Source organism: Octopus bimaculoides, chromosome 7, assembly GCF_046866305.1.
Source record: "Octopus bimaculoides isolate indiv1 chromosome 7, ASM4686630v1, whole genome shotgun sequence".
Taxonomy (NCBI): domain Eukaryota; kingdom Metazoa; phylum Mollusca; class Cephalopoda; order Octopoda; family Octopodidae; genus Octopus; species Octopus bimaculoides.
In genome coordinates, this window is record NC_142934.1 from 21,525,259 (window position 1) to 21,665,258 (window position 140,000).

General features: G+C 37.3%; 2 protein-coding genes across 6 annotated transcripts in view; one reads left to right on the top strand and one right to left on the bottom strand.

Moving 5' to 3' along the window:
• Positions 1-1,790: 1,790 nt before the first annotated feature.
• LOC106878213 (ubiquitin carboxyl-terminal hydrolase) lies at positions 1,791-59,591 on the bottom strand. Of its 2 annotated transcripts, XM_089354968.1 has the most exons (9): positions 59,509-59,591; positions 52,735-52,746; positions 38,429-38,554; positions 28,371-28,506; positions 19,037-19,119; positions 16,796-16,843; positions 13,576-13,651; positions 6,309-6,367; positions 1,791-4,698 (listed from the first exon to the last, which is right to left on the bottom strand). In XM_089354968.1, exons 1-9 carry the CDS (start codon positions 59,557-59,559, stop codon positions 4,615-4,617), a joined length of 675 nt encoding a protein of 224 aa, XP_089211094.1. In that variant the 5' UTR covers positions 59,560-59,591; the 3' UTR covers positions 1,791-4,614. The 2 variants fall into 2 exon arrangements, with proteins under 2 accessions (XP_089211094.1, XP_089211095.1); XM_089354969.1 differs by lacking the exon at positions 52,735-52,746.
• A 48,480-nt stretch (positions 59,592-108,071) lies between these two features.
• Positions 108,072-140,000, top strand: part of LOC106878214 (uncharacterized) — a 40,404-nt gene continuing 8,475 nt past the window's right edge. For 2 of the 4 annotated variants that reach the window (XM_014927360.3, XM_014927361.3), the window contains exons 1-5: positions 108,072-108,275; positions 113,953-114,024; positions 117,438-117,482; positions 127,457-127,480; positions 134,086-134,115. In XM_014927360.3, coding sequence (XP_014782846.1) covers positions 108,179-108,275; positions 113,953-114,024; positions 117,438-117,482; positions 127,457-127,480; positions 134,086-134,115 — 268 coding nt within the window. In that variant the 5' untranslated portion in view covers positions 108,072-108,178. The remainder of the gene's footprint in view (positions 108,276-113,952; positions 114,025-117,437; positions 117,483-127,456; positions 127,481-134,085; positions 134,116-140,000) is intronic. The other 2 variants (XM_014927362.3, XM_014927363.3) reach the window with 1 other exon arrangement.

A 140,000-nucleotide genomic window follows, 5' to 3' on the forward strand; every position in this document is an offset into this window, starting at 1 on the left:
AAATGCTTTCATCGTTCTCGACACAATGAAGAAGATCTTGTGCGACTGAAACCCGAGTGTCCTTTTGGTCAGCTGAAAGCAGTTTTGGCACGAACTTGGCAGACACACGTCTCTTACCCAAATCTTCAGTGATAATGGACTGAACTGAACCGTAACTAATCTGCACGTCCTCTGATAACTCACGGATGGTGATTCGACGATTTCTCCTCACAACTGCACACACATCTGCGATGTTTTACTCAGTTGTGCTGGTTGCGGGTCTCCTAGAACGTTCGTCAATATCGACATTTTTTCGGCCATCTTGGAAAACGTCTGAACCACTCGTACACTTCTGTCCGGCTCACACACTCCTCTGCATACACTTTCTGCAACTTTGCGTAGGCCTCTGAGCAGGTATCACTATAACAACTTTCTTTCATGGACAATGCAACGATCACACACTACACGCCTTCCTTCCAAGCACTGCTGCAAACAGCGAAAGTGAGGTAGAACGTTAAAACTTAGATCGCATGTACAACAGAGTTCAAGGTCAATCTGTGCCTCTTGGCACAGATTGACCTTGTAAAAAAGTTAGCTGATATGGACGATTGGAAACCATCCGAATATTGGAAAAGAATTACCTGTTTTATAATTCTCGCCGGGTACCAAAATGCCGACGTCATAACTGTTGTTCAATGCTCTGTGAACACTATAAAGGCTGCAGAATGTGGCATGGACAGCTGCAACGGAGAGTACAAAACCGTGGTCAGCACCGTCTGCAGGTCAGTTTGTCCAACAACTGCAGGACATGTTGATCGAGAATCTAAACAAGAGAATCCGGGCTTTGACGAGAAAGATGGGCGTTGGAGACACCACTATGAAGCTGGCCCTGAATGAGAACCTTCGCTATTACTCGTAAAAGAGGTGCAAGGGACAAATTCTGACAACCAAGGCTAAGGAGAACTGCTTGACAAAGGTAAAGAAGCCCCTGAACAGGCTGAGGTATCCTGTAGAGCCGGGAATGATTTGGATCTTCTCAGGTGAAAATAACTTCTCCTAGAACGAGTTGTACAATACCCAGAACAACAGGTGACTTGCCTTCAACCCATGTAATTTTCCACGTATCATGAAAACTAAGTTCCTCCAAACTGTGGTGGTCAATCGGTGTCTTCAGTGAGGGTGACGTCATGCCGCCCCACATCTTTGAACAGGGTTTTAAGCTCAATCCAGACGGCTAGTTGAAGCCGGAGACTGTGGTCAAACCTGGACTGGAGAGGGTTGCTACTAGAAGGCCATATATGTGACAGCAGGATTCAGCTTCTTGCCATACCACCGGAAAGAGTCAGAAGTTGTCTGAGAATTTCTAAGTCTTCAGCTGCCCCAATTTCTTGTCACCTAATTCCCACCAATTGTAATTCCATAGAATAATGTGGGATGCGGCTAAGAAAGACACCAACATTTCTGCTTCCAACACCAAGGCATTTTGCCTATAATTTGAAATAAAAAATATTAATGGGCTAACTTTTTTCTAATTTGCTGTTCGTTGTTTCCGTCAAAGACACCATTTATTTGGGTAAATGACATAGATAATTCTTTCTAGTTAACTACCTACGGGTAGTAAGCTAGGAAATTCTTACATTCTCTCGGTGTCTCATAAGTCAGACCGCCACATAGTCCCAACAAACAAAATAGAAAACGCATTATCCCAGAAGATGGCGAGAGAGATGCGCTGGAACAATCACTCTGGCTCACGGATTCGCTCAAGTGGATAACCATCTCCACCCCGAGAATAAATAAATACAAAGATACAGTAGTAGCCAGAAGCAAAATGCTTTATTTACCAAAAGAAAAATATATATATATTTGTTTTAGAATATATATATGCTTGGAATTATATATATCTCACATACATTTGTGAAAGCCTGAAGTTAGCAACAGACGTTGAGAAACCATAGCTGGAATTTACAAAATAGGATTTGGAATGGCAGGGAGACAGCAGACAGAACAAGAATTGTGTTGTGGACAATGGCATTTTGGAAGTGGTCACATGGTGGGGGTCAAATCAAAGCAGTAGCCAGTCAATGTGGGAGGAGTGGCCTATCAGGCAGAAAGTGGGAATGGCTGGACAACGTTGAGGTGGTGGCCGGTCAGAGCAGGGAGAGTAGCTGGTCAGCCATGGAGGTGGGGATGGAATGGCCAGTAAGGGGTTAGCGGTGGGATGGAGGAGACAGGAATATATAAATATATGTATTTTTACTTTTAAAAAAATGCAATTCTGGCAAGGGAGGCAACTTGAGGTAAGAAAATCTGGTGACAGAATTAAACGATTAGGGAGGGTGTCGTATTTATCCAACCTTCATTCCACTTCCAAAGAAATAAGGTAGTTTGATGGATATGGTTGGGGTATGTTATAGATAGAATCCAGCAGTGGCAATACCAGCCCCAGATACCACAATCACAAAACTAGCCCTTATTTTTCTCTCTCATACATACTTTATTCCTAATACTGACACAATACCAAACGTTTTGGAAGATGGGCACAGTTGATGAAGTCGACCCCTAGTATTTTGTTGGTACTTTATTTTATAGACCACGAAAAGATGAAATGCAATGTTGAACATGGCAGGATCTGAGTGTAAAACATTTTGTCCAACTCTGCCAACACTATCATTTCACCAATTATAATCATGGAAGAAGTTAATTAGGCATAAGGGTAATTATTGAAGAAGAGAAAAAAACAATTATCTTTTTTATTTAATGAACCACTCTCAATCTACCATCACCACACCATAAACACTTAATTTATCAAATCCCAGAGGAATGAAAGGTAAAGTTGACCTTGGCAGGATTTGAACTTGGAATCAAGAATGATGACTGGAGGGGGTTTTGAATACTATACTGTACTTTTAAGTCCAATATTAAACCGCTTCAGCAATTTAAAATATCTTTATGTAGTAGTATGTGTGGTAATAGAAATACAACTAATAATAATAATGGTGTCTGATTGAGGTACAAGGCCAACAATTTTGCGGAGAGGGAATTAGTTGATACCAACCTCAGTAGACATCTGGTACTTTATCAACTCTGAAAGGATAAAGCCAAAGTTGCCCTTGGCAAGATTTGAACTCTGAACACAATAATAATAATAGGAACAAAGCTAAAAATTTAGGGAGAGTACACAGTTGGTTCAATCACCACCTCCACACCCACTGTACTAGACAGTACCATGGTTGTACTTTAATCCTAGAAGGATGAAATCAAACTGAACTCAATGTTAAAGGTTGTAATTATATACCATTGGACATTATGTCTTAATAAGTGCATAAGGAGAACAGGGAATCATAGATGTAATGACTAGTGTATACTGGATCCTCCAAGCTCCTTTCTAAGCAGACAGACAGACCAACCAACCCTTGACTCTCCAATATCATGACAAGACAGAGAGACTGACCAATTCTTGGCTCTCCATCCTCCTAACTAGACAGAGACAAACTGACCAATCCTTGACTCTCCAATCTCCTGATTAGACAAAGACAGACCAATCCTTGACTCTCTGATTGCCTGATTAGACAGAAAGACCAATCCTTGACTCTCCACTCTCCTAACTAAACAGCCAGACTAATCCTTAGCTCTCCACTTTCTTTCCAAAATAGACAGACAGCAAGGCCTACCCATGATTCTCCAACATCCTGACGAGCAAGACAGACCAATCCATGACTCTCCAGCATCTTAACTAGACAGAGAGAGCCAGACCAATCTGTCTCTCCACTCTTCTAATTAAACAGAGAGACACACCAATCTTTGATGCTCCACTCACCTAATTAGACAGACAGACCAATCTTTAACTATCCACTCTAATTAGACAGCCAGACAAATCCTTGTCTCTCCACACTTCAAAATAGACAGACAGCAAGTCCAACCCATGACTTTCCACTCTCCTATCTAGACAGGCAGACCAACATGTGGCTCTCCAACATCCTTTCTGGATAGGTAGACTTACAGGCTGGCCAACCAATCCTTGACCCTCTCCTCTGAAGATAGCTAGACAGACAGACAGATCTGACATTAAGTTACATGCAAACAAGCCAAATAAAGTAATAAATTATTGCACCATAGCAACCATAGCTGCTGCAATTATATATATGTATGTATATGTGCAGACTGCAATGCATGTGTATGTATACATGTGCATGTATGTATACACATTGCCACAATAATACTTTTTATGTGTTCATATATATATATATATATATATATCTACATACACACACACACACATATATATATACATGGACACAGACACACATATATTGCCACAACGATACTTTTTAGCCAGTCACTATCTCTGTTTAACGTTTAACAGCTGCGTGTTTAGCCCTCGCCTCAGTGCTGGGTACCACTGCTGCATGGTGACCTTAATTTGATATATCCAAGAGGAGATTTTCATCAATGCGGACAGTGGTGAGTTCACAGGACAAAGGAAGAATTTGTAATTAAAGAAAATAAATAAAATAAATAAAATAAACGGGAAAAAAAGAAAAAAAAAAACAATATTTATTTTTATTATAAATGGACTGCCAGAAAAAAGAGAAAAAAAATATGGATTGTTCTGTACTGAGCTGTACTTGAGGGATTTCAATCCTCAGCAAGAGCCATCACGCTGAAGTCCATTTCCTCGGGGTCCCTAGCCATAAACTTCTTCACCATAGCTGCAGCAGACTGAAAGAGAACAGCATAGATGTTTAAATTGAGTTTAATTAAACACCAATTAAGGAGGGGCTGGGTGAAGAATAGAAAGTCGTGGTTTATAAATGATGCATGTGTGTATGTATACATGTGCATGTAAGTATATACACACATGCATATACCTATATATATATATATATACATACATACACATATATATACACTCACACATACACACACTCACATACATATACACACACATGCACACACACACATACATACATACATACATACATACATACATACAAACATGCACACACACACACCTATCATCATCATCATTGTTTAACGCCCGCCTTCCATGCTAGCATGGGTTAGAGGATTTGACTGAGGACTGGTGAACCAGATGGCTACACCAGGCTCCAATCTGATTTGGCAGAGTTTCTACAGCTGGATGCCCTTCCTAACGCCAACCACTCCGAGAGTGTAGTGGGTGCTTTTACGTGCCACTGGCACGAAGGCCAGTCAGGTGGTACTAGCAACAGCCACGCTCAAAATGGTGTATTTTATGTGCCACCTGCACAGGAGCCAGTCGAGTAGCACTGGCAACGATCTTGCTCGAATGTCTTTACACGTACCAGGAAGGCAACGCTGGGCACAGGTGCCATCACGATTTCGCTTTCACTTGCTCCAACAGGTCTTCGCAAGCCGAGTTTCGTGTCCAATGAAGGAGACGACGTTGGCATGGGTGCCAGCCGTAGAATTTAGTTCGATTTCAATATATATATATATATATATTTATTTTATTTTTTTTGTCAGTGGCAACTCCAGCACTTGAGCTGCTTGGGCCTTAACCCAAGTAGAAACTTAGTGAAGTGAACATGTATTTGCAAGCTGATTTAATTTCAGCCAACACTGACTTCAAGTATGTAAATTGCAACCAATAACTCGGGCTCCTTTTATTGAGCCTGGTCACAGTTCATTTATTTTCATTCAGCATCTGGCGGTCATCTTAGAGGTGTCCTGTGTCAAAAAATATCATTTGAAGCAGACGTTCTCTCAATATCGTTCACACGCAATTGACTTAGGCTCAAAAGTTACAGCCTAAGTTGTTATCTATAATCACAAAAATAATTCAAATCCAATGTTTTCTTGAAACAATACATTCTACAGAGATTAGGATTTAAATTCCAATCTATAAAAAGCTTCCATTCTGCAATATTCTTAAATGAATAAAAAACTATCTAGCAACTCGGGGGTAATACGAACGAGCCTGGTAGGTGTAAAAGACTAACTGATATCTCTTGTCAAGAGTACAGGCGACAGATTGCTGATGTTTGTTGTGCACTCTGCTGTCGTTATTTGATTGCTGTTATTCTGTGTGTGTGTGTGTAAAGACCAGTTATGTTTTGCAGGATTGCTTTATTTTTACCCTTAACTTAGAAATGGAGTAAGACATATTGCTACATACAAAAAATAAGCCACTTGGGGCTAGAAATATTGCAGAAAAACACGAAATTTTTTGAGCAGGCATGTGTCTTATGTGAAATCTGTGATGAGCCCGAGTGATGCTGATGACCTGGAGTTGCCTCTGATATATATATATATATATATATATATATATATCAGAGATATAGACATACCTCTAAAAATGACTCCTTATTGATTTCTCCATGGCAAACTGGTCCCTCTTTCCTACCATCTACAAATAAAGAAAGATAAAATGTTAAATGATACATTATATGCACATCTTTTTGCACCAGTCTGCTTGACTGACAGTTTGAATTCTTGATTCAAAGTCAAGTTACCAACATATACCACCCAGTCTTTCGCTCACGCTTTCTCTCTTTCCTTCTCTCTTATTCACACACACTCTCTTTCTTGTGGGGTTTTTTAACTCTTTTGACACCAACCCACTTGGGGAGGCCCCTTGTTCTTGTTTTAAAATGATCAAAATTAAACCTTATATATAAAACCTTAAATCCAGTCATAAGGTTTTGGTTAGCCTAGGGCTATAGTAGAAGACACTTGCTCAAGGTGGGATTGAACTCGGAACCATGTGGTTGAGAAGCTAACTTATCACACAGCCACACCCCTGTGCCTATATACAAATGTACTACATTTCCGACAGTTATTATTTGAACTAGATAGAGAGCGTAGATAAAACAATGTGACTGTCAAAACAACACCGTAACACTGACAACACCCTAACATTGGTTGCACCAACTGATGTATCAACAAACAAACTTTTTCATAGATACTCAACCAGCTAGACATAGTAGTCAAATCTTTCTCAAATCACACCGTGCAATTTTAACCCTTTTCATGCTCATCTAAGATTGCCCCTGGTTTTGTGATACAAAAGGCTGTTCTAAAGTGATATGAATTTTCATCAAAATTTCATGTTAACTCATATTCTAAATACTAATGTAATAATCCTTTCTGTTATAGGCACAAGGCCTGAAATTTTTTCGGGGATGGATGTGGTGGTGGTGGGGTCACATCTAACCCACTCAACTGGTACTTATTTCATTGACCCCAAAAGAATTTGAACTCAGAACATAGTGACAGGCTAAATACCACTAAGCATTTCATCCAGTGTGCTAACGATTTCTACCAGCTTACCGCTTGCATAATAATGATCAAGTTATTTTATGAAATTCTTCACTGTTTCAAAAATTTATTTAAACCAAGACTGCGTCTCAACAGAAGTATGGTGACAAAAGAATTAAATAAGTATAGGAGCTAGATAATGTGATCAAACATAGCTCTTAAAAAATGAGACATTCACAACTGGAATGCCTTTGAACATAGGCCCACATGATTAAGATCGAATTAGGACTAAATAGTGACAACTACAGCCAGCTTAGGGCATAAACTGAACAAGCTACAAATATGAGCCTCAGTCAGAACCATTCATTAGTTTAACCCAATTAACAATGACTAACATTAACAAATTAGGCCTAATTATTAGCAAGATTATTATTTACACAAGCATGTAAGGTTTCATAATTTTATAATTATGCTTAAATATCCCACCTACAAGCAGATAGGTTACACATCTTGGCAGCATTTTTGCAAGTTCAACAGTAACAATTACCAAACAGAGCCCCCACAGGTTCCAAGATTTCAGGGCCTCACCAGCTATAAATTAGGTTATGATCTCTAAGCCTTCTCTTTAGTGTAGGATGAATTTGTTTAACCCTTTCATTAATGTATTTATGTTGAAATCCATGTCTTTTCATCATCATTACTATCATATAATATCCATGTTCTATGCTACCATGGGTTAGACAGTCTGATAGGATCCAAAGAACCAGAGGGCTCACCATGCTCCAATATCTGCTTTGGCATGGTTTCTACATTTGAAGGTCTAACGCAAACGACTTTACAGCATGTACTGGGTGCTTTCTAGTGAGGGCACCAGCACTAGTGAGGGCACCATGCAGCTTGAAAAACTACAAGCCCTGGGGATGGTGGCTTTATGCTAGATGAGGGGTGAAAGCAGAACAGGTTTCTTGTTGTAGAGGAGATACAGGATTAATAATGAAAATCATGAATTCAGGATACAGATTAATATGGAATTCTGGTGGAAGGTTTTAACAAAGAACTTGGGTGGGGGGAGTCTCGGGGGGAAATTTGGTATCTAAAGGGTTAAGTGGTACAAAGTGGTGCAAAGATAACAAAGCATGGTTTTTGGAGCAGAACGCATCAGCATACTGACATTCGTGCCACTTCAGAGCAAGTTAACTACCAAAGGAAAATAAATATTATTTTGAGCGAGGAAGCAAGCAAGTTTAGTTATCAGACCTGATTTAGTAGACGTAGGGTCTCAGAAACGCAGTAACTTTCAAGGTCTTTTCTTCTTTTTAATAATAAAGAGACAGGATTCAGTTTAAATTTGGCTGCTATTTTTAAAAAAAGTTGATCGATTAAGTAGAAGCTTATAGTTCAGTAGAAATGTCACTGAACCATCAAATGCTCTGAAAATATAGAGTGCCATAGCTTATTGAACAATCCCATACTCACCACTGACAAAGGGTGAGTGTGTAGGGGATGGAGAGAAAGGGGAGGTGTGTGTGTGTGTGTGTGTGTGTGTGTATACACATGTGTAAAAATTGCCAAAAACAAATATTTGTATATGCATTAAACACCTACATATACAAACCTATATACATACTCACAGACATACATTTACACACACACACACACACAATTTTTTCTAATAACAGAGTAATAACTTGCTTCCAAACAATGAACTTAATGGTGTACAAATAGCAACAACAACAGGAAGATTCCTTTTGTACTCTGTACACGGGAGCATTGCAAACCCATGAGGAGGAGGGGAGTGAGAAAAGAGGAGAGAATATTTGAAGAGCAAGCAGAAAGTGGCTGGAGATAAGTTAAATTTCACCACCACCACCACCACCACCACCACCAATAATAACAATAATTATCTTTTCTATTATAAACACAAGGAAGGCCTGGAATTTTGGTGAGGAAGAGGCTAGTTGATCACATCAACCCCAGCACTTAGCTGGTACTTATTTCATTGATACTAAAAGGATGAAAGGCAAAGTTGACCTCAGCAAAATTTGAACTGAGAATGTGAAGACAGATGAAATGCCATTAAGCATTTTGTATGGCACAGTAACAATTCTGCCAGCAATTTCAAAGGGGAGGGGATTAAATTAGTTATTTTAATCCCAATGCTTGACTGGTACCTTATTTTATCAATCTCCAGAAGGATAAAAGGTAAGCCCCCAGAAGGATAAAAGGTAAAGTTGACCCCAAGATGATTTTAACCCCAAATACAAAGCCAGAACAAATAATGAAAATAATGTTTTCTGACTGAGATACAGGACCTGCAATGTTAAGTAAAAATGGATCAAATCAACCCTGAAAGGATGAAAAACAGCACTGCTCTCAGCAAGATTTGAACACTTAATGTAAAAAACCACAACAAATATTAAATAACAATGATCCAATAAAAAAAAAAAAAAATAATAATGGTTTTGAGACCAGTAAGTTCAAAGAGGTTAATTAGTACCCACATACATCTTCAGTAGATGACTGGTACTATATTTTATCAACCTTGAAGGGATGAAAGACAAAGCTGACCTCAGTGGAATTTAAAATCTTTTGTAAAGAGCCAGAACAAATACTAAATAATAATAATCCTTTCTACTAAAGACACAAGGCCTGAAATTTAGTGCGAGGGGACTAGTTGATTAAATCGATCCCAGTGTTTCAGTGGTACTTAATTTATCAACCTCAAAAGGGTGAGAGACAATGTTGATCTCAGCAGAATTTGAACTCAACATGTAGCAACAGGAGAAATACCGCTCAGTATTTCGTCCAGCATGCTAACAATTTTGCCAGATCACTACCTTAATAATAAATAATAGTAATAATGATGATAATAATAATAATAATAATAATAATCCTTTCGACTATAGGCACAAAGCTTAAATTTTTTTTGGAGTAGGGACTGGGTGCTAGTTGATCCCAGTGCTCAACTGGTACTTATTTCACCAATCCTGAAATGATGAAAGGCCAAGTTAACTGTAGCTGAATTTGAACTCAGATTGTAAAGGCAGACAAAATGCTGCTATGTATTTCGTCCAATGTGCTACTGATTGTGCCAGTCGGCTGCCTTAATAATAATTCTAATATCAATTATCATTTCTCATATTGGAACAAGGCCAGCAATTTTGATGGGGGAGCACTAGTTGATTACATCGACCCCAGTGCTCAACTAGTAGTTAATTTTTCAACCCCCGGGAAGGATGAAAAGTAAAGTCAACCTTAGTGGAATTCGAACTCAGAATGTAAAACCAGAAATGCTACAAAGCATTCTATCCAGCATGCTAACAATTCTGCCAGCTCACCCACTTAACAATAATGAAAAAGTTAGGTATATTTATCCAGGTAATATAAATGAAGATAAAAACCATAAAAAAAAATGTATAAAGAAAATGAACTGGCATTTAATTTTTTTTTTTATTTCATTTTAACATCAAAGAGAAATACAGAGTTTGTTAGATTAACACTAAGACTACTACAACTACTGCTACCTGTTAATATAAGGACAACCACCACCACCACCACCGTTACTGCTGTGTGAGACATTTAAGATCAGTTGCTAGGAAATTAACTTGGTTATTTACACAAATATAATAAAAAGTGTTGGTAGGTGGTGGCCACCATGACAAACAGGAGTTTATAGGGAAAAAAATCTTTTTTAAATAAAAAAAAAATGAAAAAGAAAGATCAAGATTCCTTAAAGCTGATTTATTTTATTTTTTATTATGATTATCATTATTATTATTATTATTATTATTATTGCTATCAAAGAGTTTTTGAAGCTTCTTTTCCTCCCCGCAATCTAAATACAAAACTTGTTGCATGGAGAAAAAGCATTTGAAAATGTCATCAGATTTCACAATAGAAAGCGAAGTTAGGGGCAAAATGGGTGAGAGAGATGAAAGTGAAAACTTGGGGGGAGGAGGTTAGAAACAACACCCACGTCTCTCACCTATGAAACTACCATAATAGTATCCAGTAGGCTACTCAAACAGGGTACTTTTCCCTTGGCCATGTTGCTTTATATTCACAATCAGTGATATTACATTCAGCCTATTTCTCTCTAAAGGTGCAAGGAAAGCATGGCTGTGTGGTTAGGAGAGTTTGCTCTGCAATCTCGTGATGATTTGGGGTTCAATTTTACTGTACAGCAACTGGGCTGGCCAACATTTTGTGAATGAATTTGGTAGAGGAAAATCATAGGAAACCCATTGCATATGTAGGTGTGTAAATGTCTGCCTGTATGTAAATATATGTGTGTGTGTACCTATATGTGTACCTATTTGTGTGTATGTGTATGTGCGTGCGCCTATGTGTGTGCGCCTGTGCGCACCTTTGTGTGCGTGTGTGCCTGTGTGTGTGTGTGCGCCTATGTGTGTGTGTGCATGCGCCTATGTGTGTGTGTGCATGCGCCTATGTGTGTATGCTTGTGTATGCGTGTGTGTTCCTATGTGTGTGTGTGTATGCCTCTGTGTGTGTGTGTGTGTGTGTGTGTGTGTGTGTGTGTGTGTGTGTGTGTGTGTGTGTGTGTGTGTGTGTGTGTGTGTGTGTGTGTGTGTGTGTGTGTGTGTGTGTGTGTGTGTGCGTGTGTAAGTGTTTGCCAGTAAGTGCTGTGCTTGGGCACACGTTTTCCTATGCTTGTGCTTGAGTTTCTGTGTCTGCTTATGCATTGTATGTCCACCCTTCCAGCTGGCTCAGAGTCAGGACACCAACTTTTACAAAACACGAATTATTTTCTCAAGTGCCACAAAGATTACTAACAATTTGCAACCTGTCATTTGACTCCCACATCAGACATTCAGTATATCAAACAAATTGACGCCCACCCTCACCAACACACACACATCATCAACATTTAACCCATTAGCATATAAACTGGCCAGATCCGGCCAAGATATCCTGCTTGTTTTATTTTTCAAAGAGGTCTGATTGGGTCTCTCACACCTACCCTACAACATCAACCTAAAAATAAATGATTACATCATCAGAATCTTAAAGCTATGAGGTATAATGCATGATTAATTCAAAACATGATTAAATAAGCATAATATTTTAGAGTAATTTGAATGCTAAAGAGAGAAATGTTTCAGTCCACTCCTATTCAAACGTGTCAGATCTGGAGAAAGCCTTTCTGTCTTCATGGGTCAAGTTGGATGAAGGGGTGGTATGGTGCTCAGGCAACTCAGTGACCACTCGTTTGCAGGCTGTGATCAAGGTGAAAAGTGGTCACTTTGAAATGTAATTACTGCAATGGATTGACAATTTACATTAGAATGTGTGTGCCAAATTTCCTTATCCTACCTTAAAATTATTTTGAATAATTAAGAAATATCAATGGGTAGATCTTTCTGGGACACCCTGTATATTTTATGTATAAATGTGAATGCATGCAGTTATATGTCCATGAGACTATGTGCACATGTGTAAATGTATGTCATTTTACATCTACTTTTCAAGGTGGCATGAGTTTGATGCATTGTTACAGTTGAGGTTGAATCATCTCTTATTGTGAGGTACTGCACCTGAAGTTTGGTGTACATACATCATCTGGCTTGGGTTTCTACAGCTGGATGCCTTCCCTATTGTCAACCTCTTAACATGGTGTACAGGTTGTATTTTCTTGTGGCATCAACACAAGTTTTCGGTAACACAAAACATACAGATTGGAGAAAGGAATACGAGAGGATAGCTGAGAGGGAGGAATAGGAGTGGGCAAATGACAACAAAGGAGGAAGGTCAAGAAGTGAGTTGATGAATGATGGAGGGTAGGATTTAGAGAGTACTCAATAGCCTAGGGCATGGATACTTGCTCAGGTAACACAAGAAAGGAATAATAGAATGGGAGTAAGACATCAGAAATGCCAGAATAGAAGACACTTGCCCAAGGTGCCATGATGAGGGACTGAATCGAAAACTATCGTCATGATATTAACTTCTTTTTCATGCTTTCATGAGTTAGATAGGAATATGTTGGAGCAGTTTTCTACGACCAAATGCTCTTCTTCTAAACAACCCAAACTCGTTTCCAAGGAAGGTAATAATCTCGACAAACAGCCCAAAATGGCCCTCATGGTGGACTGCAAGCAAAAGACACATTAACATTGTCTGTACTTTTAAAAATTCAGCCCCAAATTAAGTTTTTTTTTTTTTTTTTTTTTTTTTTTTTGTTTCATAGATGTTCAATTGAATTTATTATTACAGAAACTTCATACAAAATATTCAAATATGCTGACCAGTCTACAATATATATGAGACATACCCATACCCAGACATATACACATAAATATATAACATATACAAGTATATAAAAATGTATATACTAACCAAGTTCATAAAGCTTGTTATTGTGTGAAATCAATGTAATAAAGTGACGGACCACTGCTTGGTCACGTGGAGGGGCCTGAAGAAGGGAAGAAGAAATTAAAAAATATATATACCTATTTATATAGCAGAAAGACTAATAAACAACACAAGGTGGCTTAATGCATATATTTACATGGTTTACAAAATATAGAAAAAGGAAAACAGAAATATATCAAACAAAAGGAGTTATGTAATAGTCTCATCTTGAAAGATCTTTCAGGTGCACCAAGGTTTATGCCATAATCACATTCAGAAAGACTCATGGTATCATAGATGTAGCGAATCTTTGATGCCAGAGGTCTTAAATGAAGGAGTAGGAATTTAAGTTCTCAATAGTCTGAACACTACTCTGTGGCCATATCTACTAGCAAGTTTTAACACTATATACCAACCCAGCTGAGATTGTCTGGTACACCCAATTATACGTAGATTAACCTTTTGTAACCATATTTCTGCTGAAATACACCGTCTTTCTTTCAAATAATTTTGAAAATAGTGAAGAATTTAGTAAAATAAATTTGTGTTTGGAACACAAATTCACTTGAGATTTTGATAGAAAGTTTAAATTTCAATCGATTAAAAACAAAAACTTTGTATTAAAGAACCAGGAGTTCCCCAGGCAGGTCAGTATCACTAGGATTAAATTGAAATCTTCGTAATAATCTTGTTACAAGATAAATTATATTGTGAGATTTCCAATGTATCAGCACCAACAGATATATAAAACTACAAATATTTTATTAAAGCAGTTCTATATTTAAGAGATGAGGAATTATGTACATTATTTACAATTGACGGATATTTGTCCTCATCTTGTCTGTTGTTAACACAACGTTTCGGCTGATATACCCGCCAGCCTTCATCAGGTGTCTTGGGGAAATTTCGAACCTGGGTTCTCATTCCTAAGGTATTTTTTTGATATTGTTATTATTAGTATTATTATTCAGGTCACTGCCTGGAATCGAACTCAGAATCTTGGGGTTAGTAGCCCGCGCTCTTAACCCCAAGATTCGGAATTCGATTCCAAGCAGTGACCTGAATAATAATAATAATAATAATAATAATAATAATAACAACAACAACAACAACAACAACATCGAAAAATATACCTTAGGAATGAGAACCCAGGCTCGAAATTTCCCCAAGACACCTGATGAAGGCTGGGGGGTATATCAGTCGAAACACTTAACAACAAACAAGATGAGGACAAATATCCGTCAATTATAAATAATGTACATTTTATTAAAGGTTCCTCAAAATCTTGATAATTAATCAAATATAATAGTGTCAGGAAAGGACTAAAACAAAACCCTTTCCAATGTTCATAACTTATGGTGTGAGAGGACATACCTCAGCACCAGTGGGTATTGGGCTTGGCATCAATTCTCAGATCAAGCAACTGACTGAGTTCTTGAGCCAGGTCTTCATTTCATGTTGCTACAACATGGCAACAGTTAAGAGGTTACCCCTGCATTAGACTGGTGTTCTATTCAGGCAAGACTGTTGTTTCAAATGATTAAAAACTACAGAAATTGGTTTAACCTCTGGCTTAAATAGGCTTGATGGCTCAAGACAGACTAACTTAATCCTTTGCCTAGCCAAAGCATTTTCATAAGTTTGTCCTACATGTCCATGCTTGTTTTCAGATTTTTAGTGAGCCCTTGATTCATATGTTTTGAGGAAATTAAAGATTTCCTTTCAAAAGTCGCGAGTTACACTGGTGGGTGAAAAACATAGGGAATGTGTATCATATAGGATACAAGAACACCATGGAAATATGACCTGTGCTTCATGTGATACAAAGGACAAACAAAAAGCTGATGAGACAGCCTTTGAGCAATAAACTTCACTCTTTCTCACACACACATTTTATTATGACTATCTCTTCTGGATATCCAACAGACAAATTATATAATTCAGTTACTTGGATAACAATCACAGTAAGTGACCAAAGAATTTCCTCAGCTTCTAAGTGAAAAATTTTCTTTGTGTGTGTGTGTGTGTGTGTGTGTTTCTTAATCAGTAGAAGAACAGCAGCACTTACACACTTTCCTGATCCTTTGAGACATGAGAGAGAAAAAATTACTTGTGGGTTATTGCTACAATAGGCAGCAGTATATCAGCATATTGGATAATCTATCCCTCAAACTTGGATCAAATCTTTGCAAGAGACTGAACTCCACTGAAGACCCCCACCTAATACAAGAGGTCAAGTGGTGGTGCTAAACCACATAATGGTTTACGCTACAACTTATGAACCAGCATAATCCAGACAAGCTTTTTACATGAAACAAAACACTTGTTCTCTCTGTGACCCAATTATCCAGCATTGTTCAAGGCTGTCTTTAATTTCACCGGATCATTTTCAAGAGGACATTTTTTTTTTCCAGAGCACTTCTGAGCACTTACCATTCTTGTAACTAGAGACACACCTCTTCTAGGTAGGGACATGTCATATAAATACAGAAAGCTTAACTAGGTCATTTAGTGACATACCAACACAACCACTCTTACTGAATTAACTCGGAAGCAAAAGAATTCAAAACACCCTCATTTATTGCACACACACACACACACACCCACACACACACCCACACACACACCCACCCACCCCCCCACCCCCCACCCCCACACACACACACTGTTTTAGCTGAAGACTGGACAAAAATTCCTCTGGGAACAATTCAAACTTTGTACGAGTCCATACCTCGTAGAATTCAAGCTGTAATTACTGGCAAAGATGGTCCTACCCCATATCAAAATAAATTTGTTTGGAATTTTATGGTGTTTCTATTATTTTGTCCAACCCCTGTATATATGCATATACATATATAGATAAGCAAACACATATATATGCAAATATATACATATATATAAGCATACACGTATATGCATATTTACATAAGCATACACATATGCATGCATATATATGTATATATATACATGCACATATGCATATATGAGCATATACACATATATAAAGAATACATATATAAGGATATATATAAGTATATGCATATATATATATAAGCATATATATGCATATATACACATATTCATGCATATATATATATATGTATATATATATATATATGCATATATGTGTATATATGCACATAAACACTCAGTTTTAGTGCTTACAACACTCAGCTATAAAAAAAGTCTTCAAATTATTACATACCTGAGTTTGCCCTTCCTGAGCACAATCTTCATGGACTACGCCCATTTCCTAAGAGAGAGAATAAATTAGCATAAATTAAAACAAAGCAAAACATATATACTGCAATTAACCATCATGTGATGTATGCTGAATAGAACAAATATCCAAGAATGTCACCGGGAAGAATCACAAGGAAGATTCTTGAAGTGAAACCAACCAAGAAGAGACCGAGGGGAAGACTAAGAACAAGTTAGTTGAATAATATCCAGTCTCAGTTAGTCATACTTAGGAATCCAGCTGGAGAGTCCAAAAATGGTTGCTTTTGCTAGGACCCTACAGAAGAGGTGCTTGATGACCATCCCCATGACACTTCCAGGAACAGCTGGTTGAGAAGAAGAATGGATGTAATCGCTAAGATGTGTTTGTTTGTTTTTAATAATGTTTTTTTCAAACTAACAATTTTTTTTCATATTATATTTACTGAGTCTGCAGGAAAGGACAGTGCCCATAGCCTTCAGTGGCCCTTGTTAATAATGCTCCTAAATTAGTTGAAGCCTAAATTTTAATATTGATTTCAAAATTTGGCACAAGGCCAGCAATATCAGGGTGGGGCTAAGTCGATTATATCAGCCCAAGTGTTCAACTAGTACATATTTTATCAACCCCAAAAGGATGACAGGCAGAGCTGACCTCGTCAGAATTTGAACTCAGAATGTAAAGACAGACACAATGCTGCTAGGTATTTTACTCATCATGGTAATGATTCCGCCAGCTTGTCACCTTAACCTAAATTCTAATATTAAATATGCTCTGTAATCATCATCATTGTCATTTTTTAATCTGCTTTTCCATGCAAGCATGGGTCATATGGAATTCACAAAGGCAGATTTTTCATGGCCAGACGCTCTTCTTGTAACAAACCCTCACTTGTTTTCAAACAAGGTAAATATTTCTCTGTGACCAGGCATGTCTTCGAAGATTGGACATGAGGGACACTGCTTGTATGATGGTGACAACTACCACGTGATGTCAAGACAAGGAGACAAACATATACACACACACACACACATTATATATATATATATATATATATACAAATTATGAGTTAGAGGTTATGCAACAGACTAAGGGATAAATGTAACCATAGGCACTACTAGTGTATTACCTAACTATGTACAGGCCTTGCTATAAGGTTTACACCAGTTGGTACTTTAAATGGTAAACCATGGTTTAATATATTCAGATAAGAAAAGAAATGGAGCAAAATCAACAATTAGAAGTTGATCATTGGTAATTAAATGCTCATAGTTTAATTGTAGTTTAAGCTTAAAAACTTAACGAACCTTCTTTCATTTTCTTTTTCTCCTATCTATATTCATCCAATAAACTCTAAATCATTCTGACGATGTTTGTTACTTGGAACGAGATAATGCAAATTTACCTCAAAAATAAATTGAAACAGCTGTAAATGTTATTTTAACTACAATTAAACTATGACCATTTAATACCAATGATCAACTTCTAATTGTGAATCGTTGCTCCATTTCTTTTCTTACCTATCTATCTATCTATATATATCTATATATATATATATATATCTATATATATATATATATATATATTATATACATGTATAGTCTTTTGTTCCAGTCGTTTCACTGCAACCATGCTGTAGCACCATGCAGGACTTTTTTTTTTTAAAGCCTAGTACTTTAGCAAAGCATAGCACCCATTCAGCCACCCTGCCGGGGATACGGCGAAGTCATGAGACTGCAGCATGGTGGAGTGTGAAGAGGTAGCAGAAGAGCTCAGCTGAAACGACGGTGCTTCTTACATTGTTGTTGAGCCGAGGAATCCTAGAAAATCAATGGTCAGGATAACCAAGGTCTACCAAGAGAGTAATTGCAACGCATCCATACGGGTGTCATCCATGATTGTGTAACCATCTAATGAAAGCTTCACCATGATTTAAGCTCCCAATTCAAATTCATAATACAGGGTGTCCACAAAGTCTGGGTACATGGGGATTAACACATACTTTAAGAAATAATTATTTCTTATATTTAATTGTTTGTTATGATTTTATTTACTCCATGTACCCAGACCTTGTGGACACCCTGTAGAATGATGGGAATCTGTGAAAGCAGCAGCCAAAATCAGAAAGGAAGGAAGGAAGGAAGAAAGAAACACCTTCGAGGCAGTGCCCTGGTATAGCTGCAATCCAATGACTGAAACAAGAAAAAAAAGGAAGAGATATATTACCCGATTGTATTCAAGATACGAAGCTTTTTCTTCTGGGGTCATTGACTTGGTTTCTGCTATGAATTTCTTCATGTAACCATCATCTGTATAACAGAAAGACAAAAATAATTTTATTTTAATGTCTACTTTCTATGTTTACATGAATCAGAGGAAATTTGTTGGAGCAGATTTACTATGGCTAGACACCCTTCCTGTTACTCCACCTAGTCTTTTGAATATGAACAGCACAATGGGCAAATGTGTTTTCGTGGAAAAATTAAATGCAAACAAACAATCTCACTTGTCCGACAGCAACATTTGTTTACAATTAGCATGTAATGTCAAGATATGAACACATATACACACACGTTTATACACCCACACGATAGACTTCTCTCAGTTTCCATCTACTAAATCCACTAACAAGATTTTGCTCAAACAAAAAGCTTGAAAAGTGAACTTTACAAAAACCAAAACAATAACTGCATGACACTTTGGGCAAGTGTTTCCTACTATAGCCTTGGGCCGAACAAAACATTGTGAGTGGTTTTGGTAGAGGGGAAACTGAAAGAAGTGTGTGTGTGTGTGTGTGTGTGTGTGTGTGTGTGTGTGTGTGTGTGTGTGTGTGTGTGTGTGTATATAATACAAATAATAAATGAGTATATGCATATATACGTACATGTATGTACATACTTACATCTACCTGTATATATAGATGCATGTCTGGGTACAGGACATAGCAAACAAAGCGTAGACAAAATGATAAACGAGTACAGAAAACACACAGGCCACATAGAGAACATCTCCATCAGCTGCCCCCATTCTAACACAGGCGTTTCGATATGTATGTATGTATATATTTGTGTCGGTGTTTATCTCCGCACTCAAATGACTGAAACAAGTAAGAGTGTATCTGATAGTCTTGGACTAAGATGACACTTCCTAGAAGATCTCAATACATTTTTAACAGAATCTGTGTAGTATAAATAACTAAATAAATGTTTATATTCAAACTTAACAGCTGGCACATGGGGTCTCTTATTACCATAGCATCCTCAGAAATCAAACTATTCAAATCAGATTTAGCTATGATTACAAATAAATCAATAACAATAATTCAATAAAGGAAACAACCTAGATTGGAAGAAACTGTATCTGTCATATAGATCATATTTTGGCAATGATGCACTGATTTCTAAAAGGGATGTTTAAACATGGGTGTTAGAATTATCGAGTAACGGCATTAGTAACAATCCTTTAACTTATTGCTGCCTCTGAAATTGCTGGCTTTGTGCCAAAATTTGAATTCAATATTTGTCCCAGCTCTTTGAATGCTGAGTTCAAGTCCTACAAAGGTCAATTTTGCCTTTTCCCTCCTTTGAGTTCAGCACAATATGTTTTCCAGCATACAAGTGGACATAGCATAATGTAAACATCCAAACATTCTCACTATCTTTCAGAAATCCTGCTGCATTTCACACATTTTAAGGGCAGGAGGTGTCGGTTGACTATATTGACTTCCCTGTATTAGATTGGTACTATATCTCACTAACCCTCAAAAGGATGCAAAGTAAAGTAAACCAGAGTAGGATTTGAACACAGAAACGTACAGAACAAAAGGATAATACTGCAAGGCATTTTTCTTCCCCAATGCTCTGCTAATTTCTACCAACCCATCGCCCTATACAAGATTAGTAATAAGGAGAAGTCAACATGACACTTTACTAGTCTAATGGTTGAAATACAAAATAAAAGTAAAATCTTAATTATTTACACAATAATATTTGAAAATATACACTATCACCATGCATTAACTAAGGTAAATAGTCTAATATTGGAGCATATAAGCCCTTGACGTAAAAAAAAGTAGAGATGTCCATATACATGGGACTTGAACCCATACCTCTATATTTTCGCAACAAGTGTGCTACCATTACACCAACGTACCCCTCGCTTCTTTCCATCAGATTTAAGTGTTGTTTTATAAACAAACAAATATATATCTAACGGTAGCACACTTGTCATGAAAACATAGAGGTGTTAGTTTGAATCCCATGCATATGGACAACCCTAACTATTTTTCTGTTAAGGGCTTATATGCCCCAAAACTAGACACTTTGCTTTAGTCGATACACGGTGATCACTTATTAGCTTTGAGCTTATAAAATAGTAATTATATATGTACATACACCCATATAATTAACAATACAATATTATTTAGTGTGATTGCTTAGTCATGAAATGGTTGACAAGCAATAAGTGGCTGAAATTAGAGTTAAGGTTTCAAGAAGAGATATGTGAGATATATTTGTATAATTCGTATTGAATTACACATAGATCGTAAAGCATATTTCAAAATAGAATATAAATTTCAATTAATTTAGATGAAGTATTATAAAAACAACAAAAACAAAATATAAAGAGTGGGCGCTATTGTATGAAATTTAGTTAATTTAATTGTTTAATAAGACCTTGTATTTAAGCATCTAAAAGTAATGATAAAGAAATCAAGGAATAAGATAATTTACTTCAATGAAAATATATAAAGAGTGGCTGCATCAAGAAGTCATTTACTAATTCTAATTTTGTGAGATTAATTCAATTGATGAATATCTAAACAATACTATCTTAAATTTGGCATGTTTACAGCAGTCTTTTATAACCTCATCTCAATTCTACCTTTGCTGACGAGGACAGAACACCACCAAAACTGGTCCCATGCTTGCCAGAAAAAACAAGTACTTTTTCTCTTCCTTAATAGCTATTTCTCATTAACCTCTCATTATTCAGCGTATAGCAATAAAACCTCCCCTATTTTACATGGGCATTGGCATGGCACTAGTGAAGTTAAGCAGATGGTAATATTGTCTTCATATAGCTAATGTTTTACAGCTTTTTTTTTTTCAGTTACCACCATGATTTGAACCAATGCACCCCGTGTATGGAGAGGAAATGTTTATCAAGAATGGTGAAACAGTTTGTGATTTTTTTTTGTCTTTCTTTGCATTCTCAACTATTATTTTCCATGTAGATGAACTTCAAATGATTTAATTTCCAAACATTTCTACATCCCTAAATAAAATAATGTACAATCCCATACATTTACTCAATGATGAATAGATTACTATTTTATTCATTACTCTACTAATGAAGCCAAAATAAGACCAAAACATTCTTTGAGTTGTCTCCCAACTTCGTAGCTATTCAAATAAAAATCTGAAAAGAAAAATCTAGGTCACTGATATTTTTTCACCTTGGTATATTTTTAGTTAAATTTTAATACCGCCCAGCAAAATATTCATTTTTACAGCCCAATACTCTTTCACATGTTAACCTTTAATGGCTTTTCAAATAAAGGATCCCTTATTTCACCGGTTTTGAAGGATTGTTGACAGAGGAAATAACAGTGTGTGTGTGTGTGTGTGTGTGTGTGTGTGTGTGTGTGTGTGTGTGTGTGTGTGTGTGTGTGTGTGTGTGTGTGTGTGTGTGTGTGTGTGTGTGTGTGTGTGTGTGTGTGTGTGTGTGTGTGTGCGCGCGCGCGCGCGCGTGAAGAATAAGGGTAAACAAGTTATACTTAAAGTTCCAACCCGTGCTTCATCATTGTGGTTGTTTGCCCTGTATCAAATTATCTGTAACTTGATACAATAAAGTGTTCTCTGGGGTTCTATTTGTGGTTATGCATCTATATCCATTTGGATCATCTATTGCAAGGCCTCAGACAACCATAGTGGTGAAATGCATGTAGAAACTTTGATATAAACTTGCATTTATCCTTAATTTTCCCACATTTGCTCCTTAGCTCATAACCGATAATACTGCTCAGTATAGTAGTTAGTTGACTGGATTATGAAGATTTACAGAGCTCTAAACCTAACTGTAGCAGTCAAACATATACTTGTACACATAATATCTGCTATACATACATGCACACAATGTGAGAGGCTGCTTCTAGTTTGCCCTCTACGGAATCCACTCACAAGGATTTGGTTAGCCCAGGGCGATAGAAGACATATGCCCACAGAATGAAGCCAAAACCATGCTTGTGTCTATATACATTAATACTAACTAAATTATTTTTTCTCCCTCAACACACTTATTACTCAAGATAGTAAGCATTACAAAACCAATACTAATTTAAATGGTATATTATAAACCCTTCAAAGAGAAAATATTTAAATTCTCCCCTTACCTCTGTGTATGAAAAATATATATTAGCAACAGAGGCAGTATTAATAGCGATAGGTAATACTTATCCCCAATTAAACGTGGATGTTCAGTTAGAACAAACTTTATAGCAGTAGTTACCATGAGAGAGACTCTCATATTAGCTTTCTGGTGCAAAATGCACTTGTGTTTATATAATTAACAAGGAGATAAATCCTTGCTATCTCCACTGCTGAGATCATGTGATTTCGACCATCTTTGGTTTTGTCAATGATGCGCTCATCTCCCCACCAGTGGTAACAATGCCAGAACAGGCGCTGGTGTCATGACAACCGTCACTAGCTTTGCCAATTAGGACTTGTTGCTGTTTAACCAGGGTTAAACAGCAATATGATCAACCACTTCACTCACATGTGACAAACCGATAAAAGGGTCACTGTGATCATTCAAGTCAATAGAGAAGTAACAACCAAATATCACTGCTGTCCTAAGTAATGGTTACAAACTTACTTAGGTCTCACATGAGTCCTAAGACTCACCAGGCTGGAGCTTAATCCTGTTTCCATGGCATGTAAATGGCTGAGATTACAACACTCACTGGCACCTGAACAGGATGTTGCTCCACCACAGGCTCAACTTATCAGCTATTGGTGGAACTCATTTGCAGCCGAGTGGACTGGGGCAGTATTTTGTTCAAGAATACAGCATACTGCCTAGTCTGGGAATCAAAATCACAATCTCATGATTGAGTGCAATATCCTAACCACAAGGCCACTTTGATGATATAGTCCGGGGTACACTATGCCAGATGGAAAAAAAAAGAGGACAAAAGTTTATAAAGGTAAACAACCGATTAAAACATTTTGTTATGAAATATCATGATATCAATGCAATAATTGCAGGTGTTTTTGACGACCTTCATGCTTTGCCAGGCGAAACGGTTGTTTGCTCACTTGCTCTGTGAGTCATGTTTTGTTTTCTATACAAAACACCCTGTATTAGACTGTTGACATTAAAAACTATTGACAGTTATAGCAATGAGTTACACACAAATATGATTATTCTTCTTCAATGTTTTTTTTTACATTCAACTTAAATACAAGAATGATAACAAAAATTAAATGAAATAAAATGCAGAAAAAGATCTTTTTTATATCTAAAAAAGAAAAAAAAAGAAAAAATAACTTCTTTCAATACAAAACAAATTATGTTGCCATACAAAAAATCTGCACAGACCAAAGCACACTGACAGCTATAATTCAATGAGCTTGAAGTAATAAGCTCTTTGTCTAATGCTTTGCAATCATCAGCTTCAAGAAATAGGTCTTTAATAAACTTCTTAAATACTTAGGGGGAAAAAAATAGGAGGAGGGTATGAAGGTAGCAGGCATTTGGTTTTGAATCTTGAAAAGTCATTGACCATTCAGTGTGGGTCAATGAGTTGGGAATCAACTAAGTTGTCTGAGATTCAATCACTCAGGCTTGAATCTTGCATCTTTAAACAATTCAATGGATTTGTGTTTGAACTAAACATAATTTTATTAAACTCTCACTACTTCTTAACATTGAAACTTGTATATTTTTTCATTTAAAGTGTGTATGTGTGAGTTTTGAGATGAACACCACAAACTGAGCAAAATGACATTTTACTAGTCAAGTGATCCAAAGATGTGGCTGTGTGATAAGAAGCTTGTTCTCCAACCACATAGTTCTGGGTTCAATCCCACTATGTGTCACCTTGGACCAACCAAAGCCCTGTGAGTGAATTTGGTAGATGGAAACTGAAGGAAACCTGTTTGTGTATGCATGTCTGTATTGCATGATAGTTGTAAATGAATATCTCCATCATGCAAGTGGTGTCCATTTTCAATCTTCCGTGAAAAATATGGTCGTGGAGAAATATATCCCCTGCTTGAAAACAAATGAGGTTTGATGACAATAGGGTAATCTGGCTGTAAAAGAATCACACCAGCAAACTTCCATCCAATCCATGAAGGCATAGAAAAGTGGACATTGAAACAATGATGATGATGGAGTGGGGATCATGTAGATCAAGCAACCCATACTTGCCCATCCACCTACCCATGCAAAACCAATTCAGACAAATGCACACATACTGGAAACCCAATATCTTGATATAATTTGCCCAAATATATAAAGCTGTTGTTTAACTCCAGTTCAACACTAATCATACCAGTGATCAAAAGTATTCTGGCCACGACCATTCCTATCATTTTAGTTAAATACCAAGAGCTACATCATCAAATGTGTCTTTTCTTTATTGAAGAGGGTAAGGTGTGATTAGAGAGAGAGAGAGATAGAGAAATGTGGCTGTTATTTCTAGCAGGTTGAGCTAACCACTATGCCCTAGTCCTTTCTCTCAAGAGACCATCATCTCTCTGGAACATGCTCATATCTTTCTAGCAGGTGCTGCTCTGCAATTTAGGCTGACACATTGGTACTAGCTGGTCCTGCTCTCCATCAGTCATGGTCCCCTGGCCCTCCAAACCCACTTGCCCTTCCACTTTTCATCCCTTGTTAAATTGCTTTAACAGTGTCACACAGCCGGCACCCATGCCGGTGTCATATAAAAAAGCACCCTTCGAATGTTGGGCAATGTGCTGTGCTTGAGAAGACTCATCAAACCAAGTGAAATCATCATCGTGGCCAATGCCAGCATCTTATTAACTGGCATGTAAAAAGCACCCTCCAAATGCTGGACCTCACGGAGGCAGTGACAAGTGACCAAGACCTTTGGCAATATACTGTGCTTGAGAAGACCTGTCAAGCCAAGTGAGATCGTAGTCATGGCCATTGCCAGTGTTATGTAACTGGCATGTAAAAAGCACCTACTATACTCTTGGAGTGGTTGGCATTAGGAAGGGCATCCAGCCATAGAAACTATGCCAAATCAGATTGGAGCCTGGTGCAGCTCCCCAGCTTACCAATTTTCAGTCAAACCACCCAATATATGCCAGCATGGAAAACAGATGTTAAATGATGATAACTAAGTATGGAAGGAAGATGAAGCAGGGAGTCAACTAATGATGTAGGAACCAACACACTGAAAGCAAATTGGGGGGACCATCCTAACAAGACATTCATTGACCAGTTGGTTGAAGACACTGGTTTACTGAAGAGTGACCTACCGAGACCAATGGAGGAGGAAGGAATTCTGGAGACCAGTGTTTGGTGTTAGTCTGCATATGATGCAGTCGGTAAGTCTGGAAAAGGGGGTAGTGTCATTGCAGGACCTCTGAGACCAATGAGATTGATGCCACTAAACCATTGCAGATAAACACCTATGGGAAAGAGAGGGCAGACTCCAGAGGACTGATGTCTTACAGAGGAAGATCAGGACAGAATGGCTAGAGCAAGACTGGCCACAGTCAAATGACTGAAACAAGTAAAAGAGTTTAACTAAATATACTGTCTCATAATCAACTTAGTCCATCCAAAATAGCCCCAGCCACCACTGCCCAATCCAACAACAGTTTTAAATCCTGCAACAACAGGCACACATCTTCAACTTTGAAGGTAAGTAGAGTTCATCCATCACCTGGTTTAACACAAACACATGGCCCTTGGGTGCTTTTCAAAGAATCCACTCAATTGTAAGCATTCAAAGCAGGTCTCTGGTTTGAGGATAATTTCCTTCTCACCTGTTACTATAGAAGCCCTAGAAAAGGTCATCAATGTGTCCCTTTCACCTCTGATTAAACTATGTACCCATTAGCATTTAAACAAGCCATATCTGGTTCAAATATTTGACCCATTTTATGTTAAAGCTGGTCCGATCTGGCTCAAGTATTCAACCTGTTTATGTTCATGCCTGCCAACTAGATTCAGCATCTCATACCTACTCTACAATGTCAGAGATTTAGACAATCAGATCTTTAAAACCTTGAAGCTACAAGATAATGCTTGGTCAATTCAAAACAATGTGAGTAAATAAGCATTATAATTAACAAAGTAATCTGAATGCTAACTCTTTACTCTTTTATTTGTTTCAGTCATTTGACTGTGGCCATGCTGGAGCACCGCCTTTAGTCGAGCAAATCGATCCCAGGACTTATTCTTTGTAAGCCTAGTACTTATTCTATCAGTCTCTTTTTGCTGAACCGCTAAGTTAGGGGACATAAACACACCAGCATCGGTTGTCAAGCGATGTTGGGAGACAAACACAGACACACAAACATATACACACACACACACACACACACACACACACACACACACACACATATATACGACAGGCTTCTTTCAGTTTCCGTCTACCAAATCCACTCATAAGGCTTTGGTCGGCCAGAGGCTATAGTAGAAGACACTTGCCCAAGGTGCGACGCAGTGGGACTGAACTCAGAACCATGTGGTTCGTAAGCAAGTTACTTACTACACAGCCACTCCTACGCTACTAAATTGTTAAAAAAATTCTTTATTCAAAAAGTTTCATAGGCTGTGTGGTAAAATGGTCACTTCCCAACCATCTGTATGGCAACTTGGGCAAGTGTCCACTATAAACTTGGGTCAACCAACGTGTGAGCAAATTTGGTACATGGAAACAAAGAAGTCCATTATATATATATATATATATATATATATATATATATATATATATATATATATGTATTTGTGTGTCTTTGTGTTTGTCCTCCCACCATCACTTGATAACAAATGTTGGTGTGTTTAAGTCCCTGTAACTTAGCAGTTTAGCAAAAGACATCGATAGAATAAGTACTAGGCTTACAAAGAGTAAGTCCTGGTGATAGTTTTCTTTGACTTAAACCCTTTAAGGTAGTGCTCCAGCATGGCTGCAGTCAAACGACTGAAATGAGTAAAAGAATAAAGGAATAACTACAAGTTAAATTGTAATCTTAACCGTTTAGCATTTATGCCGACCGTATCTGGTCAAAACATCCTGCCTGTTCTAAGTTCAAACTGACCAGCTCTAAACTCTCACAATTTACCCTAGAATGTCATTCTCAAAACAAACAACCACATAATCAAAATCTCAAAACTACAACATAATGCATGATTAATTCAAAACAATGTGAATGAACAAGCATTATATGATAGAATAATCCGAATGCTAAAGGGTTAATAATGTAACTTTTTTTATTTTTTTTTTTAAGAAAATATATAATTGCAAAGGACAAATTAAAAAAAAAAAACAAAAAAAAACAACAATCACCTTTGAAATTTATCTTGTCTGCATTGTTAGCTAATGCATGTACAAGAGCGATGGTACCACAGGCATTACCGATTGTTTGACGGATGAAATATAACTCAGACTTCTCTTCTACTTTACCAATAGGATTATCAATTGCCTGGGGAAAAGAAATGGAGATTAGACAACAGGTGAGAAGTTATTATATAAATTTCGTCATCATATAACACTCTTACTACGAAAACAAATGATAGGAAGGGTTGATGTGGCTTAGCCTTAGATCAGCCCAAACTGAACAAACCTCTGATCAAAGGTATTCCAGCCATGACCATCTCATTTTCAAAAGCCTATCTAAGACTACAGTGTCCGAGTTTTTTCTTTATTTCTGAGAAGACCTGATTTAAGGGAAATTTGGTCGCCACATTCACAGCAGCCCCATTCAGTCGCCACATTCACAGCAGCCCCATTCGGTCGCCACATTCACAGCAGCCCCATTCAGTCGCCACATTCACAGCAGCCCCATTCAGTCGCCACATTCACAACAGCCCCATTCAGTCGCCACATTCACAACAGCCTCATTCGTTCACCACATTCACAACAGCCTCATTCGTTCACCACATTCACAACAGCCCCTCACAGCAGCTCCATTCATCTCCCACAGTCACAACACCCCCATTTGGCCACCACATTCACATAGGGCCCCGTTCAGCCACTACATTCATGGTGGTCCCATTCAGCTGTCACATTCACAATGACACGATTCAGCTTCTGTATTAACAGCAGGCTCATTCAGCCACTATATTCAGTGATACTGTTCAGCTGCTACATTCACAAAGACCACATGTAGCTACCAGTGACCATATTTGGCTTGAGGCGTGATGGCCAGAACACCTTTGAACTATTCAATCAGGGTTGATGGGAATAGGGCTATAAACAGTATTTATCATTGTCATTCAATTCAAATCTCCTTTAAATAATCCTTTACTGTCTCAAAAAAAGACATGGTCACATTAGCTTATGTAGTCCTAGATATCCTTAAAAAATGAAAAAACAGCTGCAATACTTTTGATCAGACAATTTTGTAAACAAACTAAATAATAATAAAAAAACACTAAAGCACATTCATGTTATATTTAATCCCTAGAAGCAGTACTCAATGTTACCCAAGTTTATTGATGTCTATAATAAATATAATCACAAATTTTTTCAAACAGATTGCTTTAACCCTGTTGAAATAATTTTGAGTCAATTTTCAAAATAGTGAAGAATTTAGTATACTAACTTGATACTAGTTCAAATATGTTTGAGAGAAATAACTAACCCTTTAGCATTTAAACAAGCCATATCTGGCTCAAATATTCTACCAGTTTTATGTTCAAACCAGTCAGATCTGGCCTCTCACACCTACCCTACAATGCCATTCTAAAAATATACAACCATATACAACCGTTAGGAAGGGCATCCAGCTGTAGAAATTCTGCCAAATCAGACTGGAGCCTGGTGCAGCCATCTGGTTCACCAGTCCTCTGTCAAATCGTCCAACCCATGCTAGCATGGAAAGCGGACATTAAACGATGATGATGATGTCATCAAAATTTTAAAGCTATGAGATAATGTAGGATTCATTTCTAAACAATATTAATAAATACGTATTACATTTGACAGAGTCAATCTGAATGCTAAAAGGGTTAAACTCATAAAAGGATTTTCACTGCAGTTTGTCATGAAAAAAAAAAAAATTTTGCTTAAGACAAGAACGTGTACAACACGATAGTCAGCTCAGAACAACTCCTGTTGAACTGATGGATACATGTATTTTGAACTCAATGTCTTTCAACAGAGTTGAGAACAAAGTGTTCAAAATACAAATAATACTTCGATATACGAGTTAGTTTGTTTCCAGAGACTGCTTGTAATGTGAAAGCCTGTAAAGCAGAGCAATAATTTCCTAGCAGCGGGAAGTTTAGACAGTGTCATGTGACAACTTGCTGGTGCTGCCTGCTGGAGCCTAGCAGCAGATATAAAAAGGGGAACTTGACACGACGATCAGTCGGACGCTGACACTCGTTGATGCTGCATCAAAGAGGCCAGGGAATAGAAGAAAGAAGACATGCACCCAACACCAGAGCTGAAGACACCTCCGAAAGGAGGGGCCCCGCCACGTCAAAATGGTAGAGGAGTAGGGGCCGAAACCGGACGTGGTTCCTCCTGATGATGTCTTCAGCTAACTGGATCCTATAAAGGAGCTGTTGTGGTAGCAGACCACGAAACATGGTTGAAATTCCTTCCTAATCATAATTCGTTCCCAGAAAAATATTTTACCTCTAAAATTAATAATACTTGTAAATAAATGGCAATAAAACAATAGAATCATCATCATCATCATCATCATCGTTTAACGTCCGCTTTCCATGCTAGCATGGGTTGGACGATTTGACTGAGGACTGGTGAAACCGGATGGCAACACCAGGCTCCAGTCTGATTTGGCAGAGTTTCTACAGCTGGATGCCCTTCCTAACGCCAACCACTCAGAGTGTAGTGGGTGCTTTTACGTGTCACCCGCACGAAAACGGCCACGCTCGAAATGGTGTCTTTTATGTGCCACCCGCACAAGCCAGTCCAGGGGCACTGGCAACGATCTCGCTCGAAAATCCTACAGGAGCCAGTCAGGCGGTACTGGCAATGTAAAGAATATTTTATGTAAAGTAAAAAGAATGTCAAGATCATTTATAATAAAAAAAATATAAACATTATAACTGTTTTCTAAATTACTTTCACTTGCACTAGACTCACACATATCTTTTGTAGACGTGATTGCCAATTCACAAGCACTTGTGGACAGACTTGTAGATTTCTTTTAAGAAAACAAGTCTAGAGTTGTTTGCTCAGAAGAAGCATTTTTTTCCCCCTCTCTATAAATTTCTCAGTAACACACAGAAGCATTTGTTATGTTAGTAGAAACCTTTGCACTTTGTTCAATATTTGGATCTTGTGTTTGAAAAATAAAGACCCATAAACCCGGGGTATCATAAAGTGGGTCCTCGGAAAGTGAGGTATTACTGTACATGTATCCAATAGTCAGTAAAGGGGTTACTTTGAGCTGACTATAGTGTTTTTACAACATTTTGTCTTAAGCGAAAATATTTTTTTCATGACAAATTGTAGAGAAAAGCCTCTTACAGGTTCAAATACCCCTCAAACATATTTGAAGTGGTATTCTACCCACAGATTGGTTAACTAACTTAGTCATTAAGTTGGTGCTTGGAATATAAATTAAGCCTTTAGGAGTCAAACCAGCCATATGTGGCTAAACTATTCTACTGGTTTTATGTTCAAACTGGTTAAATCTGGCCCCTGCCATCTACCCTATAATTTTATTTGCAAAATAAACAGGTGCAGGAGTGGCTGTGTGGTAAGTAGCTTGCTTACCAGCCACATAGTTCCAGGTTCATTCCCACTGCGTGGCACCTTGGGCAAGTGTCTTCTACTATAGCCTCGGGCCAACCAAAGCCTTGTGAGTGGATTTAGTAGACGGAAACTGAAAGAAGCCCGTCGTATATATGTATGTATGTGTATATATGTGTGTGTGTGTGTGTATGTTTGTGTGTCTGTCCCCCCCCCCCCAACATCGCTTGACAACTGATGGTGGTGTGTTTAGGTCCCCGTAACTTAACGGTTCTGCAAAAGAGACTGATAGAATAAGTACTAGGCATCCAAAGAATAAGTCCTGGGGTTGATTTGCTCGACTAAAGGTGGTGCTCTAGCATGGCCACAGTCAAATGACTGAAACAAGTAAAAGAGTAATCACATCATCAAAATCTTTAGGCTATCAGATAATGCAAGATTAATTCAAAACAATATCAATAAACAAGCATTACATTTGACAAAATAATCTGAATGCTAAGGAGATTAACATGAAATTTTGATGGCAAGTTTTAATTTAGACCACCTTAAAACGAAGTTTGTATCATAGAACTTGGGGTTAAAAAGCAATGAGATGGCTCAGTTGATTAAGGAATGATATTCACACAGAAATATTTGTATTTAAATAAATCAGATGAGTCAAATTGCTATTCATAATAAAGCACAACAAATAATATAAATGCAGGCAGGGTTGTGTGGTTGAGAAGCTGGCATCACAACCGTATATGGTCTCTGGCTCAATCTCACTGTGATGTGCCTTGGGCAAGTGTTTTCTACTATAGCCCCATGTCAATCAAAGCTTTGAGTGGATTTGGTTGATAGAAACAGAAAAAAAAAAGCCTGTTGTATATGTGTGTGTGCATGTGTGTTCATTACCATCTCATAGTGTCACTATCAAGCAGGCATTGTCTTTCATTTCAAATCTTCTGCAAAAACATGTCTGGCCTGGGAGAGATATTAGCTTACTTGGAAACAAGTGAGGACTGACAACAGGAAGGGCATCCAATCATAGACAATCTGCCTCAACATCTGTCTGTTCCATGCAAGCATGGAATAGTGGACAATAAACTAATAATGATGGATGTCTAAAATGACATCATCATCATCATCATCGTTTAACATCCGCTTTCCATGCTAGCATGGGTTGGACGATTTGACTGAGGACTGGTGAAACCAGATGGCAACACCAGGCTCCAATCTGATTTGGCAGAGTTTCTACAGCTGGATGCCCTTCCTAACGCCAACCACTCTCAGGGTGTAGTGGGTGCTTTTATGTGCCACCGGCACGAAGGCCAGTCAGGCGGTACTAGCAACGGCCACGCTCAAAATGGTGTATTTTACGTGCTACCCGCACAAGAGCCAGTCCAGGGGCACTGGCAACGATCTCACTCGAAAGTCCTTACACATGCCACGGGCACAAGTGCCAGAAAGGGGACGCTGAGCACAGGTGCCATCACAATTTCACTTTCGCTTGCCCCAACAGGTCTTCGCAAGCAGAGTTTCATGTCCAATGAAGGAGACAAGGCTTCTAAACCTGTTCTTAAAAATATGAGCCCCCAAATGCTAAATTTTACTTACTGAGATGCAAAACTGACAAACAAGCATGCACATCATTTATATTTAACCATCAAACTACTACTTAACACCATCACAACTACCACCACAACCTCCACAACAACCATCACAACCACTACCTACCACATCAACAATAATCACTACTACCATGACAGCCACAACCATCAGAGCAACCATTCAACAATAGAGACAGACACTGTGTTTATGTAGCTTTGAAAACAGGAGGAAAAAAAAAAAATATGCTAAAAATGTCACGGTAACTTAGTAGATTTATTTGAAAGGAGTTTTTCAACCTGTAATCTTTCTTTTATTCAACACCCCCAAAACCCACCCACCGACACCACCATTACCACACTTGCATAAAAGAACAATTGCTGCCTTGAACATCCAATTTTAATAAGATATAAAACGTTAACCTTTCAATAATAATAAAGATTAGTTAACAGTAACAATAAATGCATTATATACAGAATATTCATTAAAAAAAAAAGAAAAAGAAAAGAAAAGGAAAAAATTTATTGCAATGACTTAGCAGAAATGGTCTGAACACAAAGCTTTAAATGTGTACATATATATCCTACACAGGTTTTGTTTTCACCATCCCCTGGAGAGTGAAACAACTAACCAGTAATACACTGGAGACAAAAATTTAATATTACACATAAGGGCAGGTGTGGCTGAGAAGTTTGCTTTCCAACCACATGGTTTAGGATTGTCTTACTGCATGGCACCTTGAGCAAGTGTCTTCTACTATAGCTTTAGACCAACCTAAGCCTTGGGAGTGGATTTCATCACCATCCAGTATCTTAAATCGGGGTTTTGTCCCCGCTAACAGGGGTGGTTGGGTCTACCTTAATGCCATAGCAACGGCCCTCACACCATCTAGCCCAGTTTTGGGCATCCTCTCTTCTCAAGCCAACTCTCCCAATCTCCTCCTCCACCTGTCCCTTCTACGCTTTCCTTGATCTACCTCACTTTCATGGTCCATTTACCTCAAATTCAAGAACCTTCCTCAGAACATGCTCCTCATACAAGCAGTACTGTTCATTCACAATATTCTGTAAAATCATGTCTGGTAATGGGGAAATAGTACCTTACTTGGAAGCAGGTGAGGGTTGCTGACATGAAGGGCATCTGACTGTAGAAAATCTGTAGAAAATCTGACTCAACTCTGTTCAACCCATGCAAACACGGAAAAATGAACATTAAAATGAAATGCTTGCTCGTGCACGCACACACATTCTTTTACTTTTTTAAAATTCTTTTACTTGTTTCAGTTATTTCACTGTGGCCATGCTGGAGCACTGCCTTTAGTCGAACAAGAGCCAGCTGGGTCGAAGCCTGCATCAGGCTTCTGTGACTGTTTTGGCAGGATTTTTACAGCTAGATGCCCTTCCTAACACCAACCACTCAGCAGAGTGGACTTAGTGCTTTTTACATGGCACAGGCGAGGTCAGTTTTGGCAAGGTTTTATCAGCTGGATGCTCTTCTAAACACCAACCATTTTACAGCGTGGACTGGGTGCTTTTAAGTGGCACCTGCACTGACAGGGTCGATGAGTACTTGCAAGACAAAAAAAAAAAAAAAAAAAATTTCAAGAGGGGAGGAAGCATTGGAGGAGGTGATCTTGTGTTGGATGATGAAAAGGTTATAGTGAGACAGATACAGGTGTCTTGCTGTCGAGGAAGTACAAGGTTACCTGGTCAGAGAGAGAGAGAAAGGTCAGGAATGAAGACAGAAACAGGTGTGCTACTGTAAAGGAAATACAAGTTTATCCAACCTGTGGGGGGTGCAGGAGAAGGAGAGAGAGTGGAAGACAGCAGGATAGAGATGGTGGCAAAATGCCAGGCATACTTACAAGGGATGGGGATCAGAATATAAATGGGATGGTTGAGTAAAGGAAGAGAGGGATATAGATGGTGGCAAGTACCAGGGCATACCCTTGAGGTTGAAATGCCATAATAGAAGTGGCAGGATATTGCGAAAGGAGTATGATTAAAGAGTGCGATTATGATGATGATAATTTGGCCCTTGGGTGCCTTTGACACCACTGTTACAGATATTAGGGCGAAGTCTCCGGTTTGAGTATATATTCCGCCCTTTCACTCACCAGTTACAGAGACCCTAATAGGGGTTAGAGAGCCGCCTTTGATTTAAGCCATGAAAAAAAATATATATCCCACGAACCTATGACGCAACCACTTTATGGTTCACTGACTTGCAAGAAATAGCAGCCAAACCACCAGCATATCACGACGCATCATTGTGTTTAAATATGGAGCACAGATATTCGATAACGCTGCCTTCAAAAACAGTTGGGAATGTCATAGTTGGAATTTATTTCATCACGGATCATTTAATCATGTCCTGCAGCTAAGAGCTATCGTATTTAAGAACAATAACCCTGGTATTCGAAAAAAGAGTTACCTCCCTTCCCTTAGTCAACTGCCAAATTGTTTTTTTCATTTTGCTTTAGTCGAGGTGAGCAGACGACACAAACTCTGCAATAAGATGCCAGTTAGTCTATCGCTACTGTAAATACATTTGTAGGTGAACTGAGGCACGCACGCACGCACACATGCACACTTATACACAATGTTATTTGGGCCCTTCTAAGATTTGCTTAAATATCATGAGTATCACGCTTCCTTTCTTTCTTTAACTTGTTTTAGTCATTGGACTGTCGCCATGCTGAGTCACTGCCTTTAAAAGGTTTTGTTGAACAAACCGACACACAATAATTTTTTTTTTTTTCTTTTTTTAAGAAATTTCAGAATTTTGGGGAATCTAAACAAATTAACAACAGTTGCCAAGCAAAGCAGGGGAGAAACACAAGAGACACACATACAAACATATATACATGGTGTGACTGTGTGTTAAGATTCTTGCTTCCCAACCACATGGGCCTGGGTTTTGTACCACTGCATAGCACCTAGGGTAAGTGTCCTCGACTATTATTGGGTATGCCATGTTTCAACCCATCAGTTCTCATCAGGTACATCGATAAAGATATGCCTCACAACAAATTTTTAGTGTCGGAAGGCTAGTTATATGCCCATCAAGTTAGAGAATGAATAAAAGTGATATAGAAACGCAAAAAAATTCACACATGAAAAGTCTTTGATGTACCTGATGAGACCCAGATTGATGGGTCAAAACATATGATGTGTCCAAATAAAGGATTAATACTGAATCTATCTCCTGTTAATATTATTACCCTAACTGCCACTGGAGTTCCTGAAGTAGATCCAACGGAAGTTTACCACAACCGCAGATGACAACAGGTAGCCTAAATTGTGCCAGTGCTCTACTCAACATTTAAACACACTGACTTATACTTATTGGTCCAAGTTATTTATAATCATTATTCTTAATATATAAAATCCGTTGTCTGTCTGTCTGTGCACTAATAACTCAAGTATTGTTCATCCGATTGCGCTGAAATTTTAAACATGGATACATGAGAGAGTCGGGTGTTCCGTAATCTAAAAAGATTTTCAAAATTGTTAGTTTCAAAGTGAGAATCGCTATTTTTGTAATCTTTATGTTTGTTCTGCCATTAAAACAACCAGTTGCTCAGACAGTCGGCACATACCATTTCGCTAGCAACAAGGGGAGTACAGGATGACAGTCAGCCAAAACTGTTGCTATGCTGCCTCTCTTCTTTCCTCTCTCTGTGGGGTTAATAATCTTAATCTTTAGTTACAGTTTCACATTCAAACTACATAATAGGCAGAATTGTCAGATGAGGACAGTATGGTGTTTTGAGGGAGATTTGACTGCTATTTCTACCAAGTCTAGCTACCATGTAGAGGTCTCCCTCATTGGCTTATACATATATATATATATATATATATATGTAACTTCTTGCTTAATGCGAGCCCAGAGCAATCTGTTATCTCTTCCACTATTTCAGTATTACGTCTGTATTGTTATGTGAGATACTGTCCTATATATTCCAAAACTGAGTTACAGATTTTGACATATGGGGTATCAAAAGATTCAGTACTATTTTGGCTACAAATTAAACCGAATTTCCATTCACATATTTGCATTTCAAAAATTTAACATAATCTTTTCCATAAATTAACTATCTTAAAAATATTGGCCCTTTGAAATACAGGTAAAACTCATTTTTGCCAAATGAGTGGACTGAAGCAATGTGAAATAAAGTGTCTTGTTCAAGGACACATCACACTGCCAGGAATCGAACTCGCAGCCTTACAATTGTGAGATGAATACCCTAACCACTAGGTCATGTGCTTTCACAGTTTCTACTAAATTCACTCACAAGGTATTGGTCAGCTTGGGGATTTAGTAGAAGACAGTCGACCAAGGTGCTGCACAGTGGGACTGAAACTGAAACCACATGGTTGCAAAGCTGAGTTTGGAACCACACAGCTAGGTCTGTGCTTGATCAGTAAAAAAAAAAAACCTTTAAACTATCCATACCATTTCGAGCATGGCCTTTACCAGTAAGACATCCGAGCGAGACCGTTGCCAGTGCCCCTGGACTGGCCCTTGTGCAGGTGGCACGTAAAATACACCATTTCAAGCATGGCCGTTGTCAGTACCCGCCTGACTGGCCCTCGTGCCGGTGGCATGTAAAGTCACCCACTACACTCTCAGAGTGGTTGGCATTAGGAAGGGCATCCAGCTGTAGAAACTGCCAAATCAGATTGGAGCCTGGTGTAGCCATCTGGTTTACCAGTCCTCAGTCAAATCGTCCAACCCATGCTAGCATGGAAAGCAGACGTTAAACAACGATGATGATGATGATCACGGGTGCAGATATAATTGTGTGGTTAAGATGCTCACTTCATAACGATGTGGTTGTAGGTTCAATCCCACAGCATAGTATGAAACTATATGGTGTAAGAGCATTACACGAAAAACAGTCAAGGGTTAGCATGAAGAGTGTCTGAACAACATATACTTATAACCCATGCTGGCATAGTAAAATAGATGTAAAACAAATGAACATGAGAAAGCATTCCAAGTAAAGAATGTAGTTAGAGGGAAAAGAAGCATAATTGGTGATTAATAAGACTGGGATGGAACAGACTAAGATTATTAAACATTACCTTTTGAGTGAGAGGGTAAAGTAACATCACAGCTAAAGGCTTTTTAATAGTGTCCAACAGTTCTTTATCCAAATCGTAGACATCAAGGAATTTGTAACTGGAGGGGACACCAACATTCCAGCTAAACTGAAATAAAGAAAACAAATTTGGTAGATCAATTTATAAAAGAAAAAAAGACAAACATTGTTGAATTATAGCAAACAGTGTGAGTAAGGTAGGGGTTATGGTCCAACAAAATGTCCAGTCCTTGTTGCAGTGTGCAAGTTCCTAGTAGGGCCTTCCTTACAGGACAGGTCAAAAGATAGAGGCTGGAATAAAAAAAGGGTTTGTATCGGACCAATACTCTTACCAAAAAGAAAAAAAAACAAGCAAAGTTACACAAGGCGCAGGAGTGGCTGTGTGGAAAGTAGCTTGCTTACCAAGCACATGGTTCCGAGTTCAGTCCCACTGCGTGGCACCTTGGGCAAGTGTCTTTTACTATAGCCTCGGGCCGACCAAAGCCTTGTGAGTGGATTTGGTAGACGGAAACTGAAAGAAGCCCGTCGTATATATGTATATATATATATATATATATATATATATATATATGTATGTGTGTGTATATGTTTGTGTATCTGTGTTTGTCCCCCCCAACATCGCTTGACAACCGATGCTGGTGTGTTAACGTCCCCGTAACTTAGCGGTATTTTGTCTGCCGTTACGTTCTGAGTTCAAATTCGACTTTGCCGGGTCAACACCTAAGCTAACAGATGTACAATCATAAGGCGGCGAGCTGGCAGAAACGTTAGCACGCTGGGCGAAATGCTTAGCGGTATTTCGTTTGTCATTACGTTCTGAGTTCAAATTTGCCTTACATCCTTTCGGGGTCGATAAATTAAGCACCAGTTATGCACTGGGGTCGATGTAATCGACTTAATCGCTTTGTCTGGCCTTGTTTGTCCCCTCTATGTTTAGCCTCCTTGTGGGCAATAAAGAAATAAGATGTACAATCAAAAGATGCTCCATATCGCTACCGTTTTTTTTTTTTTTTTCTTCCAGATAATATTATAAAATATTATTTAGTGTAGTCCTTGAAAAGAAAAATACTATTAAAAAAAAAACGGAGATTTGAAAATTCGACTGCTGTTTCAAGCATGTCGAGTGACTACATAGAGCAGTAGTTCTCAAAACAATGCGCCGTGGATTTTAAAAATGTAATAGAGAAAATCCATATTGATACCATAATGTTTTGAAAACATAATGCTATATTTTTTAACTCACCAAAAATTAATAAGATTAAACAAATAATTTTCTACACGTTGGTAAATTTCTCACTTTAAATCATGGTTTCTAATTTTATGTGGAATGTGACAGTTATTACTTCCAGTACCTCGAAGTAAATAACCACTGGCATAGATGTTCACACAACCTCATGCAATAAAAAAAGTGAAACCGAAAATTTATTAGTAAATATCGAGTAGCTTCCCATTATAAAGCAGGCGTGCAAGGGAGATAAGCGAGTTTTTTTGTTTTTTTTTTCTTTAGTGAATTTATTTTTAATGAGAAAATACAAAGAGAAAAATCATAGATATTTTTAATAGACAGTCTTCTTTGAAAATAAAAAGAAAACAACATTGGCTATATACAAACTGCTTGATTGCTTTACAATCTCGGAAAACTAGCGAGAGACCTAGTCTTGTTAAAGCTGTTGGGAAAGTGTTATAGTTTGTAAGAACGCTACATATAGTCCACTTTGCTATACAGGATATTGTCGAAGTCTTGTTATTGTGAAGTAGTAACTGCATTGCTAATTGATAGCATGTAAATTAATATAGAATGGCGACTGCCTGTCTTGAACATTAGAATAGACTTTCTAGCTTCAAAAATAGTAGGTAGCTTCATATAGTGAAACTGAGAAACTTGTCTGCAAGATATCAGCAATTAAATAAGCAATCTAAAACGAAGGTTCTGTAACTCATTCCTGGACCCATTATAAGTTCATAATTTTGTGAATGGGGAAACAACAAATGGAGGAACGCTACTGGTTAGTCATGATGAGAGACAGACAGACAGACAGAGATAGATTGTTGGGGCTAACAGCTACACAGACATGTGTAATGATGTGGTTGAGACAGGCAGAGCTTAACCCATTACCTCCCATAATTCTCTTAACTGGAATTTTTTTTATGAAACTTTGATTTCTACCATAAAACAGCCTTAGGAACACGCTGGAATGATCAAAATAACATTTCAAATAGAAATAAGCGAGATATTGGGTGAAAAATTAGCAAACCTCATTTGAATATCAGAAATATACCTAGTAGATATAGCAAAAAGGTTAGATATGTGTATATATTGACAGATAATTATGAAATTTGTAATTTTTAAGTGATCTCATACGAGATCACTGGTAGGTAATGGGTTAAACAGACAGTTAGGGAAGACAAGTGACGACAGTGTGTGCCAGTTACTGATGAAAACAACTGCAAATTTTGTATTGCATTCATTCATAATGAAACAAAAATGAGACAAGAGAGCCTAATGGAATATAACTGTCAGAGATGCAGTTATAGCTTTCTACAGTAAAAGACATTACAGTAAAAATTTGAAATTTGAACACTTGGCTTGGAAAATTTACAACAACCTATTTCAATAGGTAGGAAGCTAGAGATGTTTAGAGGAACAGAAGCTATCTAGACGTTGTGATATTCATGCTTTCCAGAAAGAATTAGGAATGTCTGTAAAACAGGGAGGCTTCAAGAGATTCTTGCCACACAGAGGAGGATCCTTAGAGGTAGCTGATAGTTTCAGTTACTTAGGAGACCTAATAAGCTGTGGCGAGGGAGTGCTAAAAGTATAGTTGCAAGAATAAGAACTGATTGGAGAAAGTTCAGAGAATTGTTACCTCTCTGAGTGAAAGGCAAATTGTATTATGCCCTTGTACACAGAAATGCTACATGATGATGGAACACGAGCTGTGAATGCAGAAGATATGCAAAGATTAGAAATACATGAAGCAAGCAAGCAAGCATGCTCTGCTGGATGTGTAACATCAACGTGCATGTACGATGAAGTACAAAAGTGTTGTGAGAAAAACTGAGCATAAAGAGTATCTGATACAGGGTGCAAGAGAGAAGACTGCACTGGTAACGTCATGTGCTACAGATGGGTGAGAGCCTCTGTTTAAATAAGTGCAGATTGCTGAATGTAAAATGTAGAAGGAACCTGAGGAAGGAGCCCCAGGAAGACATGGGATGAAGTGGGTGCCGACTGGTTTCAAGATGTTGGGCCTCTCGGAAGAGATAACACGAGATTGAGATGAATGGCAATATGCTGTGCTTCAGAAGCCCTATCCATCTTGGGAAAGCATGAGACCCCATTGTTTCCCCACACAACTCATCTTCTCACACCAATTCCTCCATCAATATTTTGCAGTACTACTCACTCAGGTGCTGTAAATGATACCATTTCTCCCCTTACACCTCATATTGTATCCCTACTACTGTCCCTCATCACCTCACACCTAGACCCACTCTTTTTTTTTCTTCCTTTCATTTTCCCTCCCTCAAACTGATACTGTGTTCAACTCTACCCCCATCTCAAATCATCAGTCACACTATTGGCAGTATTGAAATATTACACTTTCCAAAATTCACTCCAGTTTTAACTATTCAGATTTGCTATTTTATTCAATTCTGATTTGTACTCCAGCATCAATTGAAAATCTTTTTTACCAATACTGCCAATGTTTCCACCTTTTGCAGGGGTTATGAAAATATCCGAAATACACTGTCCCTTAATACTACTCCCCACCCCTCCCTCAGTTGAGAGGTCTTGTCCTACAAGTTACTTGGTGACCTTACCATTGCCGGTACCAGTACACTCTGTAAAGTGGTTGGCATAAGGAAGGGCATCCAGCCATAGAAACCATGCCAAAGCAAACTGTAGAGCTTGGTTCAGCCCCCTGACTTGCCAGTTCCCTATTTCTTTATTTCTTTACTGCCCACAAGGGGCTACACACAGAGGGGACAAACAAGGACAGACAAACGGATTAAGTCAATTATATCGACCCCCAGTGCGTAACTGGTACTTATTTAATCGACCCCGAAAGGATGAAAGGTAAAGTCGACCTCAGCGGAATTTGAACTCAGAACGTAGCGGCAGATGAAATACCACTAAGCATTTCGCCCGGCGTGCTAACCTTTCTGCCAGCTAGCCTGATTTGCCAGTTCCTGTTAAACTGTTCTACCTAAACCAGCATGGAAAATGGACATTTGATGATGATGATGAAAGAGCCAATAAGAGAGCTTCTAGGTCATCATCTGATCGACAAGAAATAATAGCCAAATCTCACTAAACTCAAACCACTGCAGTCTTAAATACTGTAGTCCTAGATACACGGCTTGAACAAAGAAAAAAAAAATTAAAGGAAAAATAAAAAAGGACAATGATCACAGCTGCAACAGCAGATTTTTGATCATAGGTTTACTTGACCTAGTGTTAAACACCAGATGAACTAGGCCAACAAGGGAGTTTATGTAGATGTTCAACATACTAGAAATAGCAGCTAAATGTCCTCAAATCAGACCCCAACACTTTAAAGGCGTGGCTGTATGGTAAAAAGCTTGCTTCCCAACAACATGGTTCCAGGTTCAGTCCCATTGCATAGCACCTTGGGCACATGTCTTCTATTATAGCCTTGGGCAGACAAAAGCCTTGTGAGTGAATATGGCAGACAGAAACTGAAAGAAGCCCACTGTGTGTGTGTATGTGTCTGTCCCATACCGCTACTTGACAACCAGTGTTGGTGTGTTTGCATCCATGTAACTTAGTAGTTCAGCAAAAGAGACCAATAGAAGAACCAGGCATAAAAAAATAAGTACTAGGGTTGATTCATTTGACTAAAATTTCAAGGTGGTGCCCCAGCATGGCCTCAGTCTAATGACTGAAACAAGTAAAAAAAAAAAGCGTATGTTGGCCATTGTACTCCTTAGTCGACAGTGGTGCACCATTAATAATAAATCTGCACAATCACCACCTGCCTAGGGCTAAACAAACACACCATGACATACATCACTGCACACACACACAACCACTGCCATCACCACCATCACTAGACTACAAGCACCACAGAACCACACACAATCAATACTAACACACACACACACACACACACACACACACACACACACACACACACACACAGACCAATACCACAACCACCCAAACACATCACTATGACCACAAAATACCACCAACATCACATACACAACCCCCCCCCCTACACACACACACACATCACAACTACCACCACCACCACCACCACATACAAACCAACAAAGAAGAAGCCTTTACATGGTCATCCCAACCGCTAGCAACGGAAGCCAAATCTTACCACCTAGAAAAGGGAAGGATACATTGGATAACGTAATCTCAAGTACGAAATCCCCAAAATGAGAACAGAGTGTTCATAACTGAAACTCCTTTGATCACAGGCCTATCACATCTTGGCTGACCTAGGGTTACATCACCTCCTCTTTCCATAAGTGAGTATATAAGAATAGAATTATTAATATATGTTGTTAGTCAGTCTGCAGTTATCACAAGACAATTATTGTCAATATATGTAGTATCAATGTTGTTAGTGCTGCAGTTATCCGTCTCTGACTTTTGTACTGCACTGCATAAAACTCTGCAGTCATTACTAATAGGATGATGACTCATGCTTGCTGAGTGTGGTTGCGTCCGTTTGGTAGACAGCAGGAGAACAAAAGCCATGTGCAAAAAGAGAGTACATTAAAGTGGGAGGGACAAAATATATATAGGGGTGGGTGTACAAGGCAAAAAAAAAAAAAAAAAGTGTTGGAAAACAGAATATGGGGGTGGTGGCAGTAAAATAACGAGAAAAATGTGGTGGAAGAAAAGAATGGGCAAAATGGGGTGGAAAAATTAACAGATGTTAGGTGGAAAAAAAAATGTGCTAGTACATTAGGAGAAAATAGATTTTAAAACGTGGTGGAAAAGAGATTTTTCTGCAAATAGGATTCGAAAAAGAGATAATGTTGGGCAGAAAAACAAATGTGCTACTATACTTGTAGAAAACAGATTGTGTGCCAATAAGGGTGGGGAATGTATTTTGCAAAAAAGGGATTGGAAAAACAAATATGTGAAGTGGGATGGAAAAATGGATTGCGTCCATTTTTCCATATGAAAAACCGCTGAGCTACAAATGATGAGGTTTGTTATAATTTCCCTGTTAAATTGTCTGCCAGCTCTGTGCTTTCGAAGATATGTAAAATAAGATACTGTCAATCTAATTACTAATATAAAAACCAATAACTCATAACTAAAGAGGTAAGTGAAGTCAAGAGGACCAGAGTGGTTGAGTAGTTAGCTACTCAATCACAAGGCCTCAGGCTCAGTCTTATTGCATGGCACCTTGGGCATACTGTGTGATAGAAACAGCGTTATTGGGATAGTAGAAACAGTGTGTCAGGGTAACAGAAACTGTGTTGTTGTGGTGGTAGAAACAATCGAGTGAAATACTGAGTTATGTTTCTTTACATTCTCAGTTCAAATCACACTTACACTGGAGTTAACATATTTGACTTTTTTTTTTCCCACAGTGCTCGGAAGGACCTTTTTTGGAGTGTCTCCAAGGCTGCTGGGGAAAGGGGAGATTGGAGACCTGGTTTGAAGACTCACAACAGAATGGACAGAAAGTTACCCAATGACAAAGTGGTCTTCATAAACCAGTAAGAGATTAAATCCACTACTAAAAAAACAAGTACAATCTCAAAAGAGAGCTTCCACACAGTTTCCAACAATGCAGTTTCACTTGCAAGGCTTGAGCCAAATCAAGGCTATGATAAGCACTTCAAGATGCCATGCAATATGACTGCTACGCAAAATAGTTAATGACACTCCTGGTCCTATGATACAAACCTCCAGTTTTAAAGTGACCTGTATTAAAAACCTATCAAAATTTCATGATAATTTATGTCCTAAATACCAGCTTAATAATGATAAAGTAATTTTATCAAACACTTACTCTTTTACTTGTTTCAGTCATTTGACTGTGGCCATGCTGGAGCACCACCTTTAGTCGAGCAAATCGACCCCAGGACTTATTCTTTGTAAGCCTAGTACTTATTCTATCGGTCTCTTTTGCCGAACCGCTAAGTTACGGGGACGTAAACACACCAGCATCGGTTATCAAGCGATGTTGGGGGGACAAACACAGACACACACACACACACATATATATATATATGTGATGGGCTTCTTTCAGTTTCCATCTACCAAATCCACTCACAAAGCTTTGGTCGGCCCAAGGCTATAGTAGAAGACACTTGCCCAAGGTGCCATGCAGTGTGGGACTGAACCCAGAACCATGTGGTTGGTAAGCAAGCTACTTACCACACAGCCACTCCTACACCTTTATTTTCAAAATTAATCGAAACAAGGAGAATATATTCCATCAGAAATATAGTAATAAAAGGGACAATTAAAATAAAAGGATTTAGTCAACTAACTCATTGTAACAGACACAAATAAGCCTTAATTTTCTTTAATTTCCAATAATAATCTCCAGTGCAGCCATGTGGTTAAGAAGTTAGTTTCGCAGCCAAATGGTTTGGGGGTTCAGTTTCACTTCACAGCACATTTAGCAACTGTCTAGTATAGTTCCAGGCAAAACAAGGCCTTGTGAGTGAATTTAGTAGAAAGAAACTGAAAAGAAGCCTTCTGGGGGGGGGTCTCTGTGTGTGTGTGTGTGTGTGTGTGTGTGTGTGTGTGTGTGTGTGTGTGTGTGTGTGTGTGTGTGTGTGTGTGTGTGTGTGTGTGTGTATCTATAATAATAAAAGCAAAATTTGGTGTCCGTCTGGGATCCCAGTATCTCAGTCTACATTTGCTCTACATAGACATGTTATACCTTTTTGGAATCAGGATGATCCCAGGATTGAAAATCTACCCTTCGTCTGGATCTTGAACATCCGGCATTGGGACTGAATTTAAAAGTATTTGGTTGCTATTTCATGTTGGTGGCGTTTGTTAGATGACATTGGATCAAGGGGGAGATAAATGACATTCACTTCATTACTTTAACATTGAGATATGAACTTTGGAACAAGTTGGCAAACAGCTGGAATTCAAATTGGGACTGGGACAATAGAATAATTGCATTACAGAATTCTCATCCGTCATTTGAAAGCCGGGCAAAATGCTTAGCGGTATTTTGTCTGCTGTTACATTCTGAGTTCAAATTCCGCCGAGGTCGACTTTGCCTTTCATCCTTTCGGGGTCGATAAATTAAGTACCAGTTACACACTGGAGCCGATGTAATCGAATTAATCCCTCTGTCTATCCTTGTTTGTCCCCTCTATGTTTAGCCCCTTGTGGGCAATAAAGAAATAAGAATTCTCATCCGTCCTTAACTTCTCATCAAACACGACCAGGGCATATAGTCATTATAGATGTATTACTGTCATACTATTTAGATCTCTTTAGTTTCAAGCCGCAGGACCAATTAGCCTTCCACAGGAGCTAGGTTAAAAGTCCACAAAGAGTGCAGCTTTTAAGCTAATGTGTGTGTGTGTGTGTGTGTGTGTGTGTGTGTGTGTGTGTGTGTGTGTGTGTGTGTGTGTGTGTGTGTGTGTGTGTGTGTGTGTGTGTGTGTGTGTGTGTGTGTGTGTGTGTGTGTGTGTGTGTGTGTGTGTGTGTGTGTGTGTGTGTGTGTGTGTGTGTGTGTGTGTGTGTGTGTGTGTGTGTGTGTGTGTGTGTGTGTGTGTGTGTGTGTGTGTGTGTGTGTGTGTGTGTGTGTGTGTGTGTGTGTGTGTGTGTGTGTGCTCTTTTTACTGTTTACTTGTTTCAGTCATTTGACCGTGGCCATGCTGGAGCACCAGCATCAGTCGAGCAAATCGACCCCAGGACTTATTCTTTGTAAGCCTAGTACTTATTCTATCAGTCACTTTTGCCGAACCGCTAAGTTATGGGGATGTAAACACACCAGCATCAGTTGTCAAGCGATGTTGGGGGACAAACACAGACACACACAGATATATATATATATATATATATATATATATATATATACGATGGGCTTCTTTCAGTTTCCGTCAATCAAATCCACTTACAAGGCTTTGGTCGGCCCAAGGCTATAGTAGAAGACACTTGCCCAAGGTGCCAAGCAGTGAGACTGAACCCAGAACCATGTGGTTGGTAAGCAAGCTACTTACCACACAGCCACTCCTGCACCTCTCTCTCTCTATATATATATATATATATATGTATATATATGGTTTAAAACGAAACAAAATACAGACAGGTGAGGGAATAACAAACAGGGTGTATTAGTTTGACATGCAGGAAAAAAGAAGTCTTTGATATTTTGAGCCTATGCTCTTCTGCAGAAAGAAATGAGGAAAAAAAATAGATAGAGAGAGGGGGAAAAAAATGGAGAGAAAAAACATGTCTGGATTAACGGTCCCCAGATGCTAATGTGTGTGTGTGTATACATACACACACACACACTTTTATTAAAGCCAAAAAAACTTTGCAGCTTTAATAAAATAGCATTTTGCTCTACATTTTTGGTATTCAAGTGCTATTTTTTCCTTCTTATTTTGGAACTATATGCTTACGTGTGTGTATGTGTCCTTGTCTGAACATTGTGCATTGATTGCAAACAAAGTCATCATTCACACAAAAAACTGGTATCATTTCTTTGCAATCGTTGGTGAAAACATAACCAGCCATTGTGTTACGTTCAGAGAGCAAGAGGTAACCTATCTTGTTTGTAAATAAGTGAGGGTTAACAGACAAAGCTAAACGTTTGAGACAAAGAGAGCAGAGTTGTTTGAACAGATCAATGTCCTTGACTGATGTTTACCTTACCAACCAGAGGATGAAAGGCAAAGTTGACCTCAGTGTGATTCTGCTTACCCAATACCAACATGACGACGAAAAGAAGTCCTCCTTGTCCTCCACCATCACTACTTCTGCAAGTGAACTCAAACTTGGGGCAGCAAATTAGATATATGGTTGAAAAATTACATGCCCTGGTCCATACCAACCGCTACTCTACTCATAACATACTAAATTACAGATGTGTGAACGTATGTGTGTGTGTGTACACACACATTCACAAACACATATACACATAAATATACACACAAATATACACATATACACATGCACTCATATGTATAAATAATCAGTTGATTGATTGGTCAGCAACAGTTGAATCTAGATGAATTACAAATGATATACATGCAAACAACCATATCAACAAGTAATATAAACACACAAGCCACTACATCAACTGGCACACACAAAGATACCAACATGTGCATACACATACAAACCATCATGTCAAACATGTACACATTCTGGAAGAAACTAATGAGAAAAATATCCAGCAGTACAATTTCCGATTAGAAGAGGAAATAAAGCCAGGAACCATGAGTACCACCACCACCACCACCACCACTACTACAACCATTATCACCTAACCACCATCATCATCATCCCCACAGACAACTTAATGTACCATTTCCTATGGCAGCAATCTGTGAGTCTGAGCTTCTCCCTTACCAGTCCCACCAATTTTTATGAGGATCTGGTAAAAGGTGACAAGTGCACGTCTAGGTTATAAAAAAAAAAAAAAACCTGCTAGGGTTGGGGAGGAGTAAATATTGCTTTCACCTTTCCCCGGTATCAATGATAATAAAGTGCTTGTAACATATCAAGGTTGATTTAGTTGATGCTTATTCTGTCTCTTACATCTGTGGCCTTGCATCTATATAAGAAATTATGATTGAGGCATCGAGCCAGCAGAATCATTACCATGCTGGGCAGAATGCTTACAGAGAGAGAGAGAGAGAGAGAGAGAGAGAGAAGAGAGAAGGATGTCATTCATTTCCAATATACTGCAAGAACATGTCTGGCCATTGGAAAATATTATGTTGTTTGGAAACAGGTCAGAGTTGGCAACAGAAAGGGTATCTGAATAGAAAATCTACATCAATAAACTCCATTCAATCCATGATAGTATGGAAAAATGGACATTAAAATGAAATGATATATATACGCATGCTCACTCTCACACACACTCTCTCTCTCTGAACAAGACCAGATCAGATAATAATATGATCTCGATGGCAGCAAGCTGGCTGTAATACATTCTAGTCTTAGCAGAATCACAGAAATATATCACTGATGTCACTGGGCATAGGCATGCCTGTGTCATTAAGAAGTTTGTGGTCTTGGGTTCAGTCCCACTGCATGACACCTTGATCAACTGTGGTCAATCTGGGGCTACAATAAACAAAAATTGACCAAAGTTTTGTGAATGGATTTGGCAGATAGAACCTGAAAGAAGCCCAATATAAATGTACAGGGTGCATTCTAGAAGATTTCAGGCTTTTCCAGGAGAAGCATTTATTTATTTCAAAGTAGTACAAAACTGTAATCTTTTTCAGTGTAGAATTCTCTGGCTTGAATGCACTTGTTATAGCATTCCAGCCACTTCATGAAGGCCTCGTGGATGTCCTCCTAGGTGAAGGTGTCCAGTCTTCTTTGAAATGCCCTCCTCTGATACAGCTTGGGAAACGCCCTGGGGAACTCTGATGAAACGCCCTCCTCTGATACAGCTTGGGGAACAACCAAAAGCCACAAGGAGCAAGATCTAAGCTGTAGGGAGGGCAAAGGACAGTTTTGATGACCATCTCTTAAGTAATTGCCTACTAACATGCTCTGTGGAGGCGCAATGGCCCAGTGGTTAGGGCAGCGGACTCTCGGTCATAGGATCTCGGTTTTGATTCCCAGACCAGGCGTTGAGAGAGTTTATTGAGCGAAAACACATAAAGCTCCATGAGACTCAGGCAGGGGATGGTGGTGAACCCTGCTGTACTCTTTCACCACAACTTTCTCTCACTCTTACTTCCTGTTTCTGTTGTGCCTGTAATTCAAAAGGGTCAGCCTTGTCACACTCTGTGTCACGCTGAATATCCCCCGAGAACTACGTTAAGGGTACACGTGTCTGTGGAGTGCTCAACCACTTGCACATTAATTTCACGAGCAGGCTGCTCCGTTGATTGGAACAACTGGAAACCTTGACGTCGTAAGCGACGGAGGGCCAACAAAAAACTAAGATGCTCATCACTGAGCACCATAGTAACAGACTTTGCATGAACTTTGCACATGTTCAGATCTTTATGAAGAATTCTGTGTACAGTTGACACATCAACTCCAAACCGTACACTTATTGTCTTTATAGAAATACAATAGTCTTTATCCAGAAAATTGCGAATATTCTCAACCAGCTCTGCTGTTCTCTCCCTCCTACACTTCTTATCAACTCTCGTCTCCTCTCTACCATCACTGAACCTCTTGTACCAAGCAAAAAAAAGTTAAAACAAAGGCAAGCTGGAGCATTTCTAAGTTTCTGTACTGTCTTTACCCAGTTTAACACAAAGCTTTATTGCAGAGTGAGCTACCAAACATCCAAACTGTATCCTGCAAGCTAATCAGTTATGGCAAGCTGTGTTGAGTCGTGTGTTCAAACTGTTGTTACAGCCATCTCCTTCAATCTAGAACAGGGGTTCTCAACCATTTTTTTTCTCCAAGGACCACCCCACTCATAGCCATTCGATGTTTAAAAACTAGTTTTACACAAACTTTTTCAAAATTCCTATTTTGTTTTTCACACATTCCCTTGTAGGTTGAACTATGTAAAATTTCAAGAAATAAATACCATACACCTAAACCTAATTTTTTCTGGGGTCCTTAAAATACTGTTGCAAATCCCTAATTTACTATTTTGTTGTATGGACCCCACCCCACTCCAAATCTTACACGGACCCTGCCTGAGAAACCCTGATCTAGAATAACAAAAGTTGGCAGGTTAACTTATTAGATGTATAAGAATGATATACTAAAATTACAATAAGCTAGAAAACCTATACCTGCCTCACCTAAAAGTCACAAAACTTCTGGAATGAACCTCGTATGTATGTATTGTGTGTGAACCATTGCCTTGACATCATTTGATGGTTATAAACAAGCATCAATGTTATACAAGCAATGCTATTCACTTCCAATCTTTTGGGTAAAATATGTCCAGCCATAAAAATATTCTTTTCTACTCTAGGCACAAGGATTGAAATTTTAGCGGAAGGGGCCACTCGATTAGATCGCCTCCCCAAGCACGCAACTGGTACTTAATTTATCGACCTCAGTGGAATTTGAACTCGGGACGTAAATACAGACAAAATATCACTCAGCATTTCGCCTAGCGTGTTAACATTTCTGCCAGCTCGTCGCCTCTGCTGTAAAAAGTATTTATTACCTTGCTGGGAGACAGTTGGCAACAGTTTAGGAAACCTGCTTCAACAAACTCCATCTGACTCGTGCAAACACAGAAATGTGGACGCTAACTGAAGATGATGATGTCGCCAGATCAATGGTGATATATTACAAAGGTCATCAGGATCCTCAGTTAACGTCTACCTATGCAGCAAGGTGAGTTGGGAGTGGAAGAACAATCGAAAATGCCTCTAAATTTTTTTCTTTTCATAAATTTTAATCAACAATTTTATAATGAACACTCTCAGAAAAGGAATCCTGTAAAAGTTCATTTCAAAAAGGTGCATGGTGCTTCTTAAAAAGAGTTATAAGGAACGATCCAAAAGCTTTGATAATCATATATTTTTATCTTGTTTCTGTCATTCCAGACCATGCTAATACCCCATGAGAGGGGATTTGAGTCGAACAAATCGACCCTAGTACTTATTTTTAAGCCTGGTACTCATTCAAACGATCTATATTGCCGAATCGCTTGACAACCGATGCTGGTGTGTTTACGCCCCCGTAACTTAGCGGTTCGGCAAAAGAGACCGATAGAATAAGTACTAGGCTTCCAAAGAATAAGTCCTGGGGTCGGTTTGCTCGACTAAAGGTGGTGCTCCAGCATGGCCACAGTCAAATGACTGAAACAAGTAAAAGTAGAGAGAGAGAGAGAGAGAGAGAGAGAGAAAGAGAGAGAGAGAAAGAGAGAGAGAGAAAGAGAGAGAGAGAAAGAGAGAGAGAGAAAGAGAGAGAGAGAGAGAGAGAGATCAGACACCTAATTGTAGCTACACTTATTTACAGACGTCACCAGACAATTCGTTAATATATTATGTCATCAGACCAGCAGTAATATAGATTTCGATCAGATCGGTGATGCTAAGAGCTTGAAGAGAAGGGAAAACGAGAGTAGAGAAAAAGAACGCAGACAGAAAAACAAAAGGAACACACTGATTGATATTAGAAAATTTAGACAAACTTACCTTATTTAGAACCTGCGAAAAAATATTAAAAAAATCTTAAATTAATTGTGTAAACACAGGTAAATGTATAAAAAACAATATTTATCATACGAGAGGCCGTCTTGTATATAAAATAAGAATTACATCAAAGCAAATAAGAATTACATCAACAAACGTCTTATTCGTGTATTTTATTATTATTGATAGGAGACATTCAAGAATTTTTAAAATCATTAATAAATTGGTTGTATTAATAGAGTATCTATTAGTAACACAGTTAAGCGGTAATTAAAGGAACTACGTAATAAATACCGTAGGCCCACACATACACACACCTCCCTTGATAAAAACTTGACGAGGGAGTTAAACAATAGTAGACAGAAATTACTTAGAAAACTAATTCATACAAAACAGGGTTTTCTAACCCACGACGCCTCTGTACCCATAGAGTGCGATGTTGTAACTCCGGTCGGTGCAACAAAGAACGAATGTATACACTTCATTAAATTTTTTTTTTTTTTAATTGTAACTTTTAGAACATAACTTTTGTATTGAGCGAACTCAGAACAAAATATTCAACACTAGATATGCAGTCCAATTAAAAAAAATTTAATTAATAAAATGTTTACTTGTCATCTTGAAATGCGATGTTACATGGGTAGGAAGTGCAAAAATTAAATATTTCTAAGAGGTAAACTATGTCCAGTCGAGAGTATAAACTAGAAACTAGGTTTGTTTTAAAGTTTAGTTAGAGAAAGGAGGGTTATAAGCGGCGAGACCCCTATAAATGTCCAGATTTGTGACCAAAGACACTTTAGCCATAGCCACCCAGGCTTTATTTCGTAGGTAGGATCTCTAGAACTAACATTATTCAATATCATAACTTTAAAAAAAGACAGTGGGGTATAGTTTAAAGGTAATTTGGCTGCTATTCCTACAGAACCGAAGGATCACTAACTCTTGTATTTCAAATACAAAATAACTGTTCACAACAAGCTAACATTGAGGAGATAGCTGCACAAACTGGGAACAGAACACGAAACAATCGTAGGAGCCTCAAAGACCAATATTTTGTCTTGGCACATGCTATGTAGTGTTCAGTCCCACTATGCCGCACCTTGAGTATTTTCTATGGTCTCGACCGCAAAATTTTTTTCCCCACGAGAGTTCCAGACACCAATTATGAACTCATTTGCATACAGCCAATCAGAGCTCAACTACACTAATTTACGAGCGCATAACAAACGATGGGCGACAAGATAAGGTCACTTGGGTAAGGAATGACCATGCTTCTTTTCTCTTTTAAGAATGCTTCTTGTTCTTGTTTCAACCATGGCTGCCTCTACGTAGTTATTTGTGTTGTTTACTTTGTAAAGCAGTAAGGGGAGAGGGATGCGAGCACATCACCCTCGACCCACATTTTCCCCATCCACATCTTTACCATAATCCGATAATAGGTATAGATGCAAACCTATCTAATTACTTGTCTCCTAAAATCAGGCTGTGTTTGTTAACTTGACATGGTCAAGGTGAGCTCTGATAGGAACTCGTAGGAAAAAACATTTCGCGTCCCAGACCGACCAAAGCCTGTGAGTGGATTTGGTCGGTTGAAACGAAAAGAAGCTTGCCAGGACATGCATATTCGCAGAAGAATAGCATGTTGCGATCCCTTTCGAGTAGCACATGGTTATTACCTGTGAATTCTGCTCAACACCCCGAAACTGAATTAAAAGAATTAGATCCTGTACAATTCCTTTATCGCATAAGATTTCTTTTTCATCAAGTCAAAAAATCTTTGTAGTGTACATTCTGTACAGCTACCTAATCAGAGGGGAGGTCTACAATAACATTTAATATGTCTTTGATAACATGGGTAGTGTAAAGCCCGTCAAAAGATAAGATACAGTCAAGAGGCGAAGTGTCTTCATATTACAATACCTGAGGAACAAAAGGTATATGATAATGAGAGTAAATTGATGGAGTGAGGGGGGGGGGGGGGGGGTAACCAGTGTTCTATTGCACAACTCGGCATCACCATACACATTTTAAGCAATCTTTACGTTTTGTGTTGACAGATGTATGAAGAACAAATTCCTAAATCGGTTAGTTAAAGATTTCTGTTAGGATCATTATTTCCAACAATTTATTTTTTCACCCGTTTCAGCCATTGGACTGCGGCCATGCTGGAACACCGCCTCGAAGGGTTTAGCTGAACAAATCGACCTCAGAACTTAATCTATCGTTCTTTTTACCGAACAGCTAAGCTAGGGGTGGGGGCGCAAACAAATCAACACTGACTGCCAAGTGGTGGAACAAACACAAAGGCGCGCGCGCCCACACACACACACACACACACACATATATGCATACATAAGGGGATGCTGAAAAGTTCCTGGCTTTGGGTAAAAGAAAATACAAGTGGATCAGTTAATTATGATTTTATTGAACATATTCCCCTCTCAGATTCACACACTCATTGCAGCTGTCCTTCGGTTTTTCTAAGCCCTGTAAAAGGACTCGGAAAGCTGGACCTCCAACCAAGCCTTTCATGAAACCCTTAAAGCCAGGAACTTTTTATCACCCCTTCATGTGTGTGTGTGTGTGTGTGTGTGTGTAACTTGAAACAGTTTGATTTCAGCCCATACAACTTAGTTTCGTAGCTTCGTCACAGGAACTGACCTCGTCAGGTCCAGGCGGGAAAATGGATAGTTATAGGACTCCCTATAGCTCACTATTTGGCCGTCTCGACCTGACGAGCTGGGTTCCTGAGACAAGGCTACGAAACTAAGTTGTATAGGGGCGAATCAAGCTGTTTTCAAAATGTAACTCCTACTAAATGTGTTGAATGCCTAGTTTTTTTTTCATTTGCCCACTCACTTGTGTGTATATGTATATAAGACGGGCTTCCACAGTTTCCGTCGACCAAATTCACTCAAGGTATTGGTCAGTCCAGCGCTATAATAGACACTTGCCCAAGGTGCCGTGCAGTGGGACTCAACTCAAAACCACGTAATTGCAAAGCAAGCTTCTTAACCACACAGCTATGCTCCTTTACTCGTTTTCAGCCTTGCAGCTGCGGTCATGATGGAGCACCACACCTATTAAATATTCATAGAAAAGCAGTTTTTCAGTCATGTATGTAGAGAAGGCTGTCCAATACTTTTGTAGCATTTTATCATCACCATTTTTCGTCCGTTTTCCATGTTGATATAGGTTGCACAGTTTGATAGGATTTAGTCTTGTGAGGGACACAAGTTTCCCATCTCAGCGATGTTGGGGGGGGGGGGACAAACACAGACACACACATATATATACATATATACGACGGGCTTCTTTCAGTTTCCGTCTACCAAATCCACTCACAAAGCTTTGGTCGGCCCGAGTCTACAGTAGAAGACACTTGCCCAAGATGCCACGCAGTGGGACTGAACTCGGAACCATGTGGTTGGTAAGCAAGCTACTTACCACACAACCACTTATATATGTATATATTCTTTTAACCTTTTTGCTTTCGTATTTCGGTTGAAATACATTCCTTTTGTTTCAATTATTTTTGAAAATAAAGAATTTAGTAAAATAACTGCCATTCATAAGCTGACATTTGGAATATAAATCAACATGAAATTTTGAAGCAAGAAGTTTTAAACTGGTATCAAAAAACTCTTAAAATGGTTTTCAGATTTCGATGTTTTGAACATTAGAGAATCAGAATATAAAAATCATATTTTCGTAGTATCATGTGACCAAAACGCCATGCGTATTTGAAAGTGAAAGTAAAGGCATTGATAAGAGCACTGTCACTTTCTACAATGTCAGATTAGCGAAAATTTGCAACACAGTCTGCATCGAACCTTCTACCTCATAAGGTTAGAATTTATTCAGATTTTCAATGTGTTTCAAAGCTGTGAATACTCTCTCCTATCACTACCAATAACAACAACGCTAGCCCATCAAAGGTTAATCCTCAAATTGCATCAGGTACTCATTTTCAGTTGAGTGTACTAGAATAACCTGAAGTGCCTTGCTCAAAGAAAGACATAACTCAACACAGGGTCTGAGAATCGACTCCACAACCTATCCATTGTGAGCGCTAACACCTTAACCATTAAGCCAAGCACCTTCACAAAGTTTGAAATGCGCTGATTACCAGTGTGCAAATACATTTTTTAACGCTTTAATTAGCAGTAATACTTAAGACAACATAACAGCAATATGGCCGAAAAACATGTTCTATTTAAGGATAGGGTATATGACATCATATAAGCTTCTCTCTATTCCATGTCTCGTTCAAATGTGACCAGTTCGTGAACGATTGATCTTGTTTAATATTTATGCACACACACAACAGATTAAACATCGTTACAGTCGACACTAGTGGCAGGATTCACAAAATGAAAGGAAAGGAAGGAATGGTTTACAGTTGAAAGATTGGTGAGATTATTAAAAAGTTGATGACTGATCGGTAAAAAACAAATGTTTTATGTACAACGTTATCGATAATTGTAGTCTCCAAGGTCAGTGCGGTACGATTGGGGTTACGTTAAAGAAATTCTCTTTTTATTAGCGTTAACTTTAATTCCAATGACCAAAAATAAATAGAATAAAATTATAATTTTAGTTTTTACATTTCAACAACGAATTTTCATCAATTTTTGCCGCATTGATAGGAACCACAGAATCGCACTCAGCTATCTTGTTAAATTTCTGTGGAACAAATTTTCACGACAGCATTCCTGCCACTAAATAACTGCTTTGGTACCAATACCATTCCGCTCAGTGAAAGGGCCTCTAGGACTTCTCATACAAAGCTGAAGACTACATGAAACATAGCAGGCACTGGCAATTTCGATTTTTTTCCAGAAATATGTTGCTTTGCACAGAAACTCGTGTATATGTTTGCTCGTGAGAGAGAGAGAGAGAGAGAGAGAGAGAGAGAGCGTGTGTGTGTGTGTATACATACACACACACACACACAGATAGATAGATAGATAGATAGATACACAAACACACTTAAGGTGGCAAATTCGCAGGGTCGTTAGAGCAGCCGATGATATTCGTTCCGACTGCGAGCTCTTGAGTTCAAATCTACCCTCGTCAACTTTGCCTTTTTCCCTTCGGGGTCGATTAAAAAAAAAAAAGTACCAATCCAGGGCAGTTGATTGGGGGTAGTAGTGTAAGAATGTCGGCATTTGATTCCAACCCCATGTGTTCTAAATTCAAATTCTGCCATGCTCGGTGGTATATTTAATCCGTGATTTTCGGTGCTTTTAGCGGAGCCCACTCTATTGCAAGCTTTCGGGCGAAATTTCCAAATTGATTATACCTTCCTCTTTACGTCCCACTTGTCTTGAAAGCCCTGTAAACAGTTGTGGGCACAACCCCCGCTCTCTCCTGACTACGTCTTTGAGATTAGTGCAACGACATGAATCCCACCACCAGCACACACACACACACACACTTGTCATTGGCAATAATGTGTTGTCTCACTTGCAAAAACTGCGCATAAGTATTTTTAAATTCTGGAATTTTCCATTTTCTATCAGTGGGTACTTTTAACATAAAAAGGATAGCGTTTTGAACGAGTTTTTGGAAGAAAAATAAAAAAAGAATTCCAGGATACTAATCCTTCTTTAGAAAAATTATAATCTTGTTGCCAGTGTCACGTTTTGTAAGTCTACATACAATAAAATTGTTACAAATCACATTACTTGCATTGCAGAAACTAAGAGTGCACTATACTTATGTTTCTTAATTATTTGGCTCCGTTATTTTGTTAAATATTTGAGATTCCGAATCTGATATTAAAATCAAAGCTACAAGAGCGCAGGATTCGAAGCTACCTCAGTTGTTTAAATATATTCCTTTTTTCTTTTTTTTAGCTGTTATTTCTAGCAAAAACGAACCATCACATAAAAAAAACTTGCGTGTTGGCTCAAAATATATCTCAAAAAATCCAAATATCTCATTACAACCATAATTAGCTTGTTGGAACACCGCCCACACCAAGAATTTTGTCTCGTCTAACTCGAACATCCCCCCACCCCACCAATGACTCAGATGAAGGGGGAAAAAAGCTATCTTTCCCCTAAAAAAAATACAGAAGAGACTCGTGGCGGTGTTTAACAGGACGGCGGATTCCGTCCACATAAATTTCATTCACATGGCTTATAAGGACGAATTGAGATAATGGTAGAAGACACCTGCCCAGGGTACAGCGCGTTAAGTCAGCATCCGAAATCGTACAAATGCAAAACATTCTTCTTGATCCAACAACAATACCTGAGCCATTTCACCTAAAGTTGCCTATTAACATGGACATGGTACAAGAGATAATGACACCGGCACAGAACACGAGCTGTAGATAAGGCAGTATGCGTATAGTCACACACACCAACGCTATATATATATATATATATATATATATACATATATATATATATATATACACAGCTAGTTATAAAATCTATGTGTGTCTAATATATATACACACGTAGGAAAATATGTCTTGGAGACAGAGTAGTGTGCACGTACTGCAGATAGGACAGTGTGCATAGATATATGTACACACATAAAGACTCACAGAGAAAATACGTGTGCATACATGGGTAAATAATTCGTACATAAGAAGGTACATGTATATTGATATATGATTATACATCATTCCTACACAAGGATATACATACTTTCATAATTATATTATGTACATAGTCATTCAAACAAGATTATGCATGTATACAACTCTTTAAATGTACATATCTTCCACATTATACATGTATTTTCAGTAGTTAAACTCACCTCGGGGTTCGATTCGAGAGGTATCCAAAACTGTTTGCTGTCTGACGCCATGCTGTCAACTAGAAGAAGAAAGTTAACTACTCACTCGCTGTCGTCTTCCTCCTACTTCTTTAATAAACCTACTCTTTCTGTTTTGTTTTCCTCCTACTTCTTCAATAAACCTACTCTTTCTTTTTTGTTTCCTCCCTTTCTCATACTTCCGCTTGCTTTTTTCACTTATAGCCGTCTACTCTGACTACTCTCTCCTTCTTTCACATCATTTTCTGTATTTCTATTCCTGTCTTTGTTTCTCTCCCTCCTACTATTTCCGGTTTATCGCTCAGCTCTTGTATCTGTGCTCGCTGTTATTGTTTGAATAATATTCTTTTATTATTGAGTCCCAGGTTTCATCATGCCGACTTAGATCAAACTTGTTATAACAGCGACCTAGTCGTTTTTTTTAAATTTATTATTATTATTACTTAAGGTGATGAGCTGGCAAAATTGTCAGCACACCGGGCAAATTACTTAGCGGCATTTCGTCTGTCCTTACGTTCTGAGTTCAAATTCTGCCGAGGTCGACTTCATCTTTCGTGGTCAATAAAATTCCCCCAAATTTCAGGCCTTATGCCTATAGCAGAAAGGATTATCATTAATATTATTATTATTATAAACTTACACCTAAGGCAGCGAGCTGGCAGAATAATAATCACACCGGACAAACTTATTAGCGGCATTTCGTCCGTCTTTATGTTCTGAATTTGACTTTTATCTTTTTGTGGTCGATAAAATAAGTACCAGTTGAGCACGAGGTTATCGACTTCACCCTTCCTCCAAAATTTCAGGTCTTCCGTTTATAGTAGAAGGTGATTATTATACCTAGATCTGAATTGTCGTATGTGACCTCTCTTTAAACAGACTTGTGGTTCTAGGGATGAGTGACTACAGGCACGAACAGCAGGCTTTTTGATATCTTGCGCTTCATTATCTAATGTTATATTTTTGTCTAAATTAAGCCGGTAAAGTGTGATTTGAGTTGGATGATATTTCGGCATTTATTCGTTATAACGTGTATTTTTTTATTTTTATGTCGCTTTAAATTTTTATAGTTTTCGGATGAATGCATACAAACAAAAATACCCTGTTGTTGATGTTGAAATTCCAATAAAGGAGCCTTGGATCTAGGTTAGAAACCGGCTCTTTCTGTACTGGCAAGAAATCACGAAAAACTGAACAATAACATACATACATACATGCATGCATGCACAGGCAGACAGACATAGATAGATAGATAGATAGATAGATAGATAGATAGATAGATAAATAGATAGATAGATAGATGCAGCGTAGACAGGTTCTAAATTTAGCAGGAGCGAGCACATAAACAAAAATGCACCATGACACATAACAGACAATTTTAAACTCGTTTCTCTTATATGACGCGAAATATTTCATTAGTTAAAATATGTAATTGTGTTCTACGTTCCTTAATTTCATGGTTCAGTAAAAATGTCATTATGTTTGAAACTTACAACTACAGATATCGGTGTTACGTGAAAAGGATAAAACGCCATAGGATCGTCCAGTGTCGAAGGTTATGACACCAGGGTTTGTTTTGGTTCTTCAGATGTCAGCAACCAATACATCACAGGTGATTGAGCAGACAGTTCAAAAAACATGAGAGGGAGGTTGGGCAAATGACTCCACAAAGTTCTTCCAAGCCATGCGATTAACAGAAGAGAGAGAGACTCGACTTTTATTGCGTAAGTGAACTGAAGAATTAAAAAAAATTGTTCAAAAGGTGCCAATTTTGAAAAATGTACTCGGCGTTGTAGCTGCTTAAAAGGGACAAAATTCAGTTTGTGGTCTGTAGAAGTTACTTCCCTTGGCATCTCTTTAACATTAGTTTATGACCTAAAACTAAAAATTCTAACATGTTAGTCGATTACATTGACCTCAGTATTTAACTGGTACTTTTTTTTTTTTTCCGAAGCCGAAAAGATTAAAAGATAATAGAAGATAACAATTATAGGATTTTATGGGACTTCGTCATAAAGACTGATCAACCAATGGTTCCGGTTTCAGTCCTGCTGCGCGGCATCTTGGGTAAATGTCTTTTACTATAGTCTCGGGCCAACCAAAGACTTGTGAGTGGATTTGGTAGACAGAAACTGAAAGATGCCCGTCGTATATATTTATGTAGGTTTGTGTCTTCCACCTCCCAACCCCCATTGCTTGACAACCGATGTTAGTGTGTTTACGTCCCCGTAACTCAACGGTCTGATAGAATTAGTACTAGGCTTACAAAGAATAAGTTCTGGGGTCGTCTTCTTCGACTATAAATCCTTTTAAGACCGAGCTCCAGCATGATCGCAATAAAATAAAAAAACTTAAAAAAGAGTATTATGCCGCATCCATGTCTATCTTAAGATAGTTGCACACGAGCCTCACAGGCCAAGGGGTGGGCCCAATTCTGATTTATGCATTTAGTGACTTGCTGTCAATAAATGAATACTATATAAGTGGAAAAAGGTTGCGGAGCACTGGTGATTGCTATGTCTGCGTTGTGGTTTTAGTCAGTGGGTGTTGGGGGAAAAGAAGAGAAAGGTGGTTGGCCTTGTGAAGGGTGATAACTCTTGTCACATGGCAGCTCATGAATTTATAACAGAAAGTGAAATGAAAAAATAGGAAAATCATATTTTTAATGACAATTAACAGTATTATATAAAACAAAAAGATAATACAAAATTTGTGATAATATATATATATATATATATATATATATATATATACATAAGTTTTTATTATGTAAATGTTACACACGTATATATATATATATATATATATGCGAGTAAAAATAAATACAAAAAAAGGTGCATTTTTTTTGTATGATTGTGTATAGAGGAATATATTATTTTGCTTAAAAGAGTTCCAACACTGTCTGTTTTTTATGTTTTATTTATATTCCTGCAGAACTAATGTGGGGTATAGAATATGGAATATACAATATATAATATAATATACAATATATAATATAATATACAATATATAATATAAAATAAAATAAAAATGGATGGCACCATGAAATAAAGTATTGAATGTAGATGAAATATTGAGTGTTCAATATAAAGGATCAAATATATAAATATATAAATATAAATATATATATATAAAGGCGACTCGAGTTTCAGGGCTATTTCCCTTCGTCATGGCCGGTATGACAGTCTTTAACATATATATATTATATTATATTATATTATATATTATATATTATATTATATATTATTATATATTATTGGAAATGTGCTGTGCGTGAGAAGACCCGGCAAGCCAAGTAAGATCGTTGCCAGTGCCCCTGGACTGGTTCTTGTGCGGGTGGCACATGAGATGCACCATTTTGAGCGTGGCCGTTGCCAGTACCGCCTGACTGGCTCCCGTAGGATTTTCGAGCGAGATCGTTGCCAGTGCCCCTGGACTGGCTTGTGCAGGTGGCACATAAAAGACACCATTTCGAGCGTGGCCGTTTTCGTGCGGGTGACACGTAAAAGCACCCACTACACTCTCTGAGTGGTTGGCGTTAGGAAGGGCATCCAGCTGTAGAAACTCTGCCAAATTAGACTGGAGCCTGGTGTAGCCATCCGGTTTCACCAGTCCTCAGTCAAATCGTCCAACCCATGCTAGCATGGAAAGCGGACGTTAAACGATGATGATGATGATGATTCCATATTCTATATCCCACATTAATTTTACAAGAATATAATTAAAACATAAAAAACAGACAGAGTTGGAACTCTTTTAAATAAAATAATATATTCCTCTATACACAATCATACAAAACCCCTTTTTTTGTATTTATTTTTACTCACACACACACACACATATATATATATATATATATATATATATATATATATATATATTATAATTTTCCAGAGGATGTAGCAACCGTTACCAATATAGCATAAGAATATGAAAATTTAAAAGTTAAAAACCTTATAATATAAATATATATATATATATATATATATATATATATATATATATATATATATACAATTAAAAGGGTAAAGGATTATCAATTTATTAATTTATTAATAAATTAATAATTAATAATTTTTACCAAGCCCTTCGGTATGTAAGCACCATTATCGGTGAGTAACTTATTTAAAAGTTCTTATACATTTATAAACAAAATTAAGGGATCAGCAACAGTTGCTTCACCACATACCGAAGTTCAGAAATAGCAACTAAAATACTGAAACTCCACGCGTGTAACATTTACATAAGAAAAACTTATAAAAATAAAGACAAAATTACAAATACAATATCAAATATATTTAAGGTGTTCCACTTTACTCATGTCTCTGGTTCTATATATACGACTTCTTTGACTCTTTACTCTATATTTTTCTCCTGATTCGAAGTAATTAATTCTTCTTCAAAATTCAAGTGTTTTTTTAATAATAGATTCCTTCCCTAAGATTTGTTAGGAGATTATCTTAGACAATCAACAATCAACTTTGTTAATTAGGATAAAATTAATGGTGATATTTATATTTATCCCGCACTATTTCTTTATCAAAAACTTTCGCTAATATCCGTTTGGCCGCTGTGTGTAACTGTGGAGGTAAATGCATGTTTGTGAAAGGAAATACTTTTTGGTATAATTAAGATATTTTATTGTCGAAAGTAAAAAAATGTATTAATTGAATAATTTCTATTATTGTATCTTAAGAAGAGAATATCGAGGCAGTCACTCGACCAGTTTGAAATCGTAGCCGGATCATCCAATCAGCCATACCCACCATCTTGAAGAACAACCTAAAAATAAACAATAACAACAAAGACAATTTTTCATTGTGTCAACAATATATCCAGTAATCCTACAGAATAGAACTGGAAATGATCTAATTTGTCCAAAACAACAGTTTCTTTGGATTTATACATTTTAAATAACAAACATTACGATTCTGTATTCCCAATGCACCAAATTTTAATTGAAAGAAAAATTCTTTTTAATGTTTTTCTCTCCCCATTCGCCATAAAATAAAATTTTAAAAATCCGAAATGAGATTCGGCCAGATAATTGAATTCGTGAACATTTCACAATCCCCAATGTTTAAAAAGTCTAATATGAAATTTACATTTGACGGATATTTGTCCTCATCTTGTTTGTTGTTAACACAAAGTTTCAGCTGATATACCCTCCGGCCTTCATCAGGTGTCTTGGAGGATATAGCAGCCGAAACGTTGTGTTAACAACAAACAAGATGAGGACAAATATCCGTCAAATGTAAAAAATGTAAATAATGTACATAATTCCTCATTTATTAAATAAAGAACTGTGTAATCTGCAATGTTTTAAATGCAAACCCAAAGAAATAACGGTTTTTGGTAAAGTAGGTAATTTCCGATCCTATTCCATGCAAACTAATTTGACTCGTTTAATGTGGCACGTTAAACTTTAAGACCGTTGTTTATTAACAGATTCTTTAATAAAAATATATTGCTAAGCCATTGTTTTTGTTAATTTATTTTTCAGTCAATGTCTACCTTCGAAAGCTGGTTTCTCATCAATGATGTGTTAATTTGCTTTAATGAACATTTTGTGTAGCAACAGAGTCTATAGTCTCATCTTCTAGAAAGTTCCAAACTATAGTCTGGCGTGCACATATATATGTAGGTGTGTATGCAGTATGCATGTTAATGTGCATGTGTAAGAGAATAAAGAGCATGTAGATATCACGTACTTGACTTTCCACTGAATAAATCGGATATATTAGAAGTGTGTGTGTGTGTGTGTGTGTGAGTGAGTATGTGTGCGCAGCGCGGCTGTGTGCTATATATATATATATATATATATATATATAATGCGTTTGTGGACCTTCAGTTGTTTCATTTAAATGAATAGCGACTTTGATGAGGTGTACATACACGAAGTATATATATCTATATATATAAAAATGAGAATGTGTGTCTGTCTGTCTGTCTGTCTGTCTGTCTGTGTGAATCCCTAAAACTCGAGAACTACACAACCAATTTCATTCAAATTTTACACATGCCTTACTTAGGGTTCCAGTTGTGTTTTAGTCAAAAAAAATTATTAACTTCTTACAGAGTTCGAGCACACGGCAACATAATATCTCCTCCACTATTTAGGTATTACGTGTCAAAAGTGAAACAAAAACACTCATGTCAAATACTTTCACTTTAAAAATGAAACTATTCCACTAACTGAAACAATCACATTTCGATACTGTAGTGACAGAGAGAGAAAGAGAGAAAGAGAGAGACAGGAAGAGAGAGAGAGAGAGAGAGAGAGAGAGAGAGAGAGAGAGAGAGAGAGAGAGAGAGAGAGAGAGAGAGATGTATATGTATACATATACATGTATATGTACACCATTTCGATACTGTAATGACAGATACTTTCAGAGAGAAAGAGAGAAAGAGAGAGAGAAAGAGAGAGAGAGAGAAAGAGAGAGAGAAAGAGAGAGAGAGAAAGAGAGAGAGAGAAAGAGAGAGAGAGATGTATATGTTTACATATAGAGGTACATGTATATGTATATATATATATATATATATATATATATATATATATATATATATATATATGGGAGAATATACAAAAAATAACAACAGACGAGGACAGGTGGTGTAAATAACAAAAGTATATATTAGTATGACGCTCGGGAATACGGAAAGTCTTTGACGTTTCGAGCTACGCTCTTCAACAGAAAGAATACGGAGACAAGGAGAAAAACATGGAGAAAAAAAATTGAATAGTGTTCAGTCAACGGTCAATCATAATAATGGCCGATCATAACAATGACTGACCGGAAGTTAGAAATTCTTATTTCAGGAGAGCTAAGAAAGGGGGAGATAACAAACGGTGATCGGGAACGAGGGGCTGTGTGTGGGAGGTAGACTGCTGGTGATCTTGACGTATGTAGTGTGAAAATGGGGGAAGGGAGAAAGGAAGAAAGTAGTTGGTCAGTTGTAGTGTGTGCGTGGTGTGATGCGAGGGTATTGGTGTGGTGTGCGTGGTGTGATGCAAGGGTATTGGTGTGGTGTGATGTGAGGGTGTTGGGAGGTGGGGAAGACATGGGTGGAGTGTGGGGTAGAGGTAGGGGTATGTGGGTAGGGTGGGGTATGTGGGTAGGGGTGGGTGGTGGGTGTAAGGAATTGGATGGGGTGGAGTGGGAAGGTAGAGTAGGAGTGTGTTGGGGTGTGGTGGGATGAGCTTATGAGGGGGTGTTGACGAGGAGGGAGAAGGGGAAGGTGGATGTAAGAGAGGGGGAAGATGGGTATGGGAGGGGAGAGGAAGAGAGGAGAGAGGGTGGGTATAAGAGAGGGAAGGGGGATTGAGAGAGGGGGAAGGTGGGTATGGGGGGGGAGAAAGAGGGGAAGGTGGGTATGGGGGGAGAAAGAGAGGAAGAGAAAGAGAGGAAGAGAAAGAGAGTGAGAGAGAGGGAAGAGGGGTATGGGGGGGAAGAAGAAAGGAAGAGAAAGAGAGTGAGAGAGAGGGGAAGAGAGTGAGAGAGTAAGGGTGAGAGAGTAAGAGAGTAAGAGTGTAGAGAGTAGGAGAGTAAGAGTGTAGAGAGTAAGAGTGAGAGAGGGGGGAGTACGGGAGAGGGGGGGAGGGGGGAGTACGAGAGAAGAGAGTGAGAGAGAGTAAGAGAGAGGAGAGAAAGAGTAGGGGTGAAGAGAAGTGGGAGTGGAGAGAAGTATGAAGAGAGGTACAAAGAAGTAGGAGTCGGAGCAGGAGGTGGGGGAGGGGAGAGATGGGTGGTAGGAGGGAGGGTGGGGGAGAGAGACAGGAGGAGGGGGTTAGATGAAGAGTGGAGGGGAGTTGAGCCCATGTGGCGCAAAGGAGCGAAGATAGAAGATTAATCCCTGTTCACGGCGCAAACGGGAGTCCGGATGGCCCCTGTGCATGGACAATCCAAACACAGACAGGTGTTGCCGCAAGGAGTGGCCGGCAGAACGGAAGTGGCGTGACACCGGGGTGTCATTGCCGACGTTGATATCTCGGAGGTGTTCCGCGAATCGGTCGGCCAGGCGCCGCCCCGTTTGTCCGATGTACAGGGATTGGCAGAGAGAGCAGGAGAGGCAATATATGATGTTGGTAGACGTGCAGGTGAAGGAGTCGGTGATGCGATAGGGTCGGTGATGGGTGCTGGTGAGGAGGGTGGTGTTGGAGAGGTAAGGGCAAGTGCGGCAGCGTGGACGGGAGCAGGGGAAAGAGCCAGGTTGGGAGGTTGGGTTGGGGAAGAAGCTGTGGACCAAGAGGTCCCGTAGGTTGTGGGCTCGTTTGAAGGAGGGGAGGGGTCGATTAGGGAAGATGTGGGAGGTGGAGGGGTCGGACTGGAGGCGCCGAAAAGCTCGGAGAATGGAGCGTTGGAGGGGTAGGGTGGTGGGATGGTAGGTGAGGGGAAAAGGGAGGCGGGAAACGGCAGGGCGGGTTCGGGGGGAGAGAGCAGATGCACGGTCCACAGAACGTGCTCTGGCAAGGGCGGTGTGGATGGTGGTGGGTGGATATCCACGCAGGCTAAAGTGGTGAGCCATGAGTTGAGACTGAGTCTCAAAGTCATATATATATATATATATATATATATATATATATATATATATATATATATATATATATAGATCTATACATACATGTATATGTATACATATGTGTAGATGTATATATATATATATATAGATGTACATGTAATATGTATACATATATACATATATACATGCATACAGATATCTATACATATATACACCCATCACACACACATGCACATGCACACAAACACACACATTAGTCATTTGTTTTCTTATCCAAAACTACGTCAAAAGTACTGAATGGATCTTTATGAAATTTGGAAATTATATTCTTTGCATAACGGCCATAACTTCCATGAAAATTCATATATTTTTGATGTTGATGAAATTTTAACCCGAACATAACAGATGAGCATTATTTAGAAAATGATGTCACACGTTATCGAGGCTACCATTCTTTCTGGATGTGCAAAAGGGGATGACGTCTTTATTCCAAGAATTCCTCTTACTCCATCAGGAGCAGACATTCCTTTTACATTCAGAAGACTACAATTCCCCCTTCGTGTGATTTTTGCCATGTCCATAAACAAATCTCAGGGTCAAACACTGTCTGTAGCTGGTCTTCTCTTGGAAGAGCCCTGCTTCTCACATGGACAACTGTATGTTGGCTGCTCAAGAGTGGCCAGCAACAAAAAACCTATTTGTATATGCTCCACAAGGGAAAACAAGGAACATAGTTTACAATGAGGTGTTATAATCACAACAGCAAGAAAGTATGTACATGATCACCTTCTTTTACGAAACTTCATTGACTTTCATATATTTATATTGATATACATATATATATACGTGTGTTTGGGTGCGTGTGTGTATATACATCTCTATATATAAAGATGATGCGTAGTCTAGACGGCGTTTTTAGATATCATTATTCTCTTTAACCCGGGCAACGCCGGGTATTTCTGCTAGTATATATATATATATATATATATATATATATATATATATATATATATATATATATATATGCACTCTTGTCTTCGTTCGGTTTCCTTATATGCTTCCCCTCTCATGTTTTTGTTCCCAACTTTGAGCCTCCGTAAATCCTAAATTCTATTTCAGAATTTATGGGAGCAACTGTCTTTGAAGACTCACATTGTCGTCGAATGCTCGAAATGAGGAATAGATAGACAGCTGACAACTGATGAAGAGTCTTTTCTCTGTGTTTACTCGTCCTGTTTTCCATTTTTCTCTCTCGTTGTTTACGTATTTATCTAGTTTGTTTACGTATTTCATGTTATTTGAGCCGTTGGTGACGGCCTGTACCCATATATGCATGTGTGTATATATATATATATATATATATATATATATATATATATATATATATATATATATATATTATATTATATATTATTTATTATTTATTATTTATTATTTATTATATGTATATATATATATATATATATATATATATATATATATATATATATATATATATATATATATATATATATATATATATATATATATATAGTGATGGACTGGCCAGGTTGTCAGCTTGCCCAATGGTAAGTGGGCCCTTTATGACAAAAAAAGAATCCATATACGGGGTCCCATATGTGTATGTAAGGGGCACATGAAATCAAAATTTTACTTTCAAAGAAACTATCTGAAGTCATAGAGAAAGAATAAAAATTTACAAAAAAAAAAAAAAACCCGAATAAAACAATTAAGCAAAGTAGTTGGTCAAAGAATTCCCTACGGAATTAATAGAAATCAAAATGTATGATACAGCAGACAGCTAATCAGTGTTGATAAAGTGTAGCTAAATTTAGATACATATTAATGCATATATACATATTAATGCATATATACATATTAATGCATATATATATAGATAGATAGATAGATAGATAGATAGATAGATAGATAGATAGATAGATAGATAGATAGATAGATAGATAGATAGATAGAAATACATATATATTCATTTTTGTTTATACATACAACATATTCATAAATAATTATGCAACCACACGTACATACATACATACATACATAGTATTTATATCAAAACCGCCAATGCAGAATTAAGCATTAATAATTAAAAGATTTCTTTCTACAAGATAATAGAATGTGTGTAGAGTCATATATAACCTTACATACATTAGATATTTGCACACCTACAGGAATACAGGTAAACGTATACACGCACTAATCTATGGACGATTTCACAGCTAAAATTGTGTTCACATATAATTAAGTAATAGCAAATAAAACTTTATATTGGGTTGGCAACTAAGTTCCCACCATTTTTTTTAAATTCTGGAATTTATTGCGTTTCTAAATTTTGGAATCTATTTTTGTCGAGAAATCTATTTTTGAATCATTTTGGAATTTATTTTGTTTGTTGGGTTTTTTTTCTTTCTAGTTAAGTTTAGTTAATATTTGTTTGTTTTCAGGTCATTAAAATAGAATATCAAGTTAAGAAAAACGAACATTTTCAACAATTCTTTCTTTTTGCTTTCAATCAATGTTCTAAGGTCGCAAAAGCTGCTTGCGACATGTGTGCTGTATATGGAGAGGGTGCTGAAAGAACTGCTCGGGATTGTTATGCCAAGTCCAAAAATGGAAATTTTGACCTCAAAGACGCACTTCGTTCTGGCCGTCCAGTTGAGTTCGATGAAGAGCAATTAAACCAACTTTTGCACGAAAATTCTCATCAAATGACAAGGGAACTGGCAGAGAAAATGAAATCAACGAGCCACAATCTCTGCTGGTTTGCTTGCTTGTCACCACTCAACTTATGGACACGATTTATTTACCGAATCGTTACTGGCGACGAAAAATGGTGCCTGTAAATCAATATGAAGCAGTGTAAGGAATGGCTTAGCCCCAGTAAACAAGCGACACCTCGCGTAAAACAAGATCTTCATCCGCGTAAAACGATGTTGTGCGTACAGTGGAACTACGAATTGCTTGAACGGAACCAAACGGTCAGCGCGGAACTCTATGTTCAACAAATGGAACGACTTAACACGGCTATTCAAGAGAAAACACCTAATCGGCAGAATTGAGTTCTTCTGCTGCACGACAACGATCTCCCTCATATCGCCAATATGACCAATGAAGCCATTCAAAAGCATGGCTGGGAAGTGCTGCCACGCACGTCGTACTCTCCTGATTTGGCACCAACGGATTTCCACCTCTTTCGATCTCTTTCAAATGCTATGCGCAGAGTTTCGTTCAATACTAATGCAGAATTGAGAGTTTGGTTGGATCAATTTTTCGAGTCGAAATCGGGTGATTTCTGCCGACGAAGTATTGAAAATATTGCTGAACGTTAGGAAGAAGTTGTAAACAACAAGGATGAATACATTATTGAGTAATTAGCTGTTATTTTTTATTAAACCTTTTAAAAAATTTAAATTTTAAAAAACGGCGGGTACTTAGTTGCCAACCTAATATATTCGTGCCCTACAACGCAATTATGATAACGGCTTTTTAAGTAAGCGCTTGTTGCACCTATGTACGTAAAGAACTTTGCTCTAGTTCAGACCGTACATTTGTATACAATGTTCTTATAGAAACAATCATTTCCAAGGGGACAAGCGGTCTTGTTGCTTTTCTTTGCTACACTGTTCTCGAGTTGATCATTACAAGTCTTTTTGATGTTTCTATTTATAGTCCTATAAGTACTGCAATAATAATTATTATAACTGTTGCAATTGCTTTCATTGTTCTCAACGTCAGAATTATCAAAACTTTCATCATTATCATCGTTATTTGTATTATTCTCACAATTTTCAATATTATTGCTTATTTTGCAGTTATATGAACTGGTATGATAATCCTCTCCTCTATTATTGTTATCATTATCAATGGGACTTATGCTTCTTTGCATCTTATTGTTAGTATTGCTGATTATTTGGTTCAACTTCTTATTGTTCAATTGATGGATATAATATTATAAGTTATATGATATTGCATATAACAACTTCACCATGTGCTTATTGAGAATTTGATGGTGTGTATTACTTTGCGGAAGTGGTTATCTACTACTGAAAGGGAACTTGGCAAGGTTAGATGATGCATGTAATCTGATTGTTTCAGCTACCGAAAATAAACTAAACACTAAATTCATCCAGTTCGACAGCAGTAGTTATCATTCCTCTATCAATCCTATCATCCTTAATAAAGCTCTATGTTTCGCACATAATACAGCCGGCCTAACCCGTGACGAAATCAATGTTGTCCTAGCGACAAGAAAATCTATCATCCAATTTGATAATAAACTATAGTTTCGTGAGGATAGACCAGATCGCATCGATATTCCAGTGGGAAGTTCAGACTACACGCATGTCTCGGATTGGGTTGGAATTTATAATGTATCCGAACTTGAAAACCAATTCCATTGTATGTTCGGTGGTTTATATCGTAATGATTACCTACTTTACCTACAAAATATCTCTAATCAAAAACTACAAAAAGTTAAACGTGATTTAGTCAATTCCTTTAGTAAGATGGGACTGAATCTTTCCTTTGATGATGACAGAACTAAGGTTAACTTCGTCGATCTTACTCTAAACTTAAATACGGCTTTGTATTTGCTACACCATAAACATTCTACTAACCTGAAATACATCAGTGTCTTTAGTAATCTCCATAAAAATATAACAAAAGACTTAGTTAAAAACATATCAGTTAGAATTTCGAAATTATCCGCCGACGAAACGGGTTTTCAATAGTAACGCTAACTTTCATAACTCAGCTTTATATAAAGCAGAATATAAGGAACAGATTAAATATTATAACCATCTAGGCCGCAACTATACTAATAACAGTAATAGTAGTAATAACAATAATAACAGTACTGGAAGCAATAACAGCAAGAGTACTTATCTTGATCTTACCATTATCAATAGTCCAAATAATACCCAATTCCATCAAAATAACCATTCTCCTTACCCTCGCAATCCTAAAACTAATCAGTCGAAGAGAAGTAACCATGCATTCACTTCCTTTTTAAGCTACAGTAAGAACACCAGGCTTTTTTAATAATAATTCTCACAAACAATTGCACAATGCTAATAAAAACATTTGGTTGATTATTCCGTATGGTAAACAATTAAAAAGTAAACTTCCAGTATTATTTCGTCAAGCTATAGAAAGAAACTTCCCTATTAATTCAAGGTACCACTCGATTTTCAATATAGACCGTATTAGAGTAGGTTTCTCTAACAACAACAACAACGTCTCACAAATTACATCTTCACATAACAGCCGTATCCTAAGAGGTTACAATTTCTCTCCGAATAATTCTATTGACTCATGTCAATTAATAAACAAATCTTCTTTGTCAGATCTTTTGTAATAATATCCGGTTTATTATCTTTTATAGTCTTGTCGGTATGTACGGGGAAGTCCCAGAGAAATGATACCTTTAAATTTTCTCTTCCTACCTTTATCTATTCAATTTTGCCCGTTTCTCTCTTCTCTCTTCCCTTTTTATTTTGTTTTCTCTTTTCCCCCCTCCCTATCTTTCTATACCGTTTCTTCTTCTCTCACACTAGGAAGTATATTTCCTTAACAACACTTTAAAATCTTTAGCGTTCACTCAATACTTGGCTTTCCATGTATGTATATGCGTATATATCTTCTTCTCCTCCTTTTTCTTCTTCTTTTTCTCCTCCTTCTTCTCCTTCTTCTTCTTCTACTTTTTCTTAATATTATTATCATTATTATGTTGTTTTATTTCTTCTTTCTTAAAATTTGCTTCCATTTCTCGCCGAGTGTTTTCCGTACACCTAGGGCAGAGAAACTCTCATTCTATGCGGTCCCAGTTTACACACGCAAATTCACATGTAAAATATGTAGGTAATAAGAAATTAATAAATAAATAAATTCATGAATGGATGTTGTTTTCACAGCGATAATGCTCTTCGCAGTACATGAGTCGTTCCAGTTAACACGATGTTTTGCACTTCCTGTAGGGATATTAAGCCTGGTATCATTTTCAAATAGGCATAAGTACCTTTTTTTTTATCATTCCTAGAGATCCTACAATCACTGGTACGGTAGTCGTAATGAAATGCCACATTTTTTCAATTTCTATTAGCAAATCTTTATATTTACTGATCTTGTCAAATTCTTTCGCCGCTATATTATGATCGCAGGGAATACTCATGTTAATTAATAAACAAATCTTCTTTGTCAGATCTTTTATAATAATATCCGGTTTATTATCTTTTATAGTCTTGTCGGTATGTACGGGGAAGTCCCAGAGAAATGATACATTTTCTCCCTCAGTCACAGCTTCAGGATGGTGTTTATACCATTTGTCAGCGGTTTTGATTTTATAATGTCGACATATTGTCCAGTGTAAATACTGGCCAACTCTGTCATGTCTTGCTTTATATTCTACAGGTGCTAAGACTCTACACCCTGAGATTAGGTGGTCTATAGTTTCAATCGCATCGTTACAGAATCGTCAGTTCCATTTTTTATCACATTAGCTTGGTAGTTCCGGGGTAATAAACTTTAGTCTTGGGCAGCCAATATGAAACCTTCACTCTCTGCTTTTAGCCCTGAGCTTCGTAACCATTGATGTGTGTGTTTCTGGTCGACATCAGTTTGTTTGCTACGGGCCACATACTTGCCATACAGAGGTTTCTGTTCCCATCTGCTAGCTAATTTTTCATGTGCTTTTGTCTTTGCAATTAATTTAATTTTTCTTTTTGCAGCTGCAGTTGGCGCATTTCCTTCAACCTGATCAATCTGGTGGGTATCTAAGAGATCAGTAGCGAATTTTTTGCTCTCTTTCAGAATAGAGAGAAGTTTTTTCGGTCTTTCATGTTTTTCAACAAGTTTCAGCATCCAATCGTTGGTTGTTTCAAGATATTTGGCCAGTCCGATTGTAGTGGTTTTGTACGTAAGTTCAACCTGGATCAAGCCTCGACCTCCCTGAGCTCTGGGAAGGTAAAGACGATCTACGTCTGCCTTTGGATGGTGCATCTTATAACAATTCAGTAGCTTGCGGATTTTTAGTAGTTTTATTTTTCATAGCGTGCTTTCACTTTACTACCGAGCGCAGCTCTGTGTGCCTTGGGTATGTGCTGTGATGCTCTTATGGTTACTGCATTGAAAGTGTTTTGCGTAGGATGTCAGCAATGCCCAGTAGTGTAATATTTTGTATGTTATATATACTTGTAAGTCCTGGTGTTTTTATTATGTATTTGTTTGAATCTTTTTTTTATTATACCTAATGGGCCTACTGTGATAGGAATTGTTTCTGTTTTTAGGTTCCACATTCGAGTTACCTCTATCTCCAGGTTTTTGTATTTTGAAATTTTCTCCATTTCTTTTATAGAAATGTTGTCATCTGCTGGTATTGATACATCAATTACAAAGCAGTTTTTTCTTCATGATCTCTGACAACTATATCTAGCCTATTGGACTTAATTTCTCTATCTATGTGTATTGCATATCCCAGAGTATGGTTGCTTTCTCGTTTTCTGTTACCTTTTTGGCGTGTGCCTATATCAGCTTTTTTCTGTTGTTATTCCATAGTGTTGGCAGAGCTTCCAGTGTATGTAGGTCCCAGCTCTGTCGTGTCTGTGAATATATTCCTTCTTAGCCAGGACAGGGCAGCCAGAAATAATATGGTTTATTGTTTCTTGTCCATCGCCACATATTCTGCAGTTACTTGTTATGTTTCTTTCCATTATATGTTTTTGGTAATTTCTGGTGAGGAGGCTTTGGTCTTGTGCTGCAATTAAAAATCCTTCAGTCTCTGCTTTGAGTCCTGAGCTTCTCAACCATTGCTGAGATTTTTCTGTATCTATTTCTTTTGCATTTAGTCTATATTATTATTATTATTATTATTATTATTATTATTATTATTATTATTATTATTATTATTATTATTATTATTATTATTATTATTATTGTTCAGTAGTTTTATTTTTATAACGTGCTTTCATTTCACTACCGAGCGCAGCTCTGTGCGCCTTGGGTATGTACTGTGGTTTGCTGTGGTGCTCTTATGGTTACTGTATTGAAAGTGTTTTGCGTAGGATGTGTGCAGTGCCCAGTAGTGCAATTTTCTGTATGTTATATATATTTGTAAGTCCTGGTGTTTTTGTTATGTATTTGTCTGAATATTTTTTTTAATATACCTAAGGCACCTACTATGATAGGAATTGTTTCTGTTTTTAGATTCCACATTCGAGTTACCTCTATTTCCAGGTCTTTGTATTTTGAAAGTTTTTCCATTTCTTTTAGAGAAACGTTGTCATCTGCTGGTATTGATACATCAATTAGAAAGCATTTTTTTCTTCATGATCTTTGACAACTATATCTGGTCTATTTGCCTTAATTTCTCTATCTGTGTGTATTGGCATATCCCAGAGTATGGTTGCTTTCTCGTTATTATTATTATTATTATTATTATTATTATTATTATTATTATTATTATGTTATCTTTTTTTGATATCTTTATGGTGATCAATAGCGTCGTACATAAAAGCGTTTCTAACTGCGTAAGGACTGCATTTCTTTCATTACACACCTACACACACACACATACACACACACACACATACACACACACACACACACACACACACCGACGAATTGTATGCACTGGTATTTATCATTATTTATCATACATACATACATGCATGCATACATACATACATACATACATACATACATACATACATACATACATAAATACATAGAAAAACGCCCTGTTGTTGAAATTCCAATAAACGAGCCTTGGATCTTTTCTCTATTGGCAAGAAATCTTGAAATAAAATTGAATAATAACATACATACTCTTTTATTCTTGACTTGTTTGAATCGTTAGACTGCAACCACGATGGAAAATCTTGAAGGCTTTAATGGAGCATATTGACCCCAGTATTTATTTTAAAACCTGATACTTACAGGCTCGTAAACAAAAACCAGGTTTTAAGTGGTCGTAGAGGACAAATAGAAATACAAAGACATGAAGCAACTATATGTGTGTGTGTGTGTTTGTGTGTGTGTGTGTGTGTGTGTGTGTGTGAGAGTGTGTGTGTGTAGACATCAATATATATATATATATATATATATATATATATATACATATATATATATATATATATATATATATATATATATATATATATATATATATATATATATATATATATATATATATATATATATTCTAAGAGCGCATTCTGCCTCATCTTCGAAACGCCTAGTTTAGAATAGAGGCAGCTGATGAAAGAAAAGTTCCTATGTGTTCATTCTGTTGCCCGTAAAAAAAGAGTCCGTTTTTTTACGTCCTGTACCCGGATATGCATCTATATATACATGTAGATGTAGGTATGTACATATATGTATGTATACATGCATATGGTCATATATCATTTGTATTATTATTATTATTATTACTATTATATATATATATATATATATATATATATATATATGCATATATATATATTTTTTTATATTTTCATTCTTTTATTTGTTTCAGTCATTTGACTGCGGCCCTGCTGGAGCACCGCCTGTAGTCGAACAAATTGACCTGTGAACTAATTCTATGTAAGCCTAGTACTCATTATATCGGTGTCTTTTGCCGAACCGATAGGTTACGGGACGTAATGTCACCAACATCGGTTGTGAAGCGATGGTGGGGGACACACAGAGACACACAAATATATATATATATATATATATATATATATATATATATATATATATATATATATATATATATATATATATATATCGTTATTCCTCCCTGTGCCTGTGAAATCTTGTATCCCGGCTGTAAGGCCTTATTTCCATACACGCCAGATTAATTTTATTCGTCCTTAGTCGAAAGACATCTGTCGTTTTGTCCTGTTGTCATTCCTACTGTATTTGTGTAACATTTTTCGTTTTTTCCGTCTTGTTTTTGTATATATTCGCTGTTTTCTTCCAAGGAAACTAATGCTCTTAGCTTAGTTTTTCATTGGGGCTGGCCAGATTGGAGTAATATCGAGAATAACCAGCTGAAATTGCAAGGATAATCTTGATCTCGACTGAAGAGAGAAAACTCCGAATGACCTGTCCGTGTTTTCTTTGTATCGTCTATCTGGATGTTTTGTCCCTTTCTTGTATCACCTAACTGTCTTGATGTGTTGCGTTCTTGTCCCATTCTGTATTATGTATATATACGGCAGGCTATTTCCAGTTTCTGTCTACCAAATCCGTTCACGAAGATATAGCCCGAAGCTATAGTAGAAGACACTTGCCCAACCTGCCACCCAATCGGACTGAACCCGGAACCATGTGGTTGGCAGGCAAGCTACTTACCACACAGACACTCCTGTTATATGTATGTATGTACATATTACACATTCATGTATATATATATATATATATATATATATATATATATATATATATATATATATATACACATACACATATCTTTATACACACACACACACACACACACACACACACACACACACACACACACACACACACACACACACGACGAGCGTTTTTCAGTTTCTGTCTTCATATATATGCATATATACATACACATATGTACATACTTACATAAATATGTATATACATATGCATATATGTGTACAGGACTTCATAAAAGGTAAGCAACATGAAATACGAAATACGATAACATGGAATACGAACTTTTTTATGTGAACAACGAAAGAAACAAATGGAAAACAAGACAAGTAATATAAAGAACGATCCTTCATCAGTTGTCGATTGTTTGTCTACTCCTCATTTCGTGCAATTACAAGATGTGCCTTCGAGAAAACAGTTGCTCCCGCAAAGTATAATAAAATTTGGGATTTGCGTAGGGTCAAATTTGGTAACAAAAACAGGACAGAGGAAAGAAACAGTCAGGGCTGCTAAGCCATAACGAGTTGAGGTGGCGACTGCTGTAGGAACAAGCTTTGACAGGAGAAAATATAGGAGAGTTGACAGACAAGAAATCGTCTGTTCTCTGTTACAGACTAATAATAATTTTCTGCAAATTATCTCTTCGTTATTCTTCTATCTACCGTATAAAATGCGAGATCGCTTGAGATGATCTTGAAAACAACGTTTATGTCGTCCATGAGTACTTTCTCCAGTCTCGACCTCGTTGAAGAGGACCATCTTCGGGAGCCGGGTACCCGACATGCGAATCCTATATCCCACCAACGCTGTAGATGTCATCTCTCATGAAGATTTCTGTATGAGGCACCTTTTCTTTCCATGTGAGACCGAGGATATTTCCGCGTGATATTTGATATGGAACGCTTCCAATTGTATGATCTGGCACTGATAAATGGTCCAGCACTCAAATTCGTATAGGAGGGTGGATACTCAGGTAGCTCGATAAACGGGGGTTTTTGTATTTGCTCAAAGATTCTTTGAGTCCCGCGAAAGATGAAGAGGCCAACTTGATCCGACGGAGTATCTCCTCAGCGAGAAGTTCATACTTCCACAATAGTAGACCATACAATAGAGACCATACAATAGAGACCATACAATAGAGACCATACAATAGAGACCATACAATAGAGACCATACAATAGAGACCATACAATAGAGACCATGCTTCCACAATAGTAGAATGAGTCCGCTTGCGATAGAGGAGCATCATCAATAAGGACCGGTTGAGGAAGAAGAAGGACTACTTGGAGACTGATTGGAGAACTCAGTTTCTCGGTGATTCGCCCTAAAGCCGAGCCGAGAATAGACACTGTTCATTGAGTTCATCATGTGTTGAAGAGAGGCGGGGTGGGTATGAGATGGTGCAGCAGAATCGTCTGCATACTGAATCTCGTACATCTTGACTGAGAGGGTTTTTTATGTGAATTTCAGACGATGAAAGCTGCCATCATCGCGGTACTTCCGTTTTCTTCGGCGAACCGTCTCCTGAAAAGAAGGGTTACAGCTTCCAAGTAAATGTTAAGCAGCATATGGGCAAGGATGCATCCTTGTTTTATCCCCACGTGGACATTAAAGGTTTTCGAGGCTTCACCGCCGATTTTCATTCTCGTTTGCATACCATCATGAGAATTTTGGACGATGGAGAGAAACGTTGGCGAGAAACCAAACTTCTGAAGAAAGCGCCACCACATAGGATGCTTGACTGTGCCATACATCTTTGTTAGATCGACGACCTCCCTCTCTCCCTCTCTCTCTCTCTCTCTCTCTCTCTCTCTCTCTCTCTCTCTCACTCTCTCTCTCTCTCTCCCTGTTGTTCACGACATTTTTCAAGAAGACAGACTACATGCATCATATTAGAAGTGTTCCTTCTGGTCGAAATCGACACTGGGACTCAGGCAGGACCAAGTTGACAACATAAAGTAGAAGACGACAAAGGAGAATACGAGATAGGCTCTTGCCGGTATCACTCAGAAGAGAGATTCACTTGCTGTTGCCGCACTCTGCACAGTCTCCTTTACACTTATAGATTGTGACAATATTGGAGGGTTTCTATATGTCAGGTATAGTCTCTCCTTGTCAACAGAGAAGAAAAAAGTGTGAAGATGGGGTGTAAAGTGAGGTTCGCCATACTTGAAGATCTCACCTGGGATCCCATCACCGCCGAGAAACCACTTGTTTTTGAGACCGTAGATGGCCTGTTGGACCTCATCAAGCATTGTCAAGCTTTTTCACGATAATCCTTCAAAATGTTTGGTCCAACTGTGAAGTATCGCAGTTTTTTTTCTTTTAATAAGGTTCCACTGGGTAATATTACCGGAGCAGTCATTTTTCTGCATGGACCGAAGATTGAGCCATTGAATCCGTAGGGCTTGTTCTTATTTGCAAAACGTTGAATTTCTTCTGCCTTTCTAAGCCACCAATTGTTTTGAGCATTCATGATGACACGTTGTGCAGTGGCATGAGCATTCTTCCATTTTTTGCGCAGGACTGCAGAGTTCGGGTTGAACTGCATCGCGGTGTTTGTTCTTCTGGGATAGGAGAGGTTGTATGACCTCGGTCGATTCATCAAACTAGCTGGGGTTGCGATGTGTAGTTGTTCCAAGGGTTGATCAAACAGTGTCTTCTAGAATATTGAGGGATGAGTCCTAGAGGTTGTTGATTCCCTCTTGGGTGAGGTAAGCAGCCGCAAGATCTGGGATAGGCGTGAGCTGATCTTGAATCCTGCATTGGAACTGAGTAGTAATGTCAAGACGAGAAAAGGGCTGCGATTTTCCGATCGCAGGCCTCCAAAGTCAAACGGACAAGAGATCTAATCATTCGATGGTCAGTCCCCTCAAGCATCCTTATGATCTCCTTGTCCAGCAACCACATAGTCACGAAGTTGCCAGGATTTGGATCGAGGATGCATCTTGGATACTTTGTAAAAACCGTGCTAGTACTGACCAATCCATGTGTCCTCAATTTGTTGTAATATTCAAAAAGCTTCGTGAAAACAAGAGAGCAAAATTGAACTTCAGTGGGACACTTTCAGAGAATCAATAACAGCGGAAAGCGATATCAAACAGGGTGACATTTCACTACCAACTCTGTTCTCCATTTACTTTACTGTGCTAATTACATATGTCTTCCTGCGATTTAAAATTTGTGGCAAAGTTTTTAATCTGAGACATTTCAACACCAAGTCAAAACACTGCATTCTTGTCGGAGAGTTCCTTTATGCTAATGATGCGAATGTTGTGGCTCATTCAGTGAAGGACATTCAGATGACAATGGACTTCTTCAACAGTGCATTTAGTCTAAATATTGGTTTCAAATTTTGGTACAAGGTCAGCAATTTCGGGGTGGGGAGGACTACATTGATTACATCGACCCCAGTGATCAATTGATCCTTATTTTATCGACTCTGAAAGGACGAAAGGCCAATTTTGATCTCGGCAGAATTTGAACTCAGAACATAAAGACGGGCGAAATGCTGCTAAGCATTTTCCCAACGTACTAACGATTCTGCCACTTCGCCACCTTATATTTGCTCTAAATATAACCATAAAGACAAAGGTCATTTAAACTTATCAGTTGGGGAAGCGTATGCGGAGCCTGTGGGAGGAAAGAGACTTGATGTCATGAACGGTTTTGTACATCTTGGAAGCACACTTTATAGAAATGGTACCCTTGGGGCTGAAATATATCACAGGACTGAGATAGTAAGTGCTGCTTTCGGGAAACTTGTGAAGCGAATTTAGTCATGTCGTAATATCACGAGAGACACAAAGCTCGCTGTGTATGAAGCCCGTGTTCTTACAGCCCTGCTATACGAGTGAGAAACGTAGATAACTTATCGGCATCACATCAAGCAGTTGGAAAGGTTTCATTAGCATTGAATCCGATGCATCCTGAACACAAAGTAGTCCTATCATACACCTAATATTGTTGCAATTGAGAAGGCTGTAGCAACATTGAGAAAAGGATGATTTTGAATTAGGTGCGTTGGGCTGGTCTTGTTGTCAGAATAAAAGACGGAAGGCTACCCAATCAGATATTTTATGACGAGCTGACCCAAGGGGGAAAAGCCTCAACATAAACTCAGGAAGCGGTTTAAGGATGTCATAAAAGGTAAGAACCTGGAGATTGATATGGATAAATGGGAGACATTAGCAGAAAGCTAGAGATCATGGAGAATGGTCTATCCAGCACAGATCTCGCGCCATCGAGCAAAAACGGACGGAGCATGCTGCTACATACCGTTCACTCTGTAGTTGTGGTTACTTGGTAACCACATGGATCCCAACCACATGGATCCCAACCACATGGATCCCAACCACATGGATCCCAACCACATGGATCCCAACCACATGGATCCCAACCACATGGTTCAGAGTTCAGTTCCACTCTGTGACACTTTGAGAAAGTGCATCCTACTATAATCACGAGCCGACCAAATTCTTGTGGCCATGCTGGAGCACCGCCTTTAGTCGAGCAAATAGACCCCAGTACTTATTCTTTGTAAGCCTAGTACCGTCGGGGGGGTGTAAAGCAGTTAGAGGAGACGGGCTATAAGTACATGGGGATATTGGAAATGGATAAATTGATGGAGAAAGAAATGAGAGAAAAATTTAAGGTGGACTACTTGCGCAGCCTTGGACTGATCTTTAAGTCGAAATTAAATGGACGGAATAAGATTGAGGCTATCAACACCTGGACAGTTTCACTCCTTAGATATGGAGCAGGGGTAATCACATGGACAGTAGACGAACTAAACAGCTTAGACAGAAAGACAAGGAAGTTCCTGACTAGATATGGGATACACCAACCAAAAAGTGACACAGACAGACTGTATGTACCAAGAAAAAAAGGGGGAAGAGGACTGATTGGATGCAGTAGAGCAGAAGAAAACAACATAGCATAGTATGTAAAAAATTCCACAGAACCGCTATTAGTGAAAGTAAGAAGGCTAGGCTTGTGGAAGATAGCAAAGATAAAGCACTGTACAAGGACTTGAGAATGAATGAAACTGAAAATTGGTGGATAAAGAAAAGAATGCATGGACAATTTCATAGGGATGCTGAAGATAAGACAGAGAAAAAAGTTGGTTATGGATGACTAAAAGTGATTTAAAACCGGAAACGGAGGCTCTAATCTGTGCAGCCCAAGAACAAGCATTAAAAACCAGTTACATCAAATGCAAAATAGACAACACATCAGAAAGTGATAAGTACAGAATTTGTGGACAAAATGGTGAAACCGTGTGGTATGTTACCAGACAATGTACGCCACTAGCCCAGAAAGAGACGTCATGACAATATAGCAAGGATTGTCCATTGGACACTTTCAACAAGTATGGACTTGACAGAGAAAAAAGTGGTACGAACATAAACCCGAAGGCATAATCGAAAATGATAATTCAAAGATCCTATGGGATTTTATGATTCAGTGCGACCATGGGATAGAGAATAGGAAGCCGAACAGTCTTAATTGAGAAAGAAAGCAAACTATGCTGGAATATATTATTTTTGAAAACCGACGTATAATCGAGAACGACTTAAATCGAAACGACTTAAGCCGAGGTATGCCCTGTATATATAAATGCATACATACATACATACATACATACATACATACATACATACATATATATAGATATAGATAATAGATATTGATATTGATGTGTGTGTGTGTGTGTGTGTGTGTGTGTGTGTGTGTGTGTGTGTGTGTGTGTGTCTTTATGCTTGTGCTTGTTCCCCAGCACTGCATGACAATCAGTGTAGGTTTCTTTACATCCCTGTAACTTGGCGATTCAGCAAAAAGTTCTCGAGGGAATAGGTACCAGGCCTAAAAGTATGTGCTGGGGTCAGTCTGCATCAAAGCAGTGGTAACAGCATGGCCGCAGTCCAAAGAGAGACACAAGTAAAAAGTAGTGCGTGTGTGTGTGTGTGTGTGTGTGTGTGTCTGTGTGCATGTGTGTGCGCGCGCGTGCGTGCGTGTGTGTGTGCATGTGCGTGTGTGTGCATGTGTGTGTGTGTTTGTGTGTGTGTGTGTTTACGCATGCATGCATGCTTGTATGTATGCATATATGCATGCATATGTGTATGCATATCTGTATGCATGCAGGTAGGCATACAAGTATGTATAAGTATGTATGTATCTATGTATGTACTACGTAGTTATGTGTATTGTTTTGAAAACCTTCAAAGCAACCTGCCTGATATGACACAACTGCCGCTGTATCATATTTATTTCATGTATGTCACTTTATTTATGTATTTATTTATGTAATTAATCATAAAACGGTTTATGTAACAGTGTGATATTGAAACTCAAGAACTAACAGCTGTTACCACTGCAAAGGAACAATTCTATTTTGTAATTGAAGTTTGTTTATTCCATTTTCTTGTATAAATTTTTATGTGAGTTAGCTACACTAACGGAGTTCCACATATTCATTTAGCTCAAAAAATAACCCTGCTATATGTTGGCATACGGTAGCTGATAATAGTAGTGGAGCTTTTAAATGCACGTTATGAGGTTCTCATCCAGATATTGAATACATGTGTGCATGCGTGTGTGCGCATGTGTGTGTATGTGTGTGTGCGCGCGCGCATGTTTGTGTGTGTTTGTGCTGTCTGTGTGAATATAGGTAATTTGAATATATATATATATGTATGTGTGCGTATATATATATATATATATATATATATATATATATATATATATATATATATATATATATAGATAGATAGATAGATAATAATATTAGGGATGAAAATCCAAATTTACAGGTAAAAACTCAATTAAATTCAATTTATCAAAAATTAAAATTAAATTAAGTTTCACAGTATATAATATATAAATATATAATTTAAAGAAAAGAACCAACAATAATAATAATAATAATAACATGAATGTACATATCAGCCAACAATAAATACAAATGAATGTATTTAAAAATACTTATTATATCAAGCTAGAAAAATGTTTAAAAGAAATGTAATACTAATCTTATCGAAGATTATAAACGTGACATTATTAAATTTACGTTTATTAGAATATAAAGTAACAGAAATATTAAATACAAATTTTATCTTGACGAATCTTTCGTTTAAAATACAATTTAAACGAAGTTTTAGGTTAAACTAAAATTATAAACGTAATATAAATAACTTTAATTTTAATATAAACTAACAAAAATTAATTTATATAAATTAATTTATATAAAAATAATTATATCACCATTAAATAAAAGAAAAACATTTAACAAAATTATTGAAAAGGAATACAAAACTTATCTAATCGAATCTTTAGTTTAAATAAAATTTTAAATGTTGTACTATTAACTTAACCTTAATTAGAATATTAACTAATAATCAAAGAAATTATATAAAAAAAAACTACTTATTTATCCCTTAAATCAAAAAGAAATATTAAACAATATTATTGGAAATAAATGCAACACTAAACTAAACAAAGTTTTGTTTTAAACTAAAATGTCAAGCTAGTGTTAAATAATATATCTGCTAACATTAAATATCAATTGAATTAATATAAAATTACATATTTTCCCAATCTATGATAGACGTTATTCTAATAACTAAGCGTTTATTAGAAAGAAGTCGCGTGAAGATATTGCGTAAAGAAAAAGAATAGAATAAAGAGATATAAAAACATGAATGAAAGTTTTATTTATAAAATCACGAATGAAAATTAAAATTTATATAACTCAAAACATAATAAAAGAATTAACTAAATTGTAAACATTTTATGGAACTTTAAAATCTAAGTAATTATAGAGTCTAAAGAATAAGACTAAGATACATAAATTAAATAATATATATGAAATAAGCTAAAATACCATAATTAAATTAGTTAATTAAAATATCGATATTATTAATTTTATAAAAATCATGTCATTAAAATATTAATTCCTTAAACTCACTAAATTAATACACAATTAAAAAATATAAATTATAACTAATACAATTAGTAAAGAAGGAATAGTATACACACACACACACACACACCTACACACACTCACACATATATATATATACATCTTTACACATACAGATTTATACACATACACACATATATATACATATATATATATAATATTTACACACACACACACACACACACACACATATATATATATATATATATATATATATATGTACATATATATAGACACAGTTAGCTAAACTTATTATATAAATAAAGTAATTTATGTCTACATTTAATTTTTCGTTCATCAAAAGAATTAATCAAAGTCTTATTATTTAATAATATCTCCTTAAATTCATGAGTACGCAACTTACAAAAATTATTACCTATACGATAGGATTTCGCCTTACAAACTATCTCCCAATGTAATATATACTTAATACTTTTAGATTTAAGTTCCCAAATATATTTACTAAGGCCAGTAGAATTAATCAAATTTCTATTCTTAAAGGAGTGCATATGTTGAGTCATCCGATTCAGCACAGGTAACTGATTTAGTAGGTATATATTTATTATCAGAACTTCTACTTGAAAACTTAAAATTAGTGGGTGGTTTATATAGGGATGACCTTTTATTACTGGCTAAGAATTGCACCAATAGAACACTAGAATTATATAAGAAGAGAATATATAGTTTTTTTTAAAGAAATGGATTAAAGATTACTATATATAATGAGAACTATAAATAACTTTAATTTTAATATAAACTAACAAAAAATTAATTTATATAAATCAATTTATATGAAAATAATTATATCACCATTAAATAAAAGAAAAACATTTAACAAAATTATTGAAAAGAAATACAAAACTTATCTAATCGAATCTTAGTTTAAATAAAATTTTAAATGTTGTACTATTACCTTAACCTTAATTAGAAAACTAATAATCAAAGAAATTATATAAAAAAAACTACTTATTTATTCCATAAATCAAAAAGAAATATTAAACAATAATATTTATTATACTTATTTATCGTTTATTTACTTATTAATTTTTTCTAGATGTGTCTGTGGATTTTCATGGATGAGTTCATGAACTTTGGTTCTTTTCTCTAAATATTATATATATATATATATATATATATATATATAGCTTAAACTTTTGGTGGAGGGTAACCAGATCGAACTGTTTCAAGTATAACTACCCGAAACAGTAAGGACATCTGGTAACTTGACTGAAGAAAGAAGGCCAGGAATGGCCCGTCCTTTTTTTCCATGTCCTTCTCATTGTTGTTTCTCCTGTCCGAATGTTTTAGTGCCCTCTATTGCGTTTTTGTTCCATTTCATATATTTATATATACATATAGCGGCGTACGTACATACTTGTACTCACCCTATATATATATATATATATATATATATATATATATATATATATATATATATATATATCGTGATCGAAGTTTGAGCCTCGTCGCGCCATTTTCATTTATGACTTTACAGTGTAAGTGTGGCCGCTCCACTAGCAATGTGCACCAAAGAACGAAGAACAGTGATCCGATTTCTCTGGTCGGAGGGTGTGTCAGGTGCTGAAATTTATCGGAAACTTTTAGCACAATAGATTGGCAGTGCACTACCGCGTAGAAGTGTGTATGAGTGGATCGAGAAGTTTAAAAGTAGTCGGACAAGAGTGACGCACGAAGAGGGAGCAGGACGCCCGTCAATCTCCATCACTGACAAGAAGATTCGGCAAACTCGCGTGATGGCTACCAAGAGAGCTTACTGGAGAGCACAAGCGCAAACGTCTGGAGGTCTGCCAACATTTACTCGATCGCTACAACAATGGGCAAGTCATTTTTGAGCAGAGTAGTCACAGAAGATAAAACGTATGTCCATCATTATGAGGCAGAATCCAAAAGACAACAGTATGGAGTGGAAATATCCTGGCTCGCCAGCGACGAAGAAATTCAAAAGTCAGTCTTCTGCGGGAAAGGTAATGCTAACCCTTTTTGAGTATTCAAAAGGGCCTATACTGGAAGACTACCTGGAAAGGCGTGTACGAGTAACAGTGTAAAATACAGTGCTTTACTGGCCAATAACCTGGAGCCAACAATTCGCACTAAACGCCCAAGTCTATTGTCGAAGAAAGTTTTGTTGTTGCATGACAATGCACGCCCACTCACAGCACCCAGACCATTGAAGCCATTAACCAATTGGGTTTTGAGGTGCTGGAACACCCTGCCTACAGCCCAGATCTCGCTCCTTCCGACCATTATATCTTTGGACCGCCCAAAGATGGTTTATGAGGTCGTCGATTTCTTACGGATGAAGATGTGAAGGAAGCGGTGCATAAACGGTTACACGACCAACCAAAAACGTTCTTCTTGGAGGGAATACGCAAGCTTGTGGACCGCTGGACCAAGTGCATCGAAAAGGAAGGAGACTATATAGCAAAATGACGTTTTTGTTTATCTCCTGCTTTTGTGTAAATACATTGAAAATACAAGAATGCGTAAATTTGTTTACTCTCATATATATATATGTAACAAAAGAGGAAACTAGTTTGGTATATATGTACCAATCTAGTTTCAACAATATTTTTTGTTTATCAATGTTAAAAATTTTAAATTATGAATTACAAAAACATATTCAAAAGTTTCAATATTTACAAGTTTAAATGTTCATAACAATCAATAATATAAAAAATGTGGATCATTTGTTTAAATGCAGAAAATTCAGTAGTGTTAGAAGTGATGGATAAAGAATGTATATCATCAAAGTTTCAGTCATAATGAGTTAAGAGGGAGAAAAAGAAGGGAGAAATAAAGATAGCAAAAAAAAGGGGGTTTGGTTTACAGTTTCTGTGATTCTCTTTCCGTCGTGTGCAGGGACTTCTGCTTGTAACGGCGTTTTTTTTTTTGGAATCCGGTGTATTTATAATTTTTTCCGCGAACGGATCTGATTTTTGATTCGTTAAAGTAACTGGTGACATCTTGTTTTTCTGGTGGTCAAGTTCGTTGTTCTGCTTGGTTGGCTTCTATGTGGGGAACGGTCGTCAGCTGTTCCAGTTGGTTGATTCTCTTAAAGGGTTATTTTGTTGTATTTGCTGAAGTTTGGTTTTGATCGGAGGTAAAATTTCACTGGTCTAGAGTTAGGTGACGTCAGCAACTGGTATTTGTATGGTGTTATTGTAAGGTGATTTGGAGTTGCAGTTTCGAAACTCACGTGGACGTCTGTTACTAAAGTTTTTAAAACTGTCTGTTGTATCTGTTTTTTTTTTTTGCTTTATTTTGGGGGAGAAATTGGGTCTTCTTTCCTTTTTCTCTTTAGTGTTTTTCTCCTTTCTATAGGATATTCAGCAGTGGTTTATGTTTTTTTAATGAGTATGCTTTCGTTATTTAAACGGAATCCGGCCAGTCTTAATCAAAACGGAATAGAATGTGCAAAAATGATAGACATCCAAGAGTTACGGAAAACAAGAGGGCAAGATCAGATGAGTACGGTGGATGATGGAGAACTTCCAACTCCAACACCTGTAGCTTCACCAATGTCATTTTTGCGATGTGTGGTCTGGCCTTGTCGTGCAATAAAATAGGAGTGGTGCAATAAAATAGGAGTGGTTCTGTTGACTAATCTAGGCTTTTTTTTTGTAAGTTTTTGGATCATTTGATCCAGTTGGCTGCAGTATACTTCAGTCGTGAATGATGAGCCAGGTTTAATGAAATCATAATGGATCACACCTACGCCAGACCACCAAACACACACTATCAGCTTTATTTGATGAATTTTGCATTTTGGACTGTGATTTGGTGGCTCGTTTTTGTCCAACCATTGTGCTGAACGTTTACGGTTGTTGTATTGGATCAATTTCTCATCACATGTTTCAAAAATGATTCATTTTTGTGACGAGAAAGTAGCTTAATTCAGGCTTCCAAACGTTGTTGTTTCTGATTTTCATTGAGTTCATGTGAAACCCACTTATCCAAATTTTTGACTTTACCGATTCGAACTAAGTGAGTCAATATTGTTTGCTTGCTAACACCAAACAACAACGATAATTCACGGGCATTTTGAGATGGATCTGACTCAACGGTGGCTTTCAGTTCGTCATTATCCACCTTTGGTTCTGGTCGACCGCATTGCTCATTTGTGAGGTCAAAGTTACCAGAACGAAATTTTGAAAGCCAATTTTGATACTGCCTGCTGTGTAATAACATTAGAATGAAATACTCCATTAAAATTCCGAGTTGTCTGTGATGCTGTATTTCCAAGAAAGAATTCATATTTCAAAACTGTACGAATTTCCGACTTATCCATCTCTAAACAAAAATAGCAAAAAACGATTTATAAATCTCTATATATAAAGATGAGAGTGTGCGTCTATCTGTCTGTCTGTCTGCCTGCGTGAATCCCTAAAGCTCGAGAACTATACAACCGATTTCATTCAAATTTTACACATAAACTACACATGGTCCATGGAGTGTCATGGACCAAAAAAGGTTTTCAACTTCTTGCCTAATGCAGCCCGGAGCAATTTTTTACACTGGTTCCCATTTAACAACTTCTGTCCAACTGGGCAGAATCTAACTGCACTTGTGGTCCGCTTTACACACATTTACTTACTTTTTTACGAGATAACTTTTCATCATCATCATCACTCTACCACTGCCACTAATAGCTGTTGGGAACCCTTTCAGCCCTGCTTTAGATTCGAACCGTAATCTCAAAAACATTGCCTCCTTGCATTTCATTCTCATTTGCTTCCCACGACAAGGAAATGAAACTTACTTCACACACAACACCTAAAATTAATGTCGAGGCAAACGACAAAATTCGGTTTGCAATTCATAACCACTTTCTCCTTTGCTCTTACCGTTTCTCTCGCCTTGCCTTTACTCTAACAAACCAATACTGATCAAGTAAATCCCATTCATTGATTCTGCTGAATTTGGTACGTAACCCTTTTCATTTGTAAATTGGATCAATTTTGAGAAATGCACCCGCACGCGTTTCACTAAGGATAAAAAGAGCGATTTCTTGCGTGGAATCAAGTACCCTCAACTCCTAATATGCCACAAACCTATTTTTCTTCAGAAACAAAGGGAGGGCTGTGGTGGGGGAGGACCTCGAATTTTCTCCCGAAAGTCCGAAGTCCCCCACCACATAAATGACTCCTTTCAACAGAAAATGAAAGATATGGCTACTATTTCTAGCTGCTACCACGTAACAGCTGTTTGCGATAACGGCGTGTCCTTTATCGCAAATACCTGTTCAGTGGTAGTAGGACGTGCTAGAAATACCAGCCTAATCGGTTCATAACAATGTCTGTTTCATTTTTAATTCGAATTCACACATTTACCATTCAATGACCAGTTCATAATTATCGTACCTGTTGCAACGTTGAAAGTTATCTACATTTACAGTGTAATATTAACACTTCAATTAACATGACATCGAAATGACGCGTAAACGGCTCCTTTCCACAGAAAATGAAAGATTTGACTGCTATTTCTAGCACGTGCTGCTACCACGTAACAGCTATTCGCAAATACCTGTTCAGTGGTAGCAAGACGTGCTAGAAAGACCATCCAAATCGGTTAATGTTTATAAGTACACCTGCACGTCAACCACCCCCGCCACTTTTCTCTCTTTTCCAGCTGATTCCAATGTTTTCGATGACGGACATTCCAAAGTATGTAAAAAAAAACGTTTCATTTTCAATTCCCTGTCCCTACCCTATTTTTTTATATTTTAACTTTCTTCAAAATAATTTCTTACTTCTTGCCTAATGCGGGTGCCAAGCAACCTTTAACCTTGGTTCTGTCAATTTTTTACATTTTAACTTCTTTTCCATTTCTTTTCTTCAATCTACTTTGAAACATACAAAAAAAAAACGAGTTTTTTTTTCCGTTTTTCTTAGTGAAACGCGTGCGGGTGCACTTATTAAAATTTACCAATAATTTTTTGCTTCTTGATTAATGCGGACCTGCAGACCTAGCAGCTTACCTTTAACCATTCGTAGACTCAGATGCAGCATGAACGGGGATTTCTGCCCATGAGCACCACTAAACAAAACTAAGCAATTCATCCAATTGCTCTTTCATTAACCTTTTCCCTATCCAATCCCATGCTACGATGGTGCTCATGGCTAATGTAAATCACAAGCGTCCAGAATTTAATTTACTGATGAGTTCTTATTAATTTTTAAAAATTTTACACATGCCTTACTTACGGTCCATGGAGTGTCGTGGACCAAAACAATTTCTAACTTCTTGCCTAATGCGGACGCAGAGAAATCTTTTACACTGGTTCACTATTATGTGCCAATAGTGAGAGAATAGCATCTATATTGTAATGTCACTAATATATATATATATATATATATATATATAACAAAGTAAAGTTGTAAGGTACCGCACGAGTGAAAATATATAACACAGAAGGTTTGCAAATGCAATTTTAAAGTTGTTTATTCACTTGACCGGTTTCGTTTTTTTTAGAAAAAGATTGTCAAAAGTAAAATGTAAAGTTTTGTATGAGCTTTGTTGTGTTAAGTACTGGTTATCATAAAAGTATCAAAATACATATATACATTCTTTGATAGCAGTAAAAAAATGTTAAAAACAGTTTACAAGAAAGTATTTAAGAAAGTATTTAAGAAAGTAATCAGAACGGGACTCCAAAAAGCATTTTGAGTTCAATAAAAATTATGTTTGTTTGGTAGCATACATATATACTCAGAGAGAGATGTATTTAAGAATTTACAAAGAATTGGAGAGGAATAATTGACCTGTCTTTCTGACATTTCAGAACCTTTTTCTAAAAAGTGAAACCGGTCAAGTGAATAAACATCTTTAAAATTGCATTTTCAAACCTTCTTTCATATTTATATATATATATATGTGTATGTGTGTGTGTGTGTGTGTGTGTGTGTGTGTGTGTGTGTGTGTGTGTGTGTGTGCGTGCGTGTGTGTGTGTATACATGTATATATATATACATGTACATATACACATACATATATATATAAATGTATATATATATGCATATATATACATGTATATATATGTGTGTATATATATATATATATATATATATATATATATATATATATATATATATATATATATATATATATATATATTGAGAAAAAAGTCGTCAGAAGTTTGGAAAAAAATCTTTTTATTTCTTCATTATTATTATTAGCTTTCGTTCCCTTCTCGAAATTGTCAAATAAAATTTTGTGAATGTACAAACAGCTTGTTCATTTATATAAAACAGATGTTTGGCTGGGGGTTTAGAAGAGAACATTGTTTTTGTTTTTTGGGGGTGAGGTTCCATGATAATGGAGATAGATAGATAGATAAATACATAGATAGATAGATAGATAGATAGATAGATAGATAGATAGATAGATAGATACTTTCTTTTATTAGCCACACAGGGCTGCACACAGAGGGGACAAATACAACTGTAGAGCTTTTCTTTAAAAAAAAATAATAATAATAATAATAATAAATAAATAAAATAAATAATAAATAAATAAATAAATAAAAATAAAAAAAAATTTTTTAATAAAAAATCCGATCAAAAGGGATCGGTAGGGGCAAACAAACAAAAAAAGGGGGGGTATCGTATATCACAGAAAATGTCAATTGTGCAAAATGGGGTAACATTAGGTTTATCCATGGAGAGAAAAGCCTACGGAAAAGACCATGGTAACCTCAGCAGGGAATAGACACATGAGAGCGAAGTGCTCTCTCTCTCTCTCTCTCTCTCTCTCTCTTTTTTTTTCTCGATTTATAGGATCATCCTCAAAGAGGTATCGTCACTCGCACGCACCATCTTTGCTACATTCACCCACCTTTTAATGAAACTTTCACGAGACAAAAACTGTCTCTCTATTCTCACCTTCCTTTTCAAGTGATACTTGAAAAAGTTGATGAGCGATTGGCCAGAGAGGTAAGTTTTCGTCTCTAATCCTTTCGCTCGGGTCCACCACACACATTCTTTCACCATGGCCACCAGTATGATGAACACTGCCTTGCCTTCCCTGTTGAGGGACGGTGGTGGGGCAATTTGCACAATAGACTCGGCTGACAGGCGGACTCGTCCCACACGTGACAGCAGCCGTTCGGCATAAGCCCACAGGTCGGAAATCTTTGGACACTGCACGATTGCGTGCAGAACGGTTTCGTCGCTTTGACCGCATCTCGGGCAGGTCGGTCCGGTGTGTCTCGAACCGTGCCTGTAAAGCTTATCCCGAACGGGTAATGCTTCTCGATAGCACTGCCAGGCCAGGGATCTCTGGTGGTTGTCCATAGGTCCCGGCCCGAAAGTTGTCCTGAACAGGCGGGTCAAGTGTTCCTCGTCGACGCCCAGATTCTGCCCGAGATCGTCGTCGCACCTCCCCTCCACTAGATAGATAGATAGATAGATAGATAGATAGATAGATAAAAAAATATAGGTAGGTAGATAGATAGATAGATAGATAGATAGATAGATAGATAGATAGATAGATAGATAGATAGTCAGACAGATAGACAGATAGGTAGAGGGAGAGAGAGAAAGAGTATCCCCCTTCCTATTCACCATTCATTTATTTATTTAGTCCTTTACCATTGTATTAGAATGGGTTTAAGGATGGTGACCTCTTAAAAAAAAACAGGGGCAGTTTGGTCATCACTGTAAGTCATTTTGCTTTCTTTCTCTCTTCCCCTTTCGTTTTTTTTTTTCTTTCTTTTTCCCCTCTTTGAGTTAAATTTAGAATACAAAATGTATTGTCTCCCCTTCCAAACATTCAATTTTGGAGGGAATTTTTTTTATGAAATGTAGTTCTGTATGAAAAACATTAGTATAATATTTGCAAATTAACAATTCGAAAAATGAATAAATAAAAGAAAATGAAGAATATATATGTATACGTAAACCTAGAACATCCCAATGCTACACAGAGCCATATACATCTGGACGATGGACAATAATATATCGCTTAATGCCATGAAATTCACAGATAACAGGAGTCCCCCTAACATTTAGTTTGTGAGGACCGCTATTGTGTATATGTGTGTGTGTTTGCGCACATGTTTGTGTGTGTGTGCGCACATGTGTGTATGTGCGTGTGCGTGTGCGTTTGTGTGTGTGTATAAGTGTGTGAGAGAATGCGAATGAGTCCAGCAGTACTTGTTTACGTAACTGGGTAATATGGTTACATAATTGATGTCACTATCATGAAACACGTGTAAGGCGGCGAGCTGATATAATCGTCACCGCACCTGGAAAAATGTCTAGCGGCATTTCTTCCAACTTTACGTTCTGAGTTCAAATGCTACCGAGGTCGACTTTTCCTTTCATCCTTGCGGGGTCGATAAAATAAGCACCAGTTGAGCACTGAGGTAATTGACTTATACTCTTCCCCCAAATTGTTTGCTGTGTGCCAAAATTGGAAACCAACATTATGCAATATGTGTACATTGTATAAAAGTTTTAATACCGACTACATTTTCTATATGTAGCACGCGGACTCCGCATCCTAGCCTATCTAGATTTATGAAGACCATCTAACCATGTCAAAGATATGAGCGTTAAACTGATCTATCACACACACACCCTTTGCTAACGTGTCGCACTTTTGGGTGTATTTTTCGTACTATATATAGATGTGTGTATGTGTGTGTGCGTGTGTGTGTAAATATATGTATGTATGTATGTATGTATGTGTGTGTGTGTATATATATATATATATATATATATATATATATATATATATATATATATATATATATATATGCATATATACATATATGTGTGTATGTGTGTGTATGAATAAATATATTTGTGCGTGCATGTGTATGTGTGTGTGTGTATGTGTGTGTGTGTGTGCGTGTGTGTGTGCGTGTGTGTGTGTGTGTGTGTGTGTGTGTGTGCATGTTAAGATTGGAAAAAAGAAAGTAATGATTTTTTTTTTCTGTTTCCGTAAAAGACATTGTTGATATATTTGTATGTAAACGAGTATAAAAATGCGGGGAGTGGGGAGTAGTAAGTATCGAATGCACGCAAACATCCACACACATATGCGCACGTACACACAAGCAAACACATACACACACAGATGTGTTTGTGTGTGTGTGTGTGTGTGTGTCTGTGTGTGTATACACATACATAGGGAAAGAATGAAGTTACAAAGCGAGGGATAATAGAAGTTATGGAGAAGCATTGGCTGTATATTTATGCACAAGGTGTATTTGACATTATTGTTCATGAAATCCAAGACAGAATGTTTACTAAATGCTTACAGTATGTCGGAATTATAGATTGAAGAGCATAAATAGTTGAGTACTCAGTAAGTAGACTGAGTTTTTTCTATGTTTTACCAGCTCATATATTTCTTTGCTATTTATCTGTCATTCTATATGTCACACGTTTGAATATGGACGTATGTAAATATTTATGCACGTAAATATGTACGTATGTATGTATGTATGTATGTAGGTTGTATGTGTGCATGCATGTACGTACGTATGTATGTAGGCCGGTATATATGTATTCATTCATGTATGTACGTATGTATGTATGTATGTACGGATGTATGCAAGCGTTTGTATGTATGTATGTGTGTATGTGTGTCTGTATGTACACATATAAGTATGCGAGTATGTATGCAAGTACACACACACACACGCATATATAAGTATGTGTATGTGTGTATGTGTGTCTGTATGTACACATATAAGTATGCGAGTATGTATGCAAGTACACACACACACACGCATATATAAGTATGTGTATGTGTGTATGTGTGTCTGTATGTACACATATAAGTATGCGAGTATGTATGCAAGTACACACACACACACGCATATATAAGTATGTGCATGTGTGTATGTGTGTCTGTATGTACACATATAAGTATGCGAGTATGTATGCAAGTACACACACACACGCATATATAAGTATGTGTATGTGTGTATGTGTGTCTGTATGTACACATATAAGTATGTGAGTATGTATGCAAGTACACGCACGCACACACACACACACACACACGCATATATAAGTATGTGTATGTACATGTATGCATGTGTGTATGTATATGTACGCGTGTGTATATACGTGTGTTATTATTTCGTTTTATTTCTAGATTTCTTACCAATGGAGAAAGAACCGGTTTCAAAGCGTCATCTAAGACTCATTAGAATATCAACATCAACAGGTAGTTGCGCTTGTATGTGTGCATATGTGCAACTATTTGCCGTCAGTGCATGTGCAGATCTGTTTTATGTACGCATACTCATGTGTATAGTTATATGTCAAAACGTGTGTGCATACAATTATATAATAAACTTTCTCAAAGTCTTGCATATTTTGACACTTCCATTGGTTTGTATCTGTAGTCTTTTAAATAGTTTTGACTTTCTGGTTTTGAGAACACTAATTTCTCATGGATCTAGTTGAGACAGTTGGTTACATAGCTAAGTGCTTCAATTATTACAGGCATAAATCTCGTTGTCCGAGTGAAACATCTGTAAATTTCTCAATAATTCAGCATAAATACAATATTTTTCGCTGATCTTCAGCTGTACCATGGCATCTGTGGGGCAGCTCACTTCCTCTATAGTACATGGTTTCTCTTTGTCACAAATCACTCTATGTATGTAGATATTATGTATGTATGTATGTATGTATGTATGTATGTATGTATGTATGCATGTATGTATGTATGTATGTATGTATGTATGTAAGTATAAGCATGTATGCGTATCTATATTTCTGCAAATATGTTAGTATGTATGCGAGTATGTGCATGTATATATGAATGAATGTATGCATACAGGTATCTATTATTGCATGAATTACACAAGTATATGTATAAACATGTGTATGAATGAATGGATGGATGGATGGATGGATGGATACGAATATATGTATATGTATATATGAATGAATAAATGTATGCATGTATATACTATTGTACGAATTACACAAGTAAGCATGTGTATGTATGTATGTATGTATGTGTGTATGTACGTATGTATGTAGATATGTGTATATTTTCTATGCATGTATGTATGCCTGTATCTATGCATGTCTGTATGTGCACATGTATGTACGCATATATGTATGCATAAATATATGTATACGTATATGAATGAATGAATGAATGAATGAATGAATGAATGAGTGAGTGAGTGAGTGAGTGAATGAATGAATAAATGAATGAATGCATACGTCTTTTATCTTTTACTTGTTTCTGTCATTTGACTGCGGCCATGCTGGTGCACCACCTTGAAGGGTGTTAGTCGAACAAATCGACCTCAGGACTTATCCTTTTAAGCTTAGTACTTACTCTATCGGTTCTTTTACCGAACCGCTACGTTACGACTATGTAAACACATCAACACCAGTTGTCAAGTGGTGGTGGGGGCGGAGGGGCAAACACAGACACAAAGACACAATCACATAGATATGTATAGATATACGACGGGCTATATGTATATATACATGCATTCACGAATACATATGCAAGCGTGTATGCATACATATATGTATGTACATATGCATATACATATATATGCACACATGTCCTGGCTGGCATTGCATATGTGAATCTTATGATTTGAACTTCATAAATGTTTTTTACATATTGTTATAATATCTTTGATAGCTTGTTGGTGTAATCATCTGATTAGGCGTGTTGTTTGGTTTTAATAAAGTAGTTAGTCACTTAGTCAAATATTCACAGAGTTATTGGTAGAATTATAAAGTTATAGTTCGGATAAAGTCATTGTAAATTTCCCATCAGTTTAACATTGATGTTTTTTTTTTTTTTGATTACTCATTGATATTATTATGACATTATTGCGGCGACAGTCACGACACCTCATGCGAGAATAGACTTGACCAAACGACTAGAAAATGTAGCAGTCTGAGTGAGAAACAGAGAAAGTAGGTGTTAATCGCAAGAAGTCGTAAGGTGTCGTTTTGGTAGTTTGCCGGGATATCGTTTGTTGGTTCTTAGAGAGTTTGTTGGATTGTTACGTTGTTGTTACCCTGTTTCATTATATATTTTATTGTTACTTCACGGTTATAGTGTTAACAAGTATCGTCATAAATAGTGACGATTCTACAAGAATTGGCGACGAATAACTACGTTATAATAATCGGCAACGAGGATTCGAAGCTCACGCAGGTCAGTTAACAAATTTTTATGATACAAAGTTGTTAATGATGGAAGACCTATTAGCTTCTATAATACAGTTGCAAAAACAGCAAGTAAAACAGGAACAGGAGTTGCAGAAACAACTATTTCAGCAACAAGAAAAACAACATCAGTAAATGGAGCTATGTCTTAAGAGACGTCGGAAACATTATAAATTCGTCTTCACCAGACGGCGTATCAAACTCTATAACAGAATCCAGTTATGACTCAGAGGAGGGTATAACGTTTGCAGCGTAATTTAGAAGGTAGAAAGAAATATTCAGAGAAGATTGCATGTCGCGGATGGACAACGAACAAGTAAGACTATTATTACATAAATTAGCGCCGGTTGAACATGAAAAATATAGTAATTTCATACTACCCCAAGAAATTGTGAAATTTGTTTCCAGGAAACAGTCCAACTACTATCAAAAATATTCAGTGATAAGAGTTCCTTATTTAACACTCGATGGGAGTATTGGAATATTGCTAAAAGAGAAGATGAAGACTTTGTCACTTATGCCGAGACCATAAACCGAGTGTGTGAAAGGTTTAAATAGAAGGAACTAACTCCTGATATGTTTAAGTGCCCAATTTTGTACAAGGGCTTACGGAAAACAAAGATGCGGTGATACGTGAAACTTGAACAAGCGGACCAAAGTTTAACCCTATAGACAGTTGCAGAGGAGTGTCAAAGAATGATATACTTACGTCAGGACGTAAAGAAAATTAAAGAGTTCTCACAAGTACTAGCATTCCGACCGGGAAGGTATAAACAAAAAAAATGTTAAGACCAAACCATGCTACGGATGTGGAGCCCTACATTTCAAGAAGGATTGTCCTTTCAAAACACAAAAATGTTACAGTCACCAACTAGTAGGACACAAGAGCTCACATTGTAGAGCAAAGTTAGGAAGGTTGAACATAAAAATTCTAAAGTTTCTCGACGGAAAGAAGAAACGACACCAAAAGGAGAAAATTTGTACATATGAAAGTAAACGAAGTGAATATTAAATTACAACTGGATACTAGTAGCGACATCTCGATTATTAATACCGACACGTGGATGAGAATTCGGAAACCTACGCTAAGAAAAATATCAAAAATTGCACGAGGCGTGACAGGTGAAAAACTGCACTTCACAGGAGAAATGTAGAGCGATATCAGATTTCGAGGAAAAACCTGTAGAGCAAAAGGTTTTTTATGGTAAAAAACGTAACCAATCTGTTTGGTACGGACTGGTTGGAGTTGTTTGACTTATAGGACCTCTGTGCAGTAAAAATATAAATAGCTGTCCCACCAGTGAAAATAACTCAGCCGCTGAATTAAAGAAAAAAATTAAGAACTTGTTTCCTGAAGTGCTGTCGGATAAATTAGGTCTTTGTTCTAAGACTGAGGCCTGTTTTCAAATAAAGGAAAACGTCGAACTTTTATTCAGACCTAATAGAAAGCTACCATTTGCTGCGATAAAGCAGGTAGAAGAATTCGACAGACTGGAGAAATTGAAAATTATTCAAAAAGTAGATTATTCTAAGTGAGCAGCATTAACTCTTTAACTTGTTTCATGACTGTGGCCATGCTGGAGCACCGCCTTTAGTCGAGTAAATCGACCCCAGGACTTATTTTTGGATGCCTAGTACTTATTCTATCGGTCTCTTTTTGCCGAACCCCTAAGTTACGGGGACGTAAACACACCGGCATCGGTTGTCAAGCGATGTTGGGGGGACAAACACAGACACACATACACACAAACAGACATATATATACATATATACGACAGGCTTCTTTCAGTTTCCGTCTACCAAATCCACCCACAAGGCTTTTTCCCACAAGGCTTTTTCCCATGAAGTTCCCTTCTCGGTTGTGGTTGAACTTTTCTCCTTTTACCAAGCCACTGTTTAAGACGTTTAACATTTCGATAGAAGATCCATTTTTCATCACCAGTCACAAGTCTATCCAAAAAGGGTGAAAAGAGTTCGCAAGAATGGAGAGAAGAGAAGATCTCAACTCAGGATTTGCGGTTGCTTTCGGACAATTCATGAGACACCCATTTTCCAAGATTAGGAACTTTTCCAAGTCGTTGAAGATGACGATGAACAGTCGTATGGTTTGAACTAAGCTTTATTGTCAATTCTTCAACTGATAATGCAGGATTTTCTTCAAGTAATGCCTCAAGGAGCATATTATCAAACTCAACTCGACGTCCTATTCGATCTTCATCTTCAAGGCTGAAATCTCCACTTCTGAATCTTGCAAACCATCTTCTGCAAGTTCTTTCATTCAAGCATTCTTTCCCATAAACTGAGTGTATGTTTCGAGTCGCTTCGGCTGCATAGTTTCCTTTTTTGAACTCATAAAGCATTATGTGCTTCAAATGCTCTTTGGATACTTCCATGTTAGAAAGGATTTTAATCAAAGTAATTTTAATTCAATTATTAAGTAAAATAATATTTAATTAGTTTAAATGTACACAAGTGCATAAAAATCATTTTTAATTCCATTAGACATTCTAAAATACTATTAAATTTCATTCAATTTTAAAAAAGGTAAAATTGAACAGAACTTATGGGATGACTTGATATATAATTAAATAGATCTAACGGAAGAAAAAAAACAAAACTGTTTTGTTTATAAAATGAAAAGGCTCTTATGTCCTCGAAATTATCATTTAGGAGATAATGTAGCTTGTGACATCAATAATAGTTTAAACGGTAAAATTGAATTAATATATAAGTGGAGGTAATTATTAATTATTACAGACACACACACACACACATTTATATATAAGATATATTTTTTTCTTTATTCATAGGTAAAATTAACCAGGATATGAATAATTAAGGTAAAATCTAACTTATCAAAAATTTTAGATTATCATGAATTATCGGAGTAATGGGCATACAAAAACGTATGTATGTATAGAAATGTATAAATGAAGAGATTCAAATTAAGGAAGTACAATAATAATGTTTAGTAGTTCAAAACTGTGAGTAGTGAAATGTAGAATTAGGTCGGCTGATCGTGAGAATCAAATATTGATCGCTTCGCTAAAAACTACAGGTGGTATGGGTTGTTTCCCTTGGATTGTTTAAATAAAATATTAGTAATATGTAGTAGATAGGAGGATCCATTGGATGGACCCTATTATCGATTTTTTTCAACAATCTAAGTATGTCATGAGGTTTCAAGACATGAGTTCTGCTCACGTGTCAAATAAAGTAAAAAGGTGATATTGTCTGCAAAAATTAGAAATTGGACACACAAAAAAGCCAATATATGTGTGTGTGTGTGTGTGTGTGTGTGTGTGTGTGTGTGTAGAGGCGCAATGGCCCAGTGGTTAGGGCAGCGGACTCGCGGTCAAAGGATCGCGGTTTCGATTCGCAGACCGGGCGTTGTGAGTGTTTATTGAGCGAAAACACGAGGCTCCGGCAGGGGATGGTGGCGAACCCTGCTGTATTCTTTCACCACAACTTTCTCTCACTCTTTCTTCCTGTTTCTGTTGTGCCTGCATTTCAAAGGGCCAGCTTTGTCACACTGTGCCACGCTGAATATCCCGGAGAACTACGTTAAAGGTACACGTGTCTCTGGATTGCTCAGCCACTTGTACGTTAATTTCACGAGCAGGCTGTTCCGTTGATCGGATCGACTGGAACACTCGACGTCGTAAGCGACGGAGTGCCAACAACAATATATATATATATATATATATATATATATATATATATATATATATATATATATGCATGTGTTTGTATGTCTATGTTTCTCCCCACCATAACTTGGCAACCGATGTTGATGTGTTTGCGTCCCCGTAACTTAGCGGTTCGGTGGCAAAATAGACCGATACAATAAGTCCTAGGCTTACGAAAATAAGTCCTGGGATCGATTTGTTCGACTAAAAACCCCTCAAGGTGGTGCTCCAGCATGGTTGCAGTCAAAATGAATGAAACAAGAGCAAAAGAGTTGATGCGTATGTTTTAATAACTGGTTTATTGTCCATTTTATTTCCGGGTAGTGTTTTCTACGGATGACATTGTAGACTAATTTAACAATACTATGCTGCAATGGAAGATTGTACCTCGATGACATGTTTAACAACTCCAGTTCACAAGTGTAATGCCATCTATAGAAGTAGCCCATAATCGACAGTGTTGGTTTCACTCTCTCTTTTAAGCATTAAATATTTCGTAGTTATCCCCTACCCTTCGAGATACAACGTGATGTAGCTGTTATGAGTCTAAGACAGGCGACACTTCACGTTAACGTCATGATCCTCTAACGTGGTGAGGTGGCAAAATCGTTAACACACCGGGCAAAATGCTTAGCGGCATTTCGTCTATCGTTACGTTCTGAGTTCAAATTTCACCGATGTCGAGTTTGCCTTTAATCCTATCGGGGTGGATAAAATAAGTACCAGTTGAATACTACTGGGGTCATTGTAATCGATTTACCCCCTCCCCACGAAATTGCTGGCTTTGTGCAAAAAAAATGAGACCAATATTATCATTCTCTCAAGATAATGGGAAAATATAACCATGCATAATCTTTTTATGATATACAGTGTTGTTCTTCCAGCACTTTACCAACAAATGTTATTCCTGCACTTCAAGGTTCGTACGCATGGTCATCAAGAAGGGAATCCTACAGAACTTCCCAGCCGACCCGCTGTGGGATGTTATTTCAGAACACTTGGTTGATTTATACGGCACTCAAAGGCTGTTTGTATTGATCTTGAGCCTCTTTCTTCCTCTCTTCTCCTCGGCTGAAAAGTTCATAGTCTGACCAAGATACACTCATAGAATGTGATCAAATGAGGTTTATTTTTCAACACAGTCTTCCTTGCGATCCCCACACTTCTTCCATCGGTGTTGCAGTAATTGGATCCCATTGATGAAGAAGCTGTCATCCAGTTGCTCAAAAAAGTAATCAACAGCAGATGTGACGTCATCATCACTGCGATACTGGTTCCCAGCCAAGAATTTTTTTTAAGTTGGAGAACAAGATGATTGTCAGACGGAGCCAAATCAGAAGGAATAGAGTGGGTGCTTATCCAGTTCAAGGCCACAGTTATGCACAGCAGCCATTGAAAGCAAGGATGTGTGTGCTAGTGCATTGCCCTGATGAAACAAGAACCCTTTCAGTTTTCCTGGACGTTTGGTCTTGATAATTTTTCGTAACGGCCTCAGCAAGTTAGCAATACACACACACGCACACGCACCCACACAGGGGATAGAGGAGAGATGGAGGTGGAGGATGGTAGCGGTATATTTTTATGGTCAGTTGATCTTACAGGATAGAGGGGATGAGCATATAGAGTGAAGGAGGAATGGGGGGATGAGGTTAAAAGGTCTAGTGAGTAGGAAGGAATGCGCGTATGTAGTATATAGGTGGTGGGGGTATGAGTGATAAACCAAGGACAGAGATAAAGGGAGAGATGGGTGGGAAAGGTAGTTAGTAGTATCATATTCTAGAATGCAGCCAAACGTATTTATAGACGGTGGAAAGGAATTGAAAGAAACGACGTAGTCTGTATGCGTTGGTGGTGGTGTTGTGAATTAGAGAGTAGAAGAAATAGATTTGGGGGTATATATATGTGGTGATATGATCGAAAGGAAATAGAATAAGTACCTGGCTTAAAACAGATAAGTGTTGGGGTCGATTCAATCGACTAAAAATTCTTCAAGGCAGTGCTCCAGCATGACCACTGTCGAATTACTGAACCAAGTAAAAGATAGATAGATAGATAGATAGATAGATAGGCAGACAGGCAGACAGACAGACAGAAAGATAAAGGGAGATGCATGTATACATATATAATACATACATGCATACAAACATACATACAAACGTACATACAGGCAGGCAGGCAGGCAGGCAGGCTTCCGCGATGTGTATTGATTTGATAGCGGATCATTTTCGTCTCCTATGATGAGCATTTATTTACTTGATAAACTAATCTATATGTATATTAAATTATATATACATATATATATATATATTCGTAGAAGGGACTGAACATTCTACAGACACGTGTTGTTGGCACTCCATCGCTTACGACGTCGAGGGTTCCAATTGACCCGATCAACGGAACAGTCTGCTCGTGAAATTAACGTGCAAGTAGCTGATCACTCCACAGACATGTGTACCCTTAACGTAGTTCTCGGGGATATTCAGCGTGACACAGTGTGACAAGGCTGACCCTTTGAATTACAGGCGCAACAGAAACAGGAAGTAAGAGTGAGAGAAAGTTGTGGTGAAAGAGTACAGCAGGGCTCGTCACCATCCCCTGCCGGAGCCTCGTGGAGCTTTAAGTGTTTTCGCTCAATAAACGCTCACAACGCCCGGTCTGGGAATCGAAACCGCGATCCTATGACCGCGAGTCCGCTGCCCTAACTACTGGGCCATTGCGCCTCCACAGAGACACGTGTACTTTTAGCGTAATTTTCAGTCAGTGTGTCATAATACATGTTGAGGGTGCAGTCCACGCGATGGTCTTCCATTTAGTTCTACACTAACAGGGTTCGAGTAGATCTAAAGTTATGCACAAGGTGATACGCATTAGGATAGAACACGGGACCTCAAGATTTTGAAGCCATGTTTATGTGTGTGTGTGTGCGCGCGCGCATGTGCATTTGTGTATATGTGCGTGTGAGTGTGTAAATATGGATGTATGTATATGTATGTATAATACTCATATATATACAAATATATGCGTAAATACATAGCGAGTACTCTATATGGCACTTGTGCGTTCACACGATCCTTTGTTCCACTGATTATCTGTAAAAAATCCACTTGTCCTTGTTGAGTTTGAACACAAAGAAAGGACGTTCACAATTCTATGCGAGACTTCGATATTAGCATATGTTCCTACATACATACGCATACATGCGTACGTACGTACACATACATTCACAGAATTCTCTGTGTGTCTGTGTGGATTCCAAGTAACGAATGTACGGCTTTCATGAGTGAAATAAGAAAAAAACAGAGGAGGAAAAAATGGCGTCAGAATGAGATTTAGAAAACAAGGTGACGAACGTTTTTCAATGAGAGTTATTGTATTATTATTGCTGCTCTCCGTATTGTAATTGTCTATGAACAGTTATGACCATGAAATACAATAAAAGAAAGAAAGAAAGGAAGGAAGGAAGGAAAAATGGATATAATAAATGAAAGAATGAAAGAAAAAGTGTTGGCTTATTTTTTTCACCTCACCACTTAGCTATTATGAACTCCAGTTAAGGGGGTGAAGCAAATCATTCAAACAGCTTTATGTTGTCGTTGTTGTTGTTGTTGCTGTTTGCGCATTCATACAACTGTCGTCTTCAACTATAAACTGGGCTGTGATTGTATGTATGTATGTATGTATGTATGTATGTATGCATGTATGTATGTATGTATGTATGTATGCATGCATGCATGTATGTATGCATGCATGTATGTATGCATGTATGTATGCATGTGTGCGTGTATGTGTATCAATGTGTGTGCATGTGTATGTATGCGTAAGTATGTATGTGTGTGTGTTTCTAAAAGAAAAAGAGAGACAGACAAATAGATAGAGAAAGAGAAAGAAAGAGCGAGAGTGGAAGAGTGAGAGAGAAAGTGAGAAAAAGGAGAGAAAGGGAAAAGGAGAGAAAGGGAAACGGAGAGAAAGGGAAAAGGAGAGAAAGAGAGAGAGAGAGACTCTTTAATAGAATGATGATGGAAACATGAAATGAGAAGACAGGGGTGATAGTGTGAGGTGAGAAACGAATGAAAGACGAGGAAATGAATGAAAGAAAGAAAAAAAGAAACAAAGAAATGAATAAATTTTGAGAAATGGCAAGTGATGTACAGCTGCAAAATATATATGAATACATACATAGACATACATATATATATATATATATATATATATATATATATATATATATATATATATATATATATATATATATATATATATACATATATACATATATATATATATAGATAGATATATATATATATATATATATATACATATATACATATATATATATATATATATATATATATATATATATATACATATATACATATATATATATATATATATATATATATATATATATATATATATATATATATATATATATATATATATATATATATATATATATATATATATATATACTCTCCCTGCCACATATACACCCACGTCTTTCTGTATTGTCCATTGCAAGTTTGGAGAAAGAAAAAAAAAGAACACTTCCATCATCCTCACTACTATTACCGTTACCACTATTAGTTGATCACCACCACTACCCCCCCCCCCCCCACCACCACCACCACCACCACACAGTTCTACCTCTTGCATGATCGCTCCCGGAGCAGGTGTACACACACACACACACACACACACACACACACACACATACACACTCAGATACGCACACGCATGTATGTGTGTGTATATGCGTTTATATAAATATATAAGACGATGGCAGTTCATCTGACAGTTATTCACTCTAGAATTGCTTCCAGTTCCAACGGTTTTATCTGTTTTCCACTTGAATATCTAACATGTTCCGTATCGCAGTTTTCCTTGCTTGTCTTTTGGTAACACAAGCAGCATTCAATACTTTTCAGAATGGCATGTACTTTGATGTAGTCCCTGATAGTAAGTGAATTGCCTTCAATTTTTCCTCATCTTGTCCTCTTGTTAGATAGGGATACTCTTTGAATCCCCCTCTCTTTTTCTCACTTTCGCTCTATGAATATATCTCTTTTACTCTTTTACTTGTTTCAGTCGTTTGACTGCGGTCATGCTGGGGCACCGCCTTTAGTCGAGCAACTCGACCCCAGGACTTATTCTTTGTAAGCCTAGTACTTATTCTATCGGTCTCTTTTTGCCGAACCGCCAAGTTACGGGGACGCAAACACACCAGCATCGGTCGTCAAGCGAAGCTGGGGGGACAAACACAGACACACAAACATATACACACACATACATATATATACATATATACGACGGGCTTCTTTCAGTTTCCGTCTACCAAATCCACTCACAAGGCTTTGGTCGGCCCGAGGCTATAGTAGAAGACACTTGCCCAAGGTGCCACGCAGTGGGACTGAACCCATACTTCTAATATCAGGATAAAATTTTTCAAACAAAAATTTTATCAGTGGCCAGCATATCAAAATACCTTTCAAGGTAAAAATATAAACAATATTAAATAAAGGCAAAAGAAAACATTTTCTATGCCAATGTGCTGAAAAATAGACCTTAGATCGTCTAACTAGATATAATGTTTTTCACTATAAATACACAGCGTGATGAAACGACGAAAGCAAACCAGCAGAATTTTTTTTTTTTTATTCGTTATCCTCGAATCGGACCGATTTCTGGATCAATCCACAAGGATTCTCCCGTCTTCAGCGTGTTTCTCACTGAAGAAGGAAGAATCCTTGTGGATTAATCCAGATATCAGTCCCAATTCGGGAATAACGAATTTTTAAAAATGTCTGCTGGCTTGCTTTTCTCGTTTCAGCACACTCATTTAGAGTGAAAAATATATGTGGTTAAACGATCTAAGGTCTTTTGGGATAGAATTTTTTCTCTGTCCTTATTTATAAATATATTCTTTTAGTTATTTCAGTTATTTGACTGTGGCTAAGCTGGAGCACCGCCTTTAGTAGAATGAATCGACCCCAGGACTTATTGTTTATAAGTCTAGTAGTTATTTTATTGAACCCTTTTGCTGAACCGCTAAGTTACGGGGACGTAAACACACCAGCATCGGTTGTCAAATGATGTTGGGGGGACAAACACAGACATACACACACATGTATGTATATATATATATATATATATATATATATATATATATATATATATATATATATATACGACGGGCTACTTTCATTTTCCGTCTACCAAATCCACTCACAAGGCTTTGGTCGGCCCAAGGTTATAGTAGAAGACACTTGCCCAAGGTGCCACGCAGTGGGGCTGAACCCGGAACCATGTGGTTGGGAAGGAAGCTTCTAACCACAGAGCTATCCTGCGATATGTGTGTGTGTGTGTGTGTGTGCGTGCGTGCGTGCGTGCGTGCGTGCGTGCGTGTGTGTGTGTGTGTGTGTGTGTGTGTGTGTGTGTGTGTGTGTGATAAATCGTTCTTAAGGGTGAAATCGAAGTAGAAAAATGTATTCGTAATAGCGGAAAGGTTACTAAATTAAAGAACCGTTTGGATGGAAAAAGTCGAAGGTTCCTCGTGTGACTCGGACCCACATTTTCTGTAAACATGGCAGTTGTTGTACCATTATGCCAATGCAATCCGTTTAAATTTCTCCACCTATTTTTGATGGTTCGCTCTTAACAGCAGGAATTGTAGAACCGGATGTTGTTTAAGTCGTAAGAATTCAGAAACTGTGTGCTCTACCGTTAAAAATGATTAATTTTATTTGTTTCGATCTTCTCAATTCTTATGATATATAGCTCTCCTGTTTGAACTTTCTGTCCGGCAGTCGCCATGATAGATCGCTGACCACAACATTCAAATTTTTTTTCTCCGTGTTTTTCTCCTTGTTTTTCTCCTTATTCTTTCTGTTGAAGAGCGTAGCTCGAAACGTTAAAGACTTTCTCTATTCCCGAACGTTAAACTAATACATCCTTTTGTTGTTTACACCACCTGTCCTCGTCTGTTGTTGTTTTTTTCATAAATTCTCCTATATATATATATATATATATATATATTTCTATCTCCCCCTCTCATTCTTCCCTCTACTGTTCTTCGCCTCTACCTGTCACTACTTCTCTCTCTCTCTCTCTCTCTCTCTCTATCTCTTGTTACTCGTCCTTCGCCTCTCACCGTTACTACTACTATCTATCTCTCTCTCTCTCTCTCTACCTCTCGTTGCTCACTTTTATTCTACTTCCTCCCCTCCTTTTCCCTCTGCTACTCTTTCTCTTCACACAGCCTTGGTCACGTGTGTCCGGCTGCTATTTCTTTTCGTTCTTGGAATCACCAAGCTCGCACGTACTTCTTTGCCCCTCCTGTACGTGCTTCACAGCGTTCAAGACATACACACTTCACGTCTGGCTGTACAGCCTTTTTGTTTGTTTATTTCACCGTATCGTTTTCCTGTCTTGTTTTCCGTCCGCCACTACCCTCCACGAAAACAATTTAATTTGTGTTCGTGGGAAGAACCGTTTTAACGATGCGTACTGCCTTAATTCTTCGAAACGCCGGAGTTTTAATGGTGGCAGCTGATGAAGGGGATGTTTCTATGTGGCCTGCTTGTTTGTTGCACCTTGTTTACCATTTTGTCCTTGTTCATTTGCCACGTCATGTTCCCAGTTATGTATCTATATGTACATGTAGATGAACGTATATACATATATGTACATATATATGCATATACTCATGTATTGTTTTTATATATGTATATATATATATATATATATATATATATATATATATATATATATATATATATATATATATATATATACAAATATTCTATAATTATAGACATAATTATAATCAGGGGTCAGCTAATTGCTTCACCATGCACCGAATTTAGAAATAGGAGTTAAAATACCTTTTCCGCTACCATAAATATCTCCCAGACAGTAACAGACTTTTTACGTAGGCAAAAAGAAAAAATAACGAATCCACACGACTCAGATTAGCTACATACGCGTTTCGGGATTAAAGTAAAGATATATTTACTGACTTATTTCCCATCACTTATGCGATGACGCTTGATCGCGTACATATTTAATTCTAACACTCACAAATTTATATTTGAAATGCTGCACTGAAGATGGGAAATAAGTAAGTAAATATAACTTTACTTTAATGCCGAAACGCGTATGTAGCTAATCTGAGTGGTGTGGATTCGTTATTTTTTTTTTCTTTTTGCCTACGTAAAACAAATGTGTTATTGTTTGGGATATATTTATGGTAGCGGAAAAGGAATTTTAGCTCCTATTTCTGAATTCGGTGCTTGGCGAAGCAATTAGCTGACCTCTTATTATAATTATGTCTATAATTATAGAATATTTGTATAATTATACCTAAAAAGGCTATTTTAACGTACCGAACTATTTGGGAAAATTATTAATTATTAATTAATTAATTGATTGATTAATTAATTAATTAATTAATTTTACCCTTTTATTATCATTGATATATATATATATTATCCGAAGTGTACAGTATTATATATTACGATACTACAGCTAATTTTAACAACCGGTTTCATGCCAGGGATTCAACGGAGTGTTAAGTAACAATCTGGTTATGTAACCCTGCGCTCATCAGAGATAGCCGATCTGAAATTAAATATGGCCGTAATGGATATATAATAGTGTACACTTTGGATGGTAAGCCCACTCTGTTGACAGATATACGAGTGCGGGGTTTAAAAAAAGGCAAAACTAAGCAATGGAGTCGATTCGTTCGACTAAAATTCTTCAAGGTAGTGCCTCAGCATGGCCACAGTCAAATGACTGAAACAAGTAAAAGATATTTACTTACACTTCCTTCAAAATTGGACCATGTCAAGTCTAACAATCCCATCCCCTAAGAGAATGTGTCCAATACTTTATATGACATATTTTGTCGTGTCATACCCCATTCAGTTTTGGGTTTGTTTTTGACCGAAATTTATCCCAGTATAGGTTATTAGTCTGTTATTCCTTAAAGATTAAGAAACTTTTTTCTCTTTTGATTTGTTTTGGGGTTATATTTGATAGAACGGGGCCTGTATATGCATACAAAGTATCCTAAAACATATATACACATTGAATGATTATGAAGTCAGTATTTATTAAAATACATTTCATTTCAAAATTTGACAGTAACTTCAGACGGAATTAATTTTTTCATGAACACTTGTTTCCAAACTGTCCGTTTTGGTCCAAGCACGACTCGTAACGCAGCAAAGCAATGAAATCACAAGCACCCAGAAACATTTCATTCGGTATTTGTACGCATTCTTGTTTTGCCTTCTACTCTTTCGTCGACGATAAAATAAGTATCAGTTGAGCACTGGGGTTGATATAATCGACTTAACTACTCTTAAGTAAGAGTACCCAAAGAAGATCTGAATCCTCAGCCAAGCCATGCCAAGCCAGTGTGCCAGAGTAGGCCCAGGAATCCAGTATGACCTGCAGCTCAAATTCACGGCCTACACATCGAACCGTGGTTGGTAGAGAGAAAACATGCCGAAGCCTTCGTCCTGTAACAGACTGAATATGGGTAATCCAACCCAATCAAGCCTAATCCAAAAGCCATTACCATTACACTCCTAATCTTTATCATTAGCAATACCATCATGACCACCAACACCACAACCATCCACCCCCACCAACGTCGCCACCGCCGAAACTACCAGCAACGAAAATAATAGAAGAAATTCCACCTAGTCATGTGACCAGCTGGGATTTCCCCCCTCTCGTGTTATTACATCCTATCGTCTTATGAAACGATAGGGTACAATAGATATTGTACATTATTTACATTATTTACATTTGACGGATATTTGTCCTCATCTTGTTTGTTGTTAACACAACGTTTCGGCTGATATACCCTCCAGCCTTCGTCAGGTGTCTTGGGGAAATTTCGAACCTGGGTTCTCATTCCTAACGATGTTACTATTATTATATTATTATTATTATTACTATTATTAATCAGGTCGCTGCCGTGAATCGAACTCGGAATCTTGGGGTTAGTAGCCCGCGCTCTTAACCACTACACCATATGCCCGTAGTGGTTAAGAGCGCGGGCTACTAACCTCAAGGTTCCGAGTTCGATTCACGGCAGCGACCTGATTAATAATAGTAATAATAATAATGATAATATAATAATAATAATAGTAACATCGATAGGAATGAGAACCCAGGTTCGAAATTTCCCCAAGACATCTGATGAAGGCTGGAGGGTATATCAGCCGAAACGTTGTGTTAACAACAAACAAGATGAGGACAAATATCCGTCAAATGTAAATAATGTAAATAACATAAGTAATTCCTCATCTCTTAAATATAGAACTGAATAGATACTGTAGACCTACATAACACGTTAAAATAGCGCGAAGGTACGAACGGAACGATTTTCTATGATAGGTTTGTCCACCCAGTGTTAGCCTGGGGCTAAAAGCAGCAACATGAACAACAAAAGTCACTATCACCCTCACCCTCTTCATTGTCATTCCCGTCGTTCTCGCCGTCGTCGTTATTACCAATTAACTTCAATGTCATCATCATCATCATCATCATCATCATCATCATCATCATCATCACCACTACAATCAATATTAACGTAATGTTTGTTCTTCTCTTCTTTCAGAGGATGGAGAGGAAGTAGATGCCATGAGCGATGTATATGACACAACTAACGATAAATCACTAGCAGAACGAGGTACAGTCTACACTACTACTTTAATTTCTCTGTCTGTCTCTCTCTCTCTCTCTCTCTCTCTCTCTCTCTCTCTCTCTCTCTCTCTCTCTCTCTCTATCTATCTATCTATCTCTCTCTCTCTCTCTCTCTCAGTCTCTCTATCTGCATGTAATACATACATATATACATGCATACATACATACATACATACATACATATATATATATAAACAATATATCAGTATATGCATATATATGTACATGTATGTACATACCTTCATCTACATGTACATATAGATACATATCTGGGTACATGACGTTGCAAAAGGACATGGACAAAATGATAAACAAGGTACAACAAACAAGCAGACCACATAGAGAACATATCCTTCATCAGCTGCCACCATTAAAACACCGGCGTTTCGAAGAGTTAGGGCAGACGCTGAAATAAACAAACAAAAAGGCTGTACAGCCAGACGAGGATATATATATATATATATATATATATATATATACTTTATTTAAAAGCAGCAGAAATATAACAAAAAGCTGTTACTCAAAGTTTCACGTTCCCGTTCATTGGACAGTTTTGTTAGAAATGGGAGAGAAATGACGATGCAATCAAAGCTAATATAAATTTTAAAAACATGGATCTGTTTCATTGGTCGTTTCAAATAACGGTCTTAGGTATACAATGAACAAAATAAACAAAACAAATGAATTCAATATAGATTCATCCTATTTTTTTAAAAAATCAAAGAAAACCTTAAATTGAAAAGTGGGTTCAAAATACATATTGTGAATAATTATATTCGAATTAGCGCTCAATTAACACATTAAAATTAAAATAAAATTTACGCTGCATTAAAATAAAAAATAAAAATTTTACAACAGTATATACGCATACTAGACTATCTACAACATACATATATACATCAAAAGACACAGATGCATACGTACAGACAATATACGTATATAGGCGTATATTTGTAAGACATAAATACATGTACGAATACACATGTATACATATACACATATGCACGCAATCATGCTCGCATACGAAAATTATTCAGCGTTGGAACAGGCAAGTGTATCTCAAACATGAATCGGGCAAGTAAGGGTTGAGAAGAGTAACGTATAGATAAAGGACGTTACTAATGTAGAAAGGGAGAAAGTGTGGTTTTCGTGAGGAAAGAAAGGAAGAAAGAAAGAAAGAAGGAAAGAAAGAAGGGAAGAAAGAAATAGAGAGAGAAAGAAAGAAAGAAAGAAAGAAAGAAAGACGGAAGTGGAGTGTATATAACAAACGCACACAAAATTGGATTACGTATATATGTGTATACAAAAATGTATATTAGCATCACGTATACAGATATATAGGGATATGTACGCGAAAACACACAACTATAATTGTATACATGCGTACGCACACATTCAAGCATGTATGTGTATACCCATGAGCGCACATTCTCATATGTAACATAGACGTACACACACGAATATATGTATGTATGTGTAAATATAAGCATACACTCTTACCCACGCATATACAAAGACGCACACACACGAAACCATGTATGTATGTGCACAAGTATAAACATAGGCTCTATACATAAGCATAGGCGCACACATACGAATACATATGCATTGCTACAATACAGACATCCACATAAAAAACTTTTAGGTCTTAACGTATATATGCAGACAACTTTTTTAAGAAATTGCTGAGTGTATAATAGCGAAAATTGGGCAAAATACATACATGATAGAATCCCATATATCGAACCATCCATAAAAACGGTTAAATTTGTTTACAAAATATTTTTAAATAAATACAAATAAAATAAAATAAAATAAAGACAAAAAAACTATGCATATAACAGTCGAAGGCTTTCTTAAAAAAGGTAGGGATCTATACAATATTCTTGCAATGCGAAGTAAATCATGTATAATTAGGTACAAATCCAATAGTGAGATTGCAAACTGGTTTCAAGGAGTCAAAAATTATCAAAAATATACTACCCATATGGTATGTTATTATCCGACATTTTAAATTTAGACGCATGTATACTTGAATTTAAAAGTTCGCGTCTTTGGTTCAAAGTTTTCTTGTCTTTGAATAAGATATGGAATTTCTCTTATAAACACAAATCACATTTAATTGGTCTTTTGTGGACACCGTGCCTGTAAGGCGATGCTCTACCTAAAATCCTCCATATCACGTTGAAAGGTCGGGTTTCGCTTTCTTTTAATTGCCAGACTATTTTGCCAGGCCGAGATTACGACTGCGCTTCTACAAGTAATATAGATACTTCAACTCTGCCTATCCAGGTATTGTGTACTTCTGGAATAGATGGCATCACGGCTCCACAACTGGGAATATACTACCTACTTACATTGGTATATATATAAGAGTGAGAGAAAGTTGTGGTGAAAGAGTACAGCAGGGTTCGCCACCATCCCCTGCCGGAGCCTCGTGGGGCTTTTAGGTGTTTTCGCTCAATAAACACTCACAACGCCCGGTCTGGGAATCGAAACCACGTAAAATATCATAAAAAATATTAGAATTAAGAATCAGATGTCGAAATATTATCGAGTGGCAATCAGAAAACCGCCCGGAGAGTGGTCTTTCTGCTAGTATATATATATATATATATATATATATATATATATATATATATATATATATATATATATATAGATATATAGATATATAGATATAGATAGATAGATAGATAGATAGATAGATAGATATATATAGATATATATATATATATATATATATATATATATATATATATATATATATATATATATATATATACTAGCAGAAAGACCACTCTCCGGGCGGTTTTCTGATTGCCAATCGATAATATTTCGACATCTGATTCTTAATTCTAATATTTTTTATGATATTTTACGTGGTTTCGATTCCCAGAGCGGGCGTTGTGAGTGTTTATTGAGCGAAAACACCTAAAGCTCCACGAGGCTCCGGCAGGGGATGGTGGCGAACCCTGCTGTACTCTTTCACCACAACTTTCTCTCACTCTTACTTCCTGTTTCTGTTGTACCTGTAACTCAAAGGATCAGCCTTGTCACACTGTATCACGCTAAATATCCCCGAGAACTACGTTAAGGGTACACGTGTCCGTGGAGTGCTCAGCCACTTGCACGTTAATTTCACGAGCAGGCTGTTCCGTTGGTCGGATCAACTGGAACCCTCGACGTCGTAAGCGACGGAGTGCCAACAGTATACATGGAATTCTATGCATACGCGCATGCACTTAAATGCTCCACCACACACACACACACACACACGCACACACACACGCGCACACGCACGCACACACACACACACACACACACACACACACGCACTCACACACACATAAATACCTAAATTTGTGGTCATGAATTCCTTTTCTTTTTACATTCCAGTTGCTGAAGCCATTTCTGTTTTCTCTGACGAATCCCTTGCGCCTGGTAAGTCTCTTAATAAAGCTATGCCATAAGATACGCAGATATACACACATATATCCGTGTAGAAATACACGTATGGTACATACATATACATACGCATGCATGTATGTGCATGTGTTTAGTGGATAAATAAAATAACAGTCCACAGAAATCTTGCCTGGTGGTTGATCGCGCCTGTTGTTCCACCTGGTAAAATTCGAGCTGACTGTCATCTCTTCATAGCATAAACGTATCTATTAAAGCTACCACTTGGCATATGGAATTCTATATCAGCTAATGTTTGCAGTATATATATATAATATATCTACTAATATATGTTCTATGATTTATAAAATATTTATATAGTATAGGTTAAAGTTAACTGGTATATGGTGAATATCAATTAGAAAAAAAGGGTAAATTTGTAATAAGCTTATATGCAATCAAATAATACATGATAAAACTGAAGTTAAAAAGAGCTACTTATTCACATACAGGCGTAAGCAAAGTTTTTTTGCAAACATATAAGAAAATAGGGGTTTGTGAACGCGAAGATAATTTAGAAGAGGTGCGGGAGTTTTTGTACAAGAGAACAGGAAAATAAATCGCCCATTTCAAAAATAACGGATTGAAAATATATTTGCAACGAAAAAACTTGTTAAGAAATTCTGTTCCGTAGGTAAGGCATGTGTTGTAGAATCTTCAAGTTAAATTTGAAAACTGTGTTAAAAGTCTTGAAAAATCATATATATGACAAACGGAAGATTTTCTATTGGCATTGAAAGAATTGTCGATCAGTCCAATAAAGGACAGAGGTTGGAAATGAATTTAATTATGACACAAAAGACAGTTCATTTTCTTGGAAAGTTCCTTAGAGGGGAAATTTACTGGTGTTTATACGCTTACAGATAGAAGAGAATTGATGATCATGTTAAGCTTTCAATTTTTAGATGCTGAACGCACTTATAGCTTGAGCAAAATTGTAGGTATTAGAATAAAAGCATCTATATAATTTTGTTTAAGTAGTTTATCACTCTTTTGATGAAGGACATTTTGAAGAAACGCTTGGCTATAGGAGTAAATTCATTCAATTTGAAGAGCATACTAAAATAGCCGATGTATTTATGTCCACATTCAATGGATGGCATGTGTATATCTCCAGTACTTTCTTTTCCTCAGTAAAGAAACTAAAAGTTTAGAATTTAGGGAAAAAATATAGAAAAACGATTCGCTATTTAAATCATTGTTGTGTATCGTGAAATTATAAATCATTGTTTAGTATCGTAAAATTATAAAGCATTCGTATGGATTTTCGACACATCTTAATCGAATTTCTTTTAATATTCGCAGTGCACCTATATACATCTTACAGAAGGATATTTGAAAACATGTCATATGTTTATGTTAATGCATGGTATATGTAAACCATGATATCATTAAATCTTTGCACACATGACAGTTTTACATGTTTATTTTTATTTTTAAACCATATTTTGCTTCACAAACCACTTCATTTCACGTTGCACTCCTGTCCACTCAACTGACAAAATGAAGTAATCCTGCGACGGACCAGCGTCCCGTCCAGGCGGTAATTTGTATACCACGGAAATCAGGAAAGCGGCCTTGTGAATCTATATACCTCAGGAAAAGGAGGTTTATGCCTTTTTTTTTTAAATTTTGTTTCACATATTCATAATTCATAGATGCATGCATATATATATATATATATATATATATATATATATATATATATATATATATATATACGTACATACCTATGCATATGTGTGTGTGTGTGTGTGTATGTGTGTATGATTCGACTTACAGCTAAATTTTATGTTACATGTCTGCAAGCTATAATGTTGGCAGATTATGAATACAAAGTAGTGAAGGCGCGTGGCTTAGTAGTTAGGGCATTCGACTCACGATCGTAAGGCCGTGAGTTCAATTCCCGGCGACGCGTTGTGTCCTTGAGCAAGACACTTTATTTCACCTTGCTCCAGTCCACTCAGCTGGCAAAAATGAGTAGTACCTGTATTTCAAAGGGCCGGCCTTGTCACACTCTGTGTCCCGCTGAATCTCCCTGAGAACTACGTTAGGGGTACACGTGTCTGTGGATTGCTCAGTCACTTGCACGTTAATTTCACGAGCAGTCTGTTCCGTTGATCGTATCAGCTGAGACCCTCGTCGTCGTAAACGACGGAGTGCTCCTTTTATGAATACAAAGTATAAGACTAGAGAAAATATGGTGGAATTTTTTACTAATAACATCTTTACAGGTGTTTCAGTAACAGTCAGAAACAGGATTACATAAGATTAACCTTATGCAATCATGTATCGAACGTCACCTCATCAGAACTTTCCCATAAAGGAATTACTTCAAGCTGTATTCTCCAATCTTATTCTTATTCTTCAAACTGTATTCTCCAATCTGTGGAGGCGCAGTGGCCCAGTGGTTAGGGCAGCGAACTCGCGGTCATAAGATCGCGGTTTCGATTCCCAGACCGGGCGTTGTGAGTGTTTATTGAGTGAAAGCACCTAAAGCTCCACGTGGCTCCGGCAGGGGATGGTGGCGAACCCTACTGTACTCTTCCACCACAACTTTCTCTCACTCTTTCTTCTTGTTTCTGTTGTACCTGTATTTCAAAGGGCCAACCTTGTCACACTGTGTCGTGCTAAATATCCCCGAGAACTACGTTAAGGGTACACGTGTCTGTGGATTTCTCAGCCACTTGCACGTTAATTTCACGAGCAGTCTGTTCCGTTGATCGGATCAACTGGAACCCTCAACGTCGCAAGCGACGGAGTGCCAACAACAAATTCTCCAATCGTATTCTCGAAAGCGAGAATGGCGTGGTTGCTTGTACCACGCGTTTGCTAAATGTTTTAGGTACCTATATAGACGGGAGTAAATATAGACACACTCATTCTTCAACCATTGACTAAGCCAAACAGCGATGATGTAACCACTGGAATGATGGAGCTGCACCAGTTTTTTCAGCTGAGGAGGCTGCAGTAATATGAAACTAAAAGGCTTGTTCAAGGACATGACTCCGACCATAAACTTTACCTAAATGTAAAATTTCATCAAAATCGGATGAATTGTGTAAAACTTACAGCCTATGCATGCAAAAACATCCTATGCATACAAAAAGCCTATTGATTTCTTAAAATCTTCCGTTCACGCGCAATTATCGATTTTTTTGTCTACTTTTCGTGCTGGTATCAACTTATGAACATGAATTGTAATCACGTGTAAAATTTCTACAAAATCGATATGAATGTCTCTAAAGAAATGCTTATTTGCATTTGTGCCCTTTTCAAGCCCTTGTGAATTAAATAAACACCTTTACCGTCTCCCCCACCACAAAATTTACCTACATCTCAAATTTTATTAAAATCGTATAAAATATATAAAAGTTACGGCCAAAAATAAAATCCCTCTGGGTATTTGCACGCAAAAAGCCCATTGGTTTTATAAAACCACTGCTCAGGCGCAATTATCAATTTTTGTCAACGCCATACACTGACATAAACTCACTGCCATGAGCCTCGCTCACTCAGCTATTTTCATCAAAATCGGACAAAAAATGCAAAAACTGCAGGAAAAATAACATCGTTATGGGAATTTCCATTCAAACGCCCGATTGAGCTCACAAAAATCGATGCAAACTGAGCATTATCAAGTTATCGAAAAATGTCAGCCTTATTTGAACTTCAGGGCATATGATCTACCTAAATCATTAAAATCGGTTTGACAGACACCTTTACACATTTATGTATATATATGTCTGTGTGTATTTTTCTGTGTGCAATATTATATTGTTAACTTATTTCGTTACAAATCGCTGTGTTTCAATTATTCACTATTTTAAAAACAAAACAAAATTAAGATGTGAATTGCTGAGTCTTTTACTTACTAGTTTAGGAGGAAGGGATAGCACTGATGGCTTTCGCAGCCCTCACACACACCCATGTTCGACTGGTAAGATTAATGCTAACAACGTACTTCTTAAAACAATAAATGTCTGTAGGGGGGAAATCATGAACAAAGACGGAGTAATAGAAGCGTTAAGGTTCTGGGAAGAAGGAATGAGCTTAGCGAAAAGCGTAGGCCTGAGATATTGAACTCAACAAAAGTGATGAGAGAAAATAGAGTAGGTTGGAAATATCTGAGCGGAGGCAGTATAAGCCCAGTCAAATCAGAGGAGCAGAAGTCAATATAGTATCAGTAGAACAGGCAGCGAGAGGGAACTGTGCACATGTAGGCCAGAGATTGTAGTGTGTCTGTGAGTGATTTGGAGCCAGTCAGTCGTTAGACAGTCTTTTGGATGCAGTCTGTATTTGTTAGGATCCGAAGTATCTTATTGCACTGGAGAGAAGGGTTTGTTGTTGGGAGTGGTGCTAGCTATGTTAAGGAACTGCTTTTGCTTGGATAGACGCTCGGTAATAGTGAGACAGACCCCCAAGAAGGTCCTTCTTGAGTGTTATTCATAATTAAATATGATGTGGTGTGATGTTTTATTTATGAGAGAAGTATCAGTATTTTGTTGCTATTGAAAGCGACAAGATTTGTATATCCTATTGTAAGATATTGTCAAGAATAATGTTTATGCCTTGTGTTGTCTAAGTTGTGAGTTGATGAAAGACTGGGACAAGTTAGTAAAGAGTAGTGTCAGCTGCGTTTATTATCTGAAGTGACTCAAAGTAAGTCTAGGAAAAATGAGTCATGGGTATAGCGGGGTCGATAAAATGAGAGACATATGGTGTTCTGTCAACAACAGCGGTGATAGTACAAAGTAAAAGGAAGCTATCCATACCAGAGATGAAAGACGGGTGAAGCCTATAGACCGGCAGTATTGACAGAAGATTCGCATGTCAGACATGGTCGAAAATTTTGCCGGTGTCGAAGGTGACAACATTGCTTTCTCTAAGACAACAGCCCACTAGTGAGTGATTAACTGGCTTTATAAAAATCTAATTATTGATCACTAAGAAGGAGAGAGAGAGAGAGAGGGAGAGAGAAAGAGAGAGAGAGAGAGAGAGAGAGAGAGAGAGAAAGAGAGGGAGAGTGAGAGAGAGAGAGAGAGAGAGAGAGAGAGAGAGAGCGGAAGGGAGAGGAAGGGGTGAGAGAGCGGGAAAGATCCAAGGAGGATGTCACTAATGGTTGTCTCAATTACGTTAGTCATATTAGAAACGAGTACGATAGCAAGTGAGTAGTTGTAAAAATGAGGTTTTTATGGTTTAGCTTTCTATTCCTAATAGGATCTTTATCTGTAAGTTTCAGATTCCAAGAATTTCGTACAGAAAGTGAGATATTAAAAAACAAACTGATAAAGTTTTGATAAGGTGTTCTCTTGCGTCCAAAATATTGGAAAATGCAAAGGTTTTCTGAAGGATCAAGGTGAAAGGATCATGAAATAAAGTGGTGGAGATATGTACGAACGATGGAGTTGCTCGCCATCTTTTACTCTTCAGGGATTATTTCCTCCCCGCCCTTTTTGAGTGAGACGATTCACTCTGCTCGTCACATCTTCCCAATTCTTGTCCACCTGGAGACTGGGATCAAACCAGTACTCGAGCAGTTTAGCCGGTCCGTCCATCCAGTACCTCAAAAGACTGTTGGACAGTATGGACTTGCCTTTCTAGGTGCTGAGTGGCAAGCCCAGCAGCTTCACTTGGTTAACTTTTGCTCCTGTCACAGCCTCGCCTTCTCTTAAAACAGTGTTGATCATCTCAATGTATTTGGTGCCCGATAGCATTATGGTGAGTATATGCAAGCACGAATATGCAAGAACGTATATACAAACACGAATCTTTCCCAATTCTCGTGCGTTTTTCGAAACTTCCAGCATCCACAGTATAGTCAGTACGTACAGAAGAGGAGAGAGGAGACACCCTTGACGGACCAAACATATGATACTTAACGATTCTGACAGGTAGCCATTTATTCTGACCTCCGAGCAAACTTCGCTGTACATTGCACCAATCCAGCTTCTGAAGACTTTCAGTCGCTTTCAAATTGAGTTGGGTCTCATCTATGAGATGGAGGTTTTCGTAGATAGACTTGTTTGGGATAGCACATGTCTTCACATCACCAACAAGACAATGAATGACAAACACCAACCTCTTAGTTAATACCTCGGCCAAAAACTTGAACTCTACATTTAATACAGTTACGGGCTAAAATTATCAAAGTTGTCACCTTTGTTCGGGTCCGTTTTGATCAGCATCACTATACTACGACTCACAGGACTAGGAATGCTAAAAAGCTGCAAGCATTTGCTTTGAATCGAGTACCATGAAGACCGTATTGTGGCTTTGCCACTGTGTTGTGCCTCGGTTCCCCGGGCCCATCAAATGGATTTCGTTCCTTCATGTCTTAGAACACGCTTCTATCTGCATCTTTGTGCTTCGCGTTGAAGAATTGGACCAGTCTTGCTGTGAGCTCATCGTAACTACTTTCAACAGTGTACAACTTATGCTATTCCATCTACTAGCCTACAAAATACTCTATCTAGTTACAATCTCGATGAACGGTTGCTGTTTTCCCAGGTTCACACTAGCGCATTCGGGAAATCGATTCGGTGTCTGTCAGACAGTTGGAAACGACTGAACAGATTCGCCTATCAGTTAGCCCTATGTGATCCAGATGTGCATCCAAGATAACGTCCAGTCACCCACTAACTCTAAAGAGCGAGACGTTCCTAGAAAACCCTCCAAAGAAATTCGGTCGACGCACCACTGTTGAGGAAAAATGACGACTAGTCGAAAGGTGCTAACTTCGCTATTGTTTACGATGCAGGCAGACCTTATCTTGAGGCCTTTTCGAAACAGCAATTCCACAATGCTCCAGACCAAGAAAGAGATGCGATTTCAAAAGCACCGAAAGTAGGTGCTAAGTCGCGTGTATCAGAAGTCCCAGTCATGTCGATGGCTATCACACCCAAAGCTAGTGATGACACTACTCTTTACTACTTATTAACTTTTCCCATTTTTGCATCATCAACTCGCAATCAAACTTTGAGCTGATAGGGAGCAAGAATGATCCTGCTTTTAGGGTGAATTCATGCCATGTGCCTGGATTCACCCTGAACTCACTCATACAACTCACTCTCAGAGTTGCCGTGTTGGTAGAAAATAAAGAGAAAAAGAAATGGCTCACTTACTCGTCTGATGATCCCCGAGACCGGATGACTCTGTCTCTATGTACTTTGGGGGTTCCTTTGGGAAGTTCATTAGAAGCCCACTGTTTGCCTTTGTGCTCGTTTTATCCGCATCATTAAGGAAGTTTTCCTTCAATATTTTGTGTGTGAAGTCTAACCTTATTAATTGTGTGACGCCTTGAAAGTGACTGACATGAAAACATCTCTCTTTTTCATTGTTTTCCCTTTGTACAATGAATGACATCAGTTTTTCATTCTTGCTCCTAATCAGCTCAAAGTTTGATTGCGAGTTGATGATGCAAAACTGGGAAAATTTAATAAGGTGTAAAGATTAGTGTCATCTGCGTTTGTTATTTGAAGTTATACAAAGTCATTATGTATAGGACAAAACTGAGTCAGGGGCCACAGCGGAGTTGATAGAATGAGAGACATATGGTGCTCTGTCAACAACAGAGTGTGTTTTGTTGATGTTGTATTTGTATGTTTGTATGCTGGTGTCACTTTTGTGTATGTTTTCCTCTTGTTAAGGTAGGAGTGGAGGACGGTCGTGGTAGTGGAGATGTAGATGTGTCTATGTTTCGTGTGGGTGCGGTTTTGTTGGTGATCTCGTGATTGTATGGTTCGTTTAAGGAAAGTGTAGTTCTTAAATCTGTTTTCTTCTCTCTTGGTTACTGTGCCGTCTCCGATGTGGGTGGGGTGGAGGGGTGTTTTCATGTGTGTCCATGTGTATGCAAGGTGGGGGGTCCTCTTTCCTGTTTTTTGTTGGGGATACAAAGCTCTAAAGTGACCTTCTATGACCCTCAGTTGCAACTGCAGCTTCACTCCATTGGGCTCGTGGATAATGTCTTGGATCTTTTTCATCTCTTTCGGCTTGATCTTTCCGTTCGTTTCACTTTGAAGAGAATGTTACTGCCTTCCAAAGTAAACCAGGCCTAAATACACAAGATGTTTAACCCAAGTGGAACTCTCTCTCTATCTTAACACAAAAGATCCATCTCCCTAACTACGTTGAGTAGAGGTAAGTTTCCTGCCATGTATGAAATCCATAGAGTCCTTGAGTGAGAGATACTCGGCCTCCAATTTGCTGAAATACTTTACCCTGGTTACAAGGTCTAAATCTACCCATATTCTTTCCATCCGAGCGCGTGTCGCTGTTTCTTGACGTCGAGTTTTAGCGGGCGCACAGCGATAAGTACAGTCTTTCGTGTGGTTGCTTCCCAAATCGTGGCTAAGTAACAGCTCGTGCCTACGTTGTGATTTCGATTGCAGATTAAGCCATCTCATTTCATTCGTTCCTAATGTAGAACCTTTTCCTGTCTATTTATTTGTCTCCCTTCTTAGTCTGCCTCTCAATCTTTCTCTTTTTCTCTCTCTCTCTCCTTCTTTCTCCTACTCTTTCTCTCCCTCTTTCTCCCCACTCTCTCTCTCTCTCTCTCTCTCTCTCTCTCTCTCTCTCTCCCTCTCTCTCTCTCTCTCTCTCTTTCTGAGAGCTGTACTTACAATGTTCAACTGTACATAATTTGGACTTAGCCCAGTAAAACTATGTGTCTCCCTTGAGCACATTTTCTACGTGTCGTGTCCTTTCCATCATCCTTAGAATGAAGCAGAAAATATGGGCTCGCAAGACTACCATAAATAGCAGCCAAATCACCCTCTCATATCACAGCTTACTTTTTTAAATAGTCACTGATAGGGAGGATATACAGAAATACGAGATGTTCAAGGCTGGAACTAGTTTGACTGCGAGTCTGTTCGAGCATCGGTGACATGTGGCTTAATAACAGCAAACTCAACAGCAATCTGATCGCTTTCACAACCACAATCTATTATCTTACAAAGTGCACACTCAATAATGTGGTACGACACACACACACATACACACACACACACACATACACACACACACACACACACACACACACACACACACACACACACACACACATGCAAAAATAATTACCGTATATACTCGTGTAAAAGTCGAATTTTTAGACAATTTTTTAAGGTCAAATTTATGAGGTCGACTATTACATGGGTATTACTTTTGAGGGGCTGAAATTCAAGCTAGAACCCGAATTACCGTATCAGCAGTAGAAGCCCAACTGATCTCTATGCGAATGAAAACAAAAATACAATAAATTACAGTAGTATTACCAATTCTATGCATCAAAACACACGTCCTAGTAAACTATAACGGTCGCATGGGAACTACTGATCTAACGATTAACTAAATGTTTTTAGGTTTTCCAAAGTCATATCTTTGTACAAATTCAGACAGTGGCGTTTGCCAGTATTCGCCAATAGTGCTGTCTATGAAACACGCTTCTCACCATGTCAACAACGATTGTATGACACGTGTGTTTATTGTGCTTGAAATGTATGCAGGCTTGCGGCATATCCTGTGTAAACATTTTAGTAATGGTGATGTAGCATCCATCAACAGATGTGTAGTACTCGCTATTAAATGGTGTTTTACTATAAGCACCGAACATTCCATTATAGCATCGAGCATTCTCCTTATAGAGCAGGCTACAGTAAGGTAGCCACACAATTTTGTAACAGTGTTATTTCTACGTACAGGATAGTACGGTACCTTGACCTGCAAATGTTGTCCTGTTGTTCGTGAAATACTTGGGTTGACTTTTATACGGGGGTCTATGGAAAATTCCCAATTTTGGGGCCAAAAATAATGGGGTCGACTTTTACATGAGATCGACTATTACACGAGTATATACGGTAATCGGGACAGAAATGACCCACCTACGCTAAAACAATGACGCAGAAACTAACACGTTCATTTATTATTTTGTTCTTTTTCTGTAACTGTTTCAGCAAGAGTAAAGAGAGCTGCAAGAGGTGAGTTCGTGTCACATTCTCTTTAATGTACTTTCACTTTCTTTTTTATATGCATTTTGTTATTTATTTTGTTTACCATGCGTCTCTGTTATTTTATTGTTTTCTTTCTCATATGCATTTTGTCTCTTGGTCATTCTTCTCTCTTTCTCTTCTCTCTCTGTCTCTCTCCCTCTATGTATAAGATTTTTAGTTTTATTTTTATATTCCAGTTGTACAACTATCACACATGCACAACACATACATACATGTGTGTGTGTGTGTGTGTGTGTGTGTGTGTGTGTGTGTGTGTGTGTGTGTGTGTGTGTGTGTGTGTGTGTGTGTGTGTGTGTGTGTGTGTGTGTGTGAGAGAGAGAGAGAGAGAGAGAGAAAGAGAAATATATAGTTTCATAAAATGTTTAATTTTAAAAAAAGAATCAAACAGTGCTATGCATGATTACCACTCACTAAAACTTTGTAATACGTTAAAAAAATAAGTTGAATATGTGTATTCTATGCATGTTTTTCTCTATAATTCTCTTTTACTTGTTTTAGTCATTTGACTGTGGCCATGCTGGAGCACCGCCTTTAGTCGAGTAAATCGACCCCAGGACTTATTCTTTGGATGCCTAGTACTTATTTTATCGGCCTCTTTTGCCGAACCGCTATGTTACGGGGACGTAAACACACCACCATCGGTTGTCAAGCGATGTTGGGGGGACAAACACACACACACACACACACACACACACACACACACATATATATATATATATATATATATATATATATATATATATATATATATATATAAATATATATACGACAGGCTTCTTTCAGTTTCCGTCTACCAAATCCACTCACAAGGCTTTGGTCGGCCCGAGGCTATAGTAGAAGACACTTGCCCAAGGTGTCATGCAGTGGGAATGAACCCGGAACCATGTGGTTGGTAAGCAAGCTACTTACCACACAGCCACTCCTGCGCCTATATTCCTTAATTTCAATTTCAAATTTCTAATTCAGCTAAAAATTATGAACAAAGGATTATCTCCCTTGTAATAACTGTCCACTTGGAGACAACATTCCTTTGAAAACATTGGATTTCGAATATGAAACGCTCCAATTGAACTGTTGACAACTATCAGAACGCTAGTTTACAAAGAAATGCCTCTTCTGCTTGGTAGAACAGGGTATTACTATTATAAAGTATCAGCTTGAAACAAATATCTACACCTCAAATAATATTTCGAAAACGGCTTTTGAATTTTTTATAGTTATAACTAAATTAAAAATATTGACTATTATAAGAGATCTTCATAATGTAAACTACTAGCGACCTATGAAGAAATTAAAGCAAGGTATAATCCTCTGTTCTCCTTAGAAGTAAGCACGTGCATTGCCAGAAAATTTCTAAAAGTAGTACATGCACGCTTCTTTAATAATCACTGATTTCGATGACTCTTCCACAAAAACACAATTAAACACCACCGATTCGCTGATGCATATTGACTAAAAATCTTAATCCTTCAAATATTTGGCACACTATCGCAAGATGTAGCTGCGTAAATCTGGCCTCGTTTTGATCAGATGGACGATATCTCACAAATTGTATTATCTATTGTACAGACCCATTCAAGATGCGATGCAAACAACATGCGCATACTTTTTAAAACCCAACCATACACACACAAACCACTTTGTCAAGATATATTTGGACTGTGAGGAACGAATGCATAAAATCAGAGACCACGAAGAAAATTTTTGAGATATGCGAAAAATGTAACAAACATTACGGATACATATGTATGTATGTATGTATGTATGTATGTATGTATGTATGTATGCACGTATGTATGTGTGTGTATGTATATGTATATATATTTTACATGTATATATGTATATACGTATATGTACATATATATATATATATATATATATATATATATATATATATATATATATATATATATATATATATATATATATATATATATATGCATATATACATATTAATAAATACATATACATGTATGTATGTATGTATGTGTGTATGTATGTATGTATGTATGTATGTATGTATGTATGTATAATCAGCTAATGAAAATAACTCAAGTATGAATCGTGACGACGTCAGGAATTTAGATCAACTAAATAGATATTAATGTACTGAATGGCCAATGCAAAAGATTTTGTTTCCAGATTTTTCTCTTAGCGATAACTGTAAATGCATCTCAATGTAGATGTATGTATGTATATGTGTGTGTGTGTGTGTGTGTGTGTGTGTGTGTGTGTGTGTGTATATGTTCATATGTATATATACATATATATATTCATATGTATATACATACATATATATATATATATATATATATATATTCATATATATACATCTATGTATTCATGCATGCATGTAAAGCATTCATGTGGTATACAGGCGTACTTTTTTTTTAACTTCCTTACATTTCTTTTCGCTTTTCTGTTTACTCGTTGTCTCTCTTTTGGGTTTATACTGATGAAGAGTTTACATCCGAAGCATTTGAGACATTTCTGTTTCTTTCAGCGTGAACTTAACATTTATTTTATCTTGTCTTTCGTGTTGTTATCTGCGCACGCGCGTGTGTGTGTATACACATGTGTGAACGTGTGTGTTCGTGAGAAAAATATACTTTTGTCTCGAAGTAGAGGAAACGCGTTCGATTCTAGTTTACCACTGAAAGCACTTTAAATCAATACTTCCTGTTATATGATTGTCCAGCTTTGACAGAATCTGGACTGATACACACTATAAATGACATCTGATTTTGGATGGTGGTGTTTATTCTTTGAAGAAGGTAATCTTCTATTGTTGTTGTTGTTATTTTTATTTATCTGTTTACTTGTTTTGTAATTTTTATTTATTTGTTTGCTTGTTTTGTTTGTTTGTTTGTTTGTTTGTTTTTGTTCTTTGTTTGTATTTTAATTTTTCAAAATTTTAATGCAGAGTTCTTTACGTTCCGCGTCCAAGTTCCGCCGAGATCAAATTTGCCTTTCATCCTTCGGGAATCGAGAAAATTACGTACGGGTCAGTGTTAGAAATCAGTTTTAATGCAGAAGAATCGTAACCGACGAACAAACCTGCACTAATCTGGTCTCTACTTGGATTTTAAATCCTTTGTAACAGCACTATATTCCATTCTTACACGAATCCTTTAACTCATGTTTGCATCAGTTTGTTTTGTTTTCCCTGTAAATAACTTGAAAAAGAAAAAAGAAGTCTGTCTAGAACCTACAGGTTCATCAGACTCAAAGATCACGAACCCAACACCCTAACTACTAAACAATGTGCCTTGGTTAGTAACAATATAATTTTATTTAAAAGAAAACAAAACAAACAACATATCGATAAGCTTAAAGCTAACGGTTGAATATATATTTCATTAACTAACCGAGCTTAAATTTTGATAACCGTTTCCAAGAGATGAATTTCAAATTGAAAATATAAACATTTTACAAACGTATCCTGTGTCTTCAACAACCAACAATATTGTCTTTAAAAAGGAGGATTCATTGGATAATGTGCTTCTAGTTTCATTGCTGTGGAAGTAATGCCTTTGAGCAAAGAACTTTTCGATTACGTCTGGCCTACGGTTAAATAGCAGCTACAACCCAAAATTATTGAGAAGAAGCATGACAAAATCTAAATGTCATTTACTCAACATATGAAGAGCCTTTCTTGCTATCTCGTATATTATGCCAACATGCATAGAAACGCTGTCTTATCTGTTGGTCTACAGATAGATGACAACAAAATCTCCACCATAACGCTTAAGAAATGGCAAAAGTACTGCAGAAACGATGCTAGTTTGTCTTTAGTGTTTCTGAACGAATTCACTCCCGAGGTTGGAGTTCAGTTCAGTCTACTTCATCGATAATTTTCTGGAGCTTGGAGTCATCTGCGACTGTTTTTTTCTTGATTTTATTATTTTTTATTTTGCTGAGCTTGATGACGCTTGAGATATCATTTATGTAGGCTATAAAGAGAAGCAGGCCCAAACCAGTCGCCTGTTTAGTGATTTTTGCTGGGTTTGAGTGGATTCCACCGATCGCAACATGCTGTGTTCTGTTTGCCTGGAAATACGTAATCCAGAGTAGCAGTTTGCTACGGATTCCATTTCTGCGCAATTTTAACTGGAAGATATCGTGGTCAACTCTGCCGAACGCTTCGCTGAAATCCAAATATCTGAACCTAATCCCAAAGCTTTGGGGACATCATCGATGTGATGTAAAAGCTTTGTAAGACAGTCCCTACCACATCGAAAGCCATGCTAGTTGGAATTTAAAAGGTTGTGGCTTTCCAGAAAGCCAGTTATCTTTGATTTTACCAGCCTTTCAAATATTTTGATGATGTGTGAGGTGAGGGAGATGGGGCGATAGTTAACTGCAAGAAACATGTTACCCTGTTTGAATACCCAGACGATAGATTGGGATAAGAACTGTTTCAGTATATAGCCTGAATTTAAAGAGTTTCTCCAGAGATTTGTTAGAAGTGTTGCGAGTTGGTGTCTACATTCCTTCGGGGCAGTTGCGGGGAATCTATCAGGGCCTACAGTAGAATAATACTTGATTTCATTTATTGCTGCTATGATGTCTGAGATAGTAAAAGTTATGTTCGAGATTATGTTGGGGATTGAGTTCGTTCAGATCCCTTGCGTCAATATCTATGAAATCACTAAGGACAGACCAGTATTGTTTCTGCAATACTTCTGCTATTTCTCAAGCGTCATGGTGGAGAATGCTGTTATTCTTTACCACAAGGAAAGTGCAATATGAAAGACGTTACTCGTCATTTCAATATATGGCAAAATTGCTGTGTTGATTGATCTGTGACTACCAGATCCATATTAAATTAAATAGGTCGGGTTTTTCTTGACTACCACCAAGCTTACTGGACCCTCACAGTACAAGAACTTACTCAGTTTTGAGAAAATCATAAAAATAACTTTGACTAACGTGGATACTCATTAGCCACCTCGTATTCTACCGTTTTACTTTTATACTTTGTGTATTTTCTTCTTCAAACGGCCACAATCGAGATGTGTTTCGCAACGCCGCACCAGGAATCACTGCTTCCAACCAATACCTTTGGTAGACCTTCAGTTCCATGCTGTGTGCCTCTCCAATTACAGTGATATAGTTGAGTAGTCTTATAGTTGTATAGGGTGCAGAAGTTTTCGAAATATCTGATATGGGTTATTATTCAGCATGATAGCTTCAGCCAGTGAAGTTGTCCTTGCGTTGAGTAATAGTAGTAGTGATGGATGTAAGTTGTTCATAAATCTCTTTGGTCTTGTGCAAACGCCAAAAGATGCCCTAAGCCTTCGTGGAAAACACAGTGTACGTGCCATCAATGCAACCTTCAAAACTCCTTAAAAACCCAGGTTTCTGTTTCATAGAGAAGAGTGTTCTCGACACACGTCCTGAAGAAAGCCAGTCTTAACTTTGAAAATATTGGATTGCCAGGTGGTTTAAAGCTTGTTACAGACACGCCAAAGTTGTCCTTTGCATATCAAGAATCTTTGTTACTGTCAGCAGTATAAGAACCATTTAGAGTCACTGAGTTTATATTTGGTAAGCTTTGATAATTTGATGCTTTCCGTTAATATAACCGTGTTCTTGCATTCAAAGGATATGCCACGCAAACAGTCCCATATCTTTAGCCAATTCATTGTCATGTCATTGAACACACCCTCCCCCACTTAAGGCTTACTCAGTATCATAGAAGGAAGAATGCAACCTTAAGCTTTACTCCTCGGCAACGAGACATTATTGATCTCATAACAACTATATTATGCACCGAGCCTTAAAATTTCTAATGCGATGCAAAGAATCATTAGCTCTTATTCAAAAGCGAATATTTTTAACATTGCTAAAGCTATTTCAACGGAATAATTGGATTGTTTTTGAAGTCAATAATTGCATCACTAAGAAAATCTACATGAAAACACTCAATTCTAATTTCGAGCAGTGCATGAATGAATCACTTTCTACCACTGGACCTAAACACAAGCCGTATCCAACTCCACTCGAAATTAATTGTTTTAACTCTACCTCTATATTTCTCGTCACCCACACTGTGGGTATTCTACTTGATCTACAGAATGTTACATGAACTCATTTATTTACAGAACTAGCGTCACATTCAATCCTTTCTTCACCTTGCAATCCTGAAACACAATTAACCAGCAATTATAAAAACTGCACCACTTTGTATCTGCAGTGATCTGCAATACTGCTCGTAGTAGAAATGCTATGCTATTCTCTTTGGACACGATGACAAGAGTGAACCAAATAATTTGTAAAGTATCTAAATGTTTAAATACAAACGCATACAATCGCGGCGAAATTATCAGATTTGACAGGGCCCTGGGCTAAGAAAACATTTAGTTTCGCCTAACTAGTTTCTCAGTTCGAATCTCGCTGTGGCCGACTTTATCTTTCACACCGTGGTGGTGGTAAGGCGATAAAACTAACATCCAGTATTGTACTGGAAAGGATTCCAGCAACTATGTATAGCCATGCTTTACAAATATTCGTGTTTTCTCTGAATCAATAGATACCAATAATAAACGGGATTTAACTTTGAATTTCAGAGCCGTTGTTGATGGACTCAACTGATGAGAGTGAGTATGCTAAATCTCGATTTGCATCAGATAATCAGGTTTACATTATAATACAGTACTCCTTTAAAACTGAATTAAGATATATTATAGATATTGATTCAACAAGACATGAGGTCTCAAATTTTCAGAGTAAAGGAAAGGGAAAAGTCATGCCACTCACAAGGGTATTTCTTCTTCTTCTTCTTCTTCTTCTTCTTCTTCTTCTTCATCATCATCATCATCATCATCATCATCATCATCATCATCATCATCATCATCATCATCATCATCATCATCATCATCATCATCATCATCATCATTATTATTATTATTATTATTATTATTATTATTATTATTATTTTATGTTTGACTTTTGTTTTGCATTTGTACAAGTTGGATCCAAGTCTCACCCAGAGACCTCAAGAGACAACAAGTTAGAAGTTCATGTAGGTGTTATGCCTAGGGTACCATATATTTGGATTTGTACAGTTTTGTTCAAGTGAATGTTTAAGAAACCATAAGAAAATTATGTTTGCTTTAAAATTTGAGATCACATAGACAGTATTTTACGTAGGATATGGGCAGTTCCCATGAGCACTATCTTTTGGACTTCAGCCATTTTGGGGTTTCCTGGTATCTGAGCTAGGTAGTAATCAGCCCGTTTCGCTGTCATTCCCAGGGCACCTATGACAATAGGTATTGTTTTCGTCTTCAGATTCCACATTTATTATTATTATTATTATTATTATTATTATTATTATTATTATTATTATTATTATTATTATTATTATTATTATTATTATTATTATTATTATTATTATTATTATTATTATTATTATTATTATTATTATTATTATTATTATTATTATTATTATTATTATTATTATTATTATTATTATTATTATTATTATTATTATTATTATTATTATTATTATTATTATTATTATTATTATTATTATTATTATTATTATTATTATTATTATTATTATTATTATTATTATTATTATTATTATTATTATTATTATTATTATTATTATTATTATTATTATTATTATTATTATTAAGGCGGTGAGCTGGCAGAATCATTAGCACACCGGGCGAAATGCTTAGCAGTATTTCATGTCTTCGTGTTCTGAGTTCAAATTCTGTGAAGGCCGACTTTGCGTTCTTCCATTTTTAAATTTCCAGGTATCTGAGATAGATAGCAAGCAGCCTGTTTTGCTATCATTCCTTGGGTACCTATGACAACAGTCATCGGTTTAGTCTTGAGGTTCCACATTTTCTAATTTCTATTTCTATTTTTTTTACATTTGTTCAGTTTTTGGTAGGCCTTGATAGACACATTTATGCCGATTGAGACAGTTATATCGATGAGGAGGCAAAACATTTGTAATAACTGGGAAAGCTCTATATATTTGTAATGGCTGAGTAATCCAAGAGTAAGGTACACCATCGAAGACTTTTCGGTAGTCTATTTATGCTGTGCTTAGTTTTCGTTTCATGATAATTTTCAAGTGTTATGTTGTTGATGAGTTGGTCTTTGCAGTCAAATAAACTTTTTTTGACAGCCCTTCTGTTCAACAAGAAATATATTGTTTTCGAAAAAAGTACGTCTGCTATTATGATGATTATTAAGGCGACGAGCAGGCTGAACTGCTAGTATTTCGTCCGTCTTTTCGTTCTGAAGTTCAAATTCCGCCGAGGTCGACTTTACTTTTCATCCTTTCGGGATCGATAAAATAAGTAACAGTTGATCACTGGGATCGATGTAGTCGACTTACCTTGTCCCATGAAATTGCTGGCCTTGTGTCAGAATTTGAAATCATTATTATTTAATGAAAACTCTCAGATTATTTTGCTGTGGGTATGATGGAAAGTGTCAGCTGTCCACAGCCAGCAGACTAAAGTATACTTGTTTACTAGTCATGCTTCAAGAACCCCGTGAAGAATTCTTACAGTTCCAAGCAATGCTGATTTGTGTAGGTGTTCTGTCTTTATAATTGTATCAATCTTTTTAAGCCATGTTGGTAGTTGAGTACTGATACTTCTAAGTGCGCCAATTGCTACTCTCCTCATTGACTACAGCCTTCGTATTTCCTACTTCAAATCGTCATAGTTGTTCAGTTTTTCTTCTTTTTTAGTGGGGTGGAGTCCTGTTGTCACCGGGGTATGCTATGTCGATTATCATACAAGTTCTTCCTTTTTTTATTCTCTACAATAATGTCTGGTTTCCGATTATTATCATTATTATTATTATTATTATTATTATTATTATTATTATTATTATTATTATTATTATTATTATTATTATTAGTCAAAACGAAGAGCGCGATTTTAGATGTTTTATTTTTTGAACAACATTTCTACAGAACGTCTGTCTTTCTCAAGTTCAAACCAAAAGGTGATTGAAAATTCAAAATTTCAGAAACCAAACGTAAACTATGAACGTGAGTAATCAGCGTCCATACGTTGATAGAATGACATCATCAGCTTTTGTCAGTTTTTTAATAAGCAGAAAGAAAGAAAGAAAAAGGAAGACGACAGAAAAAGAAAAGAAAAAGAGAGAAAGAAGAATATTCAATCAAACAGTTTTGTATAAATTTGATGATATTCTCCTGTCATCTTATTCATTCCTCCAGGGCGTGATGTCAATAACCCGCAAACATATTTCTCCTCTTACATTTAATGGGTTTAATGGGCACAGATTCGACGTCAGGCACAAGAACAGTAGTTCAACAGAACTTGCTGAACATTTCGTTTCAAGCGGCTGCAATTTTGAAGAAGATTTGAAAGTGCACATTCTCAAAAAATATCCTGAATGTACCCCACTTTCACTTCTCAGAATGTATGAGGAGAAATATGTTTGCGGGTTATTGACATCACGCCCTGGAGGAATGAATAAGATGACAGGAGAATATCATCAAATTTATACAAAACTGTTTGATTGAATATTCTTCTTTCTCTCTTTTTCTTTTCTTTTTCTGTCGTCTTCCTTTTTCTTTCTTTCTTTCTGCTTATTAAAAAACTGACAAAAGCTGATGATGTCATTCTATCAACGTATGGACGCTGATTACCCACGTTCATAGTTTACGTTTGGTTTCTGAAATTTTGAACTTTCAATCACCTTTTGGTTTGAACTTGAGAAAGACAGACGTTCTGTCGAAATGTTGTTCAAAAAATAAAACATCTAAAATCGCGCTCTTCGTTTTGACTATTTACCTTCGTGAAGAGTTACGTCAATCCTTTTTTTAAAATATTATTATTATTATTATTATTATTATTATTATTATTATTATTATTATTATTATCATCATTATTGTTATAGTCATTGTTATTATTATTATTATTATGGTTCAGTAGTTTTATTTTTATAACGTGCTTTCACTTCACTACCGAGCGCAGCTCTGTGCGCCTTGGGTATGTGCTGTGGTTTGCTGTGGTGCTCTTATGGTTACTGTATTGAAAGTGTTTTGCGTAGGATGTGTGCAGTACCCAGTAGTGCAATTTTCTGTATGTTATATATATTTGTAAGTCCTGCTGTTTTTGTTATGTATTTGTCTGAATATTTTTTTATTATACCTAAAGCACCTACTATGATAGGAATTGTTTCTGTTTTTAGACTCCACATTCGAGTTATCTCTATTTCCAGGTCTTTGTATTTTGAAAGTTTTTCCATTTCTTTTAGGGAAACGTTGTCATTATTATTATTATTATTATTATTATTATTATTATTATTATTATTATTATTATTATTATTATTATTATTATTATCATTATTAAGGCAGTGAGCTGGCAGAATCGTTAAAGCATCTGACAAAATGCTTGGCGGCATTTCTTCTGACTCTTTACGGTCCCCACCACGGTCAACTTTACCCTTTATCCTTCTGGAGTCAATAGGATACAATGCCAATTAAATACATGGGGCGAAGTTATCGAATAATGCCATTCCCTCAAAATTTCTGGTTGAGTGCTTAAGTTTGATACAATGATCATTGTTTTTAATTCAAATCCCATATGAGTTAACTTCGTCCTTCATTCTTCCAGGGTCGATAAAATGAAATACCAGTCAATTACTAGGGTCAATGTCATCGACTACACACTTCCGCCACAAAATTTGAGACCTAATGTCTATGTTAGAAATCATTTGAATGGTTAAAACTTTTGAGAACATTGTAGAGATTTGGTTAGAAAACCGTAAATAACTTTGCGTTGTTTCTGCTTTTATTGTGACCTGAGCCCGAAAATATATTAATATACCTGAGTCCGAAAATATATTAATAGAATTGTAAGTACTGTCGCTTGTATAATGCTTCTATCGTAGCCTGTGCGTTTAGTAAAGGAAACACATCACTGCAAGCTAATGATACGTTCATCAGTTGTATGGTGAGTTCTACCTACAGTTAGGTGTACTGAACTCGTTGATGTTTCTCGACGCAGGATCGTTGGCAGAACATGATTTACCTTGACTGGTTTTATAATACGTTATTAACCCTATCTGCTCCATTATCTATGGTTAGCAGGTTAATGGTAGTACAAACTCAGACTCAGACAGTTTAGTGGTAGATAAACTAAAGCACTAACAGGGCTTTGCGATAGAAAACGTTCGCTATGCAGGAAAAGGATAATGGAAGTAATTATCTATTCAAAGGATGGAATTAAGTGAAACATTTACGTAGTCTTAGTAAGAATACCAAATATATATTTATACATACATATATACATACATACATACATACATACATACATACATACATACATACATACATACATATACGCGCGCACGCACGCATGCACATACATGATGCCTGCAACTAGTTTTCGAGTAATGCCATTGCTTGATGTTGCTCTTGAACATGAGTAGTACGGATGTAGCTTTTCATTCCTGCAAGGGACTTATTTTTTCGCATAGATATGGCAACGATAGGCGCCTCTTTCAGTATGTGTCCACAGAGTTTGGAACGTACGTTGACACATACCTTCATTCCATTATGGAAATTTTCATTGAGTGTTTTGTGTTTTGCCGTTTTTGCCTACGAGCGATCGCATGCAACACATAATAGAGACGTTAGAAATCAAGTGATGCCTGTCCCCAACGTTTCTTAAACTGAGGAAAAGTACGCCATTAATCCCACTCTCTTAACTTGTGCATTTGCCCAAAAAGAACAATTCAACATCACTGGATGCAAGCGAAGTCGTAGATGTTACATAAGTCTTCGTTCTCCTGCTGGAAGTCTGTTGACTACTGTGCTCATCTGTCCTTCGACAGGTTTTCATTTTCATCCTCCAAAGTGTCCAACAAAAACCAGCCTTCTTAGGAAGCATGTTTGGTAGGTTTGAGGATTCATTCGCTGCTGGCACGACCATGCGATAGGTTGTATTGGACTAAATGTTACCGATAGCACTAAAAGCGACCTTACATACATACATACATACATACATACATACATACATACATACATAGTAGAAATACGCGTAGTTTTCCGATTAATTTTACATAATCACTGCGAATGTTTAGCACTTGGATATGAGAGAGCAGATTGCTGCAAGTTTTCATTAATTCACCTGAATAAGCGAATAAAACAGTTAACAACATATGACTCCAATCTACCAGATTTTACTGTCGTGTTTGGAGAAAACTTTTGCATTTGCCCTTAAATAGCTCTGAAATCTCAGATCAACAAATCATGACCCTCCACTAAAACGAGATTGAGAACTTATATCCTAGAAATCTCTGTCTCCCAATGACAGAAACATTTTAGTAAAATTTACTCGCTGAGTTATTTTATATAGTTACATAAATAAACATGGCAGTATATTTAAGTTGTTTACTTCCCATTTACGTGGTTTTCTGAGCTATTGGCTTCTATCTTAGACTTACGTTAACTAATGACTTGTCTGTCAAACTG

Excerpts from the sequence above, each read along its gene's own strand:
- LOC106878213 (XM_089354968.1), bottom strand. The coding sequence starts at position 59,559 with ATGGCGTCAGACAGCAAACAGTTTTGGATACCTCTCGAATCGAACCCC. Across the intron at positions 28,507-38,428 it reads TTTACCCTCTCACTCAAAAG|GCAATTGATAATCCTATTGG; the intron begins GTAATGTTTAAT and ends TCTTTTCCCCAG. Across the intron at positions 16,844-19,036 it reads CGTATCTTGAATACAATCGG|GAAATGGGCGTAGTCCATGA; the intron begins GTAATATATCTC and ends TCTCTCTCTTAG.